We start from the raw sequence: 144,179 nt of genomic DNA, 5'->3' as shown, positions 1-144,179 counted from the left end.
AAACTAGTGTAGGTCTATTTTTAGTCTATAAACGAGACAGTTTTAGCATTCATCATTAGAAAAATCTTCACAAACTTATTCAAAAGCGAATTCTAAACATTAACAGTATCTTAAAATGTTTAAGTGAACACGGTGTGGTATAAAGGGGAACGTGTTTACCCAGATTTCTGAAGTAAGTGGGCGAAAGAAAAATTTGAGTCGTCTTTTAAAAGGATCGTCGATGACTTCACGATTATCGTGTCTTCTTTATATGTTTGTATTTGTATGTGTTGGATTCAGTTTCTCTGTAATGTGTTTTGAGTCGAGTTTTTTTACTGTCACGCCTTTTATTCTAGAAGGGGTGGGCAGGGGTGAACATAATCATAGTAATGTTATAAATGTGAAAGTTTGTTTGGATGTTTGTCTGTTGATTACGTTGAAACTACTAGAAATAAGTATGCTATTTGACGCAATATTTTGAAGACGTCTCATATAAGTAGCGATCTCTTACAAAATTCATAGAAAATTATTAGTTTGTCGTTTCGATAAAACTATACAAATTGACTAGTTGAAAACTATAGTAATGGAAATAGCCAGGAGAAAGAGAAAGAACCACTATTTATTTTATAAGAACAACAACTACTATGACACCTACTACTATTCATTAATATTATGATTCTTAAGCTATTATATACGAGTACCTAAAACATGGCAACTTTACCATATTTTAGAACAAAACACGAAATATATTTTTAACCATAAGACGCATAGAAACCAAAACTATATATTTAGAATTGTAGTCTATCTGGCTCACTTTACCGTAATCGTCGTTAAATACAAACACTTATTTTAGCCGTAGTAAAGAAAAAACAACATGGGTAAAGATACCAAATTTTTGGCAACTTTACCTACGCGCCGTATTCATCGTGTATTGCATATTAAAGAGTTGTTGAGGTACAGAGGGCTTCATCTAGGACCTCTTCGTATTATAATGCAAACAATATGAGGAAATCTATAAAGATAACGGCTACACAGACATTAGGGAAAGTTGCCAAGGGTTTCATCGTAATTTACATACAAATAATTTGTTACGCTCGGGGTTGTCAAAAAAGGAGGAACTTTTTTATGACATGTATATTTAAAAAAAAAATTAATAAACCTTAAACCTAAAGTAAAAAATCGCAAAATTTCTAACATAAATATTATTCCCTTTTAAACTAAATTAAGTTCTAAAATTTTAAGTATTTATGTTTAAAATTGTAAAAAAGGCTACAAAATAATGTTTAATCCTTGACTTTTTAATTTTATGACTTCACTATCTCCATAGCATAGCCATAAGATCACTTCCGTATAATTTTTATAGTGTCTAGCTCCGAGTTTTCTGCGGTTTTGTTTCATGGGAGCCATTTTGGCTGTAAAACAAGAGGTATTATTAAATACATTATATCTTATCATCCAGGATATTCACTATTATGCTGTGAAATTTAGGTATTCGAAAATGGTTACATACACACCAACAAGAAAAAAACATTTATTGCCAACCCTAACTGTAGGTAAAGTTGCCACAAAGCAGGCCGTGGCAACTTTACCTAACCTGTGTCAACATTACCGAAGCGATTATTTATCAATAAATTAAAGAAAAAGCAATTGCTGACATTACAACAGTAATCCCAACTATAATATACATACAAGATCAAAATTTCACTCACCTGTGACAAATAGTTAAGGCTCTGTAAACACAATTTAGGAACAACTAACTTTTAGCTCATTTTCACGCATACATTGTGACGGCCATTACTGGCATAATAGCAGTCTTACGTCTACGCAAAATATAGTAAATATTTCCTTTTAATGTCTAAAAAATACTTCTATTACAAAACAGAATTCTAGTGGGTAGATTTTTAGTTAAATGAGTTTATACCGAATACCTATAGTATGGTAAAGTTGCCAAGGGTCCGGTAAAGTTGCCATAGTTTACCGGTACTCTTAAGTAATCAATCAAGAATGTAAGTGTCAACCTTCTTCAGAATAAAATTGACAACTAGACAACAGACGAGACCAAACACGTTACTTAGCATAACGAGACCTCTAACCAAATGAAGACATCACACAATGAGAGTCCAACTTATACTGGCCATAATATATCCTGATATATCGTTAATACCTCCAATTCCATTAACTTGAAGCAGCGAAAAGCTATCTATCCAACTATTGTCCCAAACCTTGTAGGCTTAGTCCCATTGTCTTTTCTAGGTCATTAACCCCGCATCAAGGTTAGGTCTTATTTATTTCTGATAGGCTTTGTACATAAAGTGAGGGTCTGGAATTAATGATGGTATACAGAAGTTGACAGGTAAGTGTATTTATTTGTCGTCGTTTAGGAGTGATAACTTATAATTTATTATTTTCTCATAAAAGTTGAGCCTGACTAGGATTTTCTCATGTGTCCTGGGTTCGTTTACAAATATAGAAGTTCACATACACATGACACCCAGACCAATAATTTTTGGGTCACAGAAAGAGTTGTTCCAACGTTTAAACCTTCTTTGTTTTTTCTGCAACTTTCTTTGATGAGAGTTTAGTTCTTTTATGTAACTCTGCGTAGTTGTTTTTACTCAACTACATAATTTCAGTTGGTCAAAGACAGCTAATAAATAACTTAATCTCGGAGCCGTAAGTCAATGGCAGTATCTTATCAAAGAGGAGGCCGTGAAAGAATAATTCTCCAATGTATACGCAACGTTACAAACAGACGAACGGACGGAAGGTCAGTTTTTGTGATAATAAATCTTCAGTTAGCTTTTATTTCTCTTTCAATCCACGTCACGATAGCGGTTGCTGTCGTAACGGAGGATACATGGCTTTTAATGGTTTGTTTGAATTGAGTGATTTACTGCCGTTGGCTTTTTGAACTATAAATACTGCTTTTGGTTTTGCAAACGACCATGTGTAGGAGTTTCGGTCGATCGTATTTTATCGCGTGGTAGGTGGATTTCCACGCGATTTTCCTCTTGAAATATATTATGGCTGTCTACTCGATTAATCTCTCAAAAATAATGCATGAAATACTCTATGATATCATTTCACTCGTTAAACAAGTATGTAAGGATCAGATCATCAACAACCTATAAGAGGCTACTGCTGACCAAAGGCTTCTTCTTACACGCAAAAGGTTAGAGCTTTAATCAGCACGCTTGCTCAATGCAGGTTGTCAATTTTAAATTTATAATCAGAAATTATAAGCACAGATTTTCTCACTTTGTTTTCCTTCACCGTTAGTCAGTGGTGTCTAAATTCTTCTCAGTTCTTAGAAAGTACACATAACTCGGAAAAAGTCATATTGGTACTTTGTTGTTAGAAGTTTCGAACCGTATATGCTCATGCATGAGAAGCGGACGTCTTTCTCCGGCCACCACGACACCAAGAATCACATAAATAATAGAAAATGAATGCATTAAAAGAGTGACGAATCTAAATGAAGAGAAAGAGGTATGTCACAGTAGCGTCATTTGGTATATCGTTCTCTCTGCCTACGCATTATACTACACACATGTGTTCAAATGAGTTCTTTGAAAAATGTCAAAACGTCAAGAAAATCGAATGGCACCTGTCTAAGCCCCGGGACATGACTTGTATCTAAGCCAAATTACATGTAAGCAAATCCCTTGAGTAGTTTCTTTATATATGAAACAAACTTCTATTTATCCATATAACCATCTATCTTACCCTTAAATAAACAAAAACCAGCCATTATTTATTGATACGACACAAAAACTTTTGCGACATATTCTATGTACTGCCTTCACTGCTCGACTGCCTCGTTGGTCTAGTGGTTGCAAGTGCGACTGCCGAACAAGGGGTCTCGGGCTCGATACCATTGCCTTTTTTGGTTTTTCAAAAAATTCTCAGTAGTAGCATGGAGTCTGGAATTGTGTTCGGTATTTGGCATCATCCCCTATTACATGAGACTTCTAACACAAATGGTGAAAAGTGGGTGTACATTGTATAGCGGCATTACGAGTCGCAATGAGCACCTCTGCCTACCCCTTCGGGGATAAAAGGCGTGACGTTGCGTCTACTGCCTTCAGTACAGATATTTACTCAGTCCAGTATAATGTACTAAGCTCGGACCGATACGGGGACTCCATCAAAATCCGATTTAGTAGGTTAGTCACCGATTAGCATTGTTATCCAATTTGGCAACGCTGCCAATTTGGAATTGGACCATCTGACGGTGCTCTCGAAATATTTAGATTAGATTGTAAATGGAAAGTCGTCCAGGTGGGTATTAATATTAAAATTTAATATAAATTAAATAAAGGTAATTTTTTGGAGATCATGGTTTGTCCTTTTTTTTGTGTCTACAATAACTTTTAGTTTGTGTCTTAAGTGATATTCTAGGTAACAATAGTTTAAAATACTATTATTCGCAGAGTTTTTGTCATTTTAAATGATAACATGTAAAAGGTCTTAGACAGATCAATGAAATGAACAAAATTTCATCATCATATCAGCCATAAGACTTCCACTGCTGAATCCTCTCCCAATGACTTCCAGATAGGCTGGTTAGGAGCGACGACAAACGACGCGGTCATTGTCGCCGCGTCGTGTAATCGTCATCGTATGTCGCGGAATGCTGCTTCATAAATGTGTACTTAGATCATCGAGTTCCTCGATAGTCGAGTATCGATCGATAGTCGAGTCCCCAAACATTTACGTAAGTAAATCGAACATAACAATTAATTTATTATATCTCACCGAAGTTGTAATACAAACAACAATGTTCCTTGCTAAACTTTACATACATTTGTTCCAACGGTCTTAATATTGTTACTTGTTAAACTGTACATACCGTTCGTAGCTTGAGATTTTTTATCTTTTGCATTATAAATAGAGTCAGCATTTTATCGGAATGAACAGCCAACAGCTACCATTAACGTTATTGTGTAACCTGCTACATAAGGGATGTTTGCTCTCATCTCTGTTTTAACTTGTATATTTTAGATTACGGATCTATTTTTGGGTCCCTTTGGCGATTGGTCGATTGTCAAAGTATGTATTAACTTTTTAACGAAATATTTCTTCTTTGTATTATTTATTGGAAAATCGTTAGTACTTGTTACTCCTCTAGTTTGCAATGAGCGGATGCTTTATATTTATAGTATAAGCCGGTAAACGAGCAGATGGATTACCTAATAATTAGCAATCGCCGCCGCCCGTGGACACCCCAAACATCAGAATCATTACAAGGGTTGTTGGAGAATCGAGAATGGGAAAGGGGAGTTATTAGGCCTCTGGTAACCTCACTAACACAACGCAAACGTTGTCACGGTTTTCTGTGACACCGTGGTATCAACCTGGTCGAGCTGGCTCGATCGTGCTAAAGCATGGCTGTCCCACGTTTAAAAGTGCTTACTTTGCCTTGTGTTATCTATTAGTCTTTTTTAAGGGGGGGAATCATCAAATGACTTCACTCGCCTAGGGCGAGGCAAGAGAGGGAATGCTCTACTTTTCGAGCTGGAGCCCCAGTAAACCCGCTAGGTAGTCCGCAGCTCAACATGGCTATCGTCTCACATCATGTCAATATTCTTGAACGATAAATATTCATAAACTTAAATTGAGTGCTACGGAACCTTTACCATAATTGCATGTTACTTTTTACCAGTTTTTCTCGGAAACATGTTGCGTTATCTCTTCGTGAGTTTGTTTATGTTTCTATTGTTCCATTTCTCGTTAATTTCTGCTGTCTGTTTGTTTGTCATGATGTTTTATAGTTCCTTTTAGAACTACAAATGTTTCGAGTTTCTGAGTAATTATTAGCTGCGGATTGCTAGTTCTATTTTTATTGAAGTAGTTTGCGGGAAGTTGATTATGGATTTTATTTCCTTGTTTATATAATATGGATATGTTTTTAAACGGGTTTATTTATCTGTTTGTTTGTTTGGGTTAAATCAAGTAATTGGAATTTAACTCCTTTCCTGACATCCAATCGATCTGATGTTTGGTATACACTCTTAATTTTGATGGTCATACAATTTAGCATTAAAACAATACAACTACGCCAGTAATTTTTTATATATTAGCTAAGATTTGCTTCTTTCGTATAAAGCGTACCTAGAAGTGACGTCACGCGATATTTTTTACATTTGATGAATCGAATCAATAATATCGATCGTCAAAAGTATTTGTTTCCCAAAGAAAATAAAAAATCCGGTTGTACAATTTTAAATAATTTACAAGAGAGATATTAAAATTAAAATTTTCTCTAAGAAAACTTCTTCCAGTTTTCCAGAAAAAATCCAGTACACTTCAAAGCAAAATTTTCATCGTTACACTACTTAAAGATCGAAACTACGGCAAGTATCATAAATCGAACCCAGCAACTTTCTTGGCATTTGTAATTATTTTTCTGAGAAACGAGGAAAAGTGCATTAAGGTCATAAATTAAAAAGCTAAGTGCTCATAAAGACGTGTTGGAAATGGCCATTAAATCATTTACTAGCGAAGTTAAGTCATTACTTCGTGGAAGGTTGAATTAAAAAATGTTTACTTTAGATGTAGTTACCGGAATAGTTGGACCAGTATATCTTGGTCTTTCATAGTTTAGTAGCTTCATATTTGTATTTTTTTGTTGGATCCTGAATGTAGAGATTTGATTACCTAGTCGGTGTAATGTTTGTAAAAAAATTGCTAAGCAGAGTAGGTTATATTACAAGCTACTAATATACTTTATTACTAATATAGTAATATTCTATTTTGTTTTCTTTTAAATATTTTTTTAATTTTATCCTGTGTCGTGGATGCGTTTACAAACTTACAAGTTCACATACACATAACACTCAGACCAGAAACAACTACATATTTATGGGACACACAAAGAGTTGTTCCGTGTGGGAATCGAATTCACTACACGTTGCGTGGCAGTCAGTTACCCAGCCACCGCGTTACCCATTCAGTCTCAACTTAATCAAACATAATAAAATATTTATATTGAAGTGATAAAATAAAATGAAATAGTTTAAAACTTCGCAGACGATATTTGGTGAATTTAAATTTTGAAAAGCAGCCTAGGGATTAATCGCGAGCAAATGGAACAATTGCTTCCATTGCTACAAATATTCTAATTCAAATAAATATTTTATGTAATTTTGTTTTTGAACAACGTTTAAATTACTCCTAGTGTCGTTAGATTCGACTTTGACTTTATTTGACTGTCTTAAATGAAATTCTTATGGATATTTTCTCTGCTAAGAAGATATTACATTTACTCTCTATGATTATCTAGACACCTCTAACAAACGATGAAGAAAAACATCGCGAGGAATCCTGAGCTTTATAATTTCAAAATTATAAGTTTGAAATCGCCAATCCGCATTGAGCAAGCGTGGTGATTAATGCTCAAAAATTTTTCCATGCGAGAAGAGTCTTTGGTCAGCAGTGGTTATTAATAGTTTGTTGATATGTGAGGTGATTTGAATATCGAAGCAATGAACTTGTTCAAGAACAATATAAAAGCAATATTTTAAACTGGCAATAGGCTCACATGCCCCTATTACATGGGACTTATAACACAAATGGTGAATAGTGGGTGTACAATATATAGCGGCATGACGTGTCGTAATTAGCGCCTCTGCCTACCCCTTCGGGGATAAAAGGCGTGACGTTTTCGACGAATTTCTCTCCGAGTAAATTTTAAGCCATATCAGGATAAACTGGTGTTCCTAATACATTGTTGAGTTATTGGTACGGTAGTAGTGCACTTTACGATGTTTTAGTGCACGCTCATAATATTGGTAATCGACTAGTTTATTACTTGTTTCTGGCATTAAAATTTGTAATAAGTGTAGGAGAGACATACTTCGATACCAATTGACCGGAGCGATCGACCTCACAGAAATTCGACGTGAAGCAACGGTTCCGTTGTTTACGTATTTCGTCGTGTGAGTGAGGTTCCTTACACAGACGTACTTATAACTCTTCTAGTGTTGCGATTTTCCATGAGCGCAACCGATTAGTTATAATCAGGTGATCCGTCTGCTCATTAGCCGTTCAAAACCATAAAAGATAAAAATTGTTCGTCATATTATAAGTATTAATCCACATTGGACACATTATTCATCACATAATAATATATTAGTTATAGTTAATTAATAGTTTTTAATTATTTAAGTGTTGTAAGTATATTATGTGTATTGGAGAATTTAAGGTATTAGTTAAGTCAGTAAAGTTTAATATAATTAGGTAATGAGAAATGAAATATCTTGTAAAACACTATCGTATTGGATAATATCTGTAATGGTAATTGTAAGTGAAATAAACAAATAAACGGATAATCACATCAACAGACAGACGGATAATCATATTATATGTATCACATTTTTAATCAACAATGCAAAATGTCCAGTGAAATGTTTTAAATCATTAAAAATGGATCCAAATGAAATGAGCCGTTTCATTTAATGCGACTGTGATTATAATCAGTAATTAATTTACCAGTTAATTGTCATTCGCTCATTGAACTAATCCCATTAACAGGAGTTAATTACATTATGTTAATTTATTACTGAAACTAAATCGAATTACGTGTGGTTGTATAGTAAATTCGATTTTATTTAAGGTCTATTTTCGCCAGTATTTGAAGGTTGGCATAGTGAAGAGATTGCGTACCTCAGACCAGTTAATTCCATTTGAGAACATTAAGCATACTGTAGTTCACAAATACACACTACGGGCACGACAGTGAAAGAGCTTTTTCATAACAAACTCATACGTAGATTTTTTGTCTGAAAAAATAAACTTATAATCAAAAAAAGCAACGTTACGCCTATTGGTAAATCAATAAAGGGGTACGGCCGAAGTGCTCGTTACGACACGTAATTTTCACCATTCGTGTTATAAGTCCCTTGAGAACCGGAGTAGGCCCCCTGTTAATTCAAATTGAGAAAGAACATTAAGCATACTGTAGTTCACAAATACACACTACGGGCACGACAGTGAAAGAGCTTTTTCATAACAAACTCATACGTAGATTTTTTGTCTGAAAAAATAAACTTATAATCAATATTTTATATTTACTATTGTAATCATGAATAACAATACTAAATCCCATTAAAACCGTGGCAGATAATTTTAGAACACTTTACATAAAATGTATGTATGTATGTAATATGATTAGGTTACATAATAATGAAAACTGGGTTTAATGTGAATGGTACACTAGTATTGTCGTAATGGCCCTGAGATTTAAGACGCCTGTTTCTCATGTATGAGAAGTGTCGGTTCGGAATTTACCAATGGCAAGTAGCAATGTGACGATTTCTGAGTTATATGTTGTACCTTCTAAGATTATTTAAACATCACTGATAAACGGTGAAGGAAAATATCGTGAGGTAGCCTGGGGTTATAATTTCTAATTATTATAAGTTTAAAATCGCCAATCCGCATTAAGCTAGAGCGTAGTGAATAATGCTCAAACCTTCTCCGTGTGAGAAGAGGCTTTGGTCAGCAGTGCCTATTTATAAGCTGTTGAGGTAGGTCTACTAGTGCACATGGTACCCTTGCCTATAATTTAGGGGCAAGGTCACTTGAAGGTTGATCGCAATAACAAAAATAATTAGATATAAGTACATAACAATTACATTCACATCTGTCTTTTCCTCTAAAATCACTGTTCTCAGAGTAATTTATTGTCAGTCAGTCTGTCCTTAGCAATTGTTTTCAGAACATATTTAATTACTAAGGAATAGTTTATCGTTACTAATTAATAATTTGAGTAATTATTAAATGTCTCTGAGTACAACAGTAAGAAATGACAAGCAAGACATTAAATTGTCCTATTAAAATCAAGTGATTTGTAAATCACCTGACCACTCGACACTCATTTTCCGTATTACGACACAAATGACATCTCAGAACAACCGAATGGTGACATTTCGTAACGACATTTGATGAGAAATGGAGCAGATTCCTCAATGACACCACGAATACCAACTTATCTTCCAACCATTCACGGTAAACTCAACCTTATGTCTAGAGACATAAGGGTTATGGGAGTGTATTTGTAAGTTTGTGGGAGCCTAATGACGTCTTCTGAGGCTAGTACGATGACGTCATTTGGGGGGCGGTCAAAATTTCGAGGGATGGAGGTGTTTTGCAGGGATCCTTTGTTTGTGCACGGTTCTGGTTATTTGGATCTGATTAAGATCTGCGATTGGAAGGGTATTCCTTACTCTTCTAGTGTAGAGAAAGACATATCAATTATGTATGTATGTAGTTATGACAAAGTTAGTAAACATTTTCTTGTTCGTATAGTTTTACTATGGAATAATTATTGAGATTATATTAGATTGAAATTGAAATTGTATTGACATTTAGATTGATTTCAAGAGTAAACGCCCTGGTCAAAGCCTTATTTAATTTTTTTATTCCGGTACATTAACAGTACCCGAAGTTTAGCATTAGACACGTTACTTATCAACATGAAAACTAACTGCCGTACTCAGAGTCATTTAATGGTTACAGTTCCATTTAATGGTTTAACCTAGTTCTTAGCAATTGTTTTCGGAACAAAATCATTACTAAGTAATAGTTTAAGTAACCATTAAATGTCTCTAACTGCCGTACTCAGAGTTATTTAATGATTACTTAACCCAGTCCTTGGCAATTGTTTTCGGAACAAAATCGTTGCTAAAGGATAGTTTAAGTAGTCATTAAAAGTCTCTGAGTACAGCAGTTACTGTGGCAGTAAGAGTAAAATAAAAGTTAATTTACGCATACTTTAGCTTATAATTTACCATAATATTCTATCATGCTAATTAATATAAATGTTTAACAAAACTTCTATTATAAGCAATATACCGAAGATACCAAAGTTACTTTGAATATTCTAAGAAACTTGTCTAACTTGGTTTCAGTACGAACGTGCTTAGTAATATTTTTAAAAGTAGCTTCATTAGCGTTATGTATTCCCTTCTTTTCGTATTTTTTTTTCAAACTCTTGAACGTGCACTGCATAATGAACCTTAATGCCTGATCAGTAAAATGATATTCTGATTTCTTGATAGGCAGATGCTTTTTTCTTTGGAATGTGATCGGGGGCAAATCAGATACGGTCCCTGATGTTATCTAATCAGTTCTGTCCAAACTTACAACACTAAAGGAGTAACAAGTGCGTTGGACCTCCAGTAACCTCACTCACCGTTTCTAAACGCAATAATATTTTGCTTGCCCTTAAAATTGAACAAAGTTTCGCTCTGTCAAGATTTCTTATATCAGTTAATAATGCCAAAAATTATTTATTTATTCTATGTAGCTATGATCCTTTGTCCTACTGCAAGGCAAAGACCTCCACCCTCCTTCCACTTGTCTCTGAGTAGAGCTTTCTGCGGCCAATCCTTGTCATAGGTATCGAGTTCATCCCGTCATTTCGTTTTTGGATCTGCAACGACGCGTCTATTGACGTTATGTGGTGGAGCCCACATTACGTCAGTAGTGACTTTTGTCCATTGCTCAACACCCAAAAATCACTCAAATATACTTCGTCTTTAATTCAGACCAGAAATTAGGCCAACATCAATAAAAACAGGTGAGCAGCATAACAAAAAACAACATTTTAAAAATCAACAAGACCTCCACCGTCCGCCCAGTGACTTCGTGATAGGAATGCCTTAGATTCTTATGCTAATATCTGAGGGATGAGTTCAAAAAGCCGTCTCTGAGTTATGTAGGCGATTACTCAACGATGCTGGCCTGTCTACCTTCTGCGTCATTTCAATGTTGATGGTTTTAAAACCGCGCTATGGAAATGAGGATCAGGGAGGTTGAAACAGTCTATTTGGAGGTCAAATATTAGCATAATGGGTCGAAATTTTGACTGCGTGGATTTTAACTAATGTCGGTTTGGCTAGATGACTTGTTGGTTCGCTGTGGAAGAATGATTTGGGTTTCTAGTGCTTGATTTGGTTTTCTTAATTGAAATGGACATATTATGTAGCATGTATTACTAAACGCTAAACACAATTTGCAGACGTATTTCTGCTTACGCTATTACAAGCCGAAAAAAGACCAGCAATACTTTGCCCGATCCGGGAATCGAACCCAAGACTCTTTGCCCAGTAGTCGCACATGCAACCACTGTAATAATTAGACATTATTACTAAGTTATAACCACTCATTAACTTATGTATAACATAACTTATAACAATAAAACTAGTTCATAAACATGTCTACAAGTATTACAATAAACTGTACATTTATTTTCAAAAATACTGCTCAGAAATATAACAGAAAATGATAATAATGTCACGATGAACGTAAAACAGAAACTGTAGCGCGCAAAACCAACACCTTTTCGGCAGGAAAACAATTACTTTGAATCTATGAAGGGTGAAATAAGCTGGTTTCGAGGCGAAATTTTATAGTCGCCATTAAATTTTATTTTGAAAGTGTATCGCTTTGAATAAAAATAAGGCTTTGCGGATTTTTGTTTATAAACTGAAATTTTCTTTAAAGATCTAGATAGAAGTGGGTTTTTTAAGGGGGAAAATCATCCAATCACTTCTCTCGCTATAGGCGAAAGTGTATATTTTCTGGTTTTATTATCATTACAAAGTCATGATTATCATCAACACTACCTGATAACGTTATTAAAATGGGATTTTCCTACATAAGGAAGGTTTATATTAATCTCCTGAAGGTCCTCCTTACGTTCAATAATTTTAGTTTTTTTTTTATTAATTATTATGTTATTCTTTTTGACATTACTTCTTTAGGGTTTCCATCAAAAATGAAGATTATTACAAAGATTATGGATTAAGATCGATTAGTTATTGAGATTTAATTCATTTAAATATGTGATCTCTCTCTCTCTCTCTCTCTCTCTCTCTCTCTCTCTATTCTAACTTTAATATGAACTAGATTAAAATATCACTAAAAAGTAACTATTAACGTTAACTTAAAGAGAAATACGCAAAGCTTATATTACCAAGATCTCTTACATTACAAACACATCTTTGAATCGAGAAATCGTATCTCATGCTCGTATTTACCTTTATAATTTGCGTTGGCATCACGCTGCCATCTGCCATATATTTTATACTAAGCTTTATAGCAGACGCAATGCAAGTCAAATGAATAAATATGAATGTGCATTATGAATTGAATTATTATACCATATTATACATATGTGTAAAATATGAGTTTTAAATATGCAGCACGTAATTTCGGAGTGAAGTAAATTCTACTTAACCAATTTTGGGCCCATAGAATGTCTTGAAATTAGTCGAGGTACCTTTTAGAACAGCTACATTAGTAATTAACTTATCCTATATATGCGCTTCGTTGTTTTGTTTAGAAGTAATCATATAAAAATCCAGTCAAATCCAGTTAGATAACAAAGTGAGTATTAACCGCAAGCTTCACCTAGAAATAAACGAAAAATTAATACACGAACAGCATCTTTCGTCCACAGAATAAAACAATACACCTGCCACAATCCGCCTGACCGTCAGTTCCCGAGTCACAGTGTATGTAAATTGGGCATACTGTATGCACATATGTAACCAAAAGCTGGCTTAAACAAACCGCTCCCGACCGCAGGATCTGCATTGGTAATTCATTTTCGTATTGCCATGTCAATGATAACATGTTTTGTATATGTATATTTTGTGGTATAAACTTAAAAGAGCTACTTTTAAGTTTGTATTATAACTTTATATATTTTTTTTTATAACGTTACGCCTTTCATTTCTGCAGGGGTAGGCAGAGGTGCACCTTATGGCACATAATACCAATGTACACCCACATTTCACAATGTGTGTAATAAGTCCTATGTAATAGGTGGTGAGCCTATTGCCATATCATGGACACAATTCCAGACACCGTGCTACCACTGAGAAATTTTCGAAAAACCGAAAAATGCCCAGTAATACTTCGCCCGAACCGGGAATCGAACCCAAGACCGCTTTGGCCGGCACTCGCACTTGCGACCACTAGCCCAACGAGGCAGTCGAGTATTATAAATTTAGTGATTTAGATTTCAGCCATGATCGTCCCACTGCAGGGCAAAGGCCTCCCTACCATCCTTCCACTCCTCTCTGTTTAAAGCTTTTTGCGGCCAATCCTTGTCATAGATGTCGAGTTCGTCCCGTCATCTCCTTTTGGGTCTGCCGCGATCAACTAACCAAAAACTTTAGTGAGACATACTAAATTAATTATTATGTTTCCTGGTTTAGTCACGTAACGCTTTGATGAGGAATTCGACTGGTTTCATTTCATCATCCTGAGCTGCGGACAACGTAACAGGTTATCGGGGCTCTGGCTCAAAGCAGAAGAAAGTGGTGGTTAGTCAGTAAGAATCTGACATTCCCTCTCGCCTCCTCTAACTCACCTGACCACAAAAGAAAGGGAATTACATATCATGAGCGACAATGCACGCTACGCGAGCTCTTTTGTAATCTTTAAAGAAGTAATAGTTAATCTCATTAGCTACATATAATTTCTCTCATTAACTATTTAATCTTATTAACTATTATTTCTTTAAAGATCAGTGATAAAATTATCGCACAATTTTTAATGTCAAACGAGCAGACGAGTTAATATTTATCACTAGACGGTCCCGTCTGATACTGATGATACACGAATGAACCATTGATATCCTCAACATCAAAGGAGTCTGTGTTTTTAATAAAAATAAGGCTAAAACCAAATCCCATACAAGCATTTAGGAAACAAAACCTTCAGCTCAGTAGCTGCAGTACTACGGTAACTATAGAACCAACGAGGTAAACTTAAATTTTACAACCTAGGATAATGTTTCATGAATACAGAAAGCGTTTGCGTTAGCAGTTAGTTTTGATGTCCTAACCAGAACTGCCTACAAAGTATCGATTTCTAATATTGAATTGCGCACAATACTCGATTCTATTGCAGTTGGGATATAGTTCAATATTAAGTAGGGTGATAAGGGATGAACATTGGAATTGTAGAAGGGAAGTATGATGTTCTAGTTCTATTTTGAGAAGAGGGGTTTTAAGAAGCGTGTATTACTGACAAGAGATTATGAAAAATGTTTTTATTTGGAACATAAATATGATGAACACTGAACAGTATGGGTCCTTTCATCTCCCTTATCAAAGGTTTCTTCAGAGATGTGCTATGCTACGTTGCTGTGGATGCATTTGGCTTCCACCAATCATATTTATTGTTACACATAGCTTAGCACTGGTGGAAACGGACTCAGCTGAGCTATATTTTTTATATGGAAAGATGCGTGCTATGGATGGCTTCCCAACTATCGATACATCGCATACTCGAGCTGCGCATCTTCCTAACACAGCTACATAGCTTAGTATCAGTGGAAACGGTCACATAGTTTTTACAGCTTAGCTATTACATCTTTGTAGAATAGCTATGTAGCTATGCTACTAGTGGTGCTGGTAGTGGTGGTTTTCCAGCAGATGTCTGCTGGAAAACCACTTTAAGGGTGAGCGACTGCATCGATGCTACAGCTACTAGCTGTCAACATTACAACTACAGATATTGCTGTAAGCCGACTGCTGTGACTACCTAGCGGGTTTACCGGGGCTCCGGCTCGAAAAGTAGGAGAAGGAACGGGGTGGTTTTTATTCAGTATAAGTCTCACACTCTGCCCAAGGCGGGAGAAGTTATTGGATGATTTTCTCCCCTCAAAAAAAAAAAAAACCGGTTACCACCGACGCGTATCGACGCCGCGTCACATCAGCCGTTGGCAACATGCCGCTCGTGTGTTAGATCTCTTACTCTTATTAATAGAGTAACTAACTCAACACAAAAACAGAATATAACAAATCAATTTCATAACAAACTATAACACACACCCGTACGCCAGTTCACTGAAACAAAATTCAAACTATTTGCGCACGATAATGACTTAACAGTTTTTTGAAGGGAAAATAATATATTTTTCGATGTAAAAGGAAAAAAACTTCTTTGTCATGCTCGAAATAACTATACACTGAGTGAGTCACAATGGTAGCTTCGTGTAAGGGCGCGTCTACACTATTCATTTCTCTATTATATTATTTCCTTATTACGAAAAAAAGGTTGAAGGTTTCCTTTGACGAGTGACGTCACAGCTTTGATCGTGCAAAGTTGGGAAACAAGTGAAAATGTGAATTTCTTTTTTTTTTAAATCGGTTTGTTTGTTTCGGTCAAAAGTAGCTGGGATTTTACCACCTAATAGACGAAAGACCCGAAGCTACGGACTGCATAGGGGTTGCCGGGGCTCCGGATCGAAAAGCAGCAGGAACCGGGGTGGTTTTTAGTCAATAAGTAGTCTGAACCTAACTTAGGTACTAACACTCTTGAATTTTGATGACCATATAATATTATAATCTGATTTATTCTACAACTACCTTTGATTTTTTTCTTTTTGACTGCCTCGTTGGACGAGTGTTCGCAAGTGCGACAGCGACAAAGAGATCTCAAGTACGATTCCCGGGTCGGGCAAAGTACTACCTATGACTGGAATTTTTTCGGTTTTTCGAAAATTTCCCAGTAGTAGCACGGAGTCTAGAATTGTGCCCAGTAGGTAAGTATATGGCAATAGGCTCACATGCATGGGACTTATAACATAAATGGTGAAAAGTGGGTGTAGATTGTATAGCGGCATTACGTGCTGTAATGTGCACCTCAGCCTACCCCGTCAGGGATAAAAGGTGTGACATTAATACCTTTTGAATTTTGTTGCATGATTTTATATATTTTGTCACTAAAGTTATTTCTGGTAAAAAAGGAACGTCACGCGTTTTATCCCCGATGGAGTAGCAAGGGTGCACATTACGGGTTTTCCGGGGCTCCGGCTCCAAAAACAAGAGTAGGACCTGGGTGGTTTTTAGTCAGTAAGAGTCTGACACTCCCTCTCGCCTCGTAGTCATTGAAAGATTTTCCCCCATCAAAAAAAATGTTACCCTTTCATAAAAAAATTCATTCCCTGATATGATAGTTTAAAATAGTTGAGGTATGTGACGTATCTAGTTTTTTATTTAGCTGTCTTCAAAACGCCAAGATCCATTTTTTTCTACCTAAAAACATCAACACTTCAGTTTTAGTAGAACACCGGAGTTCCTATTGAAACAGCGATAAAGACTTGACGTGACAGCCCTAAGTTCTGGCGTGCTTCCAACCGCTATTCGTGTTGCAATGCATTGAGATTACATTATGTAACATGCAGATTTTTTTGGCAACCTTAGTGTAGTGAAAATTGATTTCTTTTTTTTTGGTTCTGGTTGCGTTTTGGTAAATAAAAATTGTAGTATTTATATTTTTTATGTATAACCCGGTAAACGAGCAAACAGATCACCTGATGGCAAGCAATCGCCGCCGCCCATGGACGCCCGAAACACCAGAGGCGTTACAAGTGCGTTGCCGGCCTTTTGGGGGTTAGGAATTTAAGGGTTGTTGGGCAATCGGGGAAGATTGGGCCCCTTACCAATCTCTACTAATCGTACTTGGGTCTCCGGTAACCTAACTCACAATGCGAAACAAAACACAAGCGTTGTTTCGCGTCGGTTTTCTGAGGCCGTGGTCACTTCTTCGGTCGAGCCGGCCCATTCGTGCCGAAGCATTGCTCTTCCATACTTATTGGCATATATAAAACTCGTGGCGTAGATAATGGCAACAACTAGTGGTAAAATAATTTACAATTAATCAGGAATCGAGACAGAGAGTTCTTACTTGAACGACGAAACGATTGTATTAAATCGGACAGCAAAATGTTGGTTCGGTGAGAATTCCAAGAATTTATATTCGTAAGTAAAACCCATTTCATTTGGACGTTAATAATGAATGAACAATTTCCAATAATTAAAGCAATTTCGACTTTTATAGTGCAGTTACAGAATATATTTTCGACTGCAGTTCTTTTATTATTTTATTGTTTCATCAGAATTGGAAAAAATTATGCATTTCTCTTTAAGTTTAATTTCATAAAAGTGAAAACCTTCAGGTTTTCATTGAATTGAATTATCATAATAAAACTGAGTTAGTGTAAATCTAATTGATACACATTTAAAAAATGTACATACATACATAACCTCACGCCTGTCTCCCATAGAGGTAGGCAGAGACAATGGAACGCCAATTGTTACGATTCTTACATACCTCTTTCGCTTCATCAACAGTCATCAGTTTTTCATGCATGCTCGCCGGTTAAAGGTATTTTTAATTTGGCACTACTTTAATATATAGCCAATCTGTCTATATGTCTGTAAAATAGTAATAAAACAATTTAAAACTGTAAACTAACATTACTAAAAATGAATAAGCCTCTTTGTTTTGTTATTAAAAAGAGAAAAGTAATTGTAACATCGACCTAATTGTCGCTAGTTCATATGAGAGTCTAAAATACTTTGAGTATGAATGAGACCAAGCTATAAGTTTAAAATATATAAGTAGTCTTTAACAATAATAAATATTAGTACTTTTGAATAAACTAAGGCTATTTTTTTATGTAAACGAGTAGATGGATCGTCTGATGGTAAGCAATTGCGGGCGCCCCTGGACACCCGAAACACCAGAGGCGTTACAAGTGCGTTACCGGCCTTTTAGCGATTAGGAAATTAAGGATTGTTGGGGAATCAAGGTTGGAAACATTGGGACGGGGGAGGGGGGGGATTTATTAGGCCTCCAGTAGTAATCTCACTCACACAACGAAACAATCAATATAAAAATTAATTCTACATACACAATAAATTAACATGCCCATATTTTTTCACAATTTTTATAACTGCATATTATAACTCTTTATCTATATTATGAATCTTTCTATGAAGAGACGTGTCTAACAAACAAACTAGTCGATAATGAGACAAATAATGGTATCAATTAAGACTTAAATAGTCGCTCTATAGCACATTCATACTATAGCAGGCACAACACATTGTATTTGTAACAAAGGAACAAAGAACTTTTCCGAGTCAAAGGCGCGCAAACAGTCGTGTAATGACAACTACGTTAGGGCGGGCCTACAACGAAGTTTTATGAATCAATTACGTATCATTTTCATTGTAGAATTAGGTAATAAGTCAGGTAGGTAATAAGTCAACTCACTCGAGTATTTAGTGACCCTCTTGATTTTAGAGAAGTAGTGTGTGGTTTTAGTCGGTAAGAGTTCGACATAACTTGCTGTTTGACGCACATCGACGATACGAAACGATAAAAAACTAAATATGTAATAATTCAAGTAGTTGCGTCTTTTACTATTTTTAACCGACTTCAATAAAAAGGAGGTTCCCAATTTGTTCGCTATTATCTTGCGTTTGGCTGAACTGATTTTGGTGCGGTTCTCAGCATAGTATTTTTCGGACTTTCGTCGTCAGTGATTTTAAATCAATCATTTAAAACTTAATTAACCTAGTTGTTGGTAATTGTTTTCGGAACAAAATCGTTACTAAGAAATAGTTTAAGTAATCATTAAATGTCTCCGAATACGGCAGTAAGTTTAAAAACTCAGACGCGAGGTTTATGACAAGTCATCATCATCATCATCATAATCAACATTCGATTTTGATCACCCAAAGAATTATTTAATTTGTCAACATCATCAGAGTTTAATCACCTCAAAAGTATTATTTAACTTAAATAAAAAGTTTCAATCAATACTCGTATCCTTCAAACGAATGAACTTGCATTTTTCGGGACGGCAACTCAATTTTTAATCTGAACCGACGACATTTTGGCAGCGTCGTATAAAAAGGTGGCAACACGGACAGCTACCGTCAGTTGCGGTGTTGCCAGTTCCATTAGATGATACTACGAGGAACAAAATAACAGCTGGTGCTGCTAGACAGTTTAGAAATCAAAGGATAACTGGATTTTGTAAAAAGACATAGATGCATAGATTCTCTACCTGACATCCGTATATTGGTGTGTTTTTCTTTTAGAATTTAACCTTTTTCTACATTGTAATTTCATTTTTTAATAAGACGGCACGTGGTGGCTGGGCGACTGGATGCTGTGCAACGTGTACTGGGTTGGAGTCCCACATAGAGCAACTCTTTGTTTTGATCCACAAATGTTGTTTGGGGTTCGGGTTTCATGTTCACGTGAAATCGTATAATATGTTTGTAAACAAACCCATGATACATATGAGAAAATCCTAGTATGAAGTAATGTAAAAAAAAAAACTATAAGACATTAACGATTGTTTATTAGACTATTCGGATAAACCATTACAATTTACAGCCTACTACAACAAAACAAAATATTAGTTTTAACTAAACAAATTTAATTTTTTAACTAAAGTAACCATTATAATTTTTATTTATTTAGATTACTTGAACATTTAACAAATACACAGACTAAATAAAAAGTAAAACAAAAAAATATTTATTAGAATATTATTTTTTAAGTTGTAAATATTTAATTCTTAGTTTTTGTATTTATTTAATCTATGTATTTGTTAAAAGTTCAAGTTTAGTGTATTTACCAACACTATTTTACCTAAACATAAGTTAGAACAATCGAATTAATCCTCAATGAGAACAAACACACACACAACAAATTAATTTGCATAATACAAGTATTATCAATCAGTTTAGACTGGCCTATATTGATCAGGGACGGTTCAATCACCGCCGGGCTCTCTGGAACAATAGGGCGATTGACAGTTGACGCGTAAGCTGGTAAGGGTGTGGTCATAGTGGAGAATCGAGGTTTTATATGTTTTCTCTTTTAATTTTACGTTTTTCCAGAAAGCTATGGAATGTATAGAATACTAACTTTAGGTATTAAGTTATTATCTCCTAAAGAGTATGAGGTAGAGGTTTCATTATACATATATTTTATAGTTTAAGCTGAGTAAACGGATCAGCTGATGGTAAACAATCGCCGCCGCCTATGGACGCCCGAAAATCCAAAGGCGTTACAAGTGCGATGCTGGACTTGTGGGTGTTAGGAATTTAAGGGTTGTTGGGGAATTGGGGATTAGGAAGATTGGGATGGGGGATAATTGGGCTTTTGGTAATCTCACTCGCACAACGCAACACCGCGCAAACATTGTTTCACGTCGGTTTTCTGTGAGGCCGTGGTATCACACTATTAGTTTCATTGAGTTTCTTGCTCATTATTTTCCATTCAAAGCTACACTTGGGAACGAGTACCTAGCTTCAATAATAGACAGACTGACGATTAGTAGACTAGTAGACGATTTGACGTTTCAAAAGTGAAATGAATTCTTTGACTTTGACTTTATCATGACCTATTTATTATTTATTAGAAGGTCTTCACATTAAGTAAGACAAATTATAAATTTTCACATATTGTCAGCCACACATTAAGAGCTAAACATTAGCCTCCTTCATTATAAAATCACAATAACTCTTTTCTCAACTCTCAAAACAAATCCGAGATTTCTTCAACATTCAATCAACGACACAGTCTAATCTCATGATCGTCATATCACGAATGATTACACGGATTTCACGTATATTTTGTCATGATTAAATAATTCGTCAGTGACGCTTGCCGACATGTAAACGAGATGAAATTTCGCCAACGTTCTTAAGGAAAATCGAAAACAATTTGCGTTTTCACGCTCAAACCGATAATTGGATCGAACAAGCAACGGCTTCAGAGGAATACAAAAGGAATCGTGCGATAGGATATGTTTACAATCTTAGTAATATTTTATTACATGTGAAAGTATATGGGTGCAAATGTTTTTTTGTTTATGCATAGTTAAGTTGTGTGGGCGTGATATTAATACTTGAAAAAATGTATTATGGTTTGTAGACTGTGGTACGGAGTTTTGCTAAGTATTTGTTTAACAATCAAATGACAGAAAATTCTTTCAGTTTTGTCTTTTGGCACGTTACTACATGAAAAATGAGCAATATGATTATCAAGCATTGAAGCTCGAATTTCATTTCTAAATTTTTTTATCTGATTTTACTCGTATTGGTTTGATTGTGCCCGGAGGTTTAAATGTCGTGGTGGCTTGGAGGTTTAAGATGTTGTAGATAATTTATAAAATTGAGCAACCAGGGTGATTAATACTCAAACCGTCTCTGCGTGAGAAGAGGCTTTTGGTCAGAAGTGGCCACTTATATGATATGACTGTTGATGTGATTGGTTTCATCATCTGTTTTACCATCAAGAAATATTAAAAGAACTATACACGGTCCAGGAATATTCGTTAGTCAATACAAACTGACTTGTTTCCTCCGGTTCATAACATTTGTTTATGACAAATATAAATCAGCGTGCGTGTGTACACAGCCTTAGCAACTGTTGTACTTACGGGTTGTACTCTTAATAATCTAATCGATACGTGAATATTTAATAAAGGTATTGGTTCGGTGTCGTGTGATCTGAAGGGATCATGTGGTCGACGGGATTTTGATGTGGGATTATGGAAATCAAACGATTTTTTTTTGCATGTTGATTGTTAATGTTTGTTTGTGTGTTTACCGTGTAATGTCGTGTCGTGGTGTCGTGGTGTCCCGGACGCTCATGCATGAGGGTGAGGGTTCGAAACCTACAAACGGTAACTACCAATGTGAGTTTTTCTGAGTTATGTGTACTTTCTAAGATTATTTAGACACCACTGACAAACGGTAATAAGAAACATCGTGAGGAAACCTGGGCTTATAATTTCTAATTTTAAGTTTGAAATCGTCAACCCGCATTGAGCAAGCGTGGTGATTAATGCTCAAACCTTCTCCTTGCGAGAAGTGGCCTTTGGTCAGCAGTGGCCACTTAATTCTCTTTCTTTTAGATATTTCACGGTTTTCTTCAATAAACCTTCTACGACAAAGATTTCGAAGTACTTATGACTGACGATTATTAGAATAATTATTTTAAACTCTTTACTCTTGCAAGACATAAAACTACGTTTGATTAATATAGTTTCATGATTTACGGACTTACAAAACTCGGTTTATTCTACCTACTCATTTACAGAAAACTAACAGTAATGTGATGTTATCGGAAGAATACACATCACAAAGTTTGCTTGTCAGTATCTGAGAGTGAATCCGTAACTACGGAACTTCTCGATGGGGTAACTTCAGCAAGATATTGAGTTCTGTTCACATTGGGGTAAGCTGGCACACTTACATTGTGTGTGTTCGATCTCTCTATATTGTGTTTTGTATGTGTATTTCTGTGTTCCTTCTTAGAGTTTATTTAGTTAGGATAATGATGGATGAAAGGTACCTATGTTGATTTGTTTGTAAATGAAGTGTATAAGCTGCAGCATATTTGATGGTATCTCCGACTCAGCTCAGCGGTTGTTTTTGTTTTGGACACTATACAAAAAGGCAAGGCTGCAAGCATACCACTTTTTGGGTATTGAAAAAATAAAATACATTATACCACATACGATTTAAAGTTTCAGTTTTGTAGCTGGGTTGGAGCGTTTATTGTTAATGTCTTTAATACATTTATTACAACATCTTTCTGGATTAATATGGCAATTAATCTTTCTGAAAAAAAGCATGTACCATTTATGAATAACAAATGTATTTAACAATAAATCTAGACAATATTGAAATTATCGGTCACAATTACATTGGAAATCTATTCGCATAAATCGTCGGCCATATTTATTAATACAGGTAATAGGGCTGTGTGTTATTTTAAAATGTTCTAAATTGTTTTTCCTAAATGTTGCAATATCAAAACCACGTACAGGCAACTGTCATTCAGTGAAACACTTTGCCGTGGTGGTCCAGTGGAAAAAAGCCCAGTAATACTTTGCCCAACCCGGGAATCGAACCCGAGACCCCTTGTCCGGCAGTCGCACTTACGATCACTCGACTAACGAGGCAGTTAGTTTAAATATAGACTCCCAAATATAAACGATATCAATGAACATAATTGACAACCCTGACAGTACAGTCGGGCGTAAAATGAGATGAGCGCTAGCGTTGAGTGCGGTAATGCGAACCATTGCTCGAGTGTCCAATAATATTATGAGTTTTGTGCATAATTGTAATACGGTTTATTACTGCTCAACTGTTTGGTGCCAGCAAAGGCTGATTAAATTTTGTTACCAATCCCTTCTCTTCTCGTGGGTGTAGTAGGAGTCGATTAGGATTGCAGTTATAAGTTAGAGATTAGGCAACTGCAGACATTATGAACATAATTTTTAAATTGATGACTTAATATTTTTTTGGCAACCTGGACGTAAAACTGCGACCCTAGTTATTTATGGTATAAGCCGGTAAACGAGCAGACGGATCACCTGATGGTAAGCAATCGCCGCCGCCTATTGACCCCCTTTTGTTGTTTGTTGCCGGCCTTTTGGAGGTTAGGTTAGTTAGTTAAGGGTTGTTGGGAAATCGAAGATTGGGAAGAGGAGTAAATGGGGCGTCCTGTAACCTCGCGTACACAACAAAACACAATGCGAGCGTTGTTTCACGTAGGTTGTCTCTAAGGTTCCGGTTGAGCTGGTCCATTCGTGCCGAAGCATGGCTTTCATACCCTTTGTCCGCTTTCGCAAGACGGGCAGGGTGGTCTATTTTTATTATCCTATACTTATATATTATTCCTAAGCATTCGCTAAGCATTATGTCAAATCTCATTTACAAAAAAATAAGTTATTTGTTCAGCAGTGGACGTACCTACTGCCTTACACTCTACATTTTATTCTAGATCTAATGTTTATGATATAATATAGTACATACATAACTGAATCTGACATTTCATAATAAAATTTCTGAAAAAGGCACTTAAAACAATTTAAATGATAACACCAGCAATTTCTGCATCATACTCATCAAAACTGTTCCGCGAAACATATCAACATTTAACAATCAACCCAAAAACATACACAAACAAAGTTTAAATTCGCTTGCCACCTGCAAAAGATTTCCATTCGATGTGACAATACAAATTGTAATAGCGAGATGCAAATTATGGAGAAACAGCATAAGTGATGATAAATGTTTTTGTGGGTTGAATTTTAGATCATGGAGATAAAGTTTATATTTGAATGCAAGGTGAAATGATTTAATTTTTCTTCTGCAAGAGTGTTCAGTAGCACTTGATGTAGAAATATGAGAAACTGTTCTTGAATGCAAGTAGTTTGTTCAGTGGAAAGATTCGCGTTGTTATTGGTTGGCTTATTTTAAATTAAGTGTGAAGACCCTTTGATGAAACCTTTGTGCTATTGGAAAAGGTGGTTTATTGTTTAGATGATAAGGATTATTAGGGTAAAGCTGTGCTTACAGCTCAATTTATTTTTGGGATAAGTTGGGTTAGAAATAAATCTGATTGATTTTTCTCTATTAAGTCAACAATTTTATAGCTTTCAAACACCCAAGACCAACCCACTTTTAACATAAAGTAAACCCAAAAAACCAAAGAACGACGAAACCTTTTAAACACCCTGTCTTATCTATAGAGTGTTCAAACTTTATCAATTTTCGCGCCCCAATTCCAATCAATCATTGTGAACACACAGAGTGACTCACGACGATTCTGCCAACACCTTGTATGTAGAACGATGTATTTTAAAATACCTTTCCAATATTATTCAGAATTACATACACATTTAAATAAAAAAAAAACAAATTACAAACAAATTTAAATTTTAAAAAAGAATAAAAATGAGATACCTACTTTCTTTTAGACACCCTGTCTTATCTATAGAAAGTTCAAACTTTATAAATTTTCGCGCCCCCTACAATCAATCATTGTGAACACACAGTGACTCGGCAACAATTCTATGCCTTACCATAAACGTCAAGACACACACGAATTAAAAATAACAGATCCGAAAAAACACGATTTTTTAAACAGCCTGTCTTATCTAAAAGGTGTTCAAACTTTATCAATTTTCGCGCCCCCTTCCAATCAATCATTGTGAACCAACAGAGTGACTCGGCGACAATTCTGTCAACACCTGTATGTAGGACAGTGTAATTGTAAATTATTTTATCAAAATCATTCAGAACCTTTAATATATATACAAGACACATACGAATTAAAAACGAAGGATTTGAAAAAAACACAATCTTTTCGTCAACATCCTGTCTTATCTATGGAGTGTTCAAACTTTATCAATTTTCGCGCCCCCTTCCAATCAATCATTGTGAACCAACAGAGTGACTCGGCGACAATTCTGTCAACACCCTGTATGTAGGCCGGTGTAATTGTATGTACACGATATTCGATAGGTCTGGTTTGTCATTCTTGTTGATAAGTTTAGTTCAGCGGTGAAATACTTATGTGGCCTTATTTTTTTTTAGGTGAGTATGAAATATATGGGACTTATAGAGACAGTGTAGAATAAATATGTCAAGGCACCAACTCTTCCAGCGGGTGTTTTAAGAGAAAGCTAGGGAAATATATGATTTTACGAAAATTATTATAGATTAGCTTTACTCGCTTTTCCATGTGACAAAAAGTATTCTATGTTAATACTATAATGAAAGTTAACAAAAACATACACACAAACTGGGTCTAGGTATGGGTGCGAATAAAACATACACACAAACTAGGTGTGGCTATGGATGCGAGTGTGTACGAGTACCCAAATGCTGACAGAAGTCATTATTCCACGCCGACGAAGACGCGGGCAATAGCTAGTTTATTCATATTTATAATATTAATAAGACTAGTAAGATTTACTAATCACTTTTACTATAAAACAGGACCGTCGATTACCCCTATACATTCTACGATAACATTGCAGTAAGATATGATAATATTGCCACTGATCCTTTTCAAGATGGTCTCTGGGGCAGTGTATGTAAATATTATGTGAAACAATATTTTCACAACCCTTCCTCTTGCCCTGGTATCAATTACATAACATAATATCACGCTTGTTGTACTTAAGATGTAGACAGAGAAGGATATGGATACAGATAAGGTTATCTGTAGGAATATCGAGGTCAATATCCTCATGGGGTGAATTGTCCCATTTATTTTGGGAAGCCAACCATAGCACACATAAAAACATAGCTTAGTCCGTTTCCACCAGTGTTAAGCTATGTATACCAATGAATATAATTGGTGGAAGCCAAACGCATCCTGGACAGCAACGTATCATAGCATATCTCTGGTGGAAAAGCACCCTTACTCCCTATTGGTTGTCATTCCTAATACAACTAATGGGCAGCGAGTGATTTTTTATGGGATAGGAGATCATCTGTTGAGCAGTAAAAAACGCTACCCATGGACACCCACATCACCAGAGGAGTTACAGATCTATGCATGTTCAGCCTTTTATATGAGTGTACGTTGTTTTTCACTAATATTTACTAACTATATTATGTACTTCTGTTTACCCTTCGCAGAATAAAAGCTAGTTATGTTACGTTATATAAAACTATGACACAATTGACACTAGTTAGGTTACCACCTAACTAGTGCCCTAAGGGATTGAAGTAATTGTAAATTAAAATACTATTTCTAGTGCTTTTGAGCCAAGCCTTTATGTTCCACGTGTACTATGAAAAGCGAGGGCGTATCAGGGTCAATGTACTGAGGTAACCAATAATTATTTTCCCTCAGAGACTAGTTATGAAAACGCGAAAATTTATATACTCTAGTGCTACATAGGTCGTGCCTACTCGACCTAATGTAATGTGTATTAGGTGATTTTTTAGATAGTCTTGTTATTTTTAGGTGTTAAGGTTGTAGCAAGAACAAAAAATGCTTTTTGTATGGTTTGGTTGATATAACTTCATTGTACTTAAATTAAATAGATTCTGTTGGAAGTAATTGTGTTTATCTAGTGGTTACAAATATGACTGTCTAGCAAGGGGTGTCAGGTTCGATTTAAGCAAGGATAACCGCCCGAACAGAACCAGACACGAGAATACGGAGCGCGTCGCGTTCGCGTGCGCCTCAAAGAACCATCAGATTATCACAGTTGAGGCCCACTCAGGCTGTTGCTTGACTCGAAGATGCGAAATGCCTAGGGAGTTACCGGGGTTATGGCTCGAAGAACAGGCGTAGAAACGGGATGGTTTTTAGTCAGTAAGAGTCTGACACTCCCTCTCACCTCACAAAAATTAAAGAAGTCATTGAATAATTTTCGGTCCTTAGAAAAGGGGGTCAAACATTTATTGGTTTAAATATACAACACGTGCTAAAACTTCTGCTAACTGCAAATAACGATCGTAAACTTAAAGTATTGAATTCATTTTTCCCAAAGGATCTAAGAATAGAAGTTGGTTCTTTTAAGAATGCACAGCTCTATTGTGGCATGGAACTAAAAGTTTGGAAGCTGTACATCCCTCAGGTATAAAGGAAAGTATAGTCAGGAAGACCATTAAAAATTCTCAGGTAGGAATTCCAAAAGGATTATACAGGAATGTCTGTTCCTATGTACCTTAGTTTTAACACTAGGGTTTTTTACAACGTTACGCCTTTTATCCCCGAAGGTAGGCAGAAGTGCACATTGTGGCACTTAACGCCGCTAACTTAATAGAGGAGGCAATATTTTTATTCTTTTTCACAGTTATTATCACTTTTGACAGGTTTACCTTGAGATGAGATAAAATAGAAGAAATTATAACCTCTATAGCATTGAACATAATTTGAGTGACCGTGCATACTGCCTGATTTTAGTCAGTTTGAGTTTAAAAGTCGAGTTCACCTTGCCAAACTCAAGAGTACAAAAAATTACGATTTAAAATCTAGAAGGTTTAATCCAGGTAGCATTTATACGGTAGGACTGATAGGTCGCTATTTGTCCCATTTACTGTAAGAAAGACTTTGTTGCGACGATTAATAGTCAAAATCGTTGTTAATTTGTAGTAAAATTAAACCCATTGCTAATGGAAGAGAATGTACCGCAAACTATAGAAAAATAAATTACGAGCGATCTGAGGTCGGGAAAAGCTAGCTTTGAAGATAATAGGTACTAGCTTCTGCCAGCGGCTTAGGCCGAGTTCCCGTGGGATAAAGAGTATTTTATCACCCAAATCAGCTTATACTCTGCCTGTACACCAAATATCATCGAAATTCGTTCAGCAGTTTCAGCGTGATTGACGGACAAACATCCAAACAAACTTTCACAATTATAATATTAGTGTGTTACTGTAATGTGACGAAGCCAGATATAACCTAGCCCTGTAACCTAAATACATGTATGTAACTATAATTATAATTATTAATTACCTAAAATTAGGTACCTACCATGTAATAGGTAAATGTTATGGAAAATAACAGGAATAACGCTCGGGCATAATTTGATTAATAAATGCGTGGTATGAGGATCGTCGTAAGCAAAATTGTTTCGAAATATTTTTGCGTAATGTTAATTATGTGGCTCAGCAGTTGTTTCGCTGTTTATTTTGATAGCTGTTTACGAAACAGGTAGGGAAGGGAAGGAAATGAGAAATTATTTAGCTGTATTTACTGTTTTGGATCAGTTCTCATCTAGATATTTTTGTAGTCAACATTTGTCGTCGTTTTAGCGTGCAAATAACTTATTACATTATATTTTTTCGATAGATTTTCCTTTGTTGTATAAGCCGGTAAACGAGCAGATGGATCACCTGATGGTAAGCAATCGCCGCCGTCCATGGACACACGAAACGTCAAAGGCGTTACAAGTGCGTTGCCGGTCTTTTGGGGGTTAGGAATTTAAGGGCTGTTGGGGAATCCTGGATTGGAAAGGTTCTCTGGTGTTTCGAGTATTCATGTTACATATTTTACCGGCTTATACCATAAAAAACCATTTACGTTTTCGATCCCCAAAAGAATAAGTAACAAAACTAAAAAGGAAAACACTTTTACACTCGAGTATACATAGCCATTACTAAATTAACCCGAGACTTTTACAAATATTATTCTTATGTCGCACTGCGTGCCAGTTGTGATGTCATTTGACATTGGCAAAAATATATTCTAGCAGCATTTTGTTAGTGTTTTTTTACCTGTACGTATAATTTATAGCGGTGTCATATCCAGGCTTTATGTAATCCTGGAGCTCGAAATAAAACTTCACCAGATCCAAAAATGGAATCCGAAACTGCTTAACACTCTCTTTCTCTTCTCTCTTCTCTTTTAAAAAACGTTGCCCCACACTAGGATTTTCTCCTGTGTTGTGGGTGCGTTTACAGACATACAAGTTCACATACACATTACACCCAGACCCGAAACAACAATTTGTGGATCACACAAAGAGTTACTCCGTGCGGGAATCGAACCCGCTACCCGTTGCGCGGCAGCCAGTTGCCCAGCCACCGCACCAACCGTGCAGTCAACACTAGATCACACGACTAACGAGACTTATATCACCACGTCCTCTATCTTAATCTCTAATTACTCAATGGCGTCGACTTGTTAACGATTCTAGACTACACAAGCTAATATCATGCATCTTCAGAGGCTTTGAGGAACTGGAGCGAGAGGATCAAAGCGGAATAACAACCTGCTAGCACTTATATGTATGCTTGCAATTATAATATTCTGCTCAGTATTCATAGATAGGACTGAGGATCGATTATATAGGATCGTAGGTTGTAATCAGGGTGTGGGCTTCGGCTTAGTTATTTTTTCATGGTATAAACCGGTAAACGAGTAGACGGATCTTCGCCTATGGACATCCGAAACACCAGAGGCATTACAAGTGCGTCGCCGACCTTTTAGGTGTTAGGAATTTAAGGGTTGTCAGGGACATGGGGATTGGGAAGGGGGATAATTGGGCCTCTGGTAACCTTACTCACACAACGCAAGCGTTGTTTCACGTCGGTTTTCTGTGAGTCCGATCGAGCCGATCCATTCGTGCCGAGGCATGGCTCTCCCACACTTAAACGCACACTCTGCCTGTACGTGAACCGTACACAGTATATAAAAGAAATACTTCTGATATAAACTTGGATGCAAAGTAGCATAAGATAGTTCTGTACTTCAGCAAACTTCGTAAGTAATGGAAAAACAAACAATATTTACTGTAATCTCTTTTACCCCTTTGCTGCAAGTAAGTGAAAAACTTTAAAACCTCTTTTTCTTTTATATTTTTTTTAATCTGAAAGCACTTTCTTATAAGAAAAGTCTTAGGGTATGTTCACACAAACTGGCTGAAAGCGGATGCGCTCGCAACTAAGAAAGAGCACGCGATCGGAGCCGGTCAGCAAGACATCAAGCGCCGTCAAGCATTTAATACCCTGTAATAGGCTTCCATTGAAAATATTACTTACCTAAAAATTGCAGGTGTTACTAAAAATACACTAAAGCCAAAAATATGTTTTTTTTGTGTCTGTCTGTTTATTCACGCATCACACAAAAACTACCGATCTGATTATGATAAAACTTGGTACAATTATACTTTAATATCCTGGGCAGAACACTGAGTACTGAGAGTTTTTTTTTATTTTCCCTAAGGGGGACAAATAGATGTATTTTAAACATGTGGTGAGAGTGTGAGTGGGAGTGGGAGTGGGAGTGGGAGTGGGAGTGGGAGTGGGAGTGGGAGTGGGAGTGGGAGTGGGAGTGGGAGTGGGAGTGGGAGTGGGAGTGGGAGTGGGAGTGGGAGTGGGAGTGGGAGTGAGAGTGAGAGTGAGAGTGAGAGTGAGAGTGAGAGTGAGAGTGAGAGTGAGAGTGAGAGTGAGAGTGAGAGTGAGAGTGAGAGTGAGAGTGAGAGTGGCAGTGGGAGTGAGAGTGAGAGTGAGAGTGAGAGTGAGAGTGAGAGTGAGAGTGAGAGTGAGAATGAGAGTGAGAGTGAGAGTGAGAGTGAGAGTGATAGTGAGAGTGAGAGTGAGAGTGAGAGTGAGAGTGAGAGTGAGAGTGAGAGTGAGAGTGAGAGTGAGAGTGAGAGTGAGAGTGAGAATGAGAGTGAGAGTGGGAGTGAGAGTGAGATCTCACGCGAACGGGAACTATGCTTAAATCACTGAAGCTTTGATTTGATTGAAATTTGGAACAACAAAGGTATGAGACCCGCGAAAGGATAGTTTTTATCGCTAACCCCTATGGGATTCTTTATTTCTTTAAACCAGCGGCTGTCGCGGGCAAAAGCTAGTTAAAAAAATAAACTTAATAGAGATACGTAAAACTCGTGTATTCAACGTGATAAAAATTTGCTCTCCTCTCCGAGCCGGTCTGTGTGAGCGGACCCTTACTCTCAAGTAACTAGCTAAATACTAGCTTTGAAGAATCTGTGTGAAGTTTTAAGGCTACAGGATTTAATTTTTATATCCTTGCCTTAAGATTTTGTTTCATTTTCTGACATAGGCTTTTTCTAGTCAGTTATTTGGACGTACCAAGATTAAATTGTTTAGTTAGTATTAAAAGTCATTGTGGATCGTTATTTTTATAAATAGGCCTATTATAAGTAGCCACTGCTGGCCAAAGGCCTCTTCTCACACGCAGAAGGTTTGAGCATTAATTACCTCGCTTGTTCAATCTGCTCTTTGATTGGTTGGTTTATTCGAACTGGCCCATCAGAGCGAAGAACGCTCTCGTTTCGATTACTTTAAACGTAAAACAAATTCGTACTAAGGTTATAATTTTCTTATCAGTGCTCGTATTGTCATCGTTTTAAGAAGATTTCTTTTAATCCATGGAACAATATTCTATTCCATCTATTTTATTAAAAGTACGCCTTCTATTACCTTAATAAATATTTCCAAATAATAATAATAATTACCGAAACAGTTTCTAATAACAATGAAAGAGTATTTTATTTAAAGGTTTTCCTCAAACGAAAGGGTTAACCCGTTCAATAAAATATTTCAAGGAATCTCCAACGTAGGTTGGTAGCTGTGGTTTCCGAAATTGGGCGAATAAATACCTATAATAACTCCGCGATAAATATCTCCCGGGAGCTTACGGCTGAGTTGTAATAATAACTCGTTTATTTAATTATTCAAAGATCTGCTGTATATTTTTTTTTTCTTTTAAGTAAGTTGGATGTTGATATTCTTTTTTATATTTTGTAGTTGTCATTGTTATTCTCAATCACTTTACTTGGTAGTTAATATCGGGTGTCCCAAAATTAACGCAAGATTTGAATTTGCCGCCATTTGTGCAGTGAAGTGTTGGCAACCCTGAAAAAAAAGCAATTTGACAGCTAACAGTATAGGGTTATTAAAAATGTAGCGTTACACGATAGAACAACGTGTCTTCATTGTTAAAGAATATTTCAAAGACATTTCCAGGTCGTGTGCTCTCTCGTTTCGGTGATCAAAATTGGCCTCCTAGATCGTGTGATTTAACACCATTACACTTCTTTTTATGGGGTTATTTGAAATCACAAGTCTATGTCAACAAGCCCACAACCACCCGTGCATTAAAGGAGGAGATTCAACGCTGCATCAACGAAATTCAGCCACATTTATGCAGAATGGTCATGGAAATTTCAACAAAAGAGTGCGCATGTGCATGCAAAGCCGTGAGGCCATTTGTCCGATGTGTTATTCCATACATAACCCTATCCTATGTACTTTACGAGTCAATAAAAATATAACTATCAAAAGACTAAAAATGGCGTTTTCTATTTAATTCAAATCTTGCGTTAATTTTGGGACACCCTATATTTGTCAAAATACTATTTTATTTATTTGACTGCACGGTTGGTGCCGTGGCTGGGCAACTGGCTACCGTGCAACGTATAGCAGGTTGATTCCCGCACGGTGCAACTCTTTGTGTGATCCACAAATTGTTGTTTCGGGTCTGGGTGTCATGTGCATGTGAAAGTGTACCCATGACACAGAAGAAAATCTTAATATTCTATCCGTTTAAAAAGCCATAATATGTAATGTTTTCTAGCTAGGTCTATTGATTGGATTTTATTACTACATAATATTATAAACACATAATTACCAAAAGATTTCCTATTTCAGAGAACAGGCGTAATTTAACACAACGTAAAACACAGGTATTCAAGTTAAGAATAAAATATGAACTCAGAATTACACTTTATATATAATTCACAGTTTTACAAGAGGCCCAGTAATCCCCTTTTTGCGTTTCATACCCTCCTCATTACATTGTGAGGAGGTTCCTAACGTATGGATTCCAATGAGCGTTGCGTAATAAGAGCCGTGAGTATTAGACGGAGTCACATTCTCAATCTTCAATATTTTTTTTCTTATTCAAGTAGGTATATTGACGTAGCATATCCCTGATATATTAGGCAGTGGTATGACAATGAAAACCAACTTTTCACCTATATTTTCTTTATATTTAATATAGTCAAAATTGACATTGACTTTGAAAGACGAGAGCGCGTTTGGCGCTCTGATTGGTCGTCTTAAATAAACCAACCAATCAGGGCGATTACTTTAAATGTAAAGTACAGATCTTAAGAGCCCTTATACACAAGCGGCTTGTCGCCAACGATAGAGGTAATTGCAGCCGTCGACGACGACGCGCGTCGGTGGCAACGTATTGGCGTTGGCGTTGACGCGTCAACGGATGTCGCCACCATGTCAACGGATGCAGACAACGCGTCAACGGCAGCGACATTAGCAGTTGTAGCATCGACAGCTTGTAGCTGTAACATCGTTGCAGTTGGAATGTCCACGGCATCCAATGACGCGTCGAGGGTTGTGGCCGACGCACGTCAATGGGCCGTACCTACCTCTGCTGCTCTAAGATGTAGACAAACGTGAGTTTACAGAACAATATGAGGGTAAAATGGTAAAACAATCAACAAACAGCTTTCATCATTTACTAATAATGTTATTGAGTTCATGTGATAAAATGTATTCAAATAGCTTGTCATTAAAGTTAGATTTATGTTTTAGGCATAGCATAGCAGAACTTATAAAGAAAATAATAGGAGTGGATATAATTAATAACACGAGTCTATTTCTTGAGTGAAATATTAGGGTACTAATGGTTTTGTACACAAAAACAACTAGTTAGAAAAAATCGCGTTAGCAAGTCATTGAGATTTTATCGTGAAGCCAATTTGATGGAAATCCCGATAAACGCCGACAACTGCCCATTTGAATTGAATGTTATAAAAATAAAGTTATTTTTTGGTCACGCGAGAAAGCCTCACTCACAGTTTATGAACAAGTTTGAATAGGAATCTAATAGAATAATTCGAAAACTTTGTTTGTAAGAATATTTTATTGAAATTTACTAAAAAAGACAGCCATTTTTTTATTACTATTTGAGTATCAAATTGTTTTTCTATGTTGTGTTAAGAATATATACGAGTTCCAATACTCACATCAAAATCGGTTCAGTCAAACGAGAGATAATTGGGCACAAACATACATACATAGAGGTCAAACTGAGAACCTTCGTTTTTGAAGAAAGTTAAGAGCTACTCAATATTTAAAAGCAGAAAATGCAACGTCCAACTTTATAGAAGTGCTATTTACCTACAAACCTTTTAGATTTTTGCAATTTCCCAATAGATAGGTTTAAACGCAAACAAGATTACGTGGAGCGACTGCTATCTATCTGCTACCCACTATTGATGATACAGCATTCCTGGCTAGATTTATCAGACTCTCAGGCTTATCTTTCAACACATTTATAGATAGAACTAGACTATATGTATAGTCTGTTTGATAATGCATTTTTGTAAGATATAAGAATTTACATTTTATTAATATCGATGCCTTCCGGATAAATTAGGGTAGGTGACATTTTTTGCGATAATACATATCATTCGATAGAGAATAATTAACTGATTCTAAATACGTATGAAATTCAAAATCACAAAAAAAAACGCTTAAATCGGGGATTGGGAAGAGAAGAAAGAGCGGTAAATAGGCCTCCGGTAACCTCACAAACACAACGCAAGTGTCGTTTCACATCAGTTTTCTGTAAGACCGTAGTATCAACCTGGTCCTACCCATTTGTGCCGAAGCACTCCCAGACTTAATTATGAATATACAAACAATATTAAAATTGACACTTTCAATGATTTACCCAAGAATATTACTCAACAGCTTTTTTCAATTTGACGTTTCAAAAGTGCTTAATTTAGGATTAATTGAAATAAATGCTTTGACTTTGACAGCTAAAAACATCCAACTTTCTTGTCCTGTCTAAAAACTTTTGCCAGGGCCAAATAGTGAAGTCAGCTCACATCCTGTCTGTATACCAAATTTCATCAAAATCCGTTAAGTTGTTTCAGCATGATTGGCAGAAAAACATCCATGTATTCAAATTTTCACATTTATAATATTACCGTGTTATATTAGTATGATAGTGTGGTGTGATTTTAATATAGTTATTTAATTTATTTACCTACACTGAAAATAGGAATAAAAAATTGTGTTACAATGTGTAGATTTCAAAACAAAAACAAGCCAGCCATAGTTTTACAACTAAACCTTATTTTGCGGAAGACCCGCTGACTTCGCTTCACCACGCATGCAGTCTAGTTTGCGACTGTTAGTAGTTTTACTAGCACTGCAGAAACGATACGCTTGTTCAGACCATGTTGCACAAATAGTATCTGGTATCTAGTATTTGAATCTGGTTTTCTTGTTAAATCAAAGCAGCAACTAGTCGTCCAAGACTTACTGCATGAGTAAAATATATGGTAAAATAGTAAGTATGTATCTTACCATAAAGAGCCATCAGACTACCACTGATGGCGCCCAATAGGGCTGATACCTAATACGGAGTCGCGAAAGACCTGATTCGTTGCCGGAGCTCCAGCTCGAAGGACAGGAGTAGGAACAGGGTGGTTTTTAGTCAATTCATCAAATCAAAGTCTCTCTCTCTCTCTCTCATCAAACTCTCTCTCTCTCTCTCTCTTTCACTCTTTCTCGCCTCATCTGAAGAAAGCCTACCTTGCCTAGCCTTGCCTCCTCAAAAAAGGATGTAGTATATTGCCACTAATTACCTGATTTAAATTGTTTTACTGATAAATTTTCAGCTTTAAAATATACGTGTTCAAAGTATACTTTGCAAATATTAGTCTGTTAATGCTAATAAATAGATTAAATCATAAGCTGTTTTAGTTTCAATAATAGGAACCACCATAACAATAAAATTAATACGCAACATGCCTTTTACCCCCGAAGGGGTAAGCAAAGGTAAATTATGGCACGTAATGCATACAATATCGATATCCATTTCATTCGATCAGTTCTTAATAATAACATTGTATGTTGGAATCGAAAGTACAGTACAATAAAGTACCTTATGTGAACAAAGCAACCATTTTTTCAGATATAAAAATAATACAAGTAATGCTCATTGCTTTTCGATCACAGACAGTTCCAGATTCCCATTAAAGTGGCGTTGGGGATGACAATAAATCAAGTACTAGTCCAGACATCGAACGGGAACATTGCCTGGCAACTGCCTAATGTTTTTCAAACAGCCTGTAGGCAAGTAATCTGTCATGTGTTAAATCTTTTTATTATTACGTTTGCTTCTATCTTTTCTAGACTAATGTATTATTATTCTTTTTATATCGTCACGCCTTTTGTCCGGAAAGGGGTAGGCAGAGGTGCACATTATGGCACGTAATGCCACTGTACAATGTACATGTACACCCACTTTTCAGAATTAATGTTATAAGTCCTATGTTAAAGGGGTGAGCCTATTACCGTACATTGGGCACACTTCCAGACTCCGTGCTAGTATTGAGAAATTTTCGAAAAACCGAAAAAATCCCAGCAATACTTCGCCCGACCCGGGAATCGAACCCGAAACCCCTTGCCTGGCAGTCGCACTTGCAACCACTCGGCCAACGAGGCAGCTAAGATATTATCTATTTTAAAAATTAAAACGCGGAAGATAAATTCGTATAATATGTTATTCAATTCATAATTGAATATAGTGGGTCGAACATTAAACGAACACACCATATTTTTTACTTAAAAATGAAAAGTAAATTAGGTACCTCAAATCAATTTAGATAACGTTATCGCTTTAAGCCAAAGCTATTTATTTTCAATATCAAAACTAAACAGCTAACCGATTTCTATTCATTAAAAATTCAGTAGCACGCACCTAAAAAAATAAATCCAAAATCTCGTTACTAACCAAAAACAAACAAAAAAACAAAATTCCTTTTCTAAACGAAGATCTTTATCAATAAATGAAATGCCAGAAGATTATTCATTTTCATGAAAATGCTCCTGACATACGAGAAAACGCGACTTGAACGGAATCGCACCATCTGTGTTGAGCCTAAGCGTGCGCACATTGGAGGTAGGTATTCATAGCTCGTAGCGGCAGTATCGCGTAGACCCTGCTACGGACTCTACGTCGTGTCGGCTACGAATCGCTCGATCGCGTCCCCAATACATTACACAATTTTATCTGTGTCCATAATCGTGTTAGTGTTTATTTAAATTATCATTTTAAAAAACTAGTGTTGTGTTTTACGTGACTGTTTTTTTTTTCTGTTATTTTTTTTTTTTATTTGTGTGGCTTCACAAAGTTGCTGGACAGGTTTGTACTTAGTTTTTAAATTGGATTAATTATTTAGTTTTGTTTCGTTCGGTGGTTTTCCGAATGTAACTTTCTGGTTGGCAAGTTTATACAGTTTTCGGAATTAATGTACGGTAATGAATATTTGATTTTCTAGGGCTGTGTCAATTTACTAATTTGATTAGACAAATGCTTTGATGTCAATTAATTAATTAGAGCTCATTCGAAATCTGTTTGCTTGAGTATTTCTATAGGAGCATTTATTTTTAAACTAAGTACTTATTTATATTAAAACGGTACGTGATAATTTCCAATTACAGTAAAAATCAGAAACGTTTTTTATATTTCGTATTTTTTGTATATTTTGTATTGTGTAGTAATACGATTGTATTATGAATTTTGCGTTTTATCGCATCGCTGTTAATCTGATTACATATTTTAAATATTTTGCCGAGGAAATCAAGAAATTTTCTTTTAAGTTTATGTCGCACTTACTTAGGTTATTTAAACACAATGTAGGATTATTTAGAAATGTACAATATTCTTGTAACCAAATGATTCTCCTTGGTTTTTTTTAATATTTGAAAATAGGGTAGATGACTAAATGTCCGTCTTATAGATTATTTTAGAACATTTGACACCTATAATATATTATTACCTATTTTTTATTTTCTTTGAAATGTTGGGTGACGTAGTTTCTTGGTACGTTTTATACACGTAGAAACGACGTATGTATTTGCCCTCACTCCTAAACTTTTATTCGTTTTTAACTTAGTATTTTTATCTTATAAGGCAAAATAAAAAATACGTGTCTAATATTTTTTGTTGCCTAACTACCTAATAGATTTTTTATTTCCATACCCTGTCATCATCCCTATTGTAGCTGGTCTGGCATGTTCCTAATTATTATATTGTTTTTTTAATTCTATGTTAAGTTGGTATTGCGTATGGTCATGCACTATACCATAATTGTAAAAAACCTCAAAGTGAGACACTTAAAACGTCTATTATATCGTAATTACTTCAAGTCTTGTTTCACATTTATTGAGTGGGCAGTTCTCAGTAGAAACTGATATTTAACCCTTAAGGAAAGTATATTTATTTCTATAATTAATAAAACGCTTTCAATACCACGGCAACTAGATATTTTTTTGGAAAACTCCGCCTACTTATTTAAAGTAATAATTACCTCAAGTAATTATAATAATTTAATTAAGAACTGTTTTAATTATCAAATTATTTACGCCTAAACTCACGCCTTTGTCCTTTACAGGTGGGTAGAAACTAATGAGCACCATTATACCTAGTTGTACTTCATAGTCCAGTAGCGAACCGTCATAGGCTTAGGCTGATGTTAACTATATGTGTGTATGCCTCTATCTGTAAAATCCAAGACCAAACAAAGATCATGGTGTTCGCTAGTAATTAATAATGTCTCTTTTAATAAGCGCTAAAAGTATCGTCGTGGTTTTTTCCTCTTAGGGGTAGGCTGAGGTGTACATTACATAACGTATTGTCACTATACACAGGTTATACCCACATTTTAGAAAGCACGTAAAGCCGTTGGTCCTGCGCCTGATCTATTTTAGGTCATTTCGTCCCATTGGGTTCAGAGAGAGCACTGGTGTTTGCGAATACGTTTGTGTCATATAATATTTATTTATTTAGTACATGGAAGACTTACTAGTCTAGTTAGAAAGATTGGCCACCGCGATCGAGAACAAACGGGAGATTTATTATTTATACAACGTGTAACAAAATGCCTGACTGCTGACTGCCTCGTTGGCCGAGTGGTTGCAAGTGCGACTGCCGGGCAAGAGGTCTCATAGTTCGATTCCCGGGTCGGGCGAAGTATTACTGGGCTTTTTTCGGTTTTTCGAAAATTTCTCAAAAGCACGGAGTCTGGAAATGTGCCCGGTATATGGCAATAGGCTCACCACACTAGTACATGGGACTTACAACATAAATTGTCAAAAGTGGGTGTACACATGTGGCATTACGTGTCATAATGTGCACCTCTGCCTACACCAAAGGGGATAAAAGGCGTGACGACTATGTATGATATGTATGTAATAAGCGCCAAAAGTATCGTCACGGTTTTTCCCCATAGGGGTAGGCTATGCACATTACAGAACGTTCGCCACTATACACGCACACATGTCATGTTATACCCAAATTTTGGAAAGCATGTAAAGCGTTTGGTCCACCTGGTACTGTTCAGGTCATGTCTTGCACAGGTATTAGGTTCAAAGAGTGCAATTGTTTTTGCGCACACATTTATGCAATATAATATAATATCTCCTAAGTGGGATAGTCTAGTTAGGAACACTGACCACCGTGATTAAGATCTATCCGGAGATTTATTAGGTATTTTTTAATGTAGTATGTAACTATATATGTATGTATACTAGCTATATAGTATACTCATGGTTACTGGCTCCATCCAAAGATTGTCTGAAAGAAATTGCATTCTGCAATAAGACTCTTTGTTTTATGGTGTACAATAAAGTATATAAATATTTTTTTTGTGTGACATACTAAATTAACTAAAAATCACGGTTTACTTACGTAAATTAACGGAGAAACGTTCTACTAGTTTTGAGTCACAGAGGGACTCTTCATCATGAGCAACAGTAGGCTATGCTACGTCTGCGAACTTTTCTCCAATTTAGCTTTTTTCCGAGTAAATCGTGATTTTTAGTTAATTTTGTATAAGTTAATATGTATTATATACGATAGAGGATAGTGTATCTTACATCACATTACATTAAATCTATATCGTACTTTACTCTCAGTTGCGATAAAAATAGACGTATCACTACGTAGAGATTGCATAATATAAATAACTAACATGTGGAAATTATTTTAATCAGTTCAAATAATAAACATTAGGTAACTAGTCTGGAATTTCATTTCAATACAAATATATAAATTGAAATATGTCTATTTGATTAAAACTTGTATCAAATTGTAGCTAACAGTTTAGTTTATATTTATGTATAAAAATAGCTGCCATTATGGCTAGATATTTATTTGCGAAAACTGATTTACCTGGAATGCAAATACAAAATAACATTTCAAATTTTAGTAAAAAAATATTTAAAATATCGAAATGGACATTCGAATATCATAAATGATTGCAAATAAGTAATGACACAAAACGTGGATAGAAAACGTGATAATAACAAAATAAATATTCGTATTTCGAACGAACGTTGAGCGAAGTTGTTTATGGTAATTTATATTTCCTGAAGTCTCTGGATTTGTTTATGGTTAGCAATAAAAGTTACGTATGGTTGATTTCGGCAATCGCTGATTAATTCTCCGCTACTCGTTAATTTATTTTAAGATTTTTATTTATATCTTATTTACTGGTTGAGAAGATATACATATGTCTGTTACGTATGGGAAAGTCCAACGCGATATACGTGTGGAGAATGGCTATTCAGTTCCTGAGTATTGATAACATTGATTTGATTTGATTTCAGCCATGATCGTCCCACTGCAGGGCAAAGGCCTCCATTTTTTTTACGGGGAAAATCATCCAATTACTTCTCTCGACAGGGCAAGGCGAGACGGAGTACCAGACTCTCACTGACTAAAAACCACCCTGTTCCTACTCCTGCTGGTCGAGCCGGAGCCCCGGTAAGCTCGCTAGGTAGTCCGTAGCTAGGGAAAAAGGCCTCCCTACCCTCCTTCCACTCCTCTCTGATTAAAGCCTTTTGCGGACAATCCTTGTCATAGATGTTGAGTTCGTTAAGCGGGCTCCACAAGTCTTAGTCGTGAGTTTTGTCCACCTCTCGTCCGACATGCGGCAGACGTGACCAGCCCAGTTCCACTTCAAGCTGGCGGCTTTATGACCAATGTCGATGGTTTTGGTCGAGGAGCGCAGCTTGATTATCAGTATTGATAATAGCTGTAGTTATAAGTAATATGACAATGATATAGCTTTGGCTTAATAGTTCAGTCAGGTCGCTGAAGGGGGCGTAGTTGAGCCCGTTGTGTTGTCACGGTTGCTGAGATGATGTGCCATGGACATGGTGCGACGGGCGACGGCACGAAACCGTGCATTGATTCTAATTCATAATCAAAACTTAATTCACTGGATAAAGTCATCTGCAAGTATGTTGGAATGTTCCATGGTATTTTGGCTAAACCTACATCAAAAGCAGCAACATTTTTATAGGTATAGTTTCTTTTTAAAATAGTAATTAATATTTAGAGCACTGTATTTTTTGTAATTTATTTGTTAAATAATTTAAGGAAGTATGTCCATATTTATAAAAGTACGATAGAATTGATATCGTGTACAAAAATCCCTTAAATATAAAAGATTAAAAAAAGACTTAATTCACGCCGCGACATACATATATTATTACATGTATGTATGTATGTTACGTAGAAATGTCCAAAGTTTGCAACTAGGTTGGGATCGATATTAAGTGTGTTCCTTAACTTGATTTCGCAGAATAGTTGTTACGGAACCACTGAGCTACGATACAGCAATGTTTTAAAGTAAAATATCGATTTATGCCATTGAAAGTGGACATGAAATTGTTGATCATCTGTAGGTCTGTGACCACATTGCTTGTGGCTAGTGGTGGGCCCACGACACATTTCAGCACATTTCATCAACAGCTAATGGCCACTGCTGACTAAAGGCCTCTTCTATTCTCTCACACGTAGAAGGTCTGAGTACTAAAAAACCACGCTTGCGATTTCAAACATATAATCAGAAGTTATAAACCCCGATTTTCTCACGATGTTTTCCTTCATCGTTTGTCAGTGATCTCTAAATAATCTTAGAAAGTAAGTCACATTGGTAGGTTTCGAAACCGCACCTCATACATGAGAAGCGGACGTTTTAAACCTCGGTCCATCACGACAATTCCTTTCAATTCGTCTTACAAATGTTTACACTTATGACTTTGTCACTATAAATTCAACTCTGTCTTATCTAACTAAACTAAGAAGGAACACTGAAACAAGCTCAGAGGTCTTAGAGACAAAACATTACAGCACACAATGGAAGTATCTAGCTAGTTTAGTTGAAAAGTCGTTAGTGTACACGTGCGAACTAAAGGAAAACTTACAAGACTCTAGTCTGATCTGTCGTTTGTTTAAGTTTGGACTGTAAGTTAGAGAGTATAGAGTATATTTCTGAATGGCAACTTTGTGACGCAATTATTGGCATACGATTTTTGGTAGGAATATTGAAAAAAAAGTAATTAAATATTGCGACAATCGGAGCTGCATACTACCTAGCGTAAATAAGTAATGGGGTTTAGTGGGGCTCCGGCTCGAACAGCAGGATTAGAAACGGGGTGGTTTTTAGTCAATAAATAAGAGTCTGACACTCCCTCTCGTCTCGCCCAAGGCGGGAGAAATCATTGGATGATTTCCCACCCTAAAAAAGGGATATTTTTTCTATAAAATGAAGCCCTAAAAACCACTATCGAATAAATAGTATAAAGACCTTTTTACACAAGCTGAAAGCAACACACATTCCTCTCTAAATTATCAGCACAGAAGAATTAACAAAACACAATAATACACAAATACATAATAGCAAGAGGATGATAGGTCATACAAATATTTGTATTCTGTGGTATTCGATACCGTTATACGCGCAGCACTAATTAATCAGCGGTCGAGCTGAGTGTGCGTCATGACTCATGATAATTTCACAAATTGTACGCACAACACTAGTGTCATTAGTTATGGGTTCGCCATGTCGTTTTCATTCTGTTCTGTACTATTATAATAACTATCGTGAGACATACTAAATTAACTAAAAAAAGTCACGGTTTTCTCGCGTATATGAACGGAGAAGAAGCTCTACTCATTATTTAGCAAAACTTAACTGACGGGCAGAAGTCAATCATCGGAGCTGTGAACTACCTAGCGGTTTACCGAGGTTCCGGTCTTAAGAGCAGGAGTAGAAACGGGTTGGTTTTTAGTCTATAAAAGCCGGACACTCCTTCTCGCCTCGTCCAAGGCGAGATAAGCACTAGAGATAACTTTTTCCTTTTAAAACAAAGAGGTCGATCATCGTCATCATCAGCCTGTTTCTTGGAGACGAGATTGAAAGATTTAGAAATAAAACATTACCAAAGTAATTTATATGATCTGCCAACGTACTTTATTCTGTCCACATGCTTAGCAGTTGCCATTAAGACCAATCAAGCCACGAGGTAATTCAAGTACAATTATAGCACATTGTAATTGAGTACTGTAGTATCTAATACAGCGGGTGCGAGCGCATTGTTCCTCGACATCTTGATTAATTGGGTAAGCACACATACCTCAATAAATGTGCGGAGAAATTGATCTCTCGTATATTGGGAATTGTGAAGATGCTTGTCTGAATAGGGCGTCAGACATTTTGGATTCATTGATTTTTTAAATATGTCTTTGTAATAGTCTTACTATTTGAATGGTCGGATTAAAGTAAAAGTTTAAAGCCAAGTGTCTATTGATTATTATGAACCATTGGAGTGACATGAAACTTATCTAAAATATAATTATCACGCGAATATGTCGTGTTAACTAATTCATTCAATTTTTATTTAATAATAGGTACAGGGTAAATCACATAATATTATATTATGCTCAATAAAACTATACACGTAGTTTGTCTGTCAAGAATACACCTAGATAAGGATGTTTTTCCACCAGAAATATGCTATGTAGCTATGCTGCGAGGACAAACACTAAACTATGAACCTATGTGACCGTTTCCACTGATACTTTTTCCCTTTATCTCTCATATGCAAACAGTAATAATATACTTATTTTTACTGTTTGTTGTACTTTAACCAACCACAAAATCATCAAAATAACAACAATAATTTCACATTACTACTTCAGTTCGAATACTAAATAATAAATGATTTCCTTTTTATTATTTCCCTTTGAAGAAATAAAAATTAGTTTGCCCCCAGTACAAAGAGACAATAATATGTTTAGGCTCGAAAAAAAAAAATCGAGAACTCATCAAAATTCTTAGGACGTTTAAGAGGAAATTTTTCATTTTCTTTCAAGAATTACTCTGTAGGTACTTGAAGGTAATAACTTTTCTTATGTTTTTTTTTTTATTTAACTCAAAGAGACTTAGAAATATTCGGATGTGAAGAAACGATTTTTTTTTAATGTTTGTTTGAAGCGTTTTGTTGATAAGGGTCAATTTACTGTGTCAAAGCTCGTTTTCTTTTTCGCGTGGTAGGTAGGTAGTAGTATTACCAGGGTTCCAGCTCAAAGCAGGAGAAGGAACGGGGTGGTTTTTAGTCAGTAAGAGTCTGACACTCCCTCCCGCCTCACCCAAGGGGGGAGAAGTCATTGGATGATTTTCCCCCTCAAAAAAAGGTAGGTAGTAGTATATACTTAGCTTTCAGGATATTATTGTTATAACTAAATGTAAAATCTCCTATGTCGCCTCTGTGTATTTTTAGACTAGTATCATAGCTTATCCAAATACATATAGTACGTATTATAAAGTTGTCGTAATCGAGCTAATTGAACTCACACTAAAAATTCGTCTCACAATAGAATAAATGACTAATTTCTATTTTAATTTCGGTGTTGTAGATTATTTAAAAACATTAGAAACGTAATTTTGGTTCGTTTTATCTTAAAATGATAAAGTAAAAAAATATGTGTCAAATATTTTATTCATACTTAACTAACGAATTAAATACATTTTTAATTTTCATACCCCGTGATCTATTGGGTTACCTATTGTACGTAATATAAATCTACAAAAATTTCAACTCACAACCAATCTCCAACATATAAAATATTCCTCAGAAAAATATCAAGACCTAGGACCTAATATGAAAGTCTAGGTACGCGATACATAACATAATGAACCTGTCGATACCTGGCAGCCTCGAGTATTGCAATAATCTGCCGTATGCGTTACTGCTTGACCCATTTCGATATCGACAGTCATGATTTGAGTGGCTGAGAGTTCTAATAACATCGCCGGGAGAATTACAAGTGCAATACTTTTTGTTACTGTCACTGGTGGGATTATTTTATAGGTCTAGGTTTTGTTAGTTTGTGGAATAGGTAGGCCTCATCTAGTTATTTCAAAGATTGACGTGTAAAAGTGTTGTTTTGTAACCAACTTGCAGAAATAAATAATAATCATTGCTTATCAATATTTCGTTGATGTGTAATTTGGCCTTTTTTGTAATGTGAAGAATTGACTTTATTGAAATGTTTTACTATATTTCGGCGTACAAAAAGAGGCGTGCTTCCATTAATATTGGTATTAATGTAAACTTACAAGTATAGGGTGTTTTTCCTCTAGATATGTGTTATGCTATATTGCTGTGGATGAGTTTGGCTTCTACCAATCATATTGATCGGTACAGATAGCTTAGCACTGATGTTTTTATATGGAAAGATGCGTGCTATGTATGACTTCCCTACTATTGATACATCGCATACTCGAGTTGCGCATTTTCACTTTCATTTTCGGAAAAGGTCACATAGTTTCACAGTTCACCTAATACATTTTCGTAGCATAGCTACATAGCATAGCTCTAGTGCAGACATATTCTATTTAGTTCTAAAACTAACATCAACGTTTAACAAATGTACAACAAGTACAACGTAATAATACTGTCTTATCAATAACGCATACTTTCACGTTACAGCTAACGTAAACTTATAAGTCCGCGTTAGTGTTACGTTAACCAGTGTTATGAAAAAAACGATGCGAACGAAAACCGTTTTGTTTACGTCAATCCGTAATTTCATGTGTAATCTGTTCTATATATTATGTTGATATTTGAGTGTTGAAAGATTGGAATAAACCAAACAATTTTGTTCGATAAGTGTGCTATCAATCAAATTTTCATGTTTTTCTGATCACCTGATCGATTGCGTGTTAGACAAAGATGTTTAAAAGATAGCGTCTTGCTTGACCTAATTTGTAAGATTAGTTAGGGAGTAAATTCGAATTAAAAGATTTAAAGATATGGTAGTTTATGTACTCACTAGATGGCAGCTCTGTCGTATAAAGTGTATAATGTACCTTTAAAATGTTAGAAAGTTTGTGTATTGACCATCTGTTATGGGTTTATGAGTAAGGGTTGACATTAAAAACCTAACATTAGAAGTTTATTTTACTTTTTAGGGTAAAAATCAATTGTCCGCCGCTGACCAAAGCCGCTTCTTGCACGAAGAATGTTTGAGCATTGATCAACACGTTTGCTCAATACGGTTTGGCTATTTCAAACTTATAACTAGAAATTACAAGTCCGGTTTCCTCACGATGTTTTCCTCTACCGTTAGTCAGGAGTGTCAAAAGGAATAATTATGCTTAGAAAGTACATATAATTCGGAAAAAGTTACGTTGATACTTTGCCGTTGAAAGGTTTCTAACCCACCATCCCTCATACATGAGAAGTGGGCATCTTAAACCTCCTCAACAAAATTCTAAAAAGAACACAACTTAAACATTTTAATTCTCCATTATTTTCACAATGCACTTAAAATACGACTAGCGATTTTATTGCACTGGTTATAGATCTGCAATTTACTTGCATGCCATAAAAGTATTTATTACTCTGCCACTTTCTGGAAGTTTTATGTACTAAAACTGTCAACTAACTGCCTTAACGATGAGAACTGGCCAATAAATGACATAATAATATGCAGTGAACTGAAATAAAATTAAAAAGAAAAGATATTTATAAGATAATTATTATGTTATCGGCTTACTCACGTAACTCTTTGACGAGGAACTCGACTAGTTTCAAGCCATGCTAGAGGCTCATATTCATGAGCAGCATTTCACGACACACGACGCGGCGATAGGTCGACTGACCGACAGATAGACATTATTAATATTATTATATTAGGTATATTTGCTTTGACGTTCAAAATTGCCTTCCTGGTCTATTTAAAATAAATAATTTTGACTTTGACTCTGACTTTGGTACTCGTATAAGCCGATTCTGAGAATCACTAGTTTCACACTAAGCCAACATCAAGGCAATCGGATTATGTTATTCTTAGAATACGGAATGTTATTAAAAGGTACATATAATTTCAAGAAATGTAATAACTTCATGTTTGAGAAATTACAAAACAAAGTTCGTGTAAAATTGAGCTCTATAAGAACATTTCAAATGATACACAGTACTCTTAGTACTATTTGAGTTTGACTGCACGGTTGATGCGGTGGCTGGGTAACTGGCTGCTGTGCAACGTGTAGCGAGTTAGATTACCGCACTCTCCACACTCTTTGTGTGATCCACAAATTGTAGTTTCGGGTTTGGGTGTCATGTGTATGTGAACTTGTATGTTTGTAAACTCACCCACCACACAAGAGAAAATCCTAATGTAGGGCATGGTTTTAATTAAAAACTTTCTTTACGAAAATATCGCTGCAGGTAAATTTTAGTGAACTTATAATAAATATAAAGTGTCAAGGTGATAATTTTGGCTTTAATGAAAGTATTCGAATAGCGTCCAGGTTAAATATAAAGTAAAAAATACAATAGCGTGACTATATCGCGTGTTTCATATTACAAATGTAATTTATGTACTGTTTTTTATAATTAAATGTCGTTTCTCATATTGGAGTTTGTATTTAAAGTAATAATTGTTTTATTTTAAATATACTCAGCTAAGCTATGTTTTTTATATGGAAAGATGCGTGCTATGGATGGCTTCCCTATTATCGATACATCGTATATTCGAAGCTGTGCATCTTCCTCGCACAGTTATATAGCTTGGTATCAGTGGAAACGGTCCCAAGGTTTCACAGCTTAGCTACATTTTCATCTTCATAGCATAGCCACATAGCACATCTCTGGTGCCAAAGCATCCTAATGGTGAAATTGGTGGCAGTATACATCAACTGACTTTCAGAATATAACATTATAGTAGAAGATCCTCTAAAATTAATAATTATGTCGGAATTATTTTACAAAATATTTGAATTTAGATCTTAGTCCTTGGTAACAAAGAAGGCTTTGGCACGACAAAGATATGAGCTCAAGGTATTTGCATTCTCTCTGGGTTAATAATGATGCGACAACAATAATGTGTAACGCCCCTAGTTTTCCTATTTCTTCTGGCCTTATCCCAACTAGGTTAGGGTCGACTATGCAGCGGTAATTTTATTTCATTCAGCTGTAATTCCTCGTGTAGGTACTGATAGCCATGTAAAATCACGTCTTTTATCCCCAAAGGGGTAGGCAAAGGTGCACATTATGACACGTAATGCCTCTACAGAACGTATACCCACTTTTCACCATTTGTTTTTTAAGTCCCATGTAATAGAGGGTGAGCCTATTGCCATATACTGCGCACAATTCCGTGATAGTATTAAGAAATTTTATAATATTTTGTCTGGCCCGGAAATCCAAAATCGGGTTTAAAATGTCAATTATTAAACTTTTCACAATGTGCACATCACTTCAGCTTGTATAACTTTTCCAATAGGTTCTTATACACAGTTTACTCAAACAAAGTTAACCATTATAACAGACCTATATTTCATACTCAAAATATAATATATTCCCTTAGAACTTCACCCTTTATTTTCAATCCATCATCTGTGTGTAATATTGAGTAAATTCCCGGTCTTTATCGAGTTTCCGAGGCCTTGGAGTCGCCTCGCTTGTGCCGCGACCTCGGCGAAACTGCATATCCGTAGTTTAGTTGTGACATGAATTTTGTTACAGACATGATCTTGTTAGGGTGTAGCGGTTCAATGGTATTGTGCTAGTATTTTATATTATGTTTAAGTTAACTTGATGTTTTAATGGTGAGTTTAGTGTTGAGTTTATAGAACGAACGAAATGAGGTAACGAATGGAGTTCTTGCTCGTTCTTCTTCATTCGAAGATACTTTAGAACGAGCACCTAGGTGCTCGTTCTAAAGTATCTGAAGCTGCTTCACTGACGAACAGACTGACAGACTAGTTTTATTTTTCTATTTGTTGACGTTTCAAAAATACTAAGTATATGTTTTAACTGGAATAAATGATTTGACTTTGATTTTGACTTTAAAGTGCTACTGTTAAATATTTGGATATAGTAATGCTTAATATGACACTTTATTTTTCGATTTTTGAGTTCCAATGTTCCTATATTAGCCATAAGACTACCACAGATGTGGTTCAGTAGGACTGATGCCCGACTCGGAGCTGCGGACTACCAAGCGGGTTACCGGGGCTACGACTCACATTAACAATCTGTTATTGGGCACTGCTGACCCAAGGCCTCTCTCATGCAGAGAAGGTTTGAGCATTAATCATCACGCTTACTCACTGCGGGGTGGCAATGTATATTCAGAAATTATAAGCAGCCCAGGTTTCCTCACGATATTTTCCTTCACCGTTTGTCAGTGGTGTCTATCTAATCTTAGAAAGAACTTATAACTTGGAAGAAGTCACATTGGTACTTGCAGTCTGGGCCACAACAACAAGCAAAAACTGTATACACACTCTTAAATCATTGTGTATTTTCGTGTTTATGAAAGCGAAATGATTTGTTAGTAATTTCAAAACAGTTTTATTTTTCGACTTTTTAGTGGAACTTTTGATGTGTTAATTAATGTGAGATTTTGTTTATTTCCTTTGAAAAACTGATGACGACATTGTGCAGACGTAAGTGCTTTTATTTGGTGGTTTGTAGATGTTAATGTAAACTACTTACATTCTCTCGGTTTACGATCGGATTTTGAGAACAACATGGCTGGTGTTTGACCTTGAATGTTTTTAAATAATATTCTAAACGCGAAAGTGATTTTTTCTGCAGTTATTCGGTTTATCATACTTTTCTTTTTGTAAAAGGAAAGTCATCCAATGCCTTCTCCCGTTTTGGGTGAGGCAAGAGGAAGTGTCAGACTCTTACTGACTAAAAACCACCACGTTCCTACTCCTGATTTCACCCGAAGCCCCAGTGACCTGTTACGTTGTCCGCACTTCTGGATCAGGCATTAGCCTTATTAGGCCCCAACTGTTAGTTTATCATGCTGGATCAACAGTCTACAACTGTGGACCCGATTTTGTTGTTCAAATTTTCGTAGAAATTTAGACGAAAAAATAGAGATGAATTACTAGAATTACTTACAAGTAAAATTTTGAATAGAAATAGAATGGGCTGTTCAATATATGTTCTAGTCATTTATACAAAATTATTTTTATTAAAGTAACCAACCTATTGGCTACTGATGTTTCTAACAATATACTGATGCAATAGAAGGTAGAATTACTATATATTTATTCATATAAATAGGATGACTGGTAATTAGTGAAGGATACTTAAACAAGTGATTTTAATTACTCATGATTACAAACAAGTTTCCCAAAGTAAATTTTCGTGTATACTCACTAGTTTTATTTTTATCACAATAACAAATCAATTTGCGCGCGCGTTCTTTCGCATGATCAGCTGTTAGCAGCGAGGCGCCCGCGCCCGTGTTATCGGAAGACTAGTCAGTATTTTGGAACTTTAATATGGAACTATATAAATTTTGTGCGCGTGCTAGTGAAATTTTGTTGTTTTCTAACGAGTATACAAAAAAGTTTATTTGCGAAAGTTATTTGTAGTCACGAGTAAAATCACGTATTAAAATATCGTTCACTAATTACCAGTCACCATATATTGTCATTCATTCAATATTTCCACCATTTAATACAATACTTGATAATAATCTGTCATCACTCCAATTGAAATTGATTATTAGGTCATAATAATTGAACCAGTACGTTGTGACTGCCTCGTTGATCTAGTGGTCGCCTGCATGGCTACTGAGCTGGAAAATTCTCGATAGCATGGAGTGATATGTTTGCATATTGTATGGGAATAAACTCAGTTCTCTATATAACATTTGTATTGACATAATATTCAGTTACTTGAACTACAGTCTTTTGAATAAAAATGATGACGGGGTACGAAAATTTGAAAATCTATTTAGTCCCTCGGTTTAGGTAATGAAAAAATATTAGACACGTATTTTTAATTAAGTAAGATAACAATACTTAGATAATACCAAAGTTGGAATACCAAAGTTGGAGCAAATACGTCAAATTTTCTACGTAGAAAATGTATCTAGGAGTGACATCATGCGATATTATGCGTTCGGAGCTTTGATTGGTTGGTTTATTCGAGCCGGCCAATCAGACCGCAAAACGCGCTCCTGTTTCGATTACTTCAAACGTAAAGCAAACTCGTACTAAGGATACTAAATCATACAAGAAAATATCTCCAACACATTTTAAAGTCACCTATCCATCTGTAACAAGATCACATCAGAGTCTGACCCACAAAACATCGAGAGCAAATTGCTCCTCCCGGCATAACACTCCATCTTACCAACGATATTGGAACTCAGAGCAGTGGGCTTTCAAACTGTAACTAACTAGCTTCAATTTGCGGTTTTGCCCACGTTTTTGAACCTTTTTTGGGGATAAATTGCAAACTTCGTTGGTTAATAGGTAGTTGAAAGCGAGCCCGTCGATAATAGGGTCCTTGGGTCGACCGGTCGAGTAATAATGAGTTTCTAGTAGCTCAAAGTATTAATTTCAGGGGCTGTGTAATCAAATGTGACTGTTGAGTGGAGGGTGTCCGATTTGGTGTTGTTTTGTTAGTGTAGGTAATTGTTTACTTTACTGTCTTGGATTTGATTTATGGATTGAATATTCTTTGTGAAAAAAATGTTGACGTTTACAAACATAATAATGTCTTTCGAGCGGGATACATTATCCATTGACTTCTCCTGCTTTGGGAAAAGCAAAAGGGAGTATCAGACTTTTACCGACTAAATACCACCCGTTCCTACTCCTGCTTTTCGAACCGGAACTCTAGTAACCAGCTAGGCAGTCCTCAGTAACATAATAATGACTTAGTGGTATTATCGTCACTATTATCATTACCTGAAACATTGTTAGCCAGCCTTAAATATTAAGGTAGTTGCTTCTCATGCCATCATCAAAAACCAATAAATAGCCACTGCTGACCAAAAGCGTCTTCTCGCATGGGAAGGTTTAAGAATTAATCAACACGTTTGCTCAATACGGATTGGCGATGTCAAACTTACAATTAGAAATTTTAAGCTCAGTTTTCCTTACGATTTTGCCTTCACCATTTATTAATGGTGTCTAAATAATTTAAGAAAGTACTCTATAACTCGAAAAAAGTCACATTGGTACTTGTCGTTGGTTGATGTCGAACCCGCGCCCTCGTGCATGAGAAGCGGACGTCTTAAACCTCCGGTCCACAACGACATGCCATAATATCTCACTATTACACTAATTGATCTAAAATGTAACTGGCGAGAAGACATTTGGTTACAGTTGGTATGATAGCTAACAGTATTTTTCCCCAATATCATTTTAGGCAAAGCAAAACACTACACTAGTACTTCCAGAAACATTAGGAGAACAGTTGCTTGTAATATCATTATTTTTTATCACTTTTATTATATAATTAGTCCCTCTGTAATATCCGCGCACTACCAAATACTAGGTACAATTAGAACTATGAAATTACAAAGCTTTTTCCATTATTATATACAGGGAAATAAGGAATTATTTCCTTACGGATGTTGCATAAAAGCGTTAGGGTGATTTTCCAGTAGAGATGTGCTATGATGCTAAGATCCAATAGCTACGCTGTGAAACTATGTGACCATTACCATCGATACTAAGTTATGTAGCGTTGCGACTAAGATGTGCTATGAAAATGGGCTGCCGTCAAGTAGTATCACGAGGAAGATGCGCAGTTTGAGTATGCGATAGGGAAACCACCCAAAGAACGCATCTTTCTATATAAAAACATATCTTATTTGAACCTGTTTTCACCAGTGCTAAGCTATGTGTACCAATGAATATGATTGGTGGAAACCAAACACCTCCACAGCAACGTAGCATAGCACATTTTCCAGAGCTGCGGACTACCTAGCGGGTTTACCGGGGCTCCGGATTGAAAAGCAGAAGTAGGAACGGGGTGGTTTTTAGTCAGTAATAGTCTGACACTCCCTCTCGCCTCGCCTAAGGCGAGAGAAGTCATTGGATGATTTTCTCCCCTTAAAAAAAAGCTTAGCACATCTCTGGTGGAAAAGCCTTAGAAGGTAGAAACCAGGGAACAGGGGAACAATATTGCGGGAACACATTTAAGCGGTTGTAAGTGGAACTTAATGGGTACTTAACTTAGTTTGTCTGCAATTTCTGTGTTATGTTTTAGATACGAGTAGTGTGCCGTACGCGGAATTTAAGGAAAATGTTAAGTTTTGTTGCTTAACTTAACGTCAAAGGAATTTGACAATGGTGATCTGATAAAAATGACTTCTGACAGTATCTATAGTTGTAATGGCCCAATTACATAAATTGGATAAAACACGTTTCATGGTATTATTAAAAGATTTAGTTTAATAAAAATATCACGCTTGCTCAATGCGGGTTGGTCATTTCTCACTTATAATTAGAAATGATAAGCCCATATTTTCTCACGGCGTTTTCTTTCACCGTTTGTCAGTGGTGTCTAAATAATCTTTGAAAGTACTATAAGTCGTGTCTATAAAAACGTCACATTGGTAGATGCTGTTGGTAGGTTTCGAATCCGCACTCTCACGCAGGAGAATCGAACGTCTTAAACCTCCAGGCCACCAAGACTACTAATATATGTACTAAGTATTGTTGAATACTAAGATTTATTCTTTTCATAATTCTCAGTTTGTTAAGACGTAATGACTGACCATTTTGAGAACTGTCTGGACCTGACAGGTTTTGATCTTAAACGTTTAAACTGACACTTAAAATGAAAATTACTTTCAAGTAATTATTTTGATATCTAATATAACAAGATAAACGTAATCTTACTAAAATAATTTTAAAAATATATCCTTTAACTAAAATTTACTTTAAAAAAAAAATACCGAATAATTTTATTGACTGCGCGGTTGGCGCGGTAGCTGGGCAACTGACTGCCGTGCAACGTCTAGCGGGTTCGATTCCCGCACGGAGCAACTCTTTGTGTGATCCATAAATTATTGTTTCGGGTCTGGGTGTCATGTGCATGTGAAATTGTATATTTGTAAACTCCTCCACGACACAGGAGAAAATCATAATGTGGGGTAAAAATAAATTGTTGAGGCATTGCAAAAGTATCACATAATGAATAAACCTAAACTATTTACAATTAAAACACTCACATGTCTTAAGACTATCGATTTAGGCAGCCTTCACAAATGCGACCTACATTTCTACCTAAGTTTTGGACTTGTGGGTCTTGCTATTTTTGGAAATAGGTCGTACAGACAGACAATATGGACGGAGCACTTTGTAGTAGAGGTATGCTTGCATCGTGGATGACTTCAGGCATATGAGTAAATGAAGAGTGAGTTAGGAATTGCTTTATATTAGTGTTTTATGGGATTTTATTTGGTAGGACTTATTGTAATGTTTGTTGAGGTTCTAAAAACTAAAAGAAACTGACTGTTCTTTTTTGCAATGTTGAAGTTTGGATATATCGCTTCTTACTGCTTATTATTTTTATTGCCCTACATAAGGAATTTCTAAAATGTCGTGGGTGTGTTTACAAATATACAAGTTCTCATACGTATGACACCCTGAAATAACAATTAGTGGATCACACAAAGATTTGCTCCGTGCGGGAATCGAACACATTACACGTTACGCGGCAACTTAAAGTTAATCTCTACATAGACACTGTCCGTTCGTAGTACGGGATAAAGTAAACGACATGATATATTATTCAAATACAATTTAATTTAAACACTAGTTACATTGTAATAAAGTACAAACTTGTTTATACAACTCATTAAATCATACTTGCAGAATGTGAATTAACGTTGTATGAAGCAAATGAGAAGCAAATTACATTGTCAACACCAATTTACTTGATACGAAGCCACCTACAAATTTAAAATGTACTTTACAAACCAAAATCAACTTTAACACAACGAGATAAGGTGTAAAATTACGTGGTGGTAAGAGAAAGGCGAAAAATTATCAAATGAATTGTTTGTTTGGACCATGAGATTAGGAATATTGTTATACTTAAGGCATTCTTTAAGGTTATCCATTTGCATTATACCTACTGATTATCTTTGCCGTTTCTTACTCCACTTTGTTTTTAAACGATATTATAAAAGACTATCAGCATCAATATCTTAGTGAATGAATCTTGAATCTTATTAAACACGATTATTAACACAAAACATTTGGAATACGTTAAAGCAACAATATAGACAACTACCACCAAAAACTTACTGGCAGAGCGACGAGCTTAAGTATGACGCGGAGTAAAGTGAAGCTGACAGACAGACAGATCGCGATGGAGAACTTCAGTGAACGACTTCTGCCCCCTATTTAGGAGACACAGGATATTTAAGCAAGACTACCAAAAACTTAGGCTTATCAATCAATCAAGCCACAACATTTCAAATGGACCCAACAAAATAAAACTAAAACATTCCAATTAATTCCTTATCAAATTACGTCTCTAAAGACATTGGAACTTTACCAATAAAAGTCCAACAAAAACAAGCGAATCTCGCATCAATCACGAATGCTACACATTGCAAACTATTCTTTTTATAGGCCACAAAAACAAAATCTTATTAGACCATTCGGATCAGCATTTAATCAATGAGGGAGTATTTAATCAGCCAATCGTCGAGTGCCAATCGTAGCCAGTCAATATTACTTCATGGGCAATAAAATATATTAAGAGGATTGAATGGGCTCTTGAAATTGTTATGGGGTGCATTATTTAGCTTGGTAATATTTGCTAACCTATTTTCCAAGTCGTTATTCATCGAGATCAGCTTTGGTACTGATTTTATAGTGTTTGATAACTCCGCGGAAGACCTGATATTACTGTTACTGGGGCTCCGGCTCAAAGAGCAGGAGTAGGAATAGGGTGGTTTTGAGGCAGTAAGACTCTGATACTCTCTCTCGCCTCATCTAAGGTGGAGGAACACATTGGATGGGAAAAGGGGAAAGACCAGTGACGGACAATTTTGAATGATCGACATTTTTGCAAAATTTCGTATTCTTGACTTGTAACACTAGTGCCAATTGCATCCTAATTGAATGGATTAAATGGTATTGAGTTTGGCTTTATATTTCGTACTCTGAATGCTATTTTAACAGTTACAATATGTGGTTGTATAGTTTTGACATTGAATAGTTATTGAGATTTTATTGGATTGAAATTGCATTGACATTGAGATAGGTTTCAAGAGTAAGCGTCCAGATGAACTTAAGATTAACTTATCTTCACTCCTCTACATAAGATCCCCTCGACGCTACCCAATAAAAAATCTGAATTCCATTTTAGTATAGAAATATTCCATGCCAAGAACCGCTCTGACTGCAATTTACACACAATTGCAGTCCCCAAGGCTAGGTATGACGTCACTTGACATTCACTCATGGAGAAATTCTTACTGATGACGTCATAAGCAAGGACGTCGGTTAATTAAGTTAGAAGAGGGACAATAATTACATTGTTTTTCGTGACCGCATGTAATTTGAAATCAGCATTTTATTAAGTTGACCTTCTGTGATATGTTTTAGATTGTGTTGCATTGAAATTTGTTTTGAGTAAATAAGTTTATTTATATTGTTATATACTTATTAATATTTATTTGCTGATTTAAAATTATTTTTGCTTACTTTGCTTTATTTGTGCAATAAATGGTAGTGTTTATAACTTACAGTCTTATGGAAGGGTTTGTAGAAAATTCACTATTTATAAGAAAAATAATCGATTTTACTTGTATTGATTTAATTCCATTATTATGGGATCTGAAATCAATCCAAATTAAACCGAACCATAAGTTAAACAGCTTATAAAATTCTTCTATATACCCAATCCTCAAAATCTTTTATACATATGCCATTTAAATCAAACCTGCCATTTTGATACCCTATAAAACGTTTAAAACCGCAATTTACAGCGAAAAAAACAAAGCAAATACCTTTCATATTGTTGGAACGGAGATCGTTACCCGGGAGTGGTAATTATATCAATTTCATACTCTTTAATACCCCATATCATTGTTTTAATTACCGATCGGAATCCGATTATAGGAAGATTATTCAGTTATTGTGTACCTAGCTTCGTTAATGGTGTCTATGTAAATAAGCTCTTTGATAACGTTAGAATTGAATACATTTACAATATTTAAAAGAACTTAGAAGGAGTACATAATATCTTCCTGTGAACTATTTTACACAGACCAGGCAACACATTTGGACAAAATCCCCTTAAAATAATAAAGAAAAAAAAAGACCAGGCACTAGCATTTTTAAGCGTGGGAGACCATGCTTCGGCACGAATGGGCCAAAACCGACGCGAAACATCGTTGCGTTGTGTTTTGTTGTGTGACTGAGGTTACCAGAGGCCTAATTACCCCTCTACTTAATTCCCAAACCTCGATTCCCCAACAACCATTAAATTCCTAATGCCGAAAAGGCTGATAATGCACTTGTAACGGCTCTGGTATTTTGGGTGCCCATTGGCGGCGGCGTTTGCTTACCATCAGGTGATCAGTCAACTAGTTTACCGGCTTATACCATAAACAAACATTATCTCTTTATTAAACCAGAACATGTTTTAAACTGCGACCTTCAGTATTGTCTCATGTAGCTATCACTTCACCTGTGTGAAGAATAGAGTTGTGCTTTCTACATATCAATAGAACTATGCTCGATTTCAGCTCTTCACATTCAGATATCAGTCATTTTGATATTGCCGTTTCTTGGAACTGATGTAACTCTCAACTTCACGGAAAAAAGTCTTATACCTTTAAGATTAAGGTGAAATTAAATATGACCCTCGCTGACCCCTCTTAGAACTCAATATAATTTTCTTGTCTTTCCGAAGTTCCTCTAACTTTTTCAAGGAAATCATAATTGTGTTTGCCTCTTCGTAAAATAGAATATTTTAACTCTGTAAATAACATTTCTAACAACGTTTGTAATGACGTGCACTCCGGTCGAGCGCTGGACTGTGAATGAGCAATCGGGTACAATACCGGACAAAGAGAATTTTGTTATACCCTCATTTAATTTTTGTTTGCGTAACTTTGTAACGTCACAGCCATTTTTTAAGTAGATTTGTATGTGAACCATTTTTTTTGTCTACCCAAATATGATATACCGATTTACCGAAAACGTATTGTCCCACTGTTAATTTAATTATCACACTTATAGATATTATAAATGTGAAAGTTTGTTTGTTTAGATGTTTGTCCGTCAATCACGCTGAAACTATTGAATGGATTTTTAGTTAGATATACAGGCAGGGTATAAGCTGACTAGGGTGATAGGATACTTTTTTTACTGACTGAAGCTAGATTAAAAATATTTTTATTAAAATCTGCTAATACTTTCTTCCGTGCGGGAATCAAACACGGTACACGTTGCACGACAGCCGGATTACCCAGGCACCGAACCAACCGTGCAGCACATTATAACGTGTGTCATAAGTACCAACGATTCTTCTAAGAAAAAATGTAATTAGATCACCAAGACACTCATAAATATCATTCATATATCGTTCAATAGCTTATGAGGAACTCGAACGAATATTCATTCATATTCTTTTGTATCCATACTGTATTAATGAGCTATTTATTGATCACAGATGTGGCTGGTAATTGTGGATATTATTTTAATATTAAATATAGTTCGATATTCATTACATTTGGTAGTCATTATAAATGTAGTAACTGCTTTGTTGAGCATACAAAGTATATCATTATCATTTAGTTGTATTTCAAACTCCTATTTTGTAAAAAGACGGTTGCCGCGTCGTGTGTCGCCGACTGCTCAAGAATATGAGCCTCTAGTATGGCTTGAAACTAGTCGACTTCTCGTCAAATAGTTATGTGAGTAAGCCGAAAAATATTAGATTTAGATTTCAACCATGATCGTCCCATTGCAGAGCAAAGGCCTCCCTACCCTCCTTCCACTCCTCTCTGTTTAAAGATGAAAAACAGAGAAAATAAAAAAGGCATTTTGTTAAAAAGATATTTGTTAGTTAGTTTTCATTTAAAAGCCAACTTTGGCATCTGCTCTTAAGATAAAAATATTACGAATCATCTTCTATTCTGTTAACAAAAACACACAACATCCAAAAAGAAAAACATAAACCTTTTAGAGATCAAAAGGAAAATTAAAAGTAGTCACTTAATCATCCCCGTCGGCGCCATATTGAATTCTTGATTCAAAAAAATAAAAGATTAAATAGAATGAATGGTCCAAATCCTCAAACGAGATACAAGATCTTTCAATGCGAACAGTTTCCTTGAAAATCGGCGTCTTTTTATACCGATTTCACCGATTTATCGGACATTTTTACACTCCCCACGAGCTACGAGGAAGTTGGCCGACAGTATTCGAATGATAAATACGCCATAAACTTAGAAAAACTCATCGAGAACATTGGCAAACAATTTATTGATGGTACATTGTGTTGGCATACGAATTTCATCTTTATCTTTTTCTAAATAAGATTCATGTTAACTTGAATGGTGGTTTATTATAATTATGCTGCATAACGGATTTGCTGGAGATTTTGTGCTTGGTCATATGAAATACATTTTGGTCAAGTTCTGCCTCATTGGTCATACAACTTCTTAGTTCGATGACCAGATTGGGTACAATTCTTCTAGTTTTTTTTTATATATATTGATAATCACGATAACAATGCAGAATGTTGAATCTATTTTATTTTATTCAACTGTACGTTTGGCGTGAGGGCTGAGCAACCAGCTGCGGCGTAACGTATAGCAGGTCTAATTCTTACACGGATCAACTCTTTGTGTGATCCACAAATTGTTGTTTCTGGTATGGGTGTCATGTGTTGGTGAACTTGTATGTTTGTTAACGCACCGACGGCACTGGAGAAAATTTTGAGGTGAGGCAACGTTTTATTTAAAACAAATATAAATTTAATAGAAACTTAAATAGCCACTAAAATTGTCATACGTATTAGCCCACTATTCCAAAATCGGCACATGTATTATGAAACCTTTTAAGAAATATAAAGGCAAGAATGTACCTACTAACTTTTGTCGGCAAGTTTCATTAGTAGTCAGAGCGCGTCGATGCCCTAAATTTAGGAAACATAAAAGTCAATGGCGAGTTCCAAATTCGATGTAGGTACCGTTAATGGGATGAAGTTGTCGCTAAATGGCCCATACTATTCCTTCCTGTTTATTTATTTATTTTATTACGTAATCTAGTGAAGCGATTTTATTTTTAGAAGGGCTTTTTTTAATGGAATAGAAGGCAAACGAGCAGACGTATCACCTGATGGTAACCGATAGTGCCGCCCATAACACCAGAGGAGTCACAGATATGTTGCTGGCATTTTAAAAAAGAATACGCTCTTTTTTGAAAAACGGTGAGGGAAAACATCGTGAGGAAACCTTATAATTTCTAATTATAAGTTTGACATTGCTAACCCTCTTTGAACAAGCGTGGTGATTACCTAATGGTCAAACTTTCTCCAAATAGGCCTTTGCTCAGCAGTGGCCACTTATAGACTGTTGTTCCGATGTGTGGGAATCAGGTCTATGACATCTTACTTCACAGATGTCCAAGTTAAAATATTACTTCTTATAAATTTTACTTCTCACAGGTTGTCGCGAAAAGTTAGACACGTGTCCGTTTAACTGGACAAGGAAAGACTTGAATAAATTATTATAAAAGACTACAAACTATGTAGAACATATATATTTAATTCTTAGAAACTAGGTGACAGCTCTCTAAGGACATAAGTTAGGCTACGAACTTAGGGCATCGCCTAGGGAGGTAAGGGACAGTTAGATCTGATGTTTTAATATTTTAGGGGCTTCAAGATGACTTGTTCAGCCCACACAAGTATTGGTTGTCTCTTAAAATAAACCGAAAAGGTACAAAAGTATGGATTATTTTGTCTATAGTGTGATCGAATGTCAGATCAAACAATACTGTGTAGTGATTAAAAATCCATGAATTTATCTTAAAATGAACTTCAGCATGCTTGTCTTGAGTGGGTCGTGGTGGTCCACAGGCTTAAGACGTTCGCTTCTCATGCCTTGATATTATATGTCCTTTCCAAGATTTCTTAAGACACCTCTGACAAACGGTGAAGGAAAACGTCGTAAGGAGAACATGGGCTTATAATTGTAATTATGTGGTGCATTAGTGCTCAAACCTTCTTCCTGTGAGAAGAGGCCTTTGGTAAACAGTGGCCACTTATAGGTTGTTGATGTATGATATATATGTGCTTGAAAGCCGACTTGGGGATCGCGGTTAAGTCACCAAAAGAATGAAACTACCGACCTCAAAGTAACAATCCAATCAAATGTAATTGGTAAAAGAAAAATAAAAGCCAAATAGGTATCCTACCTAATATATCTAGACTAACTACTCTCTATACTGAACTCAGTATTATGTAAGATAGCTGCGAAGCTTCATCAACCGTGATACAATCTTATAGAAACTAGAACAAATTTCCGTGCGTTCAGACGTTCTTGCTACACAATATTATTGGAAGCAAACATTATAGCTCGTATATAGGACTTACTAAAGTAAACCTATCTTAGGAAATTAGGCCTTGGTTGCACTAGAGTGAAACTATGACGGTTTTTAGCCGCTAAATATAGTGAAACAAGAATCCATATATGGCGAATACAAGCGGCTGTAGATGCGGTTTTGTTTTTCAATACAATTTACAAATTACAAGGTTCCGCTCCAGTGCGGCTGGGAGTTTAATTTATTTCTTTTACATGGATCTTGGTCCCATACCAGAATTGTCTTATGTATTGCGAGTTCATTTACATAAACAAATTAGACATCACATCCCCATAGACCACATCACATGGAAGGAATCAAGTTTGGGCATATACGGACCAACGTATATGAGCTATACGGCTGTATACGGTTACCAAACCGTAGTAATTTATTTCCTTAAGACAACATCTCTGTTCCCCACTGTACTTACATCAAGTGCCTCCTGAACTCTTCAAGTAAAAATAACATTACGTATAAAACGTTGGATATCAAAGACAATATAATAACGACCAATAAGCCACGACAATCATTGTGTTTGAACGTTTTTATTATTATCTCGTAATAAAATTACCTATTTTGGCTCCCTTCCATAAAAAAGACAGTGAATTTGATCAAAAGCGGTGGGCATACACAAAATAAATTCTACCACGCCTTAGAATTTTGATGAAACGGGGTAGGTATACCTATATAGAACCGACTCGTTTGCAAAACAAAATGGCGGCTGAAGAATTTGACGACGAAGCTGAGCGCATCGTTTCGAGCCGCAAAAATTTGTTAGGATAGTCGAATTGCGAATAAAGTTACATTTTAGTTTTAAGCTTGTATTTTTGGTTTGATTTATTTGCCGAAAAAGAGGGGAGAAGTTCTTGCTGCTACTATAAAAATATAAAGAGTGTTCTGTGTAATTGGACTAATTTGTATTAGATTATAATTTATTTAAACATCATTTTAAGTCCCCTTTGCACACATAAAACAATATTATAATGACTGCATGATTGGCGCGGTGGCTGGGCAACCGGCTGCCAAGTAACGTGTAGCGATTTCGATTCCTGTACGAAGTAACTCTTTGTGTGATTAACAAATTGTTGTTTGTGTATGTGAACTTGTATGTTTATAAGCGCACCCACGACACAGAAGAAAACCTAATGTGGGGTAATGTTTTAAAAAATGAATATTTGAGGATTAAATTGTGCCTAATGCTTTCTATTTATATTATTTATGTCTCATAATTATAATAACTGACAATAAATAGGTGCTATCCTTACTTTTCCATACTACAGTCGGGTAAAAAGCCATGAAAATATATTATACAAACTCAGACTATGAAAATAACTTTATTTACTATACGACTTAACATACCTGCTAAGGGAATACCTTTACGATACAATTAATATAATGTTATCACGTTTATAATAGTTAATTAACTAAGTATGGCCAACCAATATAGTTTGACCTTCCATTATACATGGTACACGTGTGTCTCAAGGTCAGGTTTCATTGGTAATGTTTCAGTTATAATAAGTTTGGTATTTTAAACTTCATTTGCGTCAGTACCTGTGCCGTGAAAGCCTTAGGAGTTCTGTGAAAGAAATTACGTTCGAGTTTTTATATGGCTTTCGTATTTGTTTTGATGTTGGGGTGTTTTATTCATAGAGTGTATAAACAAGGTCATTTTATGAAATATATGTAGTATGTATATAGAAAAACAAGCTAAGCTGTGTATGAAAAATATTGAATCTCATAAAATATTAGCCTAGATTGAGGAAATTATAATAAAACCAAATAAAATTGGCTTCAAAATTATTTATTAAAATATAATCGATTTAGAATTTTCTGTCAGTAAGAGAATCATAACAAATCCCATAATTATAATTTATGTAGATTAACTTCACGTTACCAAAAGTTAGTTGAAATTGTTGAAAAAATATTTTAATGGCTTGTGTCTTTGCAAATAGAATAAAATATTTTGTATGACCGCCATTATTCTGTAGAACTGCTTTAAGTCGTCTACATTGATTCTACAAGATTCTGTAATGTTTCGAATAATCGACCGTGTTTCAAGAATTTTATTTTTAAACAAATTCCTGTTGCATCTTATGGAAACAGGGATCCTACGGTCTAATTCATCCCATAAATGTTCAATGGGGTTAAGGTCGGGTGACATCGAAGGCCATTCCAGTAAATCCACTTCGTTATCTTCAAAATATTGTTTAGTTATCCTTGCTGTATGCTTCGGATCATTGTCTTGTTGGTACTTGAAAATCTGACCTAACCCCATTGTTTCAGCAGATTGTTTTAAATTGTCACGGAGAATATTACAGTAGACCTGTGCTGTCATCTTGCCTTCAATTACTTGCAGTCGGCCCACACCATGCCAAGAAAAACACCCCCAAACCATCACACTCCCACCGCCGTGTTTCACAGTGGGCTGCAAGTATTTGTCGTCGTAAGAGTTATCATTGCTTGTGCGCCATACAGTTTGCCGACGGCGATTTCCAAATAGTTCGAACTTCGATTCATCGCTAAAGACTACTCTCTTCCAAAATTCTATTGGTTTATCCGAATACTTGCGGGCGAACTCCAACCTTCGTTTTTTATGGATCGATGTTAAAAGTTTCTTTCTGGCAATGTGACCTCGTAAATTAGCATCATGCAGGCGTCGCCTGATAGTAGTTTCAGAAACCGAGGTCCCTGCTTCCTGTAATTGATCTTTGATCTCTCGTACCACAATCTTGGGATTAATTTTACACTGCCGCACTATTAGTCGATCATCAACAGAAGTAGTAGCCCTAGGACGCCCCGACCGTGGCCTATCTGCAAGACTAGGACATTCTAAACTTTTCTTTATTATTTTTCGGACACCTTCTGGACTAACTTTAAATAATTTTCCCACAGCACTAAAGTTTTTAATTTTTTCGTAATAACAATCTTTATTCTTTCTTCGATAGTTAATTTTCGCCTCGGCGCCATTATTAATTCAAAAACAGTCAAATCACCTTACAATATCTTATTATTAAATTTAAACTACGCACACTGCCTTAACAATAATAATAAATGAATTTAAAACCGCGAGAGTATCAGATATCGTTTAAAGTTTGCTATTTCAACTGACTTTTGACGCGCTCAATTCAAGTAGTGCACACATAAACATAGATTTAGAAAGAAATCAAAATGAATTTCGTGGAATTTCCTATTGTACGTATTAGAATAGTGTATCCAAACATAAATAGTAAACAGTTCATTCATAGAAACTGCGTATTTTGGAAAATATATAACATCATTGATAAGGTGAACTAATTTCAACTAACTTTTGGAGGGCACTGTATGTATAGAAAAACAAGCTAAGCTGTGTATGAAAAATATTGAATCTCATAAAATATTTTACCCTAGATTTTTTGGCTATAAAATGAATAAAACATATAGAAAATTCAATCTTTCAAAATATGACCCATATCTTAATTATTCTTAAGATAGAATAAAACATGACGTTATTTATTTAACCGATTCATTCTTTCCACATGCTGAAAAATAAGAAAATATATATTTTATACAACAGAGTCTATGTTCCACATGGTAGGTATTAGGGATTGACAGTAAAATAATAAACTAGACGCCATATTTATTGAAAAACTAAAAAAAAACAATCCAATAAACCAAGTTAAGTATGCTAATCTGCACCTCTACTCGACCCCTAAAAGGCGTGACTATACATTGCAACTAAGCTCAATAGTTTATACGACACTGCTGGAAAACAAGTAGCTACTCGTATTAATATCCTTTTAAATCAAACCCATTTTACAAAATCCATTATAAAACAGTAATATTCTATTAACCCATTATACAACAGCCAGTAGAATAGCACCAGTAGAAATAGCACCAGACTCAGACACCATTATCCTCACCAAATAATTCAATAAAGCATCCGCATTCAATACCAGAATACTTCTACCAAGGGACCTCACAGCAGAAATCCAATTTCACGATCCAAAACAAAACTACACAGAACGAAAAGCTATAACTTTTAATAACGTCATACCCAATTTTGTACGAAGCCTTTAAATGGTTTAACAGTCACATCGGAACACCATGTTTGTTGTTTGCCTACAGAAAGTTTTTGGAAACTATATGGTTTATGGTTTTCAGCGGTTTTTTTTAGGTTTTATTGTAAGAAGATGAGAGGTTGTAAAGTATATTTTTGTGGAAGTTGTATTGACCTTGAATGGTTGCTGGTTGAAGCTATAAATGAATTATATATTGTTGATTTTCAAAATGGATTCTAAAATAAATGTGTCTAATAATATGATCAAACTTATTTAGCAAATTCGATGCATTTGATTTAAATTATACTATACATTTAAAACATTCGTTTGTTTACTGTATGAGTACAGTAAACAACGACTTATTTTTAACTTCCATAAATTACGTAGAAACAAGTATTTTCATGTTAAACTATGCGCAAAAATAGATTTCATCTCATTTCACATTCGACCACGCATTGACGTTTACAACTAACCAATAAATAAATAAATACAGAAACTTATACATTTACTATTCAGTGCTACCCGAAAATAGACAGCAAATTAAATAAAACATCTTTCGCAAACATTTTGACAGAATACCAACACGATATTCGATAAATAATTCCACATAGTTACTATGTCCCTTTTCTTATTTAATAAATTCGACCTATTTCAAAAATTCTACCTGAAATAAGAAAAGTAAGGTCAAGATTGAATGGGCACCTCAAGGCTACATGTGGATAGAATTGGGCAGAATCGAGACCCTTAGGAGGTACGTGTAGAGCTGACAATAATGCCAAACGAAAGTGGTCCTAAATGCCAGGAAATTGGCTATCTGATCCAGATATTGAAACGAGGAAATATGTCGAATCAAACTTTCCTTCTGTTGTCAACTGCTTTCGGGACTTTCTTCGTATAATTTTTATTGTAATTTTTGTTTATTTCCCTTTCTTTAATTGTGTTAGAAAGAGTGTTGGAATGATTTTATTTTTGAAGTAAGTCCTACGGTGCATGCCTGTTTCATACATCGTGGTGGCGAATGATTTTGGTAACTATAACTTGAGGAGACCTAATAGTCAACTTTGTTTGAGGTTCAAAAGTATTAAGCAGTCTATTACATGTTTATAAAATGAACACTTGCTTTGTTTTAAGTTAAACGATTAATAGTATTTTCTTAGTTAAACCAGCTCCTTTACCGGCTTATACCATAAAAAATCACGGCTATGATTAAAACTCACCCACACATGCACAAATATAACATTAAACACATATAATTTACACAGATGATATAAATATGTAGAAAAGACGTGTCATTCCCGAAATATTTTCATAAGGTCTATATCTATATGTAAATATTTGTCCTGCGATCTGTCTGTTTGTACAAGTAATGATACATGTGATGCGGATGTTGGGGATGTAACGGACGGACATAAAATATTTATTTTATTTATATTTATTACATCGTTTGCACGTGTCAGTAAATTTATTAATGTACATTTGACGTAGCAAAATGTTTTATTATTGCATTGAGAGTAAATATTCGATGTTCAACAAAATATTATTTTTTCGATTTCATTTAGTTATAGCATAGCAAAGGTTTCAAAAATAGGGATGATGACGGGGTATGAAAATTAAAAATCTATTTATAGTCCGTCAGTTAGGTAATTATTTGTGATTCTGTAAGAAAATAAAAATATGTAATGTTTTAAAATAATCTACAAGACGGACATTAAAATAAAAATTAGTCATCTACATCATTCGTTCATCATCGTTTCCGTTATTGGGCAAAAGGCTCTAACCTTATTGCTATAGGATCGATGATTTTCTTGATGAAGATGTGGTATATTGCCGTGCTTTTTTCTGCCTTTTTGACAAACAAACAGATGTTGTTATAACCAAAGTTATTCGTCGAAATATTGATACGTACACCACGTATTTAGCTTAAACTGGGAATTAAACCCTCAAATTATATTCATTGGTGAATTTTCTGACCGAGCCAACCAATTAATTTGGAATTGTGAAGCTCTTCTCTATATAAGCATTAATTACCATCCATTTTATTTTAAAATGTAAAATGTTTTTGCCGCAACTATTTCGTGGGATTCCGGTAAAATTCCATGTTCTGTGTGTGTAAATATTTTGTGAACAATTATTGTTGTAGTTGGGCTTACTGGTGGATTTTTACTTAAAGCTTGTTTAAATATTCATTTTGTTTTGTTCAGTATTTTTTAAAGCTGCAGCTGAAGTATTTACTAAATGTTACTCTCTTACTCATTGGCATTATGGTACGGTACCTATTATCTTTCTTTCTTCTATTTTAATAGAAACACGTTGGCCCACACTAGGATTTCCTACAATGTCGGGAGTACGTTTTTTTCACATACACATGATACCCAAATCCGAAATAACAATTTTATTAGTGAATCACCTAAGAAGTTGGTCCGTGTGGGAATCGAAACCGCTACACGTTCCACGGCAGCCAGTTGCCCAGCCAACGCGCTGTCCGTATATTAGGAATGAGCCTATTGTAATAAATCAGTCAGAATTCAAATTAGGGTCTGGTATCATGCCTGGCCAAGACTTTTTTCCATAATCGGTATTAAGCTATAATCAATTTTAAGCTCAAGAATTTGCATAATTCTGAAATTGAATTATGTTTGTCGATTCAGTCGCAGTTGCGACTACGTGCCGTAATATACAAACTACATACAATCCTGACAAAAAAAAACTACAAAATAAATCTGCATTTGCAGTTTAAACGAAAACATCGTTTAATATCTGGGTCGTAGCCGTGCAAACAGGCAATTCGAACAGAATGCAACCAGTATTGTGCTTGACCGCCTTTTTGTTTCAGCGTGGCACTTTAACTTCGACGAGTGCCGAGGTTGCTTTTATTAATTTGTAATTTACTTTAACAATATACATATGTGACGGTGCTTAAATGTTTTATTTGGAAAATACAATATTAAATTATCTTTATCAGTCTCGTGTCATGTATGCCTTTAAATACGCAGTGATAAATTATTGAACTTTAATATTCTATAAATGGACTATTCGATATTATACACGACAGAAGAAAGAAATGAGAAAAATATCTTTCGCGTCATTTTTTATAGTATAAGCCAGTAAACGAGCAGACGGATCACCCTAAACACCAGAGGCGTTACAAGTGCATTGCCGGCTTTTTGGAGGTTTGGAATTTAAGTGTTGATGGGGAATCGGTTATTGAGAAGAGGGATTTATGGGACCTCCGGTAACTTCACTCTCACTACGAAGCACAATGCAAGCGTTGTTTGACGTCGGTTTTTCTGTGAGGCCGTGGTATCATTCGGTCGAGCCGGTCCATTCAAGCCGAAGCGTGGCTCTCCCACACAATTCATTCTTTTGTCCGTCTTCTTCCTACACGAAACTAAAATCATATTTCCCTAGAAGTTCATAATACTACCTACACCTTCTATGAACAGAAAGCCAATTACACTATAACACAAAATTCTTACAAATTAACTTTCACCGTAAAATTGACCTTTCAAAATGTAGAAAAAAGTTCTCGAAACTCATTATGTAGGAAGTCGAGTTTCTTGATAACGGGATCCCCTCGGGTCTCGGAAATTGTAGGGTTACAAGTTCAGTAGCCGCATTGTAGGGTTTCTGTTTAGTTATAATCAAACTAAGGCAGTTATTATTATTATAGACAAAGTTATAACAAGACTGTCGACTTGGGTAATTTATGGGTTTTTGTATTTTCGTTTTATTATGGTCTGGTACTTATAGGGTGATTTGAGAGTTGATCCGGAGCTGCGGACTACCTAGCGGGTTTACTGGAGCTCCGGCTCGAAAAACAGGAGTTGGAACGGGGTGGTTTTTAGTCAGTAAGAGTCTGACACTCCCTCTCGCCTCGCCCAAGGCGGGAGTCGGAAGTAATTGGATGTTTTTCCCACCTTAAAAAAAGGGTGATTTGAGAAAGTAATGATTTAAGAGATCTGGTTTTATTACGTTTTAAATTCAAATAGGTGTATTTTTATTCTTAATGTATATCATAACGATTGAAAATTCATATGTACCGTAGCATAATCTCTGCCTAAAGCGTACCATTATCTCTGCCAACAGATACATATTTACATTTATAATAATATAGGTATAATACTTCAAAAAAACCTCTTAACCTTTCAAAAATGTTATTTGGCCTACTACGAACTGGTATAAGAGCAGATCTTAGCAAATATTCAAATTTGCCAAACGATAATAGACCTTAAGTAGACCTAAACTCAGCATATATTAATATGACCCACAAACAGGTTTCTGAGCGATTCCTAAGGGAGTGTGCGTCCTCGAAGAAAATTGCTTATGAAGTGACGTCCTTGCGTGTAATGGGAATAAATATAATTATTTTGTATTAATATGTATTGTGTATTCTACCCTTTACTTTTGTGAATAGTTGTCTCTCAAGTAGAGAGACTTGAGTATGGTACCCTATTTTTGAGGGTTGAAAATCATTCATTGACTTCTGCCGCCTTGTGTGAGGCGAGTGTCAGACTCTTACTGACTTAACAAAACCCCGTTCTTTTTCTTGCTTTGAGTCGGTAGTAGGTTGTCCGCAGCTTTGGATCGAGCATAAGTCCTACCAAAACCCTCTGTATTGGTCTAATGGCTAATATTCATTGGCTGATAACATTTGAACTCAAATATACTTTTTCTACTAGACATCACTTCGATTAGGCTCCTTTTTGAACGAGCTCATAAAATTATAATTGTATTATTTTCAAAGATCTCTAACTATCATCGCATACCATTTAAACAATGATTATCACCCGACCCAAGTATTGGCATACCAATTATTTCATTCAAACGTGTAAATGAAAGCGTCAGAAAGCAAGTACAAAGCAATTACCGTCGAAATATTAGCTAGTCCCAAACGAACCTATGTCAAATATTTGTTAGGAAACTATCATGTTGTTTGACTAAGGAAAGGACCATTATTTGTTTTAAACTATTTACATACATTAGTTTGTTTAGACGGAAACAGTTTAAGGCAGTTTGTGAAGTGATATAAACTGTGGAACTCTGTCTATTGTTTTGTTTGTTTGTTTGACTTTTAAATGTCTCATTTGGGTTATTTTGAGTACTTTGTTAGATGAGTGAAGCGGTACTAATGGTTATTTTGTAATCTCTGATTGTAGTTTTTGAGTTAGGTATTACTGAATACGATACTGAATTAGATTTTTATGGTTTTTATAACAACTTTATTATTTTTCATGATCTGTTTAATTACTGCTGATATATTTATATGTAATTTCATATTTTATTTTAGTGTTTTTAATTAATTTTGAAATGCTCATTTTCTATGAACACTACTAATAACTATGATTTTAGCTCTTAGGAAAAGTGTAATAAACCCATTCAAAACTTACTAACAATTTTGATTCTTAACAATGTATCTATAAATCCTTTTCTTATCTTTCCAGATACTAAACTGAATACCAAACCAATGACTTGAGACCACCGAATTCCACCATGACGTGTCCGTTTCGCCGAGCGTCCTCCCAACATCAGTTCGCCAATGGCAGTGGATCCAGTACAAAGAAATCAGAATTTAGATCCCGACAGTCCTCGGTACACCTTCCAGGACCTGAAGAGGAAGATGGAGAGAGAAACACCCTCACACTCAAAAACTTGAGTGAAGCACTCCAACTTCTCACAGCACCTTCGGTAAGTTTTCCCAAAATTCAACCGTATTTCTAAGAAATAAGGCACCTTTTAATGTGAAAAATGTCGTACTGTATGTTGATTTTACCTATTTTGTCTTACTAAACGCGAAAAGTAAGCCTTAACGCCTCTTTAGACAGTTGAAGTAATTGACTTCTGCTGTAGCGTTTTAAACTTTATTTCAAAAGCTTAGAGTTTTATTCACATCGACTCACAAGTCATCGGTGCATATCTTAAAGGAACGCAAGTTATGGAGTACTGCTTCTGCTTCTAGTTCATGATTCCGTTCAAGATGGGACTTTATCACTTCATGTTAAGGTTCTTTGTTGAATTTAGTTTGAAAGTTATCGGTGAGTAACGTTGAAACATATTGACGCTTAAGCGCTTAAGCGAAGCGTTGCAGCTGCTGACTGCGGCTTATTCGTACCTTGCCACTCGATTTTAATCCTTACCACTCGGTTATTAGGCTTCTTTTATTAAAGCTGCTCTACGAAGACGATTTAGCAAAGTTCTACCATTAATTTTGAATCGTACGGAGTCGAGTTCCGTAGACTGTTTTAATATTTTATCGTCAACTGGCAGTTCTTAAATCCTTAGAAATCTTTGAAAAGGCTAACATATTAGTGTTTCTTTAAGCTTTTGCTGCTCAGTAATGTGATGAAATTTATCTCGGTGTTCATTAAATATCTTTACAGACTCTTATGTGTATCTAAGATTTAGTGACACATCTATATTTATAAGTACGATTGGATTGACCGTATGTTATATTGAAAAAGCATGTTTGACTACATGCATATGAATACCTATACGTACGATAAATACACCAAAATAATATATTGTAAAATTTTTGTCTGTCTAACTGTTTGTTTTGGCTAATCTCTGAAATTGCTGAATCAGTTTTGACGGGACTTTTAGTACTGGTTGCCCTACTGGTTGCCCAGCCACCACGCCAAACGTGCAGTCAAACATTATATTACGTTGTGCGCAAACTCAAATCCATTAGACGTAGATAAATTGAACATTGTAAACAAGATATCTACACATAAACAATGATTGATTTTCTCAAACATGAAGCTACTAAAGGGAAGATGAATTAATTGAAAAATACACAAATACCCATCATTATGCTTCAAAGTTGTTTGAAGTTCACTTAAGATGTCAATCAAAAAAATTAATGCTGTCTGTACTAAAGCAAATAATTGTCTTACTCATTTGAAGTGATTGATTTCGACTGCCATTTAGGTCGTAAGTGGTACTGCCGAGTAAATAGTTTTAGGTTTCAATCCCGAATCGGGTAAAATACATATTATTAGTATCTAGGTAATACTAATAATATGTATTTTTTATTTAATAATATATATTTAAATGGGTCAACTCGATTGAAGTGATACCACGGTCTCACAGAAAAGCGATATGAAACAACGGTTGCCTTGTGCTTGTATGAGTGAGGTTACCGCGGGCCCAATTCCGCGATTCTCCACCAACCCGCGAAGATTGCTTATCATCAGGTGATCCATCTGCTCGTATACGGGATCTTATACCATAAAAAAAATGTAATAATCTCATTAGTATAGAGTTTAGAATTGTACCCAGAGTATGAAAAAAAATATATGATAAATGATAAGAAATACAGCTAACAGTAAATACAGCTAACAGATCCATAGAACAGAAAGGCTCATAAATTGATATTTCTGTCTGATAAATTTTTGGCCACGTCGTAACGGGATGTACAGGATATCACGTCAGAATCAGGATCTCGATTTATCACCGATCGTTATTCGGAAACACATACATTCACACATTGAATGATTTTGATTACATCATTCCGTTTGATACAGTGATTAAAATTCAATCGGCGTTGTGCTGAATACACTCATACTACTATACAAACCTACGTACGGTACTAGACACACGTGTATGTTTCAATTGTTTAATTGTCTCTGATGATTGCAATATTTTATTTTCTTTATTGTGGGTTCCACTCCAGTTGGGTTTATTTTTAAAGACGAAGCGTTTCAAAGTCACGTTATATTTATTTGTGAAACATTGGGTAGATTATAGGTTGTAGGGTATGCTGCTATACATGAAGAAATCCTGCGATGTTTTACTTTGCAAAGCATACAAGATTTTACAAAAATTAAAAAAAAAAAAAATAGTTTTCTATGCTTCAAGGTTCCTTGTACGAACTGCTCAGGAGTGAAATTCTTTGCCGGAGTCTGTGTTTTCTGATAGGTAGAACCTGGGTGTTTTCAAGGCCAGAGTGACAAGATTGCCCATGGGTAGATGTGCTCTATTGTCGGCCGCATCAAGACTTACCACTAGGGGAGATAGTCGACGCATTACTTTGGCTTTACAACACGAACCCTATTTACATGCAATTTGACCAGCCCACTTAAGTAATAAATAGATGGATTATAATACTCGTATAACCCTCTTATTATCTGACGACCAGTCACATTAAATTAGTACTGAGTCAAAACATAATGGAAACACTAGATGGTTCACTAGATAATTTCACATCCAATAAAAATCTGCATAACCCATTATACAAAGACCAATAATTGATCACTTTTTCCAACAATAGCTTTGTAATACCATTATTGACGCGTGAAAAAGTCATGTAAAATGTTCCGCGATTTTTCCTTTGACCGTCATAAATTGATTTTTTGCTATCATTGTATTGTATTCTCTCACGCTCATATTTTCCAGTTGTATTGTGTTATTGGTATTGGGAGAGCGACACATCGACCTATACGAAACCAGGTTACTATGGTCTCGTTTTAAATGATATTTTTGTACTTTTGAAGGTCCGTTTATACTGGTTTGTATAGCTTATTGTGTAGTACGATTACAATGTACACGTGCTAACAGAATTATAGATCGATTTCAATTAAAACGTCTTAACATTGTGGTTTGTTTGTAATTGTGTCTTGTATTGTGTTTGTTATTTTATGAAGTGTGTTTAGAGCTGAAGATTATATTTTGTGGACATAGTTTTATTATTGAGAAAACAAAAATAGTCAGTTTGGGTGATTTTTATTTAATATATTTGTTCTTTGGCAGACATGTTTGGTTTATTTTTGAATTATTATTATGTACTGGTACGTTACGTGCCATTAAATATTTTTAAAATGGTATGTTTAAATTCTATCGCTAATCTGGAGCTGCGGTCTACCTAGCGGGTTTACCGGGGCTCCAGTTCGAAAAACAGGAGAAGAAACGGGGTGGTTTTTAGTCAGTAAGAATCTGACACTCCCTCTCCTCTTGCCCAAGGTGGGAGAAGTCAATGGACGATTTTACTCCCTCAAAAATATATAAATTAATGCTTTATGATAACAGATGTCACTAGTTGTCAGTTATGAGAGTAGTAGTACAATTATTAAAGGATAACATAACTTATTACAGTAATTTTATTACTGAAACTCTTTGTTCATTACGTAGGTACAGAAATCAAGGATCAATGAACCAAATAAAAAACTTTTTTCGGGCCACATTTCGAACTCAGAATCTCACTTCTGTAGCCACTAAACTAACTATAAAGTCAGTATCACAAAACAATTTAAAATTCAAAACCTAACTGACATAGAGCCACAAACTTAGATAAAGGTGAATCCACACCAATTTAAGGTCCAATTAACAGTATAACGAGGGCCTAGTGCGGCCATATCATTAATAATTAAGATACATTTGTTAGGCCGGGTCATACATCACATTAATGTACCTGGTGTTACCATTCTCGAGGGTAATGTATCAATTCTGTTGCCAATTTAAGTATGTACCTTATTATTATAATGTGTGAAGGTTTATTTTATTTTAAAATGGGATTTATTTTTGGTAATTTTAACTGGTACTGGAACGTTCTAGAATGTTGCTTGTAATGCTATCTCTATATAATAAAAATCAATTACTGTTCGTTAGTCTCGCTAAAACTCGAGAACGACTGAAACGATTTGGTTAATATTGGTCTTGAATTATTTGTGGAAGTCCAGGAAAGGTTTTAAAGGTGAGAAAAATATATTAAGGCAATACGAAGTTTGCCGAGTCAGGTAGCTATACATAAATATCATAGAGTTGAAATTCGATGAGAAAACAAAATTTACAATCAATTTTCATAGTTTCAATCACCAAAACAATGTAAATATTCTACCACAAATTCTTCACGTTTCTTATCAATCACCGACCAGAGTAAATCTAGTAACCTCGATATTGATTTGTTATTCTTCTCAAACGAATGTAATTAGGGCACATAATCGCTTGTCAGTCATCTCTCTTGTTTGACTACACACTTCCTCTCTTCATACATTTTGATAGTTGCCAGTAGTTCCACACAAAGTTGACCACAGACTGCAAATAATATTCTGAAGTTGCGGTCGACCAAACTTTTGATTGCGGAACGACTCATACCAACATTTATGGAGTACGTATTACAAACTTTTGCATCTGTGTCGCAAGAAGGGGGTAAATAGAATTGTTTTACAAATACGTACGAGTAGGTAATGGGTTTAAAGTTTTCTTTTGATCTCATGTGGGATAAATCGAGCGGGTTTCACGGACGATTTAGTCTCCAAAAGGGTCTCAAGTTTTAGCCTTTTTATACAACGTTTTCTAAAGGATTTCAATGAAGTCTAGATATCCTAAAGTCATGTCTCTTACACCAGAATTGAGTCTTAAATGAAAAATGCATTGTCATGAACATTTTCAGCCAAGACCACAATATTCCCTTCTAAATAAATTCCAAAGGTATTTATTCTTTTGTGCCCATAAATTCACATTTCAATTCAATTCAAAAGACCACATTCTTTGTGTGACGTGTGATCCAACCCTATTGCGCACTCGTTGGGTATATGTTACCCTTATGAATTTCTGAGGCTCGCTTTGTGACAGCGATTGAGTTGCATTTACACGATGTGAGCAATGAATTTGTATAAGTTCTTTCGTCGAAATGTCTTTGATATTTCTTGAAGGATTTTTGTATTCGGTATTTGAATGTGAAGTAATTTATTTCCTCAGAATTTGTTTTTAAATCAAGTGCCGTGAAATGAGGTCGTTACATTTTGCTAAAGATTTCTTTTTATTACTTTTGTTTGAAAATGCGTCATATTAGCTGAAGAATGATTAAATAAACTGTCTCACAATTTTCATATTATTAAAATTTTATCCGAAAGTGACATCTGACATGTAAAATTAACTTAGTTTTGGGAGTCTTTATGTTTGTTTATTCGCCAAATATTCAAATGTGCTACAAGCCCCAGTTTTAATTTATCCAAATGTAAACACGGCATCTACCCATCTTCTTACATTCACTTATTACATTGTGAAGTAAATTAATTTACGAAATTAATTCGAAAAGTTTCAGAAGGATTGTTAATTAAGCAAGTTCGTCGACAGACCAGCGTTATAAATCTCTTCAATACTCCTTACATTCTTTGGAAAACTCGTTCATAAATCTGAAAAAGATATCACTGATTGAGAAAAGAACATTTGATTGAAACTTCACACCTCATATCTTTTCCTTCTATACTCTGAATAGAAATCTATTTTTGGGCGTTAATTAAAGACGGTCCTAAGACCCGCGGTTTAATTTCGTTAAATCTATGTCACCCGGCTGCCGGCGGGTTAGACTCGGTCCCAGTTATCTGTCCTTGTCTGTCAGGTCTATACTAATGAAACGTCTTGAGTTCCAACCTACTTTGTTAGTGATGTACGATGAAGAGCATTGTTCTTCATCTACTTGTTCTCTAGAATTTCTAATGTCGAGTATTTGAATTCGAAGCTTATATGAACGTTCTTCACAGGGTTTCGTGTTCTATATTTGGCTTAAGACTCTCCGTATTAAATGGAAATTGTTGCGTAAGTGTCGAAAATTTCGGGTAATTGTTTTGTATTTATCTTAAGTATTGTGTAATTATGTAATTTGTGTTGTTTGTTATTTATTTGAGGTTTTATTAGAATTGTACGTGGTTAGGCCGTATAAAGATGTGTTATGAAGTAGGCTGGTTCATCTTTTGATACCATTATTCAACTCAAGGAAAATCTGTTTTTTTACGGAATAAGCCGGTAAACCTGCAGACGGATCACCTGATGGTAAGCAATCGCCACCGTCCAAGGACACCTGAAATACCAGACGCGTTACTAGTGCATTGTCGACCCTTTACGGGGTTAGAAATTTAAAGGCTGTTAGGGAATCGAGAAGATTGCGAAGGGGAGTAATTGGGCCTCCGGTTATCTCACTCACACAACGAAGGCGTTGTTTCACGTCGGTTTTCTGTGAGGCCGTGGTATCACTCCGGTCGAGCCGGCCCATTCGTGCCGAAACATGGCTGTCCCACACTTATCTCTCTCTACACATTAAATTGGCAACAAAAGACCACGTCAATTACAAAGACGTGTATAGAAAACAATATGATTAAAAACAATGATCTATTAGCACCCTAATAGATGGATATAAAGCACCGCACAGCTGCGGAAATCGTATCGGATGACTAATGTACCGATCGCATCGATTGAAAGCGAACTGGAAATGTGCTAATGCAGTGATTGGGAGTTCGCTTAATTGAGATTTTGGCTGATTGCACTTCGCTCTACCGAATTTTGTGTGCAGGTTTTGTTTTTATGTACTCGTACCTACTGGTTGTCTATTCATTTAGTTTTGTAATATGTAGTGTATGTGTAATTTCTATTTAAGCAAAAATGTAACAGAAAGGTTTTTACTTTGAAATTACATTAATGTTCCGAGTAGGATAGTTGTAAAGACAATAGTTCAAACTTAAGAATAAAATAACGATTAGCTGTTACAGGGCTACGATACATTACTATATTGTTTTGTTTGACTTGCAATTATTATATCTATTACCTATATTATCCCTACACACATAGTTACTACATATAAAACCAAACAAAAAACAGATTTGACCACATCATTTAAATGAATAAGACCAAATATTTAGACACAACTTGCTTCTGCCAGCAGCTTCCCCAGAATTAATTAATTAAAGTATCCTATCATCCAAGTCAGCTCATATCCTCTCTTATACCAAATTTTATCAAAATCCATTTAGTAGTTGTAGCGTGATTAACGGAAACATCCAAACAAACTACCACATTTATAATATTAACGTGATAACATACCACCATATTCATTCACATCAATAAATAATACGGGAAACATACAATTAGAAAAGTTCAAAAAGTCCAAACACAAACATTGTTTCTCGCAGTAATTAAAAAATAAAGCAGTAAGTATAAAACACACAAGTTGTTGAATAGAAGCAAACGTTATCGATGTGTTATTGGCTTGATTGGACCACCTTCAGACAAATTGAGTGAGTTTAAGCGATTGCCGATTAGTCCGAGCTGTAGATTTTGTGCCTTTATTGCGATTTGAAGGTTTATTCGCAATCAAAAGTGTGATTGGAGCTGATGTGTGCTAATGTGTTGATAGAGTTACCTATCTTTACGTTAAGCTACTAAAAATGAAATCAATGTAATGTTTTAAGGAATCTTTCTATGTATCTTGATCATCATTACGGTACGTAACGCCACAGAACAATGTACACTTTTCATCATTCATGTCATATTGCCATAATATACTGGACACAATTCCAGACTCCATGCTACTATTGAAAATTTTCGAAAAGTTAAAAATGACCAGCAATGCTTTGTCCGACCTGGGCATGGATATGGAGACCCCTTGCCCGGCAGTCGCACTAACGACCACTCGACCAACGAGCCAGTCAGATTGACAGATCATAATGTCTATTTTATACCTATTGTTATCTATTATTTAATAAAACTGATAACCTTCTATTCTTTTCTATAAATCCTATTCAAATCAAATCAAGCGGTCTATATCAACATATAGGCCGTAACTACACGAAAATTTATTTGGAAAAGCGGAAATTTCCTACGAACATAGGTTATGAACAAAGGTTTTACATTTCAGCGATTTACATGACTCTGATATAGCGGTATGGCAACAAGCCAAGATGTTACGACAAATCCCAAATAGAATACATCCTGTATATCTGAGCTACAGCGTGTTGTAACTGTGGGGGTCGCGTAATGTAAACTTTTCCTTTTTTATTTCTGATATTTGTTGATGGGTGCTGATCAAAGGATTTAAAGCTGTTTGGAAAATCTTTCTAATATTGTAAATGCGAAAGTTTGTGTGTATATTTGTTGTTTTATTATAACTTTCGTGAGACATACTAAATTAATTATTATGTTATCTACATATGTCCGAATACTCAAACACTACTCAATTTTAAGACCCTCTCAAAACTAGTTCGTATCAATTTTTTATAAAATGACAGAGATAGCACGATATTTAAGTACCTACAACTTAAAATTGAGTAGCATTTCAGTGCTCACGTAACTGTTTAACTCATTAGCAGCAACATTTCACGACACACGACACGGTGATTGTCACGGATTGCTGCTCCTGAATTTAAGCCTCTAGCATGGCTTGATACTAGTCGAGTTCATCGTCAAACAGTCTTTTTTAAGCCGATAATATAATAATTTGTATTTGTCAATCAAAAAATTTGGTACAGGGGTAAATTATGATCTGGAATAACACATAGGCTACTTTTTATCCCATGGGAACGCGGGTGAAGCCGCTGGCAGAAGCATGTTTATAAAACTAAAGATTTATGTTACAATCAGAACATGTCATCAGCTTGTCTTCTATTCGATTCACTAATAAAAAAAAACAATACAATTACATTTTCTTAGATTCCCACAGCTACGTATTTATAAGGTTATTAATCATTTCAATGGTTCTGTGACGTATCTCACAATCTAGGAAATGATAGGTTATTACTAGCTTGGCAATCGAATCGCAATTCCCAGTTCGAACTAAAGTATGATTACGTCTTCCTATATCGATACTTTACTCATACTCATATGCCTTGTTCGCACTACGCTAGTATTTGAGTCGAGTAGCTAGTATTTAGTAGTTCTCTCTCGTTTTAATATTGGGACAGGAGTGAGAGAGAGCTACTAAGTACTCGCTACTGGACTAAGATGCTAGCGTAGTGTGAAGAAGGCATTAGTTCTATGATTCTGCATTTAAAACTGTTTATTGCTTTCGGGAAATTCTCTCAGATTATTTTAAAATTTGCTTTTAATGATAGATAAAAAACATTTGCTGAAATCTTTTCAATACGTTTCAAAACAATATATTTACGTATCATTACGTTTTAAATAAGTTACGAAAAAATTAAATATAATATTAAATATGAAAATATTATTACGTTAATTTACTCAAAATCAATCTATCGTAATACGTATAAATACACAGGCTTTATTTAATAAGAGCAAAACCCTGGTAAAAATTGTCAAAATAAAAATAACAAGACATTCTGAAATTATGCAACCAATCAATCAAACAAATCTATCAATCTCTTTAATAAGGAATGTAAGATGAAACCAATGATTTATGAATATAATATTTTATATCCTTGCTATGAGGAAAATTAATTCAAGGAAAACGCTTTGATCATTACGATATCTATGTATCTATCTGTACATATCCTTCGTTCATTCGATGCGAATAGTTTGATTCATTTGGATACGTAAGTCAAAATGTAAATGGCATCTAATTTATGAGGAAATGTAGCAAGTAATAGGGTAGATGACTAATTTTTATTTAATGTCTGTTTGTAATGTTTAATGTAATTAAGTAGATTATTTTCAAACATTAGCCACATATTTTTTAAATTTCTTACGAAAACAAATACTTTCGAAAATATATTTATTTGATATACCCCGTGACATTACTTCTAAATACGTTTTAAATGTGTAAATAGCGTATTTGCTCCCACTTCAAAACTTTGATTCGCTTTATCTAAGTATTGACATCTATGACAAATTAAAAAAACGTGACTAATATTTTTTAATTACCTAACTGATGGAATAAACAGATTTCAAAATGTTCATATATCGTTACATCCCTATATAGGGGTATTCCTTTCGGGTTTCAAAAAAGTGACATTACAAAACATTTATTAGCAAAACTTACAAAATTAAACTCAAATACTTTACAACAAAAGAAAATCCATTATCAAAAGCAGAAGGGGGACAACTCAGCATCCGTAAAAGAGCTCGTTATAAAACTTTTAAGTAGTTTTGAATAAAATCTCATTTCTCAAGCGAGTGACTTCAAGAAATCCTAGAAAAAAGCGAACAAAACTACTAAAGGGCTTCACGTGTACCTAGGTACCGTACACGTGTAGATATGAAGATGCTTTTCCACCAGAGATGTGCTATGCTACGTTGCTGTGGATGCGTTTGGCTTTCACCAATCATATTCATTGATACACATAGCTTAGCACAGGTGGAAACTGACACAACTAAAATATATTTTTATATGGAAATATACGTAGGTGCTTGCTATATTTGCATGCTATGGATGCGTGCTATGGATGTGTGTTATGCATGCGCGCTATGGATGCGTGTTATAGATGCTATGGATGTGTGCTATAGATGCGTACTATAGATGGTCGCGAGTAGTGTTGAATAGAGTACCTATGGCAGATTTTTTTAAATCAAAATCTTAATAAAATTCGACATCAAAATCAACAAGTTACAGTCAGAAAAATAAACTATACGTAAGAAATAACACTCGTATTATCAAAAAAGTAAACAAATAACAAACCCCTAACTATGTAGTTCCCTCACACAAATTGACCAGCCAGTGGAGGGTCTTACTAAAGTTAAATTGATGTCCTCAAGGGGAATCTTAATGGTGTTTATAAGCAACAGGTTCTGCTTAGCCGTAGTTTCAATTAACCTTTAATAGTAATCTGAGGAGACTTGCTAAGGATATTCACACCTAAAGGGTTAGTAGGTATTATTTGGAGGTTAGTGATAAAATGGAAAGTGGAAAATCATATGATAATAATGTAAATATAATGGTGGATACGACAATGTATTTAAATTTTATCTAGGTATAGTCGTAAATCCATGAGTTCCTACTAAATTATTGATATATTTTTGTGAATTTAGGTTATGAAATAGAAAGCAAGTAATGCATATTCTTTTATGTTAAACGGTTTTAATGAGCTTACATTGTATGGTCATCAAGATTAAGAGTGTGTACCAAATCTAATAATCGATCGGATTTCAGAGAGAAGTTAAATTCTAATTACTAAAACTTAATTACTTTAACAAATACAAAAAATATTAGATTTTTGATTACAATCTCCTCTTAAAAGCTAAAATAATGGCATAACATATTTCAAAGTTGTCTCTTTTATGGCGATTTCTTAAAAATAAGAAAAAGTTGTAAAAAGATTCGATAAAGTGTAAACGTTAACGTTACTATTGTTATATGCTTGACCGAATCATTTTTCAAGTATCTTATCTTTGCAAATGTGAATTTTAATCATGACATAAATCGAAACACATACATATAACCTTAGCCACAACTGACAGTTGACCCCAAAACTACTTCAATAAAAACCATGAGACAGCTAAATAATGGATGCCCCAATTTCGACCACAAGATAGCGGAATACTTACATAAGATTAATGAACCCTTAGATTACATTACAGGCGACGTTACATAGAATGATAGGCCATTTTGTATAGCCAATACTACCTACTATTAATAGAGAATGTACGGAGATATAAATAACGGGGTTCGAAGCGTGAAAGGCCTATTGTGTCTAAGATGAGAGTGTGTGAAAACACGTAGACCTACTTGTATTATGTAATCAGTGAGGTAGAGGTGTATTAGGTTGTGACGCTAGTGTTGGAATTAAAGATCGTTCACAATTGAAAATTAATATAAGTGATTTTCGAATAATTTGAAGTAAGACTTCAAATTTTAAAATTTATCAACATTATAGATAGATATTATAGATCATACATGGAAAAAGATCGGTTTTAAAAATGATAGTTAAAAAGACATTTCAAAAATTAAATTAAAACTGCCCTAAGGTTTCGGGTGTTTTTCCACCAGAGATGTACTATGTAGCTATGCTTAGAAGATGTAATAGCTAAGCTGGGAAACTATGTGACGGTTTCCACTAATATTAAGCTATGTAGTTGTGCGAGAAAGATGCGCAGCTCGAGTATGCGATTTATTGATAGTATAGAAGCCATCCATAGTATGCATCGACATACAACTCCTTTTGCTTCTTACTCAATGTTAATAAGACTTGTTTACAAAGCAAAAGCGTCGTAAAGCTAGAATGAATTCTGTTCAACAGTTCCAACGTGTAATATCTATGATCAATAGCATTCATTACCCAATTTTCTTGTACCCACATATCATCCGATTCTCTGCGATTAATACCCTCACTTACAGCAGGTGCAGCGTAATTATAAGCTTGATTAATGGCTGCCATTCCATCGTGTGAGTCGGCTAAAGCTATAATAAAACCTAGCCGATCGGAGTAAGCGCTCCTCAGGGATCTGATTCCATCTAAGTTGGAAAAATCTGCAAAAGGGAAGATATTGTGTTTCTACTTTGCTTAGCTTCGATGGAAAAGAGATTAGCTGAGGGAAATGGATACACAAAACGGAAAATTGCGTCTTTTCTGTTCTGTCGGAAAATGTTGGTTGGAAATTGGATGCAATGTAGGCGTGAAATTATAAGCTATAGTGTCATATGTTGTTCATATTAGTATAAGTGATGTGATCGATTTTAAAAACGTATAGTATCACTGATATATTTTTTATTGTAAAACAAGCTATTTCCGTACTGTAGTACACGCTCTGCTCAGTTGCTATTAATTGTAATGTCGTATTGTGTGTTTCACTTGAAAATCATTAAAAAAACACGCCAATTCATCGCTCCGTTTTGTCGTGAAAGACAGACAAACAAACAGACACGTACACTTTTCCATTTATAAAATTAGCATGGATTTTAAACATTTTTAGAAAAGTTTTAATATAGAAAACCGTTCATTTGTTGTTACTTCCATATGTTTTCATATGCTCCGTCTAGCCTTAAAACACAGTTTGTTCCCCGTTCCGGGTCGCGAAAGCCTAAAACTTTCTCTATTCCTCGTGGAATGTTCCGATTGAAATAGTTTTAGGGTTTTCGACAAAATGGTTGTGGCGGAACGTATATATTATACGAGCTACCTGTGTCGGTGCAAACTTTACGAACATATTTGACGTAAAGGTGATTTATTTAGCTACGGTTTCTAGTATGTTAGTGAAAAGAAAAGTTGGAATGTTTTCATTGTATGTTGTAATGTAGTGTCTTTTGTTGGATAGTTTCTTTGTGTTTCTTTTTTTATATTTTCAATTACCTACGTTTGGTATTGGTATTATCTGTTTTGTAAATGTTTGATATTGGATAGAAAGGGATACGGAGCCAAGAATGTGTTGCTAAGTGCTACGAACAATTTTAGACGCTATTCTTAAATATTTTGAAACCGAAATTTCTTTTTTTTAAACATCACTGACATATTTATATTCATTGGTACACATAGCTTAGCACTGGTAAAAACGGACTCAGCTATGTTATTTATATGGAAAGATGCGTCCTATGGATGCGTGGTATGGTTGTGTATTATGAATGACTATCTATACATCTTATACTCGAGCTGCGCATCTTACTCGCACAGCTACATAACTTAGTATCGGTGCAAACGGTCACATAGCTTCACAGCTTAGCTATTACATCTTCATAACACAGCTATATAGCACATCTCAGTTGAAAAGCCCCCTTAGTAAATAAACAAGCCTTACTTAGGTACTACTTATAGCCATAACAAATGTATTTAAAATGATGCTTATTAAATATTCCACGTTCTTGCGGCTACCCTCGGCAGCCTCGGCAGCGTCTCAAGTCGGAAATTAGACGCCGTCCTAATACCAGCGGCACGTACTTAATATTTACATTAACAGGAGTCAGCCAATATTTACTTCCTTGCTTCATTCCTTGAGTGGTTCATTGGGAATTCGGATTGGCGGAACAATGTACAGTAATTGGGTGAAAGTTTTTGTACGTGATAGTGATAATAGTTTTCTTACTGATTAACTGTGTTTATTTCAATCAATTATGTTTTATAGAAAAGAAAACGATGTATAAACCCAAAAAACTGTTAAGATAGTTTGACGGGGGAATAGCGTTCTTAATTTTATAACTATATAGATATATAAACAAACTAGCTTCTGCCAGTGGTTTTGCCCGCGTTTCCGTGGAATAAATTTTATGTGTTGCAGTCATAATTGTATTTTAACGAAAATAAACAAAAATTCTAAAATATGTTGGAAACCTGTGACAGTGCGTCGCCGGCCTTTAAAGGTATCATATCTTTGCTATGTGGAGCCTATTAAAATAAACCACGGATATTGAAACCAAGACATCACGTTCAAAAGCCACGATTGTCAATTTAAATAATAAAAATAATGATATTCAAATAACGGCTATTACAGATTTAATTTTGTAGTCGCATTTCAATAAAATATCAGAAGGCCTTATTAAATTTTGAAATAATTCTCATCTGGGGACATTTGTCACTAAGCCATCAATTATGAAGGTTCCTGAAATAACTTGGTATAATTTAATTTATTGTATTTCGTATAATAGGTATTTTACATAACTAAATATGGCGCCCAACAGAGCCTTTAAATTATTTATTCAAATTATTTTAATGATCCTTTAAAGAAGCTTTGTCTATGTTACCGAGTCTCTTACAACATTAAGTTTTACTGATCGAGGTCGGTATGGGTAATGGTGGAAAAGTATACATATTATTATTAACACCCTTAGTGCGAGTTTCCTTTACATTGAAAGTAATCGAAACGGGAGCGCGTTCGGTAGTAGATTGGTTGGTTTATTAGAGCCGGCAAACTCGTACTAAGGGTAAAATTTTTGCTGTCGTAAAACACTCTTAAAATCATTATCTACCACTATGTTAATTTCGTGAACGCTTTTTAAACGTTGCTTTGAAGCTGCTACTTCGTTTGAATCAGAGTACTAATTCAAAAGTAGAGACTTTTCCACCAAAGGTGTACTATGTAGCTATGCTACAAAAATGTGATAGCCAAGCTGTGAAACTATGACACTGTTTCCACTGATACTATAAGTCCTATAGAGTTTCTGTCAAAAAATAAGTTAGATGTTATTGAGATTACCAGTTAGAGGACGTTTCATATTGAATTTATTCCAGCATGTTACATCAAATCGTTTGCAATATTGTGATACGTGCTTTGTGACATAAAATTGAGATACCAACAAAGCACATACTGGGTCAATATTGGCTACCACATACTACAAGTAATACTGTAGTTATTGCTTCCAAATAATATTCTCTGGAACATTTCTGTTCCCAAAAATCCTCAGTAAGTACTCGATGTTCGGGAGTGGTACATGTGCTCTTGCAATAGGCATATTGCGTAAACCCTCTAACATATAGTGAGCGACCTATTTGGAAAAAGGCCAGTACATAAAGATGTGTAGGTATTGACTGTCCGTGCCAAATCCACATGCCTCTCCACATGTTCAATACTTTCATTGAAATTAGTGTACAGATTGCTTATTTGGGCGAGTAGTGACTGAATAAAGGGTTGTATGTTTGGGTTGGGTAAAGTAGTATTAGGTATTTTATATTAGCATAGCTTAGCACTGGTGGAAACGGACTCAGCTAAGCAATGTTTTATATGGAAAGATGCGTGCTATGGATGGCTTCCCTACTATCGATACATAGCATACTGGAGGTGCTCACATTTTCCGATCAAAGCTACTTTGCGGTGGCGCATTTTCATAGCACATCTTACTCGCACAGCTACATCATCACATATTTCTAGTGGAGAAACACCCTGAAACTGTGCGTGGTACATAGGTAAAGGTTTTTCTCCGCTCAAGGAACTCACAAATAAAACTGGAATAATAATAAACCAAACATTTAATAAGAACAACAATATTTAAAGAATAAAGACGAAACTTTTAGTAAAGTTTATTTCAAACAATACCAGAATTATCGAAAAAAGTAGATGTTTTGTCCTAAAAATAAAATCCTATCAAACACAAAACTTTTTAATATTGACATCGAGGCATCAGTTAAAAAACTGATGACAACGCCCACACTATGTAGTCAACTATGACTCACAGTACAAAATGGCCTAGTAATGAATATATTTTCCGACCTAAATGAAAACCGGAGAGAAATCAAAACAAACTTAGCACCCTATCCATTAGCCACCCGATACCTTCGTGGCGGCCATTTTTACTCCATTTCCCGCCATTCATCTCGTGACGTCATCGAATCTTGTGACGTTCACTTAAGGTGTTGTGTTACACGCTGTCTTAAGTGATGATGCTTCATGTTAATTAGGTATAGTTTTTTGTTTTGGGGGGTGTGGCGTGGTGGCCCTGAGGTTTAAGACGCCCACTCTTCATGCATGAGGGTGCGAGAAGTATCAATGTGACTTTTTCCGAGTTACATGTTCTTTCTAAGATTATTTAGACACCATTGACAAACGGTGAAGGAAAATATAGCGAGGAAATCTGGGCTTATAAGTTCTTAAATATTGTATTTTCGAAATCGCCAACCCGCATTGAGTAAGCGTGGTGATTAATGCGTGTGTGCGAAGAGGCTTTGGTCAGTGCCACATTAGGTTGTTGATGTGATGTGTAATATATAGCAATACTAACATAGACTAAAAATAAATAAAATTTAAAAACAACTCAGCACAAAGTAATCTGAATTCTCATATTATTATTGCATCCATTGTTTTCCTTCCTAAGCTCCGAAGCGCAAAAGGACCAATTTCGCAACATTGCTTTGCCGCATTCGTAACGGTCTCGTTTAAACGCGGTGTCTTGATGAATTGCCTCTCCTAAGACAATAGACGTCATAATCTTGCGACATTTTGTCTCTGACTTATTTGGGTTTTAGTCTTCGAGCTTAGAGCAATATTCGAATATTATTATTATTTATTATGCCTGTTTTTCAACAGAATAAGAGGTTATAAGTAAGTTAAATCTCTTGCTATAGATAGCACACTCAATCCCTTTTCGTTTTGTCTAAGGCTTTCGCAAAAAAAGCAATCAAATTGTGTAAAAGGAAAAGTAATACTATCTTAGTATCTTAGGAAAAGTAATAATAGAACACGAAAAAATTTGATTGCTTTTTTTGTAGAAGTAGTTCCTTGAAAGTGCTATAAATTTTTCTTTTTCCTATGAAATGATTTCTATGAAATCTATCTCTGGATCACTTACAAAAATGCTTTAATTACAGTATCCTGAAAGCTTACAAAGTCAATATCAAATTAATTTTCCTGTAGATAACCTTCTAAAAATACGTATTTCACGTCAAAAATAGGGTCATTAACTAAACTGATAGGGAAACCACAGGCATATTATAGTTTTTTTATTCAAATGCTTTTCGCCTTGCGTGTAAGAAGATATACTTTTATGTATAATATAAGCCTAGAAACTTTACTCCTATTTAAGTACATTTTATACGTAAAAATTACGTATTCGCTCTCACTCCTCAACTTTGATTCATCTAAGTATTGTTATCGTATATAACAAAATAAAAAATACGTGTCTATTATTTTTTTATAACCTAACTAACGGAAAATCGTCATAAAATATTATCCCTACTCTCCATGTAAAAAAAAAACGTACGTTTATAAAAATCCGACTACCATATTATGACCTTCACAAATCTTTAAGGTTGACACCACATTCTTTCTCAGATAGCTTAAGAATGTTTAACATAAGACTGTAGCCTGTAGTTTTAACTAGTTTCACCATCATAGACATAATAAAACTTCAACGTTACAAAAATATCTCCTCCCCTGTAATATACGCGTAATATACTGATATTTCCATCGACTTGCAGTGCTTGCTAGGGCTTCATGTCCTCACTCGTAGTCGGCTTACCATTCGCCGCTGATCCGGTTAACACCTGATCTAATTCTAGTTATAGCGGATATTTTGACGTGAGCTATGTATTTTCTGCCTCATTGGTGTTATTTGGAAGATTTAGTACGTCTATGAGTAGAGTTCAGTCGTGTAGTGAAGGCAGAGGAGATTTATTAGCACATTTCCAGCCGTATAGCAACAGGCGAGTAGACCATAATTGTCGACTACTCTTGCCATGGGTGTCGTGAGTCAACCATGGGACCACACTTATTAACTGTTTGACGACAAATTCGAGTAGTTTTATTGCATCCTAAAGGTTTATATTCATCAGCAGCTTTTCCACGACTTTGTCATAAATATGAACGTCTAGCATGGCTTGAAATAGTCCAGTTTCTTGTCAAATAGTTACGTGATTAAGCCAAAAATCATAATCATTAATTTAGTATGTCTCACGAAAGTTATAATGTAAACATTTATTTGACCACATATTTACCAGAAACTAGGCAATAGCGTTCTCTGAAAAACTGATCCTTTTAAATGTCAATCACAAGCAAGTCTCTATTTTTGTAGAGGAAACCTTTAGACCTATATGTCCCACACAGACCGTTGATGGTGATAATGGCTCTTCAGATTATAGATATTGAACTTTATCAACAATATCATAGAGCCTAAAATTATGCCAATCCAAGTGTTAATTTCATCAAATAAAGAGTCTCCTAACGACAGATCTCCAACAATATTTTCTTTGCAAATATAATGATAAGATGTGATATTTTCGTCTAAATTAAGTTGTTTCGTCCATCTCAGTGAAACGAGCCGACACTCAATGTCTCGCTTGATCACCCCAGACCGTCTGGATATCATTTTTCAACGCTTAAAAGCGTCTACTTTAACTAAGATATTATTTCATGATGTTTGTTTTGTCACCGTCAATTATGCTGGAATATTTTCTTGTTAGGTACAGAAATTTGGAAAATTTCGTTAATATTTTCGGTTTACTGTAATAATGCTTGGTTTATTAGGTGCTTGGATATAAAGAACTGAAAATCGAGTTTAGTGACGTGCTATTAGAAACTTAAAGGAGACTTACAGATGTAAGCCTAGATAGGCGTCATCTACATATTAAGGCGGAATAAAACTTGTATTGAATCTCTAACAAACAATAGTGTAAGTATCACCATAGTTTGTCAGAAAGTAAGAATAAAGTTACTTAAAACGTTTGGTTAACACTTGATAATCATATCACTGAAATGAAGCAATCAATTTGTAGAAACTTTATATAGAACTTTTGTAAAATTTGTTCATGTTTCGAACTAAAAAACAACTCATGTATTCAACAGTCTGCTTTAAAAATCACGACATGCAACATGAATCAAACTACAAACGAAAATATGGCTCAAATTTATTCCTATAAATAAAATATTCAAAACAGCCAAACAAATAACGAACAAAATGGACTCGACAATCAATTATCCTACTACCGTACACGAATCAAAACTTGAAATCTACTAAATCACTGAAACTTGACAGTTCTATCAGTTTATAATAAAACGAATCTGTCAAAATAAGTTGTCATAGAAATTAATTAGGTGATTGTCGACGCCGGTTATAAATTCTATTTATAATAATTTGAGGGGTCCCTATAATTGAAAGGGGAGATCACAAAGACAGATATGGCACTGCTAGTGTTGTGGAATTTGGAAATTTGTATTGAGTGAAAATGTTAATGGCTTCTCTTTTTATTATTTCCTCAAGTTCTTTGTGAATTATTACTTCTTTGATGTTGTAAAATATGTTCTGCTATGTTAATGGGGTTGGACAGAGTATTTAATTTTGCTGTCGGAGATTGGGAAGGGGGGTAATTGTGCCTCCGGTAACCTCACTCACACAACGCAAGCGTTGTTTCACGTCGATTTTCTATGAAGCCGTAGTATCACTCCGGTCGAGCCGGCCCATTCAATTCGAAGCCTGGCTCTCCCACATTTAAATCTCTTTTAGTAAAAAAAGTAAATTGAATAATTTCCTATTTTAGATTTTACGTATATTAAAAAGAAATAACATTTGACTACGCAATTTAAAAAGTAGTAAAAGTAGCAATTGGATCCGAATCAAAGTCATTACCAAAAGTACTAGTTACCTAAATTAGGCAATTTGAATTCATTGCTTTCCCTTCAAATATCACTTTCCCTTCCAATAAGAAGCTCATTAAAAACTTCGAGAGTTCGAAAATACGTTTAATGGACTGAACACTCGGGTAAACGATCCGTCATGACGATTTGAACTAAATATATTTCATATTTGAGGATTTGAGTCAAATGTTTCCTAGATATTATGACAAATTAATGAAATGCGAGCTGAACTTAAAGGTATAAAAATATAATGACAAAAGAGTCTAGCGGCGCTAAGGATGCTTATTTATGTGCTATAGAGCCATACTACGAAGATGTAATAGTTAAGCTGTGAAACTATGTGACCGTTTTCACTGATACAAAGCTATGTAGCTATGCGAGTAAGATGCGTAGCTTGAGTAAACGATGTATCGATAGTAGGGAAGCCATCTATAGTTCACATCTATAGCACGCATCTTTCCATATAAAAAAACATAACTTAGCTGAGTTCGTTTCCACCAGTGCTAAACTATGTGTACCAATGAATATGATTGGTGGAAGCCAAACGCACTCACAGCAACGTAGCATTGCATATCTCTGTATGAAAATCATCTACTTTCTTATAACACTGTCTAACAGTAACCCTTAAATTTTGTTTATAAGAAACAAAAAAGTACATTGGATTTATTTAATTCCATAAGGTACAGACAAGTCAGTCGCCATTTTATAAATACTAAAATATTTTATTTTTGTTTCAGAACGAGTGCTTACACGCAGCAGTGACGGCTCTAACAAAAAACCAGGCGGAACACTATGACAAATACCACTGTTTGTAAGTATTATTTTGTAAATAAATCATAAACTATATTAAGAATACGTATACAAGAGTAAGCCTAAACAGGCGCAAATATGTTAGGAGTAATTCAGTGCGATCAGTTTCCCTTAGTACGAGTTTGTTTTACGATTGAAGTAGTTGAAACGAGAGCGCATTCAGCGCTGTGATTGACTGCCGTGAATGAACCAACCAATCAGAAGCAAACTCATACTAAGGGTACAGTTTTCCTAGATGGCGCAAACGTAGAATACTTGCGTAGCTTGATATATATTCGAAAGTATTTGTTTCGGTAAGAAATTAAATAAAATACGTGTCTAATATTTTCAAATAATGTACAAGACGGACTTTAAAATAAAAATTACTCATGTACCTTATTAGGTATGTAAAATTAACGAGAATAGGTTCTAGATACATTATTTTACAGTTTTCATACATAATAAGTGCTAGTATTTGCATTTTTCTAATTATAAATTTGCCTTTAGTCTTTTACATGGGATCAACAACAAAATTGCTGAAAACTTCGTGTTATTTTTTTATATTCTACTAAAAGCAAAAAGTTAAATTTGTTTTCAAAGTTACAACACTATTTATTTTTAATATTATTTTAGCTAAATATCAAAGTAAAAGTTTCGTTTGAAGCTGCATACTCTTAATTAAAGTTATTAATTTTTATATGCTGTTAATGGTAGTTATAAATTATGATTAGAAAAATAACATAAAATAAATATTGTAAGAGGTTACATTAATTAAGTTAACCTCTTTTTATGAGGATAAGAGGTCAACATAGTTATTTTATTTTACTTTCGATTTTATGCGAAAATATTTTACAGACAGTTTATAACTTTATACTAGCCATCCTAATCCACATAAAATCCTACATTTTGTCCCAAAAAACTAAAATTTTAATAAATTTTGGTCCCAAATAGGGTCGACTTCCAGCCCAATCCAATATGGCTAACAATATCCAGGTTTTTTATGCGGATCTACACAAGTAAAACAAGAGGAAAACTTAAGTGAGTAATATTGTGATTCTTATTAAATAGGGGTGGAAGGGATCTCGTTTATATATAATATATAGAACAATAAATGAAATCCACAAGATATGTGATTCTAGATCAAATTAAATTCACATTGGGAGGTGGGGTTTGAATATTTTACACACGTTATTGCAGTGGTTCGATACCCGCGCCGGCCAAAAATTCAAAATGGCATTTTCTCAGTAAAATTACTATTATTTGGAGTTAGAAAGTTCGGTGATGTTTCACATCCGTGTCTCGGAAAGCACATAAAGCCGTTGGTCCTGTACCTGTCCTCTCTTAGGTCGTGTCGATCTGCGGTCCTCTCGGGTTTAGAGAGTGAGGGAACAGAGAGTGCACTTGTGTATGCGCACACACTTGTGCACTACATCTCCTACGTGATTGAAATCGATCGGGAGATTTATTTTATGTACGTAATGTACCTATGTATGACAATTAAATTCATCCAAGACGACGGTTTAGTAATTGTTACTAAATATAACTGTTAACTGTGAAAGGTAATGAATGAGCGTAAAATTGGTAAAAGTCAGGCACGAAAATACGTGTATACGTCTTATTCCACGGATAAGATCAAAATGGTATTCAGCTGACGAGATATGCGTCGTTCAGTTTCAGATAGATGTATAGAAAAATACGTGACAGTTGACATTCAACCGTTGATACGTTAGTACGACCGATGATACGCTCAACGTATTGTGCGTCACATATGAACTCACCTGATAGAGTTTCTAAAAATCAATTGAAATGTTAAATTATTACTATGACAATTAGTCTATGTAACATTAATATCTCGTTTAATTAGTACCTTTCAGATAGTTGGGGCTATATCAGTACCCTTAGTATAAGTATGTTTAATCGAAACAAGAGCGCGTTCGGCGGTCTGATTGGCCGCCTCAAATACACAACCAATCAGAACACCGAACGCGCTGTCTTTTCTATTAAAGTAACGCAAACTCATAGTAAGGGTACAGGCTTACCTAGATATATTATGAAAAAAGCGGTTATGAAACGTCGTTTGCGACCCTTTGCGATGCGAAAATATTATTATTTAACTTGATCTAGAACCATACACAAAGACCCTTTATTCAAATTGGACGTCAAAAATCTCTTCCACCCAGTAAATATTTGTATTGTGTGTAAAAATCACGAAAACTTGAATCACCATATTTATCACTAAACATTGTTGTTGGCACTGCTTCTAGCACAAACTACTTCACAAAATTAAAGCTGCCTTAAAAGTTGGCTTATATGGAAATAGCTGAAATTTGTAAGATAGAAATTGCGACTAATTTGTGTAGATCCTATGTTTGGTGGAGGTTTTCCAAGTAGGCCTTGTATATAATTTCCTTAGGGACTATGTATAATGATTCTGGTTTGAAAAACTACTATGTTATTGCACGTGACATAATAATTGAATAAGTCAAATAACTGTGTGCACAAAATAACATAAATATGCACTCTGCACTCTCAGTTCCCTTATGTTCCCTTGTTAATAATTCCAAAAAACTACTATTTTAAGACAATCAGGGTAAAATACCTGAGTTTACTTTGGTTTACTTCAAGTGTAAGTACAGTGGAGGACAGATCCGCCTGATCATTTCAAATTTTTATTGCTTGAACCCAGCAAAAACAGTAAGCCATACCACAAAAATGTCTTATCTAACAGAAAAACGATAATGTCGCAGCTTAGTGACGTAACACGTGTAATCCCTTAGTCAGTGGTGCGTTTAATGTTGTTAAGCTACAAGTCCCAGCCCTTATACTGCCCACCACCCCGCTTCATTTGTTAATTCAAGGTCATGGGGCGGGGCTAGACAGCGGATCTCATCAAGTGCAAGCAAACATTAATTTAGTGGTGGTCAGGCGCATGTGACCACCATTGTACATAATTTATTTAGTCTCTATTTCACTTATTGGTGTCGAAATCAAGTTCTAAAGATCTTTTATAATTCAAATTAAATCCAATAAAAAACATAAATGATAGGGATGTAAATGGAAGTTAACAAAACGTCTCCACTCAATTGCTACAGACAACAACAGTATAAGCATTCAAAGCCAAACCATTTACACACCATAATGTCCCAACCAGCAAATTACATAAAGATCATTTTCCCACGCTACATCCTTAATGATCAAACACATTACGCCTAAATGTATGTTAATATAAACCGTATCAAAATAGAATACACCCACATTCCTTAAGTAGTACTTGCTTGCAAAATCATATTTAATTACGAAGACTATTTAAAACGGTCGGGTAATACGCTTAAGAGTATCAGGGGGAAGTTATATATATGTTTGTTTGTTCTTTGTTTTAGATACATGGCTTTTAGCTTTAATTGAAATTGTGTAAGGTTGAACCGTTTTTGTGGCTTCGTAAACTAACTTTTTGAAGTCAATTTTTGGGTCGTGATTGAATCTAAATTGTGCCGTTACAGAATTATTTGCAGAAATCTCAATAGTGATCGAGATAGTGCATTATTTTATATCTAACTATAGATTTTAATGAGAACCATTTATTTCGATGAAATTGAATATTTGTCATGAAAACCAATCCTACGAGTTTACACATGGGGAAAAATTTAAAGTCAAGTGTAAACTAACAAAAAAGTCAAAAGCCAAACAATTTAGTATTCTATAAATAACAGCACAAAGTAGACAATAGAATACAGTCTGTTTCTCAAAGTAACTAAGAATAAAATAAATGTTGACGACTCAACAGAACACGTGTGCTCAACAAACAAGAACAGACACATTCTGCATCCACATCAATACACTTTAAGGAAAAACAAACCAATTCGAAGCGTAATTCGTAACAAACAAAGCATAAAACAAAATAGAAACATTTCCCTTTCATTGTTATTGCCCATTACATTGTTAATGAACGTAAAAATATAAAAGCATTTTGTTCACAGACGAAGACTTCCCGACGACGTAAAAACTTTTAGGAATTACGCGTACTTGCAGGAAATTTACGACGCGGTACGGGCTACTGACAGTAAGTATCTATTCATCACTATCGTAAATAATGGAGTCATTAATTTTGTACACAAACAGAACACGTTGTTGGGTACAACGAAAATATATGTATACCAGGGATGGTGAACCATTGGCACGCGTGCCGTTGATGGCATGCAGTACAATATTTTGAACGCGTTATTGATCACAAAATTTGTCTTATACTTGTTATATTCAGATATAAATAACATTAAAGATTCAAGGTTACACAAATAACTCCAGTTCAGTATCAATTTTGCTTAACGCGTAACTGGAAAAAACATATTTTGATGACACATGTAGCCCAATTACCTCTAATCAACCCTCTTCCCAATCCCCGATTCCTCAATAACCCTTAAATTCCTAACCCCCAAAAGGCCGGCAACGCATTTGTATCGCCTCTGGTGTTCAAGAGTTAATGGGTGGCGGCGATTGCTTACCATCTGGTGCTCCAGACGCAGAAGGAGGTCTGTTCGTTAACCCTCTTATTCAAAAAAAAAGCACCTCAAAAACATTTCTTTAAAAATGACAGTTGTTAAGGTTAAGGTAAAGGTTCACCATCTCTGATGTATATAATATTGATGGAATAGACATAGCACTTTGAAAGCAACCTAATTTATATTATGGCTAATGGGAATTGTAATCTGATGAGTAATTTGTTTATAGCTTTTTTTGTTTATTTTTATAGTCCAATTTGTTATATTTTAGTTTATGAAATAGTATAATATAAGATTACTCCAGAGGCTTTTAATCATAATATGTGCGATGGTTAACAAACGAATTAATTTAATATGTCTCACTAAAGTTATAATTAGAAAAACTCAGAGAAACTTTGCTCATGTTTTTTATTTATTTTAATCCGTTACCCCACTCTGAGATTTTTTCCTATGTCATGTTTAACATACGATTTCATATACACACGTCGCTCATACTAGAAACAACATTATGTGGATCACACAAAGAATTACTCCGTGGGATTCCTCTACACTTTGCGCGGCAGCCGGTTGTCCAGCCACTGCACCAACCGTGCAGTTAAAAGCATGCTAAAATAAAACAGACAATACATATAAATCTATCACATTATTCACCATCTATCATAATAAAGACATACAGTTTACTATGTAGATTTTCCACGAGTGATATACGATCTGTCAAATATACAAGTACAATATTTCATTTACGATTCCTCTCAATATTGCAAGTACTTGAACGGAAACTTTGCTGAACTAAATGTTATGTCTCTTTTATACTTTTGTCTTTGGTTTGAAAACCGCTGAATGTTTCGAAATATGTTTTATTGTATGTAAGGCTAGGTGAGCCTAGTCCGTGTGATTATACGGCAGTCACTACTGCAATTCAACCTACTTGTATCATAAGAACTGATTACATATTCAACAGAGACTGGAATATTCTGGATAACAGCGGTCTCCGATAAACCTGAATTTCTGATTAAGTCATTATTATGTTTTTTTGGCTTAATTACGTAACTATTTGACGAGGAACTCGACTAGTTTCAAGCCATGTTAGGGGCTCATATTCAAGAGCAGCATTCCGCGACACGATGCGGCGACTGTCGTTGACTGACTGACAGTGCAGCACATAAAGAAATGTTTAGTATGTGTTAGATATACTACTTCGGTAGTATAATACTAAAATTGGAAAGATATACGCAAATTATAAGAAATCTTTTAGGTTGATCTATCGTCTATTATTTTCGCAATTTACTACTTACCACAGACTGTTGATGTAGAAAGATGATCAGCATTTCTGTTAAAAAAAATACAGACTAAATTTTTAAACTCGGTACAGGCACTTTTTACCTTACTGGTAAAACTAGAGCAAAGTATTATCAAGTATTTCAATTAAATCATTTAAAGTCATTCTGTTATTTTCTCTCACATATCAAACTTTTCCTAGTATAATAACACTTAAATGCCATTTAATATTACACATAACGATACAAATTGTGTAATTTTGAGAACATAACTCCCCAAAATTGTTGTCTTATTAATTTAATTTTACAATTTGTGAAACTTTTCCTTCTGTCTGTCATCAACTTGTGTAACTTGTAGTCATTATCTAATTTTGTGTGAAAGTTATATTAATAAATGTTGAAACAATGTTTTGTTGACATGTTTGGGTAGAAACGATACGAGTGACAGCGGTGGTTTTAATAAATCTGAATGTTCTCGAAAGACATCTTACGGGTATACAAAATACTGAGATGTATGTACATTGATAAGTAGGTATAGCATTTCTGACTGTTTGTTGAATAAATTATATTTTGTATGGCATAGGAGAAAATGTGTTCCAAAACATGCAACTCACGATGAGTTACAAATGCGTTACCGTGAAGTTTAATTGGAAACGATTTAGAATGTTTTGAATTTTATGAAATTATATTGTTTAAAAAAATACTCAGTAGTAGAACGGAGTCTGTAATTGTGCCCAGTATATATTGCAATAGGTTCACCCACTATTACATGGGACTTGAAACACAATTCGTGAAAAGTGGGTACAAACATTGTACAGTAGCATTACGTGCCGTAACGTGCACCTCTGCCTATCCCTTCATGGATAAAAGGCGTATAATATTTTAAAGTATTTCTATCTTTGTATCACACCATTCCTTCCACACCCCAATCTTCATTCACCAACCAATTCATAAACCCAACCAATCACAAACGCAAACGTAACTCGAATACCAAAACTCGTGTTAGTAACATAAGCGTTCGATTCCCAAAACGACGACGCGTTCATTCATTGGCCAGCACATTTGGATGCTTTGTTTCAAAGCTAACAGACGTCATCGCGCCGTCGCTTTGAAGTAGCATCGTGTCAACATGAAACCGAGATTCAGTGTGCGACGCAAATGACTGACATCTGACGACTGGCTGACGTGACGTGTGGAGTTTCAACGGTTTTTTTTAGAATAGTCTGTTTACTATCTTTTTTTTGGGTGAGAAATGTAAGTTTGGGTTTTGATGTTGCAGTTTTTCGTTGGAAAAATGTTGAAAAGATTTTCCGTCTGTGATGTTTTTATGAGCAGTCCTTTATCTAGATTAAAACACATGGCCATAACACCACTATTGGATGTATTTCCAGCATGCGGTGTGCAGCACCACCCTCCCACACGCAATTAAATACATACACAGCAGAGGTGCAACACAAAAACTGGAAAAAATTGTTGTATTGTTAGTGTAGCATAGATTACCGCAAAATAACGTCTGACTCTATTCTATATAGGTATACATATATGGCCATAATTTTATTAAAATTAGTAACAAACTCAGGGACACTGTCGATTATCAGGCTTACATCATTCCTTAGTAATGATTTTGTATGGTCAACTGCTAAGAAAAATTGCTAAGTCTTTGATTCATTCAAGTCATTGACTGTACTTGTACTAAGAGATATTTAATGATTAGACTCTGAGGACGGCGGTTAGTTTTCATCATGGAAAGTCCATCATAGCCTTTCCAAAAATTCTTTCTTTCAGGCGTTTATTACTCAATGAATCCGAAAGTTAATATAAAGCTTATTATTTCTAATCTAGCTTGTTACTATCATGTAAAGAACTAGTTATGTTATTACAGTTCGATAGTAGATATAATGCCACCGATAGCTAATACAAATTGTAATCATGTTATCGCGGGAATTGATCAATTATTGTTTCATGTAACAAGCTGAATTAAGCGCCGCGTTTAATAATCTAATATCTATGCATTAATGTCGTAAATTGTGTTGTATTACTGACACATTGAAGCGTGGTGATTAATGCTAAAACCTTCTCTGTGTGAGAAGAGGCTTTTGGTTAGCAGTGGCCACTTATAGGCTGTTGTTGTGAGATGTCAGTGACACGTTAATTGATGTACTATTTCAAACTGGTCAAGCTCAAGGTCTGAATAAATAGGTACTTTCTAAGTCTGTGTGCTCCATCCTCGGCCACATCTTCACTTCGCCGTCCTGGCAGTAAGCAGGTTGGTGGCCAAACGCAGACTTATTAACGTTAAAAAAATATAAAAAAGCTTAAAAATAAACACGCAACTAATAATTTATGTATGTACATTGAAAGTAAGAAAGGCGAAGAAACAATTGATGTGTGAATAATAGTAATTTCCGATGCATTGTCGAAGTACATGTATTTGTCAACTCATAAAGGAAGTTCATTTACATTATGTACGAGTGAGTAGTAACATTGATTTCAATTACGTTTCAAATGGTTGCTTGCAAAGATACTAACGATTTTTGGTTCAATATGTACTATATTACAAAAGAAGTTGTACCAGGTGTTTTCTGTTAAGCCTAATTGCTTAGTAATAAGTAAGGGAATATAGAATAATCTCCATGTTTATTAGGTGGGTTGGAGATGCTAATCTAAGGATCGGTTCATATCTGACGGAATATGCGTCGCGTATCATCGGTCGCGTAACGCCAGAACAAACAAAATGTATAGAAGAACAATTGACCGTTGACACTCAACCGATGACAAGTACGACCAATGCTATGGTCGACTTATTTTACGTCAGATATGAACCGACCCTAAGAGTGTTTCAGGTAGTCCATTGGAGGCTGCTGCTGCATCGCTCTACCATCAAGTATGAGTTCTTGTTTGTCTCTTAACGATACCCACGGGAAGACTGGGAGTAGTAACCAACTGTACTTTAATTTACACTTTACCGTCTTCCACCACACTTGATTTCTAATGAAATGAGCAAAGTTTCTCGACGATGTCGACAAGACAGCAAAGCATTTTTACTCAACCCTTTATTTTTATTTTCTCTAACAGAAATATTTAATGGCTCCATAAAGTCCATTCCATTTTAACCTTTAAGCCTTGAAACATTTATAAGCTTGTCTAGACTATTATTTTCCTTTATCATTCTACAAGTTTTAATGCGAACATTGCCATATTTAAGTTGCTAGATGAGCGCCATTAAAATCTAAATTACGTTTCATTTAGAAAGGTCTTAAAACGCATACATCTACCATCAACCATCGTGCACAATTTATTATCAACCATATTATAACCTAATAAAGTTTCTATTGCTTGTTGCAGGTGTTAGCACTAAGGACTTTATGTCAAAATTAGGAGAATATTTAATTTTAACGGCATTTTCACATAATTGTCGACTTGAGAGAGCGTTTAAATGTTTAGGCACCAATTTGACTGAATTTCTCACCACATTAGACAGCGTGCATGATGTTTTACATGATCAGGTAAGTGCAATCTAATGTAGCACATTGAAGGATTCACTGCAATATTGAATAAAGCCTCCTTCAGAGTTTCATTATGAAAATCTCAATAATCTTACTATGCTAGGAAGAAAATGAGCTACACTCATAATAGCAGTTGTAATTTAATGTCAATATAATATGGTAGAAATATAGAGATTAGTGTTGAATAATATCATGGATAAGCATGTTTAATGCAGCTTTTCATATTATAATGCAGTGGATTCTTCAAACGTTTTTAAATGCTAGAAAATTATGTAAAAACTACATAATCATGTTTCAAAAAACAACAGAACTAGAACTATAAAAAGTACAGTCTCCCATATTTCTTACAAAAATTTGGAACACAAATCAATCCACACTTCTCATAACTAAAAATAAAAGAAACACATTAAATAAATTCATCAACACCCTACTTAAAGCATTAGCTCTAAACAAAATTGATTAACAACCCATTTGTCTACAGGATGATGCTCTCAAAGACGAAACAGTGGAGTATGAAGCAAATTTCGTTTGTACCACGTCACAAGAGGGAAAGATCGAGCTTCATTTAACGACAGAGAGTGAACCTGTCGCCTACCTCCTTGTCGGCAGCTTGAAATCCATAGCAAGGCTGTTATATGACACACAGACGGACATAAGACTGACGAGTTATACTAACGATCCTAGAAGATTTAAGTAAGTATATTTTTTAAATATAGATAGTTTTTAAATTGTACTTAGGTACTCAATGTTTTAGGGAAAATATATTATTATCGTATTTTACATTTTGATTTACTGTGAATAACTGGTATGGTATATGACAAAGATTTTCTACGAAAAACGACATTCGCAGCTGTTATAATGCGGTATTTGTAAAACGTGTTCAAAGAGAATAATGCACTTTTTAGCTTACCTACTGGGCCTATTTCGCTAATGTTTCGTATATTGTCAGCCAAGATGATAACAAATATCTGGTTTGAATTAAGTCATAAGAGGTTTCCCCATACGGTATAAATTACTTGTGATAAGAAACTTTGTGTGATGTAGATATCGAAACACGTGCTTATAAAACGTACAAGAAAATTTTGCTATAAAACAACAATTTTAGAGTAATACAAAAAAGTTACAAGAATACTTTTCAATACAAAATTTTGCTACAAAATGTATCGCATCCTTCATCAATTTTAGTAATATTCATTTTGTTTTATACATAAACGCCTGGTCTGTGTTATTTCCGTGAATGCTCAAAGGTTACGCTATTTTTACTCGTATTATATTATTTACGCGATGTCGGGATGATTACACGATTTTCTAAGCATTCAAGGTTGTAATCGATATTTTTCGTAATATTAGATTGCGTATTCCATGACTTGTAATATGAAGATTATTTGAACTGATTAATTTTGTATTAAGATTAAATAAATGCGAAGATTGATGATACCTCACGTTCTTTACCTCAGCTTTAATTAATTATTTTCTAATAGAGAGTTTAATAAATTGGATGTTTCCATGAAGCATGCTTCTCACAAATCCATAATTGTCTTTCTTTATACTTGTACAAAGAGGAGATGCCATAATGTGATTATGCACTGTGACACAAAAAATCGACACTGCCCAACGAGAAAGTGTGAAAGTGGCATATTAAAATGTGGTCCATTTGCCACGTTTTTGTAGTATGAGACCGATGAAAAATAGAGAAGGGCGTGGTTTGTAACGTCCCACACTCTCCGTAATGTGTCACGCATTATGTTAAAAGGAAATCCAGTTATAATATCTCTATGTATTTGCTTAATGGATGCTATTACTATAATTAAGGACCTATGTGCTAAAATACCACTTACATATTTATTTACACAATACAAGAAAATAGTGGTACATAAGGCAATTACATATTTTATATTTTTCAGATTGATTAATTAGTTAAAACAAATTACAGATTAATTAATTAAAAGATAGATTATTTTTTTAATTGGAAAATTACTGAATAGTCTGTCTTAGTAGTCGCTTGCAAGGCCTCACCCAGTGAGGCAGTTAAACAAAATAAGCTAAGAAATAATGAGTCATCCCTTAAAACTTTGGAATTAGCTATTGACTTTCACCCCCCGATCGCTTCCATTAGAAAGTCGATCCCTTGTTAATTGCTTGTGAAGTTTTCAATACAAAGGAAATTGTCTATTTTTTGCATCGATGTTATTAAATGCGCCTTCATTATTTTCCATTAACTTGTGTTACGGAAAATTATCTTGTGAGTCTTGATTATATAGAGTTCCTTTTTGCTTGAGTCAATCTTTAATTAGAAGTAACGACCAGTGTTTCGAAAAACTGATGGAAAATCTGAATTTTTCTGGAGCCTCTGGTTGAGAAAAGTATTACTGTATTGTGAATCTGATTGAAAAAGAGTAACCTATGGAATTTCTTGCTCGTCCTTCTCCCTATGGAGAAGAATCCTATGAATCTACACTATAAATCACTAGAAGACTGACCAACATACAGACGGTATTAATATTATTATATTTGCTTTGACGTCCAAAAGTGTCTTCCTGGTCAATTTGAACTTTGACTTTGATTGGTAATTACTGGTAATACTTTGCTCAACCAGAGACTCCTTACTTGTTAGTCACACTTGCAAACACTCGTCCAAGGAGACAGCCTATAAGTATCATTAAATAAGTTAGAATTTCTATCTACAGGCACAAAAGTATTTTCAACCATATTATTCAATTATCTAACTAATGATTTATATTTTAGGTACGAAATAAACGCGGTACCTTTACATCAAAAGTCAAAAGACAGCGATTGTGAGCAATCAGAAGCATCGAGTATTGCTACTTCGACAAAAGTGACGGACTTGAAGATCGGAGTCGCTAGCTTCTGCAAGGCATTCCCTTGGCATTTCGTCACTGACAAACGACTGGAGCTCGTGCAATTGGGTATGTATTTTTTGATATTTTTTTTTATCGTCTAAAAATAAGTTTTTTAGTCTTTAAATGTGGGCCATGCTTCGGCACGAATAGGCCGGCCGGAGTGATACCACCACAGCTTTACAGAAAACCGACGCGAAACAATGCCAGAGTTGTGTAAGTGAGGTTACTAATTAATGAAAAAAAGGCAACCTATGTGTTTGTTGGAAGTTTGGCGCAGTGACTTGGCAACTGACTGTGACACAACATTTTTTCTTAAGTTAATGTACTTGTTCTATGTAGTTCCAAAAACGCCAGAAATACAAAAATCTATATGTTCAAAATGACAATATGTGCGTGTGTATCAATTATAAGTAAAATATACATAGCAATATGCACTCAAAATATTATAATAATAGAGAATAAAATCGCCTACATAGCAACTGCATTAAGAGAAATAAAAGTAGGTACACAGTAGAAACTAAGTACCTCATAAATTGGCATTTAGAAGTATATTTATGGTTCTGTAAATCAGAGCCGACTAAGTAAAAGCTTCTGGAATAGGGAAAAGAATATTTAGTATCTAGTTTCATAGTACTTGACTGTATATATAGGATTTAATATTTAAAAATCCTTTTAGGAAGTCTTTTGGCAATCTCTGTAAGTCTAAAGTAAATTGTTCAATTAGGTTATTTTAAACCGACTTAAAAAAACGTTTTAAGTGTAGGTTAGCCATGTTCTGGCATGAATGGGCCGGCTCGATTGGAGTGATACAACAGCCTCAGAGAAAACCGACGTGAAACAAAGCTTGCGTTGTATTTGATCGCGTGAGTGAGGTTACCGGAGGTCCATATACTCCCAACCTTTTCAGTACAAGAAATTTATAATGAGGATATTGTATGAAAATGGGCACAAACACACCACAATATTAATATTGTGGTGCCCCAGGATTTAAGCAGAAACTGTACGTAATACATATTTTTACTAAACCTCAAAAAGTGTAATTTTTTACGTTTTATAGAAATTTTATTATAGCATATTCCTTTAAAAATCTATATTTATCTTAAGTTCAAAATCTACTACAAAGAGTGAATTAATAAAAGATACATTTTTCTTTTTATACTTTGAAAGGTTCTATACTTTGAAAACTTTCGGAATTTATGAATTATGAATTTAAATTTGAAAAGCCTTTTCAATAGTTGAATTAGTTTACTCATTTACGTTTCTATTAAGTTTCAGTATTTGAAGTGATATTTCATGTTTAGTACTTAAAATTGTTAAGCTAGACTTAAGTCAATATGACTACTTTCAAACAATGACTTTATTATAAAGAAAATGAAATATTATTTGAGCTTGAACTATTGTTTGTTATTAAACAAAATATCTTAGGTAATCATTTTAATCATCAGCCAATCACAATTTCAGGCGATTTCAGTTCTAGTATTATAAATCCAGTCTACCTATAAGCTGCGAATTGTATGGTAGGTTACGGAGGCCTCGAAAAGCAGAGTATGTACTGGGTGGTTTTTAGTCAGTAAACGTCTGACACTCCTTCTCGCTATACCTAAGGCGAGAATGATTTTCCGCCCTTAAAAAGACAAAGACTTTTTACCGATGATTTCCTTTATAGTATACTATCAATGATTATGTTAAGTATTAACCTAATATATGATACCACTTTACAACCCAGAAAGAAGCCATTTTTACGCCTCTCAAATAAGTACCAGGAATACGTCTTTACAGACGACATACATAGTAATATGGGCAGCTAGAAAAATTTCCACAATTTCTACACTAGAACGGATATTATAAAGTGAATACGATCACGAATAGTTCTCTACAATTTTTCATATAAAGCGGTTGTCTGCGAATAGAATTCTATAACGGTGCCGCTGAAAATAGCGTTTGACCTACAGTTGGAAATATTATTTATTTACACTTTACTGATTTATGCTCTGCGGACGTTGCATTTATTACGTGGTCGGATTACGTTGGTAACAGATATTTTTTGTGTGTAAAATGTATAGTTTTGTATGTAATTGGGAACCTTTCAACAACAAACTAGTTCCTGTATTCTTGAAAACTGAACGCGCAGTAGTTAAAAATATGGAAGATTTTTTGGGAAGGCAAAAACCATTTCCTAAAGCCTCTTAGAAAACGAAGAGTTGCGTAACTCTAGAGTTGAATTTAAGAACACATTTTAATAATTGAAGAAATAAATAACAAAAGAATGAAATAATAATAAACATCTAAAAATCAATTACAAGGAAAGAGATCTTAAGTCGAATTACGCTGGACCATTTGTCAAGTTTATCGCAAATGTATCAAAGAAAGCATGTTCTTTTATATCCTTAGTTACTAGAGAAAAAATACATTACAGACAAGTTTCTCACGAAAATGAAATCTAAAATAGTAACCAATTTATTACAAACCGTATTACAAGTAATATAAAGTCCATTAATTTAATTTCACCTCTTCTCTTTTATACTCCACTGGCCATGTTAACTAGTCCCCAATGGTTGGAGATTTACTCGGTAAAGACATTAATTATTTATTTCTCCCACAGGATTTATGCTTCCATAATTTCTTCAATGAGGTTTTTCGGAAAAAATCCATTTGGGATTACGAATGAATAATGTTCAAATGGCCGGCTTTGTTTAAAAAGTACCACCAAGAATCAGTAATTAATTTAAAAAGGGTCGTTGGAAAAAGTTCGTACAAAATCGTTTATCTGCTTAATCTTTCTGAATAAATTTGTATTGTAAGGCCATGAATATTTGACTTTTGATTCTAGAAAAATCGCTTAGAAATCCTTTAATAAATTAGTTGTGAAATTGGTTGAATTATTCGATAAATTGAATGTGATTTTCTTAGATTCATATTAAAGACTGCGATTATTTTTGAAGTTAAATGGCGCAGTGTTTTTTTTTTTTTAGTAAACATGATAGACCATTTAGACATAAATATAGGCAACAATAATTTAACATAAAGTTAGTTCGATTCTAGAATTTATCAACTACATTATGATGTAGTTGATAAATAAAATTTACAAGTGTATGTAGGTACCTAATCTGAAAACTAAACGTATTATTAGACATGTATTTTTTTATTTTGACGCATAAACAAATAATACTTAGATAAAATGAATCAAAGTTTAAGAGTTGGAGCTAGCTACGTCATGACCCGGGAATCGAACTTTGCCCAATTGCCTTTATAACCACTCGACCAACGAGGCTATTACTATAATTCTATTTCCAATAAAAGTTAGGAAGGAAAATAAATGGCACCGTAGCCAATTTACATCGAGTAGACAATCCAACACTTGATAGGGTTCTCAAAATAGAGTCGTTAAGTTTACGGCAACGCCTGGTGATTATCGACAGAGGCCTTTTACAGCTATACCTTCATTTCCTTGCTTTTGTCGGTACCTCAAGTTAACGAGGGTACAGGAACTTTTTTTAGATGTTATGTGTTTGTGTAACGTGGAAAAGGTTTAGGAGTATTTCTTTATTTCTAAAAATACATGTGTGACTGTTTCGTTGTTGGTTGAGACGCTAGTGTTATTGTGAATATCTGTGAGGCGTCGTTTTGATCTTAAGATAGAGAAGATTTCATATTTTAGGTCGACATTTCAAGTGCGTGTGACTTTAAAATTTTTGTTTTTTTTAAAAAATACTTAGCCTTGCACCAGGATTTTTCCTGTGTCGTGGGTACGTTTACTAACCGTATACACACACATGATATCTAGACCAGAAACCACAATATGTGGATAACACAAAGCCTTGGTCCGGTCGGAAATCGATCCCACTGCACGTTGCGCGGCAACCGGTTGTCCAACCATCGCGCCAATTGTGCAGATAAATTCACAATATTTTAGCATGAAAACTAGGATAAGCCCACATATGACGCAAGTTAATCTAAATTGATTGATGTTTTTAATTATTAGCACTTATTTAATTAACACTTTTTAGATCAGTTTATTCGAAGTTGCAAAGATAAACCTAAAAATAGAGAGAAGTTCTAATTGAATTTGTCAACGAAGAGACGAACGAACTATGTGAATAATTTAAAGGTTTTTCTCGAGAGCACTTTATCTGTTAGTAAGTCTTCAGAATTAAGACGCAATTAATTGCATGAAGACGTTGAAAATATTTAGTAATATTTAGTTTCTTTAAATATGAGATAAAAGTTAGTGTAAAGTAAGTGACTTTACCAAAATCAAAGTCTTTAAAGCATTTATTTAAAATAATATTAAATTAGGCACTTTTGAATCGTCAAATGGAATTGTCCGTCAGTGTGTCTCTTAGTGCTAGCTAGGTGCAAGCTAGGTGCTGTTTTAAATAACATAAATGTTCAAAGGTTTAATAGATTAATTTATCTTAAGAATTATTAAACAGTAGGTAGTAGTACAAAAGGTTTACTAACGAAATTGTTCAACTAAATTACTCAATTAGTTTCAAGTCATGCAAGGGCCATTAATTTTTTACGAGTAGCATACGCCATGATTGTGTTTTCTGTTTTCTTACATGCTACTTAGGATTGAAACACCTAATTGACATTCTCGTTTCTTTAGTGTCGCAGAAGGATTAATTGTTATGAATTATATACATAAAAGAAAAACTCTTTTATGTTACGTACGACGGTATATTTAGTTTTATACTAGAAAAACAATCACGAAAAATGTGAAAACACTTGAATAACTTTAATCATAACTACTCGTATGTAGATAGAAAAATCGACTTCAAGAAAGTAGGTAGAGGAACAATTTTCTAGTTGGTTCAGACGCTCAGAGGTTGTAAACATGAAATTTTATTTTCCACTAAAATTTTAAGCGTAGAAGGTAGTTGCATCTGAAAATTTTACGAGCATTTTGTTATGTTACTCCCAAGATATTATCTTAAAGGAGTAGTGCTCGTAGTACGTGTTTTTCGTAAGTTTTGCTGGAACATACACGAAGTAGGTAGTTTATAGTGTGTTGTTTTAGGTAGGTACCTATAATTTAGATTGTAATAATAATAAGAGGGTCCACTAGGCAGCTAGTAGGGAGCTGTTGGGCAGTGGCGACGCCACTGATCTGACTGAGCTGTCGTCGGTGGTATTTCCGAACTGATATGACCTTTAAACCATCAAAAAAGGAGCGTATTCCTTTTTAAAAGGCCGGCAACGCACCTGTGATTCCTCTGGTGTTGTGGGTGTCCATGAGCGGCACTGATCGCTTACCATCAGGTGACCCGTCTGCTCGTTTCCCCTAATATTTCATAAAAAAGATAAAAGATAACAAATGACACACAGATCAAAGAACACAAAATAAACCATACGCTTAAAAGAGCATTTGATCTCTAAACTCGATTTCACAACACACGTCGTAATAAACGACATTAATCAAGAAATTATTAATGATTCACCATCAACAGTCATGTCAAAGCAACACAGGCTTATTTGGGAACACAATTTGACGGATTGCTTCAAACTGGGACTCTAGAACAAATAATAAATGAGGATCCTCGTATTACGTTACAAATGTGTAACATTTACTTGAATAAATGTTCTAAATAAGAACAGCTTAAAACGTAACGCTTCGATAAATCAAATTGTTATTTTGTGTTTGTTGTTTTTGAAGACATTTTTGGGTGCTTGAGATAAAAGTCTGTTGTAAATGTGTATGCAGCTCGTTTCTTTATAGTTTTAGTGAATTGAATATCAAGTTTTATTTTTGGTGCTAAAGTTTATTAAATCAATTGTTGTTATGTCAAAAAATGTTCAAGTTTTTTCTTATTTTTATGTTAAAGGTTGCTAACAGGTTTATTATTTTAAACTTCTGGTCTATAGATAATGTTTAATTTATCAAAGGATTAAGTAAGGTCGGAAACGGCAACAAATTGTTAAATCACGAGTCGGACAATAAAAAATAAGATAATATTTCTACAAAAAACTACGTTTAAAAAAACCGACTTCCATAAACTAAAAACCAAAAAATAACTGTCATTCTACTGCCTGTCTCTACCCACTGCTAGTTTAGAAGTCGGTGCCACAAGTACTAAAGAATCACACAAATCGGTCCATAAACCTCGGCGTAATGTAATAACACCTATAATTTCTTTCCACCAGGTGCTGGTTTCATGCGACTCTTCGGCACCTACCTAGCGTCTCACGGTTCCTCGCTCGGCACCTACTTCAGATTGCTGCGACCAAGAGGTGTACCTCTCGACTTCCGTGAGATCCTCAAGAGAGTCAATACTCCTTTCATGTTCTGCCTGAAGGTTCCTGGGTCTTCATCACCAGCTGAGGTAAGTTATCATTTAGTATTGAGTATGTGAATCATGTTTTTATTTTGATTTTATGGGGAAGGTTTTGAGAAGTAAAGGACGTAAATGTATGTCATTTAAATCTAAGAGATGGGTAATCTGTTTATCTTTAATCACCTCCAGATCATTTCGTTTTTTTGCCTGATTTGCTACTAATATATGCTAACATGAATTTAATTAAGATTTGCCTATTAAGACAAATTATAGTAAAACCAATCCTTCGTGAGACATACGTAATTAATTTATTATGACGAGGAACTCGGCTTACTCACTTAACCAATCCTTTTATGTAAATAAATTTTTAATGCTAACTTCCTGATCAAAAACAGTATTATTATTACGGAAAACTTCTTAACATCCTTAACAATACCGACATTTCCTTTTATAAATAAAAACCGCCCTGATTCATATTAATGGAAATGCTAATTAAACGGCTGCTAAAGAAATACAAATTAATAGTTTATAAATAAATTAACGTAATCAGATATTAGCTGCCGTTTCCATTTTCCTAGTAATCTTTACTTATCCAAGATTATCTTAGAAAATGTTTAATGAAGTTCATGATTTTTTTTCTTCCACAAGGTACTCGTAAGCGAAACTTAATTAGAAATTCCTTAAATTAAACGAAATCTTACTTTGTTTATTTTTCCTGAGTATATTTTGAGTGTTTGACTTGTTGTAACTTTCCGTACCTATTAATAGGTATACTTCAAAAACATTCCATTTAGTGTAATATAGAAAAAAAGTGAATTGCCTCTTGGAATAAATTTGATACTTATTATTCATGGAGGAAAATCATCCATTGACTTTTCCTGCCTTGGGCAAGGCGAGAGAGCAGACATTTACTGACTAAAAACCATTCCATTCCTACTCCTGCTTTTCGAGCTGGAGCCCCGATAACCCGCCAGGCAGTCCACTTCACCGGACGGACTGTTCTGACTGTGACTTATATCATAAAATTGATGGAATGGCTTAATACTGTTTATACTATATCACCCTTTTACGTTATAAGGGAACAAATAAGCAGACGGATCACCTGATGGTAAGCGATCAGTGCCATCTGTGCCATCCGCGAAATTAGAGGAGACGCAAGTGCATTCCTGGTCTTTTAAAAAGAAGTCCATAGATATCTGCGTTTTTCTTAAAGGTTTGAAGACTGCTAATCCTATAACAGCATATAAACGTGTGATATACTATATTCACTTGGACTAATCTCAGGCTTCAACTCAATTAGCTTAGCGCTCAATCTGAACGAGGTATTAAATTTTGATTAGATCTCCCAAGCTGAGTATTGGAGTACATCTAGTACTATGTACTTATCATCTTACACTGTTTAGTTTGTGAAACTTTGTCAGATTAACTGTTTTGTAACTGGTTCGTTGAACTACTAGTTGTTTAGGTACTGGGGTAGCACATCTCCGAAAATCACATCACATTTCAAGTTTGTTTGTTTTGGGTGTTTCTTCGTCGTTAATGACGCTGAAACTACTGAACGGATTTTCATAAAATTTGGTATACAAACAGGGTATAACTTCAGTCATACTTTAGAATATCCTTTTAACGAAAACAAGGGCAAAACCGCTCGCATGTCAACAATAAAATTTAGTTTAGTAAGTTCAAACCCGTACCCTGATGTATGAGAAGCGTCGAAGCGAGGCGTTTTAACCTCTGGGTCAGTACGAACTATGGTATCAGTTTCTGCTGAACCTAAAACTTTTCAAATGATCCATAACTTTAAGATCATGATATACCCTTTTATTTAGAACTCATAGTCCAGCAGTGGACTGTCACGAATGTTAATGGTAAGGCTATTGAAGTTGATGGAATAAGTTTTGAACCTTCTGGACCGATTCGAAAAGTTTTGACACATTAGGATAATTTGATATGCTGATATTTCGACGGCCCGTTCGAAAAGTATCGAAACAGCGAATAAGCCATTTTCATATTTTTATCGAATAAACCGATAAACGAGCAGATGCATTACTTGATGGTAAGCAATTACTGCCGCCCATTGACACCCAAAACACCAGATCACTTATTTTTTTAAGTCAGATATTATCTCTAAAACCTTTTCTTAAATGTGAAAAACGAGTATAGACGCTGGAACCCTTATTAAAATTGGTTCAACTAAACCCGAAATAATCGCGTACAAACATACATACATACAGGTCAAATTAAGAATCACTTCTTTGAAGTCAATTAACACAGAGGAGTCGCCGTCGATTTGTATATGAAGGTTCACGAAGTCAAGACCTCAACCACCAGGTCGCATCGATCTGATCTGATCTGATTGGCACATTTAACAAAATTACCTTAAATTTTCAACCCCAATATTACTGCAACACGAAACCTTATGAACTCTTGAAACTTCGGCAGCCAAAGTTCTAAATTCGAGAGACTATTGAATTTCAATAGCCCATGGACGATAATTTTGAACAATACACTTTAATGACATCACAATTAAGTTGATTTTTAGTCGCAACTTATTTAAATATAAATAAGTTCTACTAAGGAACAAAATGTTATCCTGAATAATATTATTTTCATCATCTATGTCTATACTAATAAATAAAATTGGAGTGTCTGTTTGTAATATTGAAATAACCGCTTTTTACTACATGTATATTGGATACATACACCAAAATATCGTTTCTTTTTCAATTTTTGTATGTCTGTCTGTATTGTTTGTTCTGCCTAATCTCTGTAACGACTGGACGGATTTTGACGGGACTTTTATTGGCAGGTAGCTGATATAATAAGGAGTAACTTAGGCTACTTTTATTTTAGAAACATTATTTTCTTTTAGAATGCAACGTGACGCCTTTTATCCCCGAAGAGGTAGGCAGAGGTCAAGAAAATCTAATACCCAAATTCTGTCAAAAATCATTATTTTACGCGAACAAAGTCGCGGGTAACAGCTAGTTTTTTAACAAAATTTCTAGGAAGAGGAGCAGGAAGTGTCGCCGCATTATAATTTATTATTTTCAATTTTCGTACCAACAAAATTAATTTCTCTTTGATGTCACTTTTTGCTTGTTTATATTCGGTTTTCTTTTGTATAGCTCGTTATTTTACTTGTTTGTTAGTTAGTTTGAGGTTTTGGTATTGAGGCCGCCTTTTATTTCATGGAGAGTTTATATTTCTTGTTTTTGTACATACAATAATAATCTTTATCATTCCTATTAACATGAAAATGAAAAACAAAATTACACTGACACCACCGTGATGATCAGTATGAAAAGTAAGGTTCGATTTGATTACTAGACATATGTGTTATCATGACATAATGTAATGTCAATGACGAAGAAAAATGACAATGATATAAATTCAACAAAAACATACCAATCAATCAATCAGATGTCGCTTAAGACGCTCGCTTCTCATACATGAATGAGTACAAGCTCAAAACCTACCAACGACAAGTATCAATGTGACCTTTAACAAGCTATATACATATACTTTCTAAGATTACTTAGACACCACTGACAAACGGTGAAGGAAAACTAGGCTTGTAATTTCTAAATTATTAGTTTAAAAACATCAACCCGCATTGAGGAAACGTGGTGATTAATGCTCAAACCTTTTCCGTGTGAGAAGAGGCCTCTGGTCAGCAGTGGCCACTTACAGGCTGTTGATGTATGTTGATACCAATCAAATCACAACACCCTAAACATAATACAAGTCATAAATAACAAAAACGGTTCTGAAATGCAAACAGGACAATACATAAACAAGCACCCAATCCGTTTACACCCTACTCTCAACCTTTCTCGTAGCACAATGAAACTTATAACATATGTATCTAAACCCTACTATAACTATCTACATCCCTTTTCTTTGTTCCTCACAAAACTATGTCCATCCCTTTCCTTGACCACCATCCCTCAAAACACTCACATTTCAAGAGCATCCCTTTGTTAGAACACTTTATAAGTTTGCAAACGATTCGAATGGACACCAACGAATTATTTGTACTCTGAACAAATTTGTTTAGGTGTATCCTAGGTAAGATCAACATAAATACTGTTACAGGGGTCGTGATTAAACCCTGTTCCAATATTGGGTTCATCCTGGTGTTAAGATGATTACAAAAGCTATGATAGGAGAAGGATTATGGGAGTAATTGGGTCTTGTTTGTTTTGTAAATTGTTTTACAATGCCGCTGTCTTTGGAGTTGCCATTTTGTTTGTGTTGTTTATTAAAGATGCAAAGATTGATGGTTTTGGAGATCGGGTTGGAGTTATCGGGGTTTATTGTGTCTTACCTTTGTAAGATAGAGGGTTAATTGTGTACTTGTAGATATGAGTTATATCTTGAGTCAGTCATATCTCGAGTCAGAACATAACGAATTATGCCAACGTAATATTATATTGAAAATCAATTGCGCTACAAATCAATAGTTGAAACATAGCTGGCATAATATACCGATGTATGAGTCCATAAGCTCCTGCCAGTGGTTTTGCCCGAGTTCCCGTGAAATAAAAAGCATTATAATTATGACCCAAATCAGCTCATCTCCTGTCTGTATACCAAATTCTACCAAAACTCGTTCAGTAGTTTTAGCATAATTAACGGGCAAACATCCAAATAGCCAAACAAACTTTCACATTTGTTACATTAGTGTGATGATAACTAACAAAAATCTTCACAAATGTACAAGGAAACTAACAACAAAAAAAAACTGCACAATTAAAACACGAAAACACAACAGTTAATCGTTCTAAGAGCTCATTTGGCTGTGCATAGCTTTTATCATCTGCCTCCCTGTGCATAAAACCGGGGCCTCTCAAACTTCCACGCCCCAACTCTGATTACGTATCAACAAAGCGAAGTGCTGGCTAGACAAAAGCCTGCGACAACAGTTTTTCCAGTGACCTACCTTGAAACTGTGTCACACAAGAACATGTGTCCGACTGTCCTACGGCCGCACGTTCAGCTATACAATACCAGTTTACCATGGTCTCGCGTTCTATGATGTTTTAGTACATTCAAAGTTCAGTTTATACTGGTTTTGTATAGGTTGAAGTGGACAATACACGTTTAATATCTCCATATGGACAATGGTCTGGGAAATTGATATAGAAATGTAATATTTTTGTTATATTTTCTTAGAAAATGGTCTATTGGTTTGGGAGATTTTTGTACGCTTGGGTGGAGGGATTTATTTCTTTTTTTTTTTGCAAGTGTGTGTTTTGGTTTCGTTTATTGTGTTTGCTTAGGTTTTTGTTATTGTATCTAGTTCAATTTGTACGTTGATCGTGAGTTTTATTTTCAGTTTGTTTGTCATTTTAAGTAAACTCGCGTGCGTTTATGAAACTGTTGGATAAATCCTATCACCAAAGTCACACTGTCTGTATAGCAATTTTCATCAAAATCCGTTCAGTAGTTTCAGCGTGATTGACGGATAAACATCTAAATATCCAAACAATAAGCCACGACTATCCATGAACACATTTTTTGGATCCAAAAACTAACACCAAATTCTAATTAGAAAACGTGAAAATAATTGATCTAAGCAAATCCTGCTTTAATCAACATTTAGTACTTAATTTCCAACAAAAGCCCCCTTTACTTTACCTCGTTACAATTTCCCAAACGTTCCCAAATAAAAAGAACTAGCTGACGTAACGTGTTCGCTTTTAAAATAAATGAAACTCGTTTAACAGAGCTCCGTTCGCTAAATCGATTACACGCAATCGGACTAGAAAATAAAATCCGTATCAAGATGAGCTCGTTACTTCAGATTTATTTGGTAATGTAAATAGCTCTGTCTGTTTGTCCGTTCTTAACTATGTTTGGTCAAGGAATTGAGCTCTCGGTAAAGGTTTGAACAAAGATTACGTTGCTCTGAATAACATTGAAACTATTGTTCGAGATTTCTAACAAAGAGACGTGGTTTGCGTTGCGTTAGAAGTTTTCTATTTGGATTTTTAGTGGGTTAGTTGTTGATTTTCAAGTGGTTTTATGTTTTAAGTAGACTTATAAAAACTTAAAGACTTACAAAAATATTAAGTAGACTTAATGTACTTATTAAAGACGAAATCGTTAGCATACAGAACACATCAGCTTACATGTGGCACCAATTTTTTCCAGTCAGAAAAACAAATAGGAAAAAATCTATGACAGTATGGGATCACCGCAAATAGGGAAATCGATTTTGTCAACACCATTAGTATTCCCACAGATGTCGTAAAAGTCCAGATGGGGCTTAAAAAGGCTGATGCCCGACCCGGAGCTGCGGACTAGCTAGCGGATTACCGGGGCTCCGGCTCGAAAAGCAGGAGTAGGAACAAGGTGGTTGAGAGCTTTCCCTCCTGAATAAATAAGGCGTTGTAAAAGTCGACTGGAGCTATACATTTGGCAGAGCCTGATATAATCAAGGAATGAAATACATTTCAACTTATTTAAGAGGTAGCTCGTTAACAATCTAGCAGGTGATTGTCAAGAACTTTAAAAGATGAACAGGTTGCTCATTCTTGTATTGAAAAACTATCCCAAAATTACACTACATGATAGTCCAACACCAAAAGTATCAGTAAAACGTTTACATGACAATGATTGCACGTGATATTTCCCGTACTTTATCAATGTCAGCGTTGACACCGCGCAATATGGGTGGCTTCAACATTCATTTGTTACATTACAAAAGTTCCAGATAACGTCGAATAAACTGCTGCATATAATGCAACAGTGATTGATTTGGATTTTAAACCCTTTTAAGCTAAATAAAAGGTGGGATTTTGTATGTGTTGATTGAGTTTTTGATGGAGTGGGATGTGGAGTGTGAAAAGTATTTTGTGAGTTTTAATTTGGATTTTTGAGTTGAGTTAGAGTAGTTTGACATTACTCCGTATTGAAGATTCGGTTGCAATCACAAAGAAAATAAATATAATTTGATCTTTTTTGAACTAACTTGACTTTGACTTTGGTAATAGGGGTGAAACGATAATTTGTTAATCTGTCTGTCTCTCTGTCTGTCTATCTGTTACTGAGATTATATTCAATAACACGTTGAGCAAACCCAACCCAAGATTCGAACCCGAGACTACACCTCTAAAGAGGCTCTTAATATTTAAATAAGTACTTTAGTGAAATACATTCTCATAATTATTTTTATGTATTTATAATACGTTACTCTGCACTAAGATGTTTTCTTCTGTCCTATGTGCGTTTATTAATTAATTTAACCCGCTACACGTTGCTGGTTGCCCAGCCACTGCACCAACCGTGAAGTATAATCATACATCAGTTAAATAATATATCTCCTTTGTTTAAAACAGTACAACCATGCATTTGTGTTCATTTGCAAAGTGACTTAAACTTAGTTTCTAAAGCTGAGAGCAATGCGAAGTTAGTTAAGTTACTTAGTAAACGAGCTATTGTTTCAAATCAAACGGTCGGAAGCTAATAAACGTGTTATGAATAAGTAAGTAAGATTAATTTTAACTTTAGTGATTAACTAGACTACCTAGCGGGTTTACCGGGGCTCCGGCTCGAAAAGCAGGAGTAGGAACGGGGTGGTTTTCAGTCAGTAAGAGTCTGACACTCTCTTTTGCCTCGCCCAAGGCAAGAGAAGTCATTGGATGATTTTACCCCCTTAAAAAAAGCTGTTGCACACGGCTTTATCTGCTGCCGCGTAAAATAACGATTTCTGACAGAATTTGGGTTTATGATTTTTCCAAATAAAAGCCTTAGTTAGCTCCTTATTACATAAGCTACCTGTCAATAAAATCGGTCCAGCCATTTCACAGACTAGCCGGACCAAACAAACAGATATACAGACAAAAAAAAATGTAAAAAAAGAAATCATAGTATCTAATGGAAAAGCTCTCTTAAACAAAAAAACAGCCAAGTCAAAGAAAAACAATACAAAAATGTAGTACATTGTAGGTAAGTACTTATGTACAACGTGAACAAAGCACTATTTTTGTACTGTTCACACCGACATCCAGTATTTTACTAAACGCTGAACAAAATGTACAGAAATAAACAACACCCTGTATTAACACGACAACTGTGAAGATTTAGCTCTGTTCCTTTAGCTTTAGTTTTTAGAACACCATTTGTTTGTAGTTCTGTTTGCTTTTGTAAAAAGAAAAATTGTAGCTATTTTTGTTTTTTGTTTTTTTACGTGATACGTATGTATTACGCTTTTTATTCTTCGAAGGGATAGACATGACTGCGAATTGCCTAGCGGGTTAACGGGGCTCTGGTTGCAGGAATAGCAATGGTGTGGTTTTTAGTCAGTAAGAGTCCTACAGTCGAGCTACGGACTACCTAGCAGGTTTACTGGGGCTCCGGCTCGAAAAGCAGGAGTAGGAATGGGGTGGTTTTAGTCAGTATGAGTCTTACACTCCCTTTCGCCACGACCAAAGCGGGAGAAGTAATTTCAAACAGATTTTCCACTCAATACAAAAAAAAAAAAAGAAAAAGAGCCTATGGAAAAATACAACGCGAAATTTTACAATTTAATTTCCACCAAAAATTTTTCCTTACACCCACACCCAAGGGACATTTACAAAAATAAATTAACAACTTTAATTTACATTACAATAGTAATGAAATTCGCTTGTACCCACGAATTTAAACTTACTCAATCCTTTTTCCTTCTAACCATACAACCTCTGACGAAAATAGCTTTATCCTCCGAATTCCTCTGTTTTGCAAAATCCAGTGTATCTCGCCCTATAAGTTGTAAGTAGTTTGTTTGTGTTGTAGGTAGATATAAACTAACCTTCGCAGACCCTCATTAAATACAAGAGAGTACTAAAATGTAACTGGTCTTTGTTGAATCATTTTTGTTCGTTGTTTTTTTTTTGTGTAATAGTGTATTTGATAATGTGGTCATTTAAGTTATGTTTCTCTTCATCATCAGCTGAAAATGTGAACTGGTGAAGAAATGCCTCTTTTTAAAAAATATTGTTTGGTAGCAATGTGTTTTTTTTTTAAAGCGTTGTTCCACACAACGACTTTTTCCTAAGTCGTAGGTGCGTATACGAACATACAATTTATGACATACTTAGATATTAAAACCAAAACTTTTAATCACATCTCCTAAACAAACATTCAGCGTAAACAATAATAATAATAACCGATATTTTCATTTTACTCCGATTCTCGTATTTCTAAGAAATAAAGAGATTTTTGTAAAACAAAAATAACATTTACTACCCCGAGGGATTAAAAGACAGAAAGAACGAGTTGATATATCGAATTTGGTTGAACAAAATCGATGTTCAACTGTCTTTTTTTTAATAAATACTTTTTCTTTATGCTGTAAAACTCGTCTTGGCTATGTACGAAATAATGTGATTATTTTTATTGTTCAGAGGTAAAAATAACACTGGAAAATATAACTAATATAATCGTCACGTTTTTTTATCCCTGAAGGAGTAGGATGTGTACATTACGACATGTATGCCACTGTACAATGTACATTCACTTTTCACCATTTGTATTATAAGTCCCATGTTAAAGAGGGATGAGAGACTCCGTGCTATTACTGAAAAATTTTCGAAAAACCCAAAAATAGGAGCCCCGCGGGGTGGGTCTCCGTTGCCGTTGCGTTATCTAATTTGACCAAAATTTGGTTATAATTTCATATTAAACTGCAATGCGGTTTGGTGGTCTTTGACTATTTTTGGGTCCATTTTGATTTATTTGGATGTCATTTACTTTAATTGGACAGCAAGATGTATAAATGGTCACAGTTTTAAATTAAAATGCTGTTTTAATTATAGTGCTCATTTACTATTTTACCCTGTTGTATAATTCTAAAACAGATGATCAGTACAGGCTTATGTTTATAAGCCTAGCAATATACCACAATAAATATTTAAACCAATCTAACTACTTCACTGTGTACCCAAGATCTGTACCTACAATTTATTATGAAGTTTATTAGGTGTAAAATTTTGAATAAAATTCTAGACCCAATGGTAGGGAAGGGACCATTCTTGCTGTGTACACTGTAAATAAAGGGAGTGACCCGGAAAATGTTCCCACCTCGAAGGGTAGACTGAAATACTGCTTTATTTAAAAACATTATTATCTGCGTAGTTTGTTTAGGAAAATAAATATGTACTTCCAATGTTTTTTTTTATTTTATTCAGTTGTTTATTATTAACTGTATTTATTGTTGTTTAAGTGATCACGGTTGTTGCTCAAAATTACTAGTCTTATTAACATTATTTTGATTAAAGTGAAAGGTGGTGTGTATGTTGGTAATCAACCATGTCAAAATGGATGAAGCAATCGGAATGAAAACAGAAGTGAAATCGCTGCCAGAATTGACAATAGGGTAGATGACTAATTTTTATTTTTATTTCCGTCTTGTACATACAATATAAGAAACAAATACTTTCAAGGATACATCAATTTGAAATATCGCATGACGTTACTTCTAGGTACGTTTTATACGTAGAAATTACGTATTTTCTCTCAGTCCTAAACTTTGATTCGTTTTATCTAAGTATTGTTATTTTATATGACAAAATAAAAAAATAATTGTCTAATATTTTTCATTACCAAACTAACGTACTAAATATACATTTAATTTTCATACCCCATCACCATCCCTATGTAACGAACAAACATACTTTCACATTTATAATACAACATTAGTTGGGATCCCATAAACCCGTTTTCCCACACGCATTAATCTTTTATTACAAAAACATAACGCTTAATGTTGTCGCTAAGTGTTCCACATAACGCGCGGGTAATTGCCTCCCACGCTATATACACATGCTTAGGTACTTTAGCATATTATAGAGACAGCATAATAATAGGTTGTATTCTACGAGTATGTATATACTCTAATTTATTATTGATTGATTTTACTTAAAGTATCTCGTCTGCGAGTCCTATCCGAAGTTATTGATATTAAAGCATCTACTCAAAAAAGTAAACTAGATAAGTGATTAATTCTTTCAGTTAGTTATTCTTGCGTTTATCTGCGAACACGTAACTCTGTAACCAAATATGTTATGATGGTGTTTTAAAAAAGAGAATAAGTATGAAAGAGCTTGGGAACCAGTTTTTTTTATATGGGACAAGCCCTACGACCTCCCAAACTGCTGCAAGTCCTGTAGATCCATCGACGAAAACACCGGCACACTGAAGTCCGGCGCGTCCCAGGGACATGAATAACGTTCTTGAATCACGCAGCGAAATAAATCAAAACCAATATTTAGAGGAGAATAAAGGAAACGATAATATCCAGTGAATTCAAGTCTATGTAATTCCTGAATAAAAATTACTATCTATAACCACTTTTCTACACATTTTTCTCTCCTAATTGACAATAAACATACATCCCGAACATAATATAATATACCTGAACTAATTCTCTACCAAACACTCCAATATAGCTCTTATATACAACAACATTAAAACCACAATCGGCCTGTAATTTTATTCACCAACGCATAAAGTTTCGGCACCGTCAAACAGTTTCAGATAAGATTAAAGAGCTTAGTTATGTTTTATCTTTATACTTTGTACTAAAATATAAACCTTGGGATTAAAATTACCATTGTATTAAAATACTAAATAAAAACCTTTACAATTTTATTATAAAAGGAAAAATCTGAAACGAGGAAAATGGTTTCAAAGGACAGAATTCTCAGATTTATATATTTTTTTTTTCTAATTAAAATGAACTTTATTTATAAGTATATTTGAAACTGCTAATTTTAGTTTTCTTGGAATATAAAATAAGTATTGTGTTAATGGACGCGACTTTTTATTAAAGGAAAGAAGGCGGAAATAGTAATTGTGATGACACGTGTATTATTAACCGACTTTTCAATTCGGCCGGTATGTTTTTTTTTCTGTATGTACACCGATTTCGCCGAGCTTTATGGCTTCTAAACTATCAGTGGGTAGACACAGGCAGTGCAATGACGGTTATTTTTAGGATTTTAGTTTGAGGTTTTTAGTTTTAGGAAGTTAAGCGTAGTTTCATTTCTATTTTGCTTTTGCCCCACACCAAAGACTCTATGGTCACACATAAGTGCTAAAACTGCGATTTGGAAAAGGTTACGATCAAGGTATTTTCTTTTAGACGACTTAAATGGCCAAATTATTCCCCTCTCCATTCCCGAATCCCCAACAAACCTCATATTCCTATGTGTATCCTACAAATGCGTTATCAGCTTAGCCTTTTGGTCAAAGGCTGGCAACGCACTTGTAACGCCTCTAATATTTCGGGTGTCCATAGGCGATGCCGATTGCTTACCATCACGTGATCCATCTGCTCGTTTACGGGTTTATCTCATAAGAAAAACCTTCTAAATCTTATTTTTTGTTCACAGGGTCTGGAGATCAAAGGTCAGATGGTGTTCTGTTCCGAGTCAGACTCTCTCCTGTTCGTGGGGTCACCATTCCTGGATGGACTCGAAGGTCTCACTGGCAGGGGTCTCTTCATATCAGATATACCTCTGCATGATGCCACGAGAGATGTCATTCTGGTTGGCGAACAGGCTCGAGCGCAGGTGAGAATTTTTATTTAAAGCTATGTTGATTTCAAGATCACTACTTATTTAGAAATCGTCTTTTTCAAAAGAAAACGCTAACTAATTTTAGACTGGAATGTGGTAATACCGTATATCTTTCTAACTTAAGAAAAGCTGTTACATTTTACTCAAGAAACGAAACTGTGTGAAAAATCCTTACCAAGGCAATTCATAGGCAATTTCAACATTAATTAATTAATTCAAAAATTATACTTAATCTTTCTTTATCATTCATAGCCGTATAACATCAAAAGCTGAAAACAGAAAAGTTTCCAAACAACTTTAAACAACAATAGAACATTTCAAAAAACATGTGCACTTGACAATTTTCTTCGTCGATTTTCAAACAAAATACCAAAGGCTTAGGAACTAGAAGTAGTTTTAAAAGAGTCGTTTGAAAATGACACTTGTTGAACATCTTCAAGCCTTCTGTCTATAGTCTAAAGCAGTGTGCTTGAAATGTGCTTTGTGGAGACCAGAACTTGGTTCAAGAGGTCGATGATGGCCTTGTTAAGAGTTTAAGTTGAATCTGTTGTGAAATTATTGGCATAAATGAATGATTTAAGTTTGCAGCAGTGTAAGATATTCCAGATTCACTTTTTAAAGAAAAATCCCAAAAGTTTTAGTTCATACAACTAATGTAACTATTAGTGCTACCATACAGCGGTTATATAACGTTATACAACAATGTGTAACAATAACATTTGTGTTTAAACAAATTATAACAGTGGTTGTAGAGTATGTTACATGCTGTTATAAATGAAATAAACACAATGTTGTATAACGTTATATAACTGCTGTGTGGGAGCACCATAAGTCTTTACATTCTTCTAAGACATAAACATGTCGTTTTAGACATACTGTGTAGTAAACATGTTTTTCAAGACATAATTTTCCATTGTAATTGAACAGAATAGGGATGAATTTAGTCCGTCAGTTAGGTAATGAAAAATTATTAGCCACATATTTGATTATTTTGTCATATAAAACGACAATCAAAGTTTAAGAGTGGGAGCAAATACGTCAGTTCTACGTATAAAGTGTACCGAGAATTGACGTTACGCGATATTTGAAATCGATACATCGTTGAAAGTAATAGGTATATGTTTCTGTAAGAAAATAAAAAATACGTGTCTAATATTTTAAAATTATCTATAAGACGGACATTTAAATAAAAAATCATCATTTACTCTATTATTAAAACGTATATCATGCACTAAAGATCTTATCCTAAGACCCAATCACAAAATTACCGAAATATAAATAACGCATAATAATATTCTTCTTCTTCTCAATCGTACTTTCTTGGCAGAGTATATTAATATTAATGTTTACTTTTTTTCTTCTACAAAGGATGGGCTCCGCAGACGCATGGATAAGCTGAAGAACTCAATAGAAGAAGCCAGCAAAGCGGTAGACAAGGAGAGACAAAAGAACGTCAGTCTTCTGCACTTAATATTCCCACCCCATATAGCCAAGAGACTGTGGTTAGGTAAGTTTGTAAGTCAATTATCTGTTCGTACACTTTGAAATTGATTTATGTATGGTTTAATTTAAGTACGCACTATGTTTGATTAAAGTTTCCTTCAAGGGAATTGGATTGAGTTAGGCGTTAGTAGGAATTTAGTGAGTCGAACTTGTTTTGTGGCGCAGTTTACTTGAATCTTCTTGATTGCGTTGTCAGGCTAGTCCGGTTCTCGAATGAGAAGTTTCGTTTAATCTTCGGCTGTAGGTTTTATTGATTTACTAATAGAATTACTTGAAATAACGTTTTATTTTTAATTTCATATCAACACCTATTTATCTTCATTTCGTTCGTTCATTTTTGTTCACGAAAGTTCGCAATAAATAGAATTGTAGTATGCAATCTGCGAAGTCTTTTCGTTCGTTGAATTAGAGTAGGCCCAGGCTTCTGAGAGTATACAAAATCTTAAAATAGCTTTCCCCTGACCTTCTCAATGAGATTGGAGTTGGCACTAAGTAACTGAATTGGTTTGTTTTGTTTGATTTTATGTGGTATCTGCCCTTCAAAACTTGGTTTACGACGGTTTAGCTAGATTTTATGTAGGTCTTTGGGGTGTGGGATTACGAGTAGTTTCAAACTCTAGTTAGTTGATACGGGTATTAACAATCGTTTATTTTTATGCTACAGCCTAGATCAAGTCGCTTTTCCTACTAATCCAGTTTAAGAAATGTCTCAAATTGCATTTATTGGTCATCAATCTAGATACATTGTACTTTATAAGGACATTAGACTGTCTCGGGGAAGGGGCTTCGGGTTCAATTTCCGATTCGGTCAAGCTATGTTGGTTTCAGCTTTTCGAAAATTTCTCAGTAGTATCGTGTAGTCTGGGATTGTGCCCAGTAGACAATAGGCTCACCCCCTATTACATATGGATCCTATAACACAAATGGTGAAAACTTGATGTACTTTCAACAGTGACATTACGTGCTGTAATGTGCTCCTCTACCTACCCCTTCGAGGACAAAGGGCGTGATGATACTTTTTTAGAACTAAATGCTTTTTTTTTATATAGTCCACAATAACCATATTCTCTTTTACATCGTTTGTGTTGAACTTTATACTAAAAATACAGCACACATAAGCACCTTAGATTGGACCCTTTTATACCACAAGCCCTTAACAAGTCGTAAACCTGAAGCGTCTCAGTTTGTGACATTTGTTTCGGCACGCCGACGTGACGTCGCCTTGTCACGCAATATTGTCGTACAAACTCAATGGCGGGGTATATGAAATACTTTGAAAATGTTATTTTCTTTGTAAAGGTAAAGAATTTGTGTTGAGTAATTTCGTATTCTTGTTTGTTTGTTTTTAAGTGTTGTGAAGGGATTTGTTGGTTGTTGTGTAATGGAATTGTTTTCAGTGCGTGGCGTGGCTTTAAGCTCGCGTGATGTTTGTTACATGATAAGGTTTTAGTGTTTTGTTTTTACTTTTTACATTCTTCTTACGTTATGGAATAACGCGACGTCCTGTGTGAGCGATCTAGACGCGAAGGCGATGCGGTGCGAATTCCTGTGTCACCGCACCGCTTTGCGTTCGCTTCTTGATCGCTCATGCAGGACAACGCGTAAAGAGGATTCTAAGATTTGTCTAAATTTCATTTATTTAAATTAATTGTTCGTTCCAATACGTAACTTTCAATGAAGAAGAACGGGCAAGAAACGCCATGATTGGATCAATTTAAAGTTCATATTCGATTAGGATCTTATTTTGTCACTTACCTTACAGTAGACGGGATTATTATCAAACACCAAACGATTTGAAATTTTCATATCTCCATCCCAACAATAATAGATCCTTTACACAGATAATATTCATCAAAGAAATAAATCAACCATTCTATTTATGCCACCATGCAACAACCAGAACCACAATGGAGTAATAAACTATGGTAAATGGCAGACAGAAAATTAATTACTAAGTTTAATCACAAATTGTGTGCACTTTACAAGACAGGTGCGCCCAACGCTTATAATCCCATTTAGTTTACAACCGCATCGCTGAATAAATTAATGAAAATTATGTCCTGATGGATGTTCATCATTATGCGTGAATGCGTACATATATAACTAGCGAATGTAGGTGGTAGGACGCTTTTGGGTCATTTTTTGGATACAATTTCCAGGTTGTTTATTGTATGAAAAAACTATGTTTAGGAGGGTTAAAATGACTAAATCAATTTCAAGTCGCTTTGACTGTCCAGGGCGCTTACTCTTGAAACTAATTAATGAAAATTATGTCTCAAAGTCGATGAAATTTCTATTCAATAAGATCTTAACAATGAGTAATGTCATACAACTCCAAATGTAGTACGAAATATAAATCTAAACTCAATACCATGCAGTTTATTCGCTAGTGTTGCAAGTCAAGAGCTCGTCACAATATTTATGTCGATCAATCGGAATTGTAGTCGATAGTCAGGTCCCCAGGGGTTTTATATTACCATCCAATCAGAAAGCATTGAAAACAACCTCTCTAGAAGTCTATTATAATATTCTCTGCCTAATTCTTAAAAAAAAACTATTTCTTCTATCATAGGTGAGAAGATTGAAGCGAAGAGCCACGATGACGTCACAATGCTGTTCAGTGACATAGTTGGTTTTACATCAATATGTGCTACTGCTACTCCCATGATGGTGATCGCTATGCTTGAAGACCTATACAGCGTGTTTGATATCTTCTGTGAGGAACTTGACGTTTATAAGGTAAATTTTATTGTTATTTAGCATAATATATTTGTGGAATAAATCGTAGGTTTGTCCTAAAACTATGATCAGTCACCGCATTAAGAGTAACAACGGCTTTTAAATTTTCGGTAATCGAACTTAGATCATGAAGTCGCATACCAAAAATAAGGATTCTGACAAGCCTCCTGTAACGAGGAAAGTCGTTTTTTAACGGGTTCAATCGCTTTCTATATATTTTTGCTTATTTGTACACTGTCTCATAAAAAGTAATGAAAGTATTCTGACTGATTATGATTGGAACCAGTGGAAGGTAAAGTCAAAAACTAAAGTAAAAATATCTTTATAGACACAAATTATACAATATTATATCTGGTAGTAGTAATCTTAGTAAAGCACATAACTTTAAATCCAGCACTGCCGGTACTTAAATAGGAAACCTTGTGAAAGTAAAAAAAAGTAAAAGTAGAGAAAATAAGACAGGTAAAACAGATTGATATTGATGCCCTCCTTAATTAAACTTTAATACTGGCTGACAATGCAATCCAAACCAATGGGATGTAGACCAAAACTTTGTAAAAGGTTTTTCACAAGGGGTTGAACTGGGGTGAAAGTTGGTAGAAAGTTTTAAATTTAAGAGGGTGGTTCAAAGCCACAAGTAAAGGTAAAAAGGGGAGATTGACTGATTTATATAAAAACAAAGTCGATTGATCACGTCGGGAAATACCAAAATTATTGAGTTTAGAGACATTTTTGACTAAACGTGGCTTAATCTGTAATCTATACCTTCAAGCTACTGAATTAAGGTATCAATACAATATTTTACAGAATAATTTTTAATTCATAATTTTTTACAAATTTTCAATAGAAAGAGACAGTCCAGAAATCACGACATATGCTTCTAGTTAGTATTTACTTGGTAAAAACTTTTACATGATAGAATTATGTAATTCTATCATGTATGTGCGTACCGATACGACATTTAAACCTTCAAGAAAAGAGCGTATTCCTTTTCCAAGGCAGGAAACGCACCTGTGACTCTTCTGGTGTTGTAACTTTAATGGACGACTCTGATCGCTTACATCAGTATTAGGACCAATTTGCTTTACGTTGATCAAAAACGAAACGAGAGTGCGTTCGGTGCTCTGATTGACCGGTGCGAAAGAACCAACTAATCAGAATGCCGAACGCGCTCTCCTTTTGATCTCGTTAAACGTAAATCAAATTCGGAACAAGGATGATCCGTCTGCCCGTAGCCCATAAAAAATGTGCTAATTAAATTTTACTTACAAAGATTGTAAAACGATTTTTATACGAACACACGTTTTAAAACCCTTATCCTCACATTACCTGTTAAAAACTTGTAGTTAATTGTTCTCTTTTGATATTCAAATTAACTTAAACAGCTCCGTAATTTGAAACAAGCAGTACACAATTACTTTAGTAATTAGAATTGAATTTTGCCTTTACGAAACAAAATACTCGACTCTTCGGACGTTTGTTCATTTGGTCCAAAAGTCTTTTCGTCTTGTAATAAACAAACAGGTTTTAAGTCAAGATTTTTGGGAATTTCTAATCTAAATTCCTTATCAAAAGCGTCCACAACAAGATTAAGCCATTCTTCAAAAGAATTGGAGCTCTAATTTTCTTCGAAAAGGATAAACCTTCAAGTGGTTCTTCACCTGTTGTCTTATCAATTTCGTTTTTAATTAAAACATCAACGTTTTAATCAAGTGACAAGAGCCTTTGTACATCAAATAATACAAACGTAGTAGATAGACTGCCTCGTTGGTCGAGTAGTCGCAAGTGCGATTGCCGAACAAGGGGTCTCGGGCTCGATTCCCGGGTCGGCCAAATACTGGGCTTTTTTCGGATTTTCCGAAAATTTCTCGGTAGTAGTACGGAGTCTGGAATTGTGTCCAGTGTATGCCAATAGGCTCACCCCCTATTACATGGTACTTATAACATAAATGGGGAAAAGTGGGTGTACATTGTATAGCGGCATTACGTGCCGTAATATGCACCTCTGTCTACGCCTTCGGGGATAAAAGGCGTGCCGTTGTATGTGTGTAGTAGATAGCAGTGATCCATGTACTAATACAATGATAATTAAGGCGTGAACATAATTAATTTTCTAAGTGATTAATGATCTAGTAGTGAGTATAATTTACCTTGTAATGTAATTGGAAGATATCGCGTTGTTAAAAAGCATTTTTTAATGAAAATTCTCGGAATGTGTTTTGAAAAACGACGTGCTGACTCAGTTTTTACATTTATTCTGATAGGTAATGTAATTTATTGAAATGAAATGAGTCAGTTTTGTGTAATGTTAGCATACATTTTAATCTTTTTAGTCTGCGTCTAAATTATTTGCGTGTTCATCTGAATAAAGGTTGTTTATCTAGACTATTATTTACTGAATTAATTATTATGTTATCGGCTTACTCACGTATTTGTTTGACGAGGAACTCGACTAGTTTCAAGCCATGCTAGAGGCTCATATTCATGAGCAGCATTCCGCGACACACGCGAGTAGCAGCGCGACAATCGCCGCGTCGTGTACGTGAGTAAGCCGATAACATAATAATTAATTTAGTATGTTTCACGAAAGTTACAATAAAATTATTATTTACTGTCTATTTTTTGTTGTCTAGGTGGAAACAATAGGCGATGCGTACTGCGTGGCTAGTGGATTGCATCGTAAAATTGAGACTCATGCGCCACAGATTGCTTGGATGGCGCTACGCATGGTTGAGACTTGTGCTCAGCATTTAACGCATGAAGGAAACCCAATAAAGGTTAGTATTTATACTTACAATTTTTTACTATGATAACACGATAAGTGCCATAGGCGTACCCAGGGGGGAGGTTGGGGGTTCAAGTTAAGATGAAACTTAAGTAGCTAGTAACTGGGTATATTAATATATATTCTCATGAATGAAGGAAGTTCATGAGGGAAGTTTTGTTCGTTTTACTTTCTTGAACCCCTCCCGATACTAAAACCTGGCCTATGATAAGTGCAAACACTAAACATTCTGACAACACTATTTAAACCTAAGCTACTGTCATAACTCATACAGTGCGGATTGATTACGATGGGGTGACTTGCTTGCTCGCACTTGTATCCCGTAAAAACATGATGTTACGTTTACATGTTTATATGTTCTGACATTACGCAACCTATAATTTATTACGCGATAGTATAATTTTTAAATATGTCCTGAACCTTAAAGGTGCTTTTAAACTACAGATGTGCTATTTAGCTATGCTACGAAGATATTATAGCTAAGCTGTGAAACTATGTGATTATTTTCACTGATTACTAAGCTATGTAGCTGTGCGGGGAAGACGCGCAGCTCGAGTATGCGATGTATCGATAGTAGGGAAGCCATCCATATAAAAAACATGGCTTGACTGAGTCCGTTTCCACCAGTGCTAAGCTACGTGTACCAATGAATATGATTGGTAGAAGCTGTATCCACAGTAATGTAGCATAATAATGCTACATTACTATGCTTTATTATGCTACATTACTGTGGATAACTTTTCCTAAAGTGAAGTTAGTGCCCTAAAGCTACTTTTTCTTAGAAATCTTGTTCTTCTCATATAATTTTAGCTACAAAAACATGACCAGATTGTTAGTTGTGTATAAAACTTTGATTAACCTCTGCGACCTCCTTAATGAGTTTAAGGTAAACGCCGTTGTTTGCATTCTGAGGCAAGTTGTTGGTTCTTTGAGGGAATTAGGTTGCGTTAGCACATACACACAGACTTTATAGTTTCACACTATTCTTTAATTATTTTCTTAATTAGGTTCGGTATTTTTCTTGGTCTTTTACGTGTAGAAACAGTTTTTAACGCTTTAACCTCTTGTCTGTCGGTATATGAGACATAATAGAAAACACATTGTGTCTCGCGTAGTTCTGCGTATCGCTATACAACGGGTTAAAGTAAGCAAAGAACTTCCTAATAGACACTGAATTTAAACATAACCCTTGAGAATATGGTCCTTACATGCGTAGAAGGACCAGATAAAAGAAATTAACATATATACAAAAAAAAATATATATTTGATGACTTACTTAAAAAACAACTTTGCAGCATATTAGTATCTTCTCCTGTGTCTTGGGTGCATTTACAAAGATACAAGTTCATATACACATTAGACCCAGACCCAAAACAACAATCTGTAGATCACACAAGGAGTTTCTCCGTGCGGGAATGGAATCCGCGACACGTTGCACGTCAGCCAGTTGCCTAGCCACCGCGTCAACTTATGTATTTCTATCTCTTTCTTTATTTGGTTTCTCAACTAAACAATATGTTTTTTTTATTGTTCCTAGATGCGTATAGGTCTTCACACTGGAACAGTACTAGCTGGAGTCGTCGGGAAGACCATGTTGAAGTACTGCCTATTTGGACACAACGTCACGCTTGCCAACAAGTTCGAGTCTGGCTCCGAACCTTTGAAGATCAACGTCAGTCCGACTACTTATGAGTAAGTTTTTTAAATATATTTTTTTTAATTTAAGCAACGGAGATATAATGGTCTTTACGTAGGTATAATGACCTGTATTATACGATAAATGAATGGTTTTTTACAAAATTTTGTCTGAATTGGAAACAACGTAATGACACAATAATTATTTGAGTATACAGGGTGTAAGCGGAACGCTCCCGAAAAACGCCACAAATTGTTTATGATTTTATCATTTTAATCTTTTTTGTGTTTGTATTATTCATGCTATATTAAAATTCAGCATTAGATTACAACTATTATTACTTAAAATAAACATTGAATTCTTAAATACACGTTTTTTACCATCACCTGTTTGCGACGTTTGGGAGCGTTCCGCTTACACCCTGTAGAGGTCGGTTCATATTTGACGTAAAATACGTCGAGCGTATCATCAGTTGCACTAACGTATAATCGGTTGACTGTGAATGGTCAAGTGTTTTTCTATACATTTGTCTGTTTTGGCGTTACGCGACCGATAATACGCGACGCATGTTCTTTTAGATATGAATCGACCATAGAAGTATGTTTTCCGCAGTAAATAAACTAAATTCATCGAATTCCACATTAAATACGTTACTTAATATTATCAAAATGCATAGAATTTTGCCATGTATTTATAACTAGTTAGAGTAATACCTTGATTTATCTTGATAATATATTTAAGCATAAAATAAATCAAACAGCTACCATCAAAAGACTTCCTCAGTACCTCAACACAAAGAGATTTATTCCAACGAACCATTACTATTACAAAATGGACTAGTCTATCTACCCATCCACCTAAATATTAGTCCAATCGAAATACTAGTTCATTCATTTGAAATGGAATTCTGTTCAAAGGGAGATATCTCAAGCTTCGAATCTTCGGAAGCCAGAGTGGTGCTTTACTATAGTCTATAGAATTGTTCTCATTGGCCGAAATTGTGGTGAATTTGCAGTATTTCTGGAATTATACTGTTTCAATGCTGTTTGGGTAATGTCTTTGATCCGATACTGAGATAAATTACAGACAATAAAAGACTTCGAAATAAAGCATCTAGTACACGTTTGTTTAGTATAGATAACTTAGTACTCGAAGTGAACGAAAATTTTATTAATATTTTAGTCATAGGTACTTATTAGCTAGTAATTCAGTTTATATACAAACTGTATTATTTACGGTTACTTATTCGGATAATATTATGCCATCATGTTCGATTCATCGTGTTTCATACCCGGAGCTGCGGACTTCCTAGGGGGTACCGGGGCTTCGGCTCAAAGAGCAGGAGTAGGATCGGGGAAGTTTTTAGTTAGTGAGAGACTAACACTCCCTCTCGCCTCACCCAATGCGGGAAAAGTAGCTGGGTGTTTTTTCTTACTAAAAAAAAAAAAAAGGATTTACGTTATTAAACCGTTATTTTTTATTTTTAAAAAAGGATAAGGATGCCCAGGGAAGACTGCTAGACGGCATCGAATTAAAGCAAAGTTTTACATTCTATCGATGGCTCCTACGTATATGGGCCAAAATGCAAAATTACAACTTTACAGGAGAGGCTTCCAAAGTTTAAATTTGCTATAACTTCGGATTAACAAAACCGATCTTTACGATTTTTTGCATGTTTGCTAAGACAACTATCCTCCTCATTTATACTATAGTATTATATATATACATATATAGGTTTTTTTTTAACGTCACATTGGCCCTTCTACGTTAATTTTTGTTTAAATAATTTTTCTTTAAAAACACCCTAAAAGGGCCAATGTGTCATATTGGCCATTATACGCGTATTGCGCTAATTAGCATAAAGTATATATTTTTAACATTTTTTACCCATAAAATCAAGTAACAATTGAAGTAGTTGATAATTAAATAACAAGAATATAAGCTATTTAGATATTTAGTTATTTATGTCACATTGACACTTATACGTTTTAAAATCTGGTAGCCTACGAACCGAGTTCTCAGTTAGATCATTTAATTAATAAAAAAACACGCAATAGTTTTATACATTTATTGAAATAAATATTGAATTAGCCTTAAAACTTCACTCATGGACCCAGTTTTTTGGTATTTTCATAATAAAAAATCAACAAAAAATCAGTAAGAAGAAATCTGTTACTGGAGATCTTAGTTTGATTAACAAAATAATGTACTTCACATTATTATTTTCTTAATAAGGTTACAAAAAATAACAAACTTATAAACCTATTATAATCTGTAAACAAAGTATAAAAATCACCGTAGTATCAAGTAACAAAATTACCAAAATCAACATAAGGTACTAGAAATTCTTAATAATCTTCACTAATTTTCTTAATTATCGCTTTCATTAATTGCCACAATGTCATTCGGTGTTACTAAATTTTCATAATAACTGTGGTATAAAAAGTCAAAAACGTCAAAATTATTTATTTCAATTAGACCAGGAAGGCACTTTTGAACGTCAAAGCAAATATAATAATATTAGTGACGTCTGTCTGTCGATCAGTCCTCTAGTGAAGCTATTTGCTCGTTCCAAAGTGTAGATTGGAGAAGAACGAGCAAGAAATTCCATAGGTTACTCTTTTCCAATCAGATTCACAATACAATTCTTGGTTACATTGTTTCGATTGCTTCAACTATGTGAGAACAATGTAAAACTAATATTCAGTCAAAGTGATAGAAAAAGAAAATAACCTTGAGGACAACAAACTCAATGCAGTCTGGAGCTGACCAGTCCCAGTTGACAGGCCACGTACACCAGCACCGCCCAACTCAACCATGTTGCAGGGAATCGAGCGATCCAATGCCCGTGCCACCGCCAATGAGACCTTTGAGAATTTTCTAATGTATCATTTTGTTTTTCTTGTTGAAGTGAATCATTTTCAAATATATCATTGAGCAGAGTTAAGCTGCAGTTTGTGAATATCTCACTGGCTCCAAATGGCAAAGGAGCTGCAGACAAAATAAATCAATCTAAGATAAGACCGTAATATTGTAAATAAAATAATAATAATAAGTCCGCAAGGCAGCTTGTGGCGAGCTGTTGGGCAGTGGCGACCCCACGGACCTGACTCCCGGGAGAGGCCCTACTTTTTAACTCCGGTTAGTACTCGTGACTATCCGGAGTGGCCTCTCCTACCTCATTCCTGCCCTAATTGACTAGTTTGACTGGAGATTCGCAAGAGTGAAGTTGCCTTCAGCTCCACTTGGGGGAAGGATGTATCCCAGTAAGATGCTGGTAGGGGTCTTGACCGTACTTCCGGGATTGCTCTGATAGCCGTGGGATGCCTCTCCTTCCTCAAGCAGCTCAACGTATGTTGCTCCCCTTGTCGCTACATGCTAGCGGCCGTTTCAGGGGGCCCATTATTGAGTTTGCGAGTCACCCCCTACCTGTTTATCCGTATTTTTCAATATTGGTCAGGGGCAGGGGCCATAGTAGTCCATAGTTACCATATTTACCAGTCCATTAGCCACCCACACCCATAACCCAATCATTTTCCTCCATATTGCACAATAGTCCTGCATCAGCCGGGGATTGTCCTTTGGTGTACTTCCATAGTGCATACAGGGATAATCGCCGGCTGATGTCCCATTACATTTAGATTAAAATTGTTCAACGGGCCTCTGTGAGTTGGCTTCGGCCCCTTGTACGCCTTCCAAAGGTCCGGGACCCTGTGTTGAGTCTTGACCATATTTACCAGTCCATTAGCCATTCACATCCAAAACCCAATCATTTTTCTTCCATATTGCACGATAGTCCTGCATCAGCCGGGGATTGTCCTTTGGTGTACTTCCATAGTGCATACAGGGATAATCGCCGGCTAATGGGATATCAGCCGGCGATTATCCCTGTATACATTTAGATTAGAATTGTTCAACGGGCCTCTGCGAGTTGGCTTCGGCTCCTCGTACGCCTTCCAAAGGTCCGGGACCCTGTGGTCCCGTGAATGGAAACGTAACTAATAATAATAGTAGTTCCAATAATATTTCAACCCGTGCACACATTAACAGGCCAAAAATAAAACAAATACTGTAAGGTGTAAGTGTTTTTTTTTAACAAAACACGTAAAATATATATGCCACATTGGCCGTTCATCCTAAAAACTCGTGTTATTTCGGTTAATTTATTTATAAAACAATAGTTAATCAAAGTTTAAAAATTGACTTGTCTGTAAAAAACATTATATGAAGTACTTATAGAGGTTATCATCGTTATTTTCTATAAAATCGTCGTTTTCATAACTTTAATCATTGCTCTGTGCACTGTTATTTTCATATCCCAGTGTCAAATTCACTAAATTCCGACTTCTAGACAACTTAGCACGATAATTGAATGCCATCTTTTACTTATAAACAAGTAGTAACACAAAAACACAGCAATTACAATTTTTGTATTCATCACATTGCGGCCGTTGCTCCGTTCAACGTATAAGTGTCAAATTGGCAGATTGGTCCAAACTACGACACAAACGCGCGGGAACTCCCTACGTATAAGTCTCGAACTACTCTTAGGACCTTGTACGTTAAAATTCATGTTACATATGCCGTTATACTGTAATAAAAAATCATGTTTCTATGCAGAAATCTCTTTTTTTTAAAAGCTCACCTAATTAATTACATCTTTAAGATGCGTTTACCATTAAAAACTCAAAATGGCTAAATTGTTAGTTTGGCCCATATACGTAGGAGCCATCGCTATACCGTATGAAATTGACTTAACTCATCAGTAAAACCAACGAACAGTTTTTAAGGACCCTATGGTAACAAAACTTACTTATCCCTTTATAATAACATTATACAAAGAGGCCATGTTTATGTCAAAAACTTAGAACATACAAAAAAGCAATTAGGTCAAGTCTAGCCTAAAACAAAATACACCTAAAGTGCTGTTACTAAAGGCTTTTACTTGATAAAATTCTGGGTAGAGTTTCCGTTGTGATCCATTAGTTTTGGCGTGAAAGGGTGCGCTTTATGACCAAAGTGGCACATATTTTAATGGTTTCATATGAGGCTATGTAACATACGATATGAGCATGTAAAGTTTGCCTTTAGGTATTTTTTATTGGAGTAGAGTTTCTTCATTGGATCGGAGTGTAATAACTCCAATAAGGTTGAGCAGTTGTATAAGAAAATGATTTAGATAGTTCACAATTGCAAAATAAAAGTTTTGATAATGAATTAAAGTCTTTGCCCGACCCAGGAATCGAACCCGAGACCCCTTGTCCGGCAGTCACACTTGCGACCACTCGACTAATGAGGCAGTCGATCAAAAATCAGTTTATCACAATAATTCTGAATAATGATTAGCCTATTCCAATCTATGATTTAAATGTAGCCCCATTGAGTACTAGGAATTTAAAGATGATAAATCATAATACCTATCCGATACACATTTTATTCGGCCTAAATATCAAAAACGATCTTACGAGACCCTAGTTTCGTAGAAACCCTTATTCGTTCTTTATGTCGAACATTTTTCAAAACCTCCCCGATAACCTACATAACAGATGTTTAGTCCGCAATTTTCTTAAATCAACAATTTTGACAGGTGGCTAATAAAATTCCCGGGCTTTGAGATGGAGCCCCGGGATCGTTCGTGTCTACCAAATTCGTTCCCAAAGGACATCCCGGGAACGTGTTATTTTCTTCACAAGTATTTACACCCGGGCACCGACCCTGCTGCCTCCCAGGTGAGATTTTATCCTCTTTTTTTAACTTTATGATATTTTTATAGATAGGAGTATTATTTGGTGTTTATGATGTCGATAATTTCGTGTTACGGTTTGTCTGGTTAGTTGTAATCGAACGATACATTAAACTGTTTCTTTAATTGTACCTATTTATTTTTAAATACCATTTATTAATATTATTGGAATTTTTAATTCAAATTATCGAATATGTTGTTCGAAAAGTCTATACCTGATTTGTAATTCAAATTTTTAACATATTTTATTTCTTCTAACTTACCTAAATTGTGCCCTGTAACTAAATTAATACTCGATCGTGACTAAACGCTAGGTTCAAACGATTTGACTCTTCAAAAACCAATTTCAACTAACTACCAATTTCGGTACGCTACTAGGCTGTCACTAGACTGTAATTAAATTTATGTTTGTCCAAATATTTGACGCTAGAAGTCAACCGAAAGTTCCACTAAGTGTTGGCCTAATTATTTCTAGAAAATTCCAGTCTACACTTTGATTATTCATGAGTTACTTAAAACTATTTTCTGTTAGTCACTAAGTTAATGTTTTAATAAATTCTAAACTTTATACAAGTATACTTTATACAAGTAACCTTGACATGTAAAGGTTAGGGTTTTAACAAAAGGGGTTTATAACAAAAAGTGTTGCAAAAAGGTGAAAGTTGAAGGAGAGATACAAAAAATGAATGAACAAGTCAGAGGTTTCATAATTATGAGCTTTGCGGTAGATTGCCGCATCATTATGACGCTGTCGCCATGTTGTTTTTTTACATTCAGTTTTTAATAGGGATGTGGTATACTTAATACTGAAATTGTAATTGGTAGATAGTGAATACTACACTATTAATTATTGAATGACTTTTGAGATTGTCATTGTTATGTTATAGAGATGTTCGATTTAGAAAATTGACCGCGATTTTGTCTGAGGCTTAAAGTATTAACTGCCGAAAGAAAACTAGTGAATGGCAAATCCTTCACTAAGCGCCAGTCATCACCGACGTGGTGGCGGTTTTTTTTATTATTTATTAGTAAGGGGTTTTTATTACATGGATATATTAAAACTATTGTACCATATACAAAGTAGCAGTTAACATAACAGTCTTTACTAATAATTGCATTTATATAAAATGATAGAAATAATTTAAAAAACATATAATGTCATATAAATTATGTTTATTACCAGTAAACAACAAAACTCTAAAATCTCTACAAATATTTTTAGAGACGTAAACTTTTTGTTTGTCCAAAACTAAGTACCGTACTAAAAAATAATTTCGAAGGTTTTATTAGATTGAATACGAAAAAAACAACTTTTTCAAGTCCATCAAAGTCAGATACTACTTTTTCTATTTCGAAAACTTCCTTATTTCGAACAACCGATATATCGCCGAAACTTTTAGTTTTTCTATGAATCTTTGATATCCTCCAATGGTTTGACGTAGTATTTTTTTGTGTTTCTATTACAAACTTTCGATTTTTTTATGAATTTTCTTTTAAGGTAAGCGTCCACAGGCCCGCATCGTACGCATCGGACGGATCGCATCAAACGGATTATTTTTTCAGACTGCGTCCACTGTATCAGCAGCGTTCGAATTGCTGACGCGAGTATTAGCAATCGGATTGCCGATCTCACTTTAACTCGGATTTTTGGCATCAGCATTCCGTATGACTTCATCGGTACGCATCGCATTTAGGCATTGCCGATGAGCGGTCCGTACGATGCGGATCAGTGGACGCAGTTGTGTGAGTTTCTATACACGACAAACTAAAATCTGTTGCGTGCGTCCGATGCGTATAATGCGGGCCTGTGGACGCTTACCCTTAGGGTGAGAATTTAAGTTCGATGTCTTGACGTGAGTTTTTTTGACAGGTCAAACATATACAGGACGCCTTGAAAGATTTCAACATTGGTCAGACGAAACCAGATGACATAGAAAACGACGAATCGAGTGGAGCAACTGAATCTCAGAATTAAAATTCCAAAATCGATAATTGTAAATACTTCTCTCATAAATCGCTTTATCCAAAGAATTTGTTTCATGTAAAAATGACACTTAAATGTTTTAATACTCTTAGATTTTAAGCGTTTTTCCTTTGACGTGGTTAGTTAAGAATTTTGTGGCTATGTTGTTGAAACTGATTGCTTTTCTGTTAGTTGTAATTTAGTGCTAATGATAATTACGATGATACTGCGTACGTGTATACAAGTTATGTATAGCGCATTTTAATTCACTAATAGTGACATTATTGTAATGTTTCTGTGTATTATAATAATTTTGAAATCTGTACCTGTGGATATTATTAGGTATTTAGATGTGTTTCTCTTAAGAATTAATTTAATTTGTCTTTGTGCTTTTGAAAACAAAAATGTCTGTCGCAAATAGAACTATCTTTTTCTAAATCTGTTTTAATGCTTGAGAGTTGCATAACCTATGTCTAAAACGTTAAGTTGCATTTCAGTTATCTCTCTATCTATTTACTTTATAATAATACTTCATAAAAATGACTCTATTTACTAAAGTAAAGGATGTTCATATAAATCCCATAAAAATTTAGTCCTAACTCATATAATCCGTAGTTCACATAACAATTTCATATTTGTACCAACACATTTTCATATAGAAGTAATTTTTAGTGATCTGTGTGAAGCTTTACTATGTAATCTTAAGAAATATGTACATAAAGTTGAACCTGGGATAATTACGACTTACATAGGTAGTAAAGCGAGGCTGTAGATAAAAAATATTGTATATTAAATACGTGTTTTGCTTCTAGATATAACTCGTTCAGTATAATAGAAAAAAACATTATAAGTACATATAAAATTTGAATTCATAATAGAAAATAGTTGGAACAGATTTGTAGCATTTTTTCCCAATTTTGTAGTTATTTTTTCGGCTTAGTAATATCGGCTTATTTAAAAAAAAAACACAGAAATGTTTTGTGATTTTTAGCGAAGTTCGATTCTAAATTCAATTTGTAAACTGTCATTTCTAATTTCGAATATAGCTAACTGACTTTTCGTGTTCTCCATTTTGATTTTATTTCAAATCATTGTCACATTTATTTCTTTTTCTAATTCCCATCTCGATGCTAAGATTTTTGATGAGAAACTTTTTATACTACCTATATTTTAATTTGTAATATTTATAATGTAGTGGTAAGTAAATAATGTATATTAAACTTCTGAACACTATACATACTTACAAAGAAGCGTATGTTCTAAAATAGTTAATGTGCTTACTGCGTACCTTGAATACTGTTAGGTATTGTAATTAATTAAATAAATAAATAAATAAAAATATTTGTTTTCATGGGTGATTCATCAACTCGTCCCTCCTACGGCCCATTTGGGACGACTTGCAGAAAATCAAAATAAATATTATTTTCATTCTGCAACTCGTCCCACGTTACTTTTTGGGTGGGATTTTAAACTTTATAATCGTTTGGTACAGTCAGTTAGACAAGATAATTTTAGTAATATTTTATAGTTAAGTATATTTCAATTCGTTTTGTTCATAGATTGTTCAATGAATGAAAATAATATTTATTTCGATTTTCTGCAAGTCGTCCCAAATGGGCCGTAGGTGGGACGAGTTGATGAATCACCCGTTTTCATATCTTTATCAAAAGCTATAACACTGCGTTCAAGATTACGGGTAAATTAGAACTCATTTTAAGAACCGAAGAACCAAGTAAATAGGTTCAAAATTATGTCTAAAATAACTTCGTAAGTCAACTCTATTTTCCGGAGCTGCGGACAACCTAGCGGGTTTACCGGGGCTCCGGCTCGACGGGCAGGAGTAGGAACGGGGTGGTTTTTAGTCAGTAAGAGTCTGACACTCCCTCTCGCCTCGCCCAAGGCGGGAGAAGTCATTGGATGATTTTCCACCCTCAAAAAAAAAAAAAAAAAAGTCAACTCTATTTAGGCGCTTTATAATATAATGTACACTATCAATACATTGAATGGTTGGTTCTCATTAAAAAAGGCATAATACGACCAATTTGTAATGTCATATTTCATATATACTTTTGACTTTACGCTATATATCTCTATGATGTATAAATAATATACTAGAATGTTCTACAGATTCTCTATATATACTCACAGGCTATTTATGTACTCAATATTCTATTATATATATAGCCATATACATTCCACATTGAAAAAAAAACGTTTAAATTTTTGCAGTGTTGTGATTTAGTGTATTAGATTAAATTATGTAATATAAACCGTTTGTTTGTTAAGATAAAGTTCATATTGCTATGCTTGAAAGTGTTTGCGTCACATATCGCATAGGTTACATTTAACTCTCATCTAGTCACTAATTGTAAGTAATTTTAGTGTTCTGTTATTTTATTATATGACTCTGCATGGGACAAAAAGCAGGTAATTCAGTATAGGTACATACTAAATGCATAACTCCAAAATTATATATCGACTTCTAAAAATATATTCTGAACCGATAAATCTACCATTTATGCTACGTTAAAGTTAATAAAAATAGTTGTTCCTTTAATTGAAATTGCAGAGTTATATAAAATAAATAATAGATCTTTTTGACTAGTAGTTAATTGTCATAATAGTTTTAGAGGATAATAATAATATAAAAGAGTCTACTTACTTTAATAGACAATAACGTACGCATTTTTATCTATCTCCGAATTAAAATTAATAGAGCTATTGGTATTTATTTCTAACACATATAGCAGAAACAGTCACACGTGTGATACTTATCATACTAGCTAGATTTATAAACAAACTAGCGACTCCGGTGCGGTTTCACTCGCTCTGCTCAGCGCCTATTAACCAAAGCGTGATGTTTTAGTTGAAAAATGGGCTTTCCAACACAAAAATAATTATTCAAATTGGACTAGTAGTTCCAGTGATAAGCCTGTTTAAGCAGATAAACAAACTCTTCAGCTTTATATAATACAGATAGATTAATAATCCAGTAGAATTTGCATGTACCAACATTGACATCGTCGTGAATACGCTGTGTAAACGTCACATAATATATACAGCATAATTTCACTTAATTTGTCAAGCCTCAGTGTCAATACCGCAACCGTACCGTTTGCAATAGTTTATTTGATTAGCGTTTAAATGATGGACATTTAAGTTGTCAAGCGTAACAGGACAAAATTGCGTTCACGGCGCTTTTTACGATCGTGTCCGCAGCGTCAACGCATCGTGACCGCGTGTCCCACGCACTTTGCAGAGTCAAGCCTCGTCTCTTCTAGGAGACAATATTTGTCGAAGCGACATATGTTCTCAGAGACATCGGGCAATGTCGGATGATGTCGGGCGACGTCAGACGACATCACCGCGACATTGTTGACTGTGCGACAAATGTTCCTAGTGGGGAAGATGCTTCATGGTAAGCCTGCTGTGCTTTTGTTTGTAAATCGGCAGTATGATAAGTTCATTTAGGTAGTGGTGATGTACACAGACAGAAGTTATTCTTTCTTCA

At 35.0% G+C, this 144,179-nt stretch overlaps 1 protein-coding gene across 2 annotated transcripts; it reads left to right on the top strand.

The window, feature by feature from the left end:
- Positions 1–38,093: 38,093 nt before the first annotated feature.
- On the top strand, positions 38,094–143,094 carry LOC118271253 (head-specific guanylate cyclase). 2 transcript variants are annotated; one of them, XM_050695867.1, is made up of 16 exons: positions 38,094–38,298; positions 72,321–72,564; positions 93,264–93,337; positions 94,267–94,353; positions 97,293–97,375; positions 102,434–102,594; positions 103,076–103,287; positions 105,340–105,521; positions 111,600–111,778; positions 124,114–124,293; positions 125,668–125,806; positions 128,375–128,541; positions 131,175–131,318; positions 132,864–133,018; positions 138,550–138,691; positions 140,576–143,094. In XM_050695867.1, exons 2-16 carry the CDS (start codon positions 72,370–72,372, stop codon positions 140,678–140,680), a joined length of 2,205 nt encoding a protein of 734 aa, XP_050551824.1. In that variant the 5' UTR covers positions 38,094–38,298; positions 72,321–72,369; the 3' UTR covers positions 140,681–143,094. The 2 variants fall into 2 exon arrangements, with proteins under 2 accessions (XP_050551824.1, XP_050551825.1); XM_050695868.1 differs by lacking the exon at positions 94,267–94,353.
- The last annotated feature ends 1,085 nt before the right edge of the window (positions 143,095–144,179 follow it).

The sequence above is a fragment of the Spodoptera frugiperda genome, chromosome 9, assembly GCF_023101765.2.
Source record: "Spodoptera frugiperda isolate SF20-4 chromosome 9, AGI-APGP_CSIRO_Sfru_2.0, whole genome shotgun sequence".
NCBI lineage: Eukaryota > Metazoa > Arthropoda > Insecta > Lepidoptera > Noctuidae > Spodoptera > Spodoptera frugiperda.
This window is presented reverse-complemented; position numbering and strand designations above follow the sequence as displayed.

Excerpts from the sequence above, each read along its gene's own strand:
- LOC118271253 (XM_050695867.1), top strand. The coding sequence starts at position 72,370 with ATGACGTGTCCGTTTCGCCGAGCGTCCTCCCAACATCAGTTCGCCAAT. Across the intron at positions 131,319-132,863 it reads ATGAAGGAAACCCAATAAAG|ATGCGTATAGGTCTTCACAC; the intron begins GTTAGTATTTAT and ends TATTGTTCCTAG. Across the intron at positions 133,019-138,549 it reads GTCAGTCCGACTACTTATGA|GTGGCTAATAAAATTCCCGG; the intron begins GTAAGTTTTTTA and ends CAATTTTGACAG.